The sequence below is a fragment of the Oncorhynchus nerka genome, linkage group LG3 (genome assembly GCF_034236695.1).
Source record: "Oncorhynchus nerka isolate Pitt River linkage group LG3, Oner_Uvic_2.0, whole genome shotgun sequence".
Lineage (NCBI taxonomy): Eukaryota > Metazoa > Chordata > Actinopteri > Salmoniformes > Salmonidae > Oncorhynchus > Oncorhynchus nerka.
Genome location: NC_088398.1, coordinates 76,632,893 through 76,777,071, shown reverse-complemented (window position 1 = coordinate 76,777,071; position 144,179 = coordinate 76,632,893). Strand labels below are relative to the sequence as shown.

At 43.0% G+C, this 144,179-nt stretch overlaps 4 protein-coding genes across 4 annotated transcripts in view; 3 read left to right on the top strand and 1 right to left on the bottom strand.

The window, feature by feature from the left end:
• Positions 1–63,553: 63,553 nt before the first annotated feature.
• On the bottom strand, positions 63,554–99,960 carry LOC115113491 (major facilitator superfamily domain-containing protein 6-like). The gene is made up of 7 exons (XM_029641244.2): positions 98,470–99,960; positions 95,602–97,212; positions 71,238–71,335; positions 69,393–69,554; positions 68,632–68,730; positions 67,483–67,739; positions 63,554–65,339 (listed from the first exon to the last, which is right to left on the bottom strand). Exons 2-7 carry the CDS (start codon positions 97,200–97,202, stop codon positions 65,010–65,012), a joined length of 2,547 nt encoding a protein of 848 aa, XP_029497104.2. The 5' UTR covers positions 97,203–97,212; positions 98,470–99,960; the 3' UTR covers positions 63,554–65,009.
• Positions 99,961–100,926: 966 nt separating this feature from the next.
• Positions 100,927–103,142, top strand: LOC115116111 (7-methylguanosine phosphate-specific 5'-nucleotidase-like). Its single transcript, XM_065015964.1, has one exon. It carries the CDS (start codon positions 101,004–101,006, stop codon positions 101,493–101,495), a length of 492 nt encoding a protein of 163 aa, XP_064872036.1. The 5' UTR covers positions 100,927–101,003; the 3' UTR covers positions 101,496–103,142.
• Positions 103,143–110,156: 7,014 nt separating this feature from the next.
• LOC115116101 (C-X-C chemokine receptor type 1-like) lies at positions 110,157–116,855 on the top strand. The gene is made up of 2 exons (XM_029644596.2): positions 110,157–110,333; positions 115,476–116,855. The coding sequence occupies exon 2, from the start codon at positions 115,479–115,481 to the stop codon at positions 116,565–116,567; it is 1,089 nt and encodes a 362-aa protein (XP_029500456.1). The 5' UTR covers positions 110,157–110,333; positions 115,476–115,478; the 3' UTR covers positions 116,568–116,855.
• Positions 116,856–131,942: 15,087 nt separating this feature from the next.
• Positions 131,943–144,179, top strand: part of LOC115117816 (tensin-1-like) — a 351,789-nt gene continuing 339,552 nt past the window's right edge. Inside the window, exon 1 of the mRNA XM_065015952.1 lies at positions 131,943–132,358. Within this exon, the coding sequence (XP_064872024.1) occupies positions 132,257–132,358 (102 nt within the window). The 5' untranslated portion in view covers positions 131,943–132,256. The remainder of the gene's footprint in view (positions 132,359–144,179) is intronic.

The following is a 144,179-nucleotide window of genomic DNA, read 5'->3' as shown; positions in this document are numbered from 1 at the left end:
TTGTAACAAAATGCAGCGTGGTGGTTACTCACGTTCTTTAATGAAATAGAATGATACATGAAATAACTAAATAAATATACAAAACAACAAACGGAAAGTGAAAACCTATACAGCCTTCTGGTGCTAACTAACACAAAGACAGGAACAATCACCCACAAACACACAGTGAAACCAAGGCTACCTAAATATGGTTCCCATCAGAGACAACGAGAATCACCTGACTCTGATTGAGAACCGCCTCAGGCAGCCAAGCCTATGCTGGACACCCTACTCAGCCACAATCCCCAATGCCTACAAAAACTCCAATACGACAACACAATAAACCCATGTCACACCCTGGCCTGAACAAATAATTAAAGAAAACACAAAATACTAAGACCAAGGCGTGACACTAGTGAATTAGATGCTTGTAGCCTACCGAATTAGATGCATGTAGCCTAGTGAATTAGATGCTTGTAGCCTAGTGAATTAGATGCTTGTAGCCTTGTGAATTAGATGATTGTAGCCTAGTGAATTAGATGCTTGTAGCCTAGTGAATTAGATGCTTGTAGCCTAGTGAATTAGATGCTTGTAGCCTAGTGAATTAGATGCTTGTAGCCTAGTGAATTAGATGCTTGTAGCCTAGTGAATTAGATGGTTGTAGCCTAGTGAATTAGATGCTTGTAGTCTAGTGAATTAGATGCTTGTAGCCTAGTGAATTAGATGCTTGTAGCCTAGTGAATTAGATGTAGCCTAGTGAATTAGATGCTTGTAGTCTAGTGAATTAGATGCTTGTAGTCTAGTGAATTAGATGCTTGTAGCCTAGTGAATTAGATGCTTGTAGCCTAGTGAATTAGATGCTTGTAGCCTAGTGAATTAGATGCTTGTAGCCTAGTGAATTAGATGCTTGTAGCCTAGTGAATTAGATGCTTGTAGCCTAGTGAATTAGATGCTTGTAGTCTAGTGAATTAGATGCTTGTAGCCTAGTGAATTAGATGCTTGTAGCCTAGTGAATTAGATGCTTGTAGCCTAGTGAATTAGATGCTTGTAGCTTAGTGAATTAGATGTAGCCTAGTGAATTAGATGCTTGTAGCCTAGTGAATTAGATGTAGCCTAGTGAATTAGATGTAGCCTAGTGAATTAGATGCTTGTAGCCTAGTGAATTAGATGTAGCCTAGTGAATTAGATGCTTGTAGTCTAGTGAATTAGATGCTTGTAGCCTAGTGAATTAGATGCTTGTAGCGTAGTGAATTAGATGTAGCCTAGTTAATTAGATGCTTGTAGTCTAGTGAATTAGATGCTTGTAGTCTAGTGAATTAGATGCTTGTAGCCTAGTGAATTAGATGCTTGTAGCCTAGTGAATTAGATGCTTGTAGCCTACCGAATTAGATGCTTGTAGTCTACCGAATTAGATGCTTGTAGCCTAGTGAATTAGATGCATGTAGCCTAGTGAATTAGATGCTTGTAGCCTAGTGAATTAGATGCTTGTAGCCTAGTGAATTAGATAAATGTAGCCTAGTGAATTAGATGCTTGTAGCCTAGTGAATTAGATGCTTGTAGCCTAGTGAATTAGATGCTTGTAGCCTAGTGAATTAGATGCTTGTAGCCTTGTGAATTAGATGCTTGTAGCCTAGTGAATTAGATGCTTGTAGCCTAGTGAATTAGATGCTTGTAGCCTAGTGAATTAGATGCATGTAGCCTTGTGAATTAGATGCTTGTAGCCTAGTGAATTAGATGCTTGTAGCCTAGTGAATTAGATGCTTGTAGCCTAGTGAATTAGATGCTTGTAGCCTAGTGAATTAGATGCTTGTAGCCTAGTTAATTAGATGCATGCAGCCTAGTGAATTAGATGCTTGTAGCCTAGTGAATTAGATGCTTGTAGCCTAGTGAATTAGATGCTTGTAGCCTAGTGAATTAGATGCTTGTAGCCTAGTGAATTAGATCCATGTAATCTACCAAATTAGATGCTTGTAGCCTAGTGAATTAGATACTTGTAGCCTAGTGAATTAGATGCTTGTAGCCTAGTGAATTAGATGCTTGTAGCCTAGTGAATTAGATGCATGTAGCCTAGTGAATTAGATGCTTGTAGCCTAGTGAATTAGATGCTTGTAGCCTAGTGAATTAGATGCTTGTAGCCTAGTAAATTAGATCCATGTAATCTACCGAATTAGATGCTTGTAGCCTAGTGAATTAGATCCATGTAATCTACCGAATTAGATGCTTCTAGCCTAGTGAATTAGATGCTTGTAGCCTAGTGAATTAGATGCTTGTAGCGTAGTGAATTAGATGCATGTAGCTTAGTGAATTAGATGCTTGTAGCCTACTGAATTAGATGATTGTAGCCTAGTGAATTAGATGCTTGTAGCCTAGTGAATTAGATGCTTGTAGCCTAGTGAATTAGATGCTTGTAGCCTAGTGAATTAGATGCTTGTAGCCTAGTGAATTAGATGCTTGTAGCCTAGTGAATTAGATGCTTGTAGCCTAGTGAATTAGATGCTTGTAGCCTAGTGAATTAGATGTTTGTAGCCTAGTGAATTAGATGCTTGTAGCCTAGTGAATTAGATGCTTGTAGCCTAGTGAATTAGATGCTTGTAGCCTAGTGAATTAGATGCTTGTAGCCTTGTGAATTAGATGCTTGTAGCCTAGTGAATTAGATGCTTGTAGCCTAGTGAATTAGATGCTTGTAGCCTAGTGAATTAGATGCATGTAGCCTAATGAATTAGATGCTTGTAGCCTAGTGAATTAGATGCTTGTAGCCTAGTGAATTAGATGCTTGTAGCCTAGTGAATTAGATGCTTGTAGCCTAGTGAATTAGATGCTTGTAGCCTAGTGAATTAGATGCTTGTAGCCTAGTGAATTAGATGCTTGTAGCCTAGTGAATTAGATGCTTGTAGCCTAGTGAATTAGATCCATGTAATCTACCAAATTAGATGCTTGTAGCCTAGTGAATTAGATGCTTGTAGCCTAGTGAATTAGATGCTTGTAGCCTAGTGAATTAGATGCTTGTAGCCTAGTGAATTAGATGCATGTAGCCTAGTGAATTAGATGCTTGTAGCCTAGTGAATTAGATGCTTGTAGCCTAGTGAATTAGATGCTTGTAGCCTAGTGAATTAGATGCTTGTAGCCTAGTGAATTAGATGCTTGTAGCCTAGTGAATTAGATGCTTGTAGTCTAGTGAATTAGATGCTTGTAGCCTAGTGAATTAGATGCTTGTAGCCTAGTGAATTAGATGCTTGTAGCCTAGTGAATTAGATGCTTGTAGCCTAGTGAATTAGATGTAGCCTAGTGAATTAGATGCTTGTAGCCTAGTGAATTAGATGTAGCCTAGTGAATTAGATGCTTGTAGTCTAGTGAATTAGATGCTTGTAGCCTAGTGAATTAGATGCTTGTAGCCTAGTGAATTAGATGTAGCCTAGTGAATTAGATGCTTGTAGTCTAGTGAATTAGATGCTTGTAGTCTAGTGAATTAGATGCTTGTAGCCTAGTGAATTAGATGCTTGTAGCCTAGTGAATTAGATGCTTGTAGCCTACCGAATTAGATGCTTGTAGTCTACCGAATTAGATGCTTGTAGCCTAGTGAATTAGATGCATGTAGCCTAGTGAATTAGATGCTTGTAGCCTAGTGAATTAGATGCTTGTAGCCTAGTGAATTAGATAAATGTAGCCTAGTGAATTAGATGCTTGTAGCCTAGTGAATTAGATGCTTGTAGCCTAGTGAATTAGATGCTTGTAGCCTAGTGAATTAGATGCTTGTAGCCTAGTAAATTAGATCCATGTAATCTACCGAATTAGATGCTTGTAGCCTAGTGAATTAGATGCTTGTAGCCTAGTGAATTAGATGCTTGTAGCCTTGTGAATTAGATGCTTGTAGCCTAATGAATTAGATGCTTGTAGCCTAGTGAATTCGATGCTTGTAGCCTAGTGAATTAGATGCTTGTAGCCTAGTGAATTAGATGCTTGTAGCCTAGTGAATTAGATGCTTGTAGCCTAGTGAATTAGATGTAGCCTAGTGAATTAGATGTAGCCTAGTGAATTAGATGCTTGTAGCCTAGTGAATTAGATGTAGCCTAGTGAATTAGATGCTTGTAGTCTAGTGAATTAGATGCTTGTAGCCTAGTGAATTAGATGCTTGTAGCCTAGTGAATTAGATGTAGCCTAGTGAATTAGATGCTTGTAGTCTAGTGAATTAGATGCTTGTAGTCTAGTGAATTAGATGCTTGTAGCCTAGTGAATTAGATGCTTGTAGCCTAGTGAATTAGATGCTTGTAGCCTACCGAATTAGATGCTTGTAGTCTACCGAATTAGATGCTTGTAGCCTAGTGAATTAGATGCATGTAGCCTAGTGAATTAGATGCTTGTAGCCTAGTGAATTAGATGCTTGTAGCCTAGTGAATTAGATAAATGTAGCCTAGTGAATTAGATGCTTGTAGCCTAGTGAATTAGATGCTTGTAGCCTAGTGAATTAGATGCTTGTAGCCTAGTGAATTAGATGCTTGTAGCCTAGTAAATTAGATCCATGTAATCTACCGAATTAGATGCTTGTAGCCTAGTGAATTAGATGCATGTAGCCTAGTGAATTAGATGCTTGTAGCCTAGTGAATTAGATGCTTGTAGCCTTGTGAATTAGATGCTTGTAGCCTAGTGAATTAGATGCTTGTAGCCTAGTGAATTAGATGCTTGTAGCCTAGTGAATTAGATGCATGTAGCCTTGTGAATTAGATGCTTGTAGCCTAGTGAATTAGATGCTTGTAGCCTAGTGAATTAGATGCTTGTAGCCTAGTGAATTAGATGCTTGTAGCCTAGTGAATTAGATGCTTGTAGCCTAGTTAATTAGATGCATGCAGCCTAGTGAATTAGATGCTTGTAGCCTAGTGAATTAGATGCTTGTAGCCTAGTGAATTAGATGCTTGTAGCCTAGTGAATTAGATGCTTGTAGCCTACTGAATTAGATGCTTGTAGCCTAGTGAATTAGATGCTTGTAGCCTAGTGAATTAGATGCTTGTAGCCTAGTGAATTAGATGCTTGTAGCCTAGTGAATTAGATGCTTGTAGCCTAGTGAATTAGATGCTTGTAGCCTAGTGAATTAGATGCTTGTAGCCTAGTGAATTAGATGTTTGTAGCCTAGTGAATTAGATGCGTGTAGCCTAGTGAATTAGATGCTTGTAGCCTAGTGAATTAGATGCTTGTAGCCTAGTGAATTAGATGCTTGTAGCCTTGTGAATTAGATGCTTGTAGCCTAGTGAATTAGATGCTTGTAGCCTAGTGAATTAGATGCTTGTAGCCTAGTGAATTAGATGCATGTAGCCTAATGAATTAGATGCTTGTAGCCTAGTTAATTCGATGCTTGTAGCCTAGTGAATTAGATGCTTGTAGCCTAGTGAATTAGATGTAGCCTAGTGAATTAGATGCTTGTAGTCTAGTGAATTAGATGCTTGTAGTCTAGTGAATTAGATGCTTGTAGCCTAGTGAATTAGATGCTTGTAGCCTAGTGAATTAGATGCTTGTAGCCTACCGAATTAGATGCTTGTAGTCTACCGAATTAGATGCTTGTAGCCTAGTGAATTAGATGCATGTAGCCTAGTGAATTAGATGATTGTAGCCTAGTGAATTAGATGCTTGTAGCCTAGTGAATTAGATAAATGTAGCCTAGTGAATTAGATGCTTGTAGCCTAGTGAATTAGATGCTTGTAGCCTAGTGAATTAGATGCTTGTAGCCTAGTGAATTAGATGCTTGTAGCCTAGTGAATTAGATGCTTGTAGCCTAGTGAATTAGATGCTTGTAGCCTAGTTAATTAGATGCATGCAGCCTAGTGAATTAGATGCTTGTAGCCTAGTGAATTAGATGCTTGTAGCCTAGTGAATTAGATGCTTGTAGCCTAGTGAATTAGATGCTTGTAGCCTACTGAATTAGATGCTTGTAGCCTAGTGAATTAGATGCTTGTAGCCTAGTGAATTAGATGCTTGTAGCCTAGTGAATTAGATGCTTGTAGCCTAGTGAATTAGATGCTTGTAGCCTAGTGAATTAGATGCTTGTAGCCTAGTGAATTAGATGCTTGTAGCCTAGTGAATTAGATGTTTGTAGCCTAGTGAATTAGATGCGTGTAGCCTAGTGAATTAGATGCTTGTAGCCTAGTGAATTAGATGCTTGTAGCCTAGTGAATTAGATGCTTGTAGCCTTGTGAATTAGATGCTTGTAGCCTAGTGAATTAGATGCTTGTAGCCTAGTGAATTAGATGCTTGTAGCCTAGTGAATTAGATGCATGTAGCCTAATGAATTAGATGCTTGTAGCCTAGTTAATTCGATGCTTGTAGCCTAGTGAATTAGATGCTTGTAGCCTAGTGAATTAGATGCTTGTAGCCTAGTGAATTAGATGCTTGTAGCCTAGTGAATTAGATGTAGCCTAGTGAATTAGATGCTTGTAGTCTAGTGAATTAGATGCTTGTAGTCTAGTGAATTAGATGCTTGTAGCCTAATGAATTAGATGCTTGTAGCCTAGTGAATTAGATGCTTGTAGCCTAGTGAATTAGATGCTTGTAGCCTAGTGAATTAGATGCTTGTAGCCTAGTGAATTAGATGCTTGTAGCCTAGTGAATTAGATGCTTGTAGCCTAGTGAATTAGATGCTTGTAGCCTAGTGAATTAGATGCTTGTAGCCTAGTGAATTAGATCCATGTAATCTACCAAATTAGATGCTTGTAGCCTAGTGAATTAGATGCTTGTAGCCTAGTGAATTAGATGCTTGTAGCCTAGTGAATTAGATGCTTGTAGCCTAGTGAATTAGATGCATGTAGCCTAGTGAATTAGATGCTTGTAGCCTAGTGAATTAGATGCTTGTAGCCTAGTGAATTAGATGCTTGTAGCCTAGTGAATTAGATGCTTGTAGCCTAGTGAATTAGATGCTTGTAGCCTAGTGAATTAGATGCTTGTAGTCTAGTGAATTAGATGCTTGTAGCCTAGTGAATTAGATGCTTGTAGCCTAGTGAATTAGATGCTTGTAGCCTAGTGAATTAGATGCTTGTAGCCTAGTGAATTAGATGTAGCCTAGTGAATTAGATGCTTGTAGCCTAGTGAATTAGATGTAGCCTAGTGAATTAGATGCTTGTAGTCTAGTGAATTAGATGCTTGTAGCCTAGTGAATTAGATGCTTGTAGCCTAGTGAATTAGATGTAGCCTAGTGAATTAGATGCTTGTAGTCTAGTGAATTAGATGCTTGTAGTCTAGTGAATTAGATGCTTGTAGCCTAGTGAATTAGATGCTTGTAGCCTAGTGAATTAGATGCTTGTAGCCTACCGAATTAGATGCTTGTAGTCTACCGAATTAGATGCTTGTAGCCTAGTGAATTAGATGCATGTAGCCTAGTGAATTAGATGCTTGTAGCCTAGTGAATTAGATGCTTGTAGCCTAGTGAATTAGATAAATGTAGCCTAGTGAATTAGATGCTTGTAGCCTAGTGAATTAGATGCTTGTAGCCTAGTGAATTAGATGCTTGTAGCCTAGTGAATTAGATGCTTGTAGCCTAGTAAATTAGATCCATGTAATCTACCGAATTAGATGCTTGTAGCCTAGTGAATTAGATGCTTGTAGCCTAGTGAATTAGATGCTTGTAGCCTTGTGAATTAGATGCTTGTAGCCTAATGAATTAGATGCTTGTAGCCTAGTGAATTCGATGCTTGTAGCCTAGTGAATTAGATGCTTGTAGCCTAGTGAATTAGATGCTTGTAGCCTAGTGAATTAGATGCTTGTAGCCTAGTGAATTAGATGTAGCCTAGTGAATTAGATGTAGCCTAGTGAATTAGATGCTTGTAGCCTAGTGAATTAGATGTAGCCTAGTGAATTAGATGCTTGTAGTCTAGTGAATTAGATGCTTGTAGCCTAGTGAATTAGATGCTTGTAGCCTAGTGAATTAGATGTAGCCTAGTGAATTAGATGCTTGTAGTCTAGTGAATTAGATGCTTGTAGTCTAGTGAATTAGATGCTTGTAGCCTAGTGAATTAGATGCTTGTAGCCTAGTGAATTAGATGCTTGTAGCCTACCGAATTAGATGCTTGTAGTCTACCGAATTAGATGCTTGTAGCCTAGTGAATTAGATGCATGTAGCCTAGTGAATTAGATGCTTGTAGCCTAGTGAATTAGATGCTTGTAGCCTAGTGAATTAGATAAATGTAGCCTAGTGAATTAGATGCTTGTAGCCTAGTGAATTAGATGCTTGTAGCCTAGTGAATTAGATGCTTGTAGCCTAGTGAATTAGATGCTTGTAGCCTAGTAAATTAGATCCATGTAATCTACCGAATTAGATGCTTGTAGCCTAGTGAATTAGATGCATGTAGCCTAGTGAATTAGATGCTTGTAGCCTAGTGAATTAGATGCTTGTAGCCTTGTGAATTAGATGCTTGTAGCCTAGTGAATTAGATGCTTGTAGCCTAGTGAATTAGATGCTTGTAGCCTAGTGAATTAGATGCATGTAGCCTTGTGAATTAGATGCTTGTAGCCTAGTGAATTAGATGCTTGTAGCCTAGTGAATTAGATGCTTGTAGCCTAGTGAATTAGATGCTTGTAGCCTAGTGAATTAGATGCTTGTAGCCTAGTTAATTAGATGCATGCAGCCTAGTGAATTAGATGCTTGTAGCCTAGTGAATTAGATGCTTGTAGCCTAGTGAATTAGATGCTTGTAGCCTAGTGAATTAGATGCTTGTAGCCTACTGAATTAGATGCTTGTAGCCTAGTGAATTAGATGCTTGTAGCCTAGTGAATTAGATGCTTGTAGCCTAGTGAATTAGATGCTTGTAGCCTAGTGAATTAGATGCTTGTAGCCTAGTGAATTAGATGCTTGTAGCCTAGTGAATTAGATGCTTGTAGCCTAGTGAATTAGATGTTTGTAGCCTAGTGAATTAGATGCGTGTAGCCTAGTGAATTAGATGCTTGTAGCCTAGTGAATTAGATGCTTGTAGCCTAGTGAATTAGATGCTTGTAGCCTTGTGAATTAGATGCTTGTAGCCTAGTGAATTAGATGCTTGTAGCCTAGTGAATTAGATGCTTGTAGCCTAGTGAATTAGATGCATGTAGCCTAATGAATTAGATGCTTGTAGCCTAGTTAATTCGATGCTTGTAGCCTAGTGAATTAGATGCTTGTAGCCTAGTGAATTAGATGCTTGTAGCCTAGTGAATTAGATGCTTGTAGCCTAGTGAATTAGATGTAGCCTAGTGAATTAGATGCTTGTAGTCTAGTGAATTAGATGCTTGTAGTCTAGTGAATTAGATGCTTGTAGCCTAGTGAATTAGATGCTTGTAGCCTAGTGAATTAGATGCTTGTAGCCTACCGAATTAGATGCTTGTAGTCTACCGAATTAGATGCTTGTAGCCTAGTGAATTAGATGCATGTAGCCTAGTGAATTAGATGCTTGTAGCCTAGTGAATTAGATGCTTGTAGCCTAGTGAATTAGATAAATGTAGCCTAGGTGAATTAGATGCTTGTAGCCTAGTGAATTAGATGCTTGTAGCCTAGTGAATTAGATGCTTGTAGCCTAGTGAATTAGATGCTTGTAGCCTAGTAAATTAGATCCATGTAATCTACCGAATTAGATGCTTGTAGCCTAGTGAATTAGATGCTTGTAGCCTAGTGAATTAGATGCTTGTAGCCTTGTGAATTAGATGCTTGTAGCCTAATGAATTAGATGCTTGTAGCCTAGTGAATTCGATGCTTGTAGCCTAGTGAATTAGATGCTTGTAGCCTAGTGAATTAGATGTAGCCTAGTGAATTAGATGTAGCCTAGTGAATTAGATGCTTGTAGCCTAGTGAATTAGATGTAGCCTAGTGAATTAGATGCTTGTAGTCTAGTGAATTAGATGCTTGTAGCCTAGTGAATTAGATGCTTGTAGCCTAGTGAATTAGATGTAGCCTAGTGAATTAGATGCTTGTAGTCTAGTGAATTAGATGCTTGTAGTCTAGTGAATTAGATGCTTGTAGCCTAGTGAATTAGATGCTTGTAGCCTAGTGAATTAGATGCTTGTAGCCTACCGAATTAGATGCTTGTAGTCTACCGAATTAGATGCTTGTAGCCTAGTGAATTAGATGCATGTAGCCTAGTGAATTAGATGCTTGTAGCCTAGTGAATTAGATGCTTGTAGCCTAGTGAATTAGATAAATGTAGCCTAGTGAATTAGATGCTTGTAGCCTAGTGAATTAGATGCTTGTAGCCTAGTGAATTAGATGCTTGTAGCCTAGTGAATTAGATGCTTGTAGCCTAGTAAATTAGATCCATGTAATCTACCGAATTAGATGCTTGTAGCCTAGTGAATTAGATGCATGTAGCCTAGTGAATTAGATGCTTGTAGCCTAGTGAATTAGATGCTTGTAGCCTAGTGAATTAGATGCTTGTAGCCTAGTGAATTAGATAAATGTAGCCTAGTGAATTAGATGCTTGTAGCCTAGTGAATTAGATGCTTGTAGCCTAGTGAATTAGATGCTTGTAGCCTAGTGAATTAGATGCTTGTAGCCTAGTAAATTAGATCCATGTAATCTACCGAATTAGATGCTTGTAGCCTAGTGAATTAGATGCATGTAGCCTAGTGAATTAGATGCTTGTAGCCTAGTGAATTAGATGCTTGTAGCCTTGTGAATTAGATGCTTGTAGCCTAGTGAATTAGATGCTTGTAGCCTAGTGAATTAGATGCTTGTAGCCTAGTGAATTAGATGCATGTAGCCTTGTGAATTAGATGCTTGTAGCCTAGTGAATTAGATGCTTGTAGCCTAGTGAATTAGATGCTTGTAGCCTAGTGAATTAGATGCTTGTAGCCTAGTGAATTAGATGCTTGTAGCCTAGTTAATTAGATGCATGCAGCCTAGTGAATTAGATGCTTGTAGCCTAGTGAATTAGATGCTTGTAGCCTAGTGAATTAGATGCTTGTAGCCTAGTGAATTAGATGCTTGTAGCCTACTGAATTAGATGCTTGTAGCCTAGTGAATTAGATGCTTGTAGCCTAGTGAATTAGATGCTTGTAGCCTAGTGAATTAGATGCTTGTAGCCTAGTGAATTAGATGCTTGTAGCCTAGTGAATTAGATGCTTGTAGCCTAGTGAATTAGATGCTTGTAGCCTAGTGAATTAGATGCTTGTAGCCTAGTGAATTAGATGTTTGTAGCCTAGTGAATTAGATGCGTGTAGCCTAGTGAATTAGATGCTTGTAGCCTAGTGAATTAGATGCTTGTAGCCTAGTGAATTAGATGCTTGTAGCCTTGTGAATTAGATGCTTGTAGCCTAGTGAATTAGATGCTTGTAGCCTAGTGAATTAGATGCTTGTAGCCTAGTGAATTAGATGCATGTAGCCTAATGAATTAGATGCTTGTAGCCTAGTGAATTCGATGCTTGTAGCCTAGTGAATTAGATGCTTGTAGCCTAGTGAATTAGATGCTTGTAGCCTAGTGAATTAGATGCTTGTAGCCTAGTGAATTAGATGCTTGTAGCCTAGTGAATTAGATGCTTGTAGCCTAGTGAATTAGATGCTTGTAGCCTAGTGAATTAGATCCATGTAATCTACCAAATTAGATGCTTGTAGCCTAGTGAATTAGATGCTTGTAGCCTAGTGAATTAGATGCTTGTAGCCTAGTGAATTAGATGCTTGTAGCCTAGTGAATTAGATGCATGTAGCCTAGTGAATTAGATGCTTGTAGCCTAGTGAATTAGATGCTTGTAGCCTAGTGAATTAGATGCTTGTAGCCTAGTAAATTAGATCCATGTAATCTACCGAATTAGATGCTTGTAGCCTAGTGAATTAGATGCTTGTAGCCTAGTGAATTAGATGCTTGTAGCCTAGTGAATTAGATGCTTGTAGCCTAGTGAATTAGATGCATGTAGCCTAGTGAATTAGATGCTTGTAGCCTAGTGAATTAGATGCTTGTAGCCTAGTGAATTAGATGCTTGTAGCCTAGTAAATTAGATCCATGTAATCTACCGAATTAGATGCTTGTAGCCTAGTGAATTAGATGCTTGTAGCCTAGTGAATTAGATGCTTGTAGCCTAGTGAATTAGATGCTTGTAGCCTAGTGAATTAGATGCTTGTAGCCTAGTGAATTAGATGCATGTAGCCTAGTGAATTAGATGCTTGTAGCCTAGTGAATTAGATGCTTGTAGCCTAGTTGTAACAAAATGCAGCGTGGTGGTTACTCACGTTCTTTAATGAAATAGAACGATACATGAAATAACTAAATAAATATACAAAACAACAAACGGAAAGTGAAAACCTATACAGCATTCTGGTGCTAACTAACACAAAGACAGGAACAATCACCCACAAACACACAGTGAAACCAAGGCTACCTAAATATGGTTCCCATCAGAGACAACGAGAATCACCTGACTCTGATTGAGAACCGCCTCAGGCAGCCAAGCCTATGCTGGACACCCTACTCAGCCACAATCCCCAATGCCTACAAAAACTCCAATACGACAACACAATAAACCCATGTCACACCCTGGCCTGAACAAATAATTAAAGAAAACACAAAATACTAAGACCAAGGCGTGACACTAGTGAATTAGATGCTTGTAGACTACCGAATTAGATGCTTGTAGCCTAGTGAATTCGATGCTTGTAGCCTAGTGAATTAGATGCTTGTAGCCTAGTGAATTAGATGCTTGTAGCCTAGTGAATTAGATGCTTGTAGCCTAGTGAATTAGATGCTTGTAGCCTAGTGAATTAGATGCTTGTAGCCTAGTGAATTAGATGCTTGTAGCCTAGTGAATTAGATCCATGTAATCTACCAAATTAGATGCTTGTAGCCTAGTGAATTAGATGCTTGTAGCCTAGTGAATTAGATGCTTGTAGCCTAGTGAATTAGATGCTTGTAGCCTAGCGAATTAGATGCATGTAGCCTAGTGAATTAGATGCTTGTAGCCTAGTGAATTAGATGCTTGTAGCCTAGTGAATTAGATGCTTGTAGCCTAGTAAATTAGATCCATGTAATCTACCGAATTAGATGCTTGTAGCCTAGTGAATTAGATGCTTGTAGCCTAGTGAATTAGATGCTTGTAGCCTAGTGAATTAGATGCTTGTAGCCTAGTGAATTAGATGCATGTAGCCTAGTGAATTAGATGCTTGTAGCCTAGTGAATTAGATGCTTGTAGCCTAGTGAATTAGATGCTTGTAGCCTAGTAAATTAGATCCATGTAATCTACCGAATTAGATGCTTGTAGCCTAGTGAATTAGATGCTTGTAGCCTAGTGAATTAGATGCTTGTAGCCTAGTGAATTAGATGCTTGTAGCCTAGTGAATTAGATGCATGTAGCCTAGTGAATTAGATGCTTGTAGCCTAGTGAATTAGATGCTTGTAGCCTAGTTGTAACAAAATGCAGCGTGGTGGTTACTCACTTTCTTTAATGAAATAGAACGATACATGAAATAACTAAATAAATATACAAAACAACAAACGGAAAGTGAAAACCTATACAGCATTCTGGTGCTAACTAACACAAAGACAGGAACAATCACCCACAAACACACAGTGAAACCAAGGCTACCTAAATATGGTTCCCATCAGAGACAACGAGAATCACCTGACTCTGATTGAGAACCGCCTCAGGCAGCCAAGCCTATGCTGGACACCCTACTCAGCCACAATCCCCAATGCCTACAAAAACTCCAATACGACAACACAATAAACCCATGTCACACCCTGGCCTGAACAAATAATTAAAGAAAACACAAAATACTAAGACCAAGGCGTGACACTAGTGAATTGGATGCTTGTAGCCTACCGAATTAGATGCATGTAGCCTAGTGAATTAGATGCTTGTAGCCTAGTGAATTAGATGCTTGTAGCCTTGTGAATTAGATGATTGTAGCCTAGTGAATTAGATGCTTGTAGCCTAGTGAATTAGATGCTTGTAGCCTAGTGAATTAGATGCTTGTAGCCTAGTGAATTAGATGTAGCCTAGTGAATTAGATGTAGCCTAGTGAATTAGATGCTTGTAGCCTAGTGAATTAGATGTAGCCTAGTGAATTAGATGCTTGTAGTCTAGTGAATTAGATGCTTGTAGCCTAGTGAATTAGATGCTTGTAGCCTAGTGAATTAGATGTAGCCTAGTGAATTAGATGCTTGTAGTCTAGTGAATTAGATGCTTGTAGTCTAGTGAATTAGATGCTTGTAGCCTAGTGAATTAGATGCTTGTAGCCTAGTGAATTAGATGCTTGTAGCCTACCGAATTAGATGCTTGTAGTCTGAATTAGATGCTTGTAGCCTAGTGAATTAGATGCATGTAGCCTAGTGAATTAGATGCTTGTAGCCTAGTGAATTAGATGCTTGTAGCCTAGTGAATTAGATAAATGTAGCCTAGTGAATTAGATGCTTGTAGCCTAGTGAATTAGATGCTTGTAGCCTAGTGAATTAGATGCTTGTAGCCTAGTAAATTAGATCCATGTAATCTACCGAATTAGATGCTTGTAGCCTAGTGAATTAGATGCATGTAGCCTAGTGAATTAGATGCTTGTAGCCGAGTGAATTAGATCCATGTAATCTACCAAATTAGATGCTTGTAGCCTAGTGAATTAGATGCTTGTAGCCTAGTGAATTAGATGCTTGTAGCCTAGTGAATTAGATGCTTGTAGCCTAGTGAATTAGATGCATGTAGCCTAGTGAATTAGATGCTTATAGCCTAGTGAATTAGATGCTTGTATCCTAGTGAATTAGATGCTTGTAGTCTAGTAAATTAGATCCATGTAATATACCGAATTAGATGCTTGTAGCCTAGTGAATTAGATCCATGTAATCTACCGAATTAGATGCTTCTAGCCTAGTGAATTAGATGCTTGTAGCCTAGTGAATTAGATGCTTGTAGCGTAGTGAATTAGATGCATGTAGCTTAGTGAATTAGATGCTTGTAGCCTACTGAATTAGATGCTTGTAGCCTAGTGAATTAGATGCTTGTAGCCTACTGAATTAGATGCTTGTAGCCTAGTGAATTAGATGCTTGTAGCCTAGTGAATTAGATGCTTGTAGCCTAGTGAATTAGATGCTTGTAGCCTAGTGAATTAGATGCTTGTAGCCTAGTGAATTAGATGTTTGTAGCCTAGTGAATTAGATGCTTGTAGCCTAGTGAATTAGATGCTTGTAGCCTAGTGAATTAGATGCTTGTAGCCTAGTGAATTAGATCCATGTAATCTACCAAATTAGATGCTTGTAGCCTAGTGAATTAGATGCTTGTAGCCTAGTGAATTAGATGCTTGTAGCCTAGTGAATTAGATGCTTGTAGCCTAGTGAATTAGATGCTTGTAGCCTAGTGAATTAGATAAATGTAGCCTAGTGAATTAGATGCTTGTAGCCTAGTGAATTAGATGCTTGTAGCCTAGTGAATTAGATGCTTGTAGCCTAGTGAATTAGATGCTTGTAGCCTAGTGAATTAGATAAATGTAGCCTAGTGAATTAGATGCTTGTAGCCTAGTGAATTAGATGCTTGTAGCCTAGTGAATTAGATGCTTGTAGCCTAGTAAATTAGATCCATGTAATCTACCGAATTAGATGCTTGTAGCCTAGTGAATTAGATGCATGTAGCCTAGTGAATTAGATGCTTGTAGCCTAGTGAATTAGATCCATGTAATCTACCAAATTAGATGCTTGTAGCCTAGTGAATTAGATGCTTGTAGCCTAGTGAATTAGATGCTTGTAGCCTAGTGAATTAGATGCTTGTAGCCTAGTGAATTAGATGCATGTAGCCTAGTGAATTAGATGCTTGTAGCCTAGTGAATTAGATGCTTGTATCCTAGTGAATTAGATGCTTGTAGCCTAGTAAATTAGATCCATGTAATATACCGAATTAGATGCTTGTAGCCTAGTGAATTAGATCCATGTAATCTACCGAATTAGATGCTTCTAGCCTAGTGAATTAGATGCTTGTAGCCTAGTGAATTAGATGCTTGTAGCGTAGTGAATTAGATGCATGTAGCTTAGTGAATTAGATGCTTGTAGCCTACTGAATTAGATGCTTGTAGCCTAGTGAATTAGATGCTTGTAGCCTAGTGAATTAGATGCTTGTAGCCTAGTGAATTAGATGCTTGTAGCCTAGTGAATTAGATGCTTGTAGCCTAGTGAATTAGATGCTTGTAGCCTAGTGAATTAGATGCTTGTAGCCTAGTGAATTAGATGTTTGTAGCCTAGTGAATTAGATGCTTGTAGCCTAGTGAATTAGATGCTTGTAGCCTAGTGAATTAGATGCTTGTAGCCTAGTGAATTAGATCCATGTAATCTACCAAATTAGATGCTTGTAGCCTAGTGAATTAGATGCTTGTAGCCTAGTGAATTAGATGCTTGTAGCCTAGTGAATTAGATGCTTGTAGCCTAGTGAATTAGATGCATGTAGCCTAGTGAATTAGATGCTTGTAGCCTAGTGAATTAGATGCTTGTAGCCTAGTGAATTAGATGCTTGTAGCCTAGTAAATTAGATCCATGTAATCTACCGAATTAGATGCTTGTAGCCTAGTGAATTAGATCCATGTAATCTACCGAATTAGATGCTTCTAGCCTAGTGAATTAGATGCTTGTAGCCTAGTGAATTAGATGCTTGTAGCGTAGTGAATTAGATGCATGTAGCTTAGTGAATTAGATGCTTGTAGCCTACTGAATTAGATGCTTGTAGCCTAGTGAATTAGATGCTTGTAGCCTAGTGAATTAGATGCTTGTAGCCTAGTGAATTAGATGCTTGTAGCCTAGTGAATTAGATGCTTGTAGCCTAGTGAATTAGATGCTTGTAGCCTAGTGAATTAGATGCTTGTAGCCTAGTGAATTAGATGCTTGTAGCCTAGTGAATTAGATGTTTGTAGCCTAGTGAATTAGATGCTTGTAGCCTAGTGAATTAGATGCTTGTAGCCTAGTGAATTAGATGCTTGTAGCCTAGTGAATTAGATGCTTGTAGCCTTGTGAATTAGATGCTTGTAGCCTAGTGAATTAGATGCTTGTAGCCTAGTGAATTAGATGCTTGTAGCCTAGTGAATTAGATGCATGTAGCCTAATGAATTAGATGCTTGTAGCCTAGTGAATTCGATGGTTGTAGCCTAGTGAATTAGATGCTTTTAGCCTAGTGAATTAGATGCTTGTAGCCTAGTGAATTAGATGCTTGTAGCCTAGTGAATTAGATGCTTGTAGCCTAGTGAATTAGATGCTTGTAGCCTAGTGAATTAGATCCATGTAATCTACCAAATTAGATGCTTGTAGCCTAGTGAATTAGATGCTTGTAGCCTAGTGAATTAGATGCTTGTAGCCTAGTGAATTAGATGCTTGTAGCCTAGTGAATTAGATGCATGTAGCCTAGTGAATTAGATGCTTGTAGCCTAGTGAATTAGATGCTTGTAGCCTAGTGAATTAGATGCTTGTAGCCTAGTAAATTAGATCCATGTAATCTACCGAATTAGATGCTTGTAGCCTAGTGAATTAGATGCTTGTAGCCTAGTGAATTAGATGCTTGTAGCCTAGTGAATTAGATGCTTGTAGCCTAGTGAATTAGATGCATGTAGCCTAGTGAATTAGATGCTTGTAGCCTAGTGAATTAGATGCTTGTAGCCTAGTGAATTAGATGCTTGTAGCCTAGTAAATTAGATCCATGTAATCTACCGAATTAGATGCTTGTAGCCTAGTGAATTAGATGCTTGTAGCCTAGTGAATTAGATGCTTGTAGCCTAGTGAATTAGATGCTTGTAGCCTAGTGAATTAGATGCATGTAGCCTAGTGAATTAGATGCTTGTAGCCTAGTGAATTAGATGCTTGTAGCCTAGTTGTAACAAAATGCAGCGTGGTGGTTACTCACGTTCTTTAATGAAATAGAACGATACATGAAATAACTAAATAAATATACAAAACAACAAACGGAAAGTGAAAACCTATACAGCCTTCTGGTGCTAACTAACACAAAGACAGGAACAATCACCCACAAACACACAGTGAAACCAAGGCTACCTAAATATGGTTCCCATCAGAGACAACGAGAATCACCTGACTCTGATTGAGAACCGCCTCAGGCAGCCAAGCCTATGCTGGACACCCTACTCAGCCACAATCCCCAATGCCTACAAAAACTCCAATACGACAACACAATAAACCCATGTCACACCCTGGCCTGAACAAATAATTAAAGAAAACACAAAATACTAAGACCAAGGCGTGACACTAGTGAATTAGATGCTTGTAGCCTACCGAATTAGATGCATGTAGCCTAGTGAATTAGATGCTTGTAGCCTAGTGAATTAGATGCTTGTAGCCTAGTGAATTAGATGCTTGTAGCCTAGTGAATTAGATGTAGCCTAGTGAATTAGATGTAGCCTAGTGAATTAGATGCTTGTAGCCTAGTGAATTAGATGTAGCCTAGTGAATTAGATGCTTGTAGTCTAGTGAATTAGATGCTTGTAGCCTAGTGAATTAGATGCTTGTAGCCTAGTGAATTAGATGTAGCCTAGTGAATTAGATGCTTGTAGTCTAGTGAATTAGATGCTTGTAGTCTAGTGAATTAGATGCTTGTAGCCTAGTGAATTAGATGCTTGTAGCCTAGTGAATTAGATGCTTGTAGCCTACCGAATTAGATGCTTGTAGTCTACCGAATTAGATGCTTGTAGCCTAGTGAATTAGATGCATGTAGCCTAGTGAATTAGATGCTTGTAGCCTAGTGAATTAGATGCTTGTAGCCTAGTGAATTAGATAAATGTAGCCTAGTGAATTAGATGCTTGTAGCCTAGTGAATTAGATGCTTGTAGCCTAGTGAATTAGATGCTTGTAGCCTAGTGAATTAGATGCTTGTAGCCTAGTAAATTAGATCCATGTAATCTACCGAATTAGATGCTTGTAGCCTAGTGAATTAGATGCATGTAGCCTAGTGAATTAGATGCTTGTAGCCTAGTGAATTAGATCCATGTAATCTACCAAATTAGATGCTTGTAGCCTAGTGAATTAGATGCTTGTAGCCTAGTGAATTAGATGCTTGTAGCCTAGTGAATTAGATGCTTGTAGCCTAGTGAATTAGATGCATGTAGCCTAGTGAATTAGATGCTTGTAGCCTAGTGAATTAGATGCTTGTAGCCTAGTGAATTAGATGCTTGTAGCCTAGTAAATTAGATCCATGTAATCTACCGAATTAGATGCTTGTAGCCTAGTGAATTAGATCCATGTAATCTACCGAATTAGATGCTTCTAGCCTAGTGAATTAGATGCTTGTAGCCTAGTGAATTAGATGCTTGTAGCGTAGTGAATTAGATGCATGTAGCTTAGTGAATTAGATGCTTGTAGCCTACTGAATTAGTTGCTTGTAGCCTAGTGAATTAGATGCTTGTAGCCTAGTGAATTAGATGCTTGTAGCCTAGTGAATTAGATGCTTGTAGCCTAGTGAATTAGATGCTTGTAGCCTAGTGAATTAGATGCTTGTAGCCTAGTGAATTAGATGCTTGTAGCCTAGTGAATTAGATGTTTGTAGCCTAGTGAATTAGATGCTTGTAGCCTAGTGAATTAGATGCTTGTAGCCTAGTGAATTAGATGCTTGTAGCCTAGTGAATTAGATCCATGTAATCTACCAAATTAGATGCTTGTAGCCTAGTGAATTAGATGCTTGTAGCCTAGTGAATTAGATGCTTGTAGCCTAGTGAATTAGATGCTTGTAGCCTAGTGAATTAGATGCATGTAGCCTAGTGAATTAGATGCTTGTAGCCTAGTGAATTAGATGCTTGTAGCCTAGTGAATTAGATGCTTGTAGCCTAGTAAATTAGATCCATGTAATCTAGTGAATTAGATGCTTGTAGCCTAGTGAATTAGATCCATGTAATCTACCGAATTAGATGCTTCTAGCCTAGTGAATTAGATGCTTGTAGCCTAGTGAATTAGATGCTTGTAGCGTAGTGAATTAGATGCATGTAGCTTAGTGAATTAGATGCTTGTAGCCTACTGAATTAGATGCTTGTAGCCTAGTGAATTAGATGCTTGTAGCCTAGTGAATTAGATGCTTGTAGCCTAGTGAATTAGATGCTTGTAGCCTAGTGAATTAGATGCTTGTAGCCTAGTGAATTAGATGCTTGTAGCCTAGTGAATTAGATGCTTGTAGCCTAGTGAATTAGATGCTTGTAGCCTAGTGAATTAGATGTTTGTAGCCTAGTGAATTAGATGCTTGTAGCCTAGTGAATTAGATGCTTGTAGCCTAGTGAATTAGATGCTTGTAGCCTAGTGAATTAGATGCTTGTAGCCTTGTGAATTAGATGCTTGTAGCCTAGTGAATTAGATGCTTGTAGCCTAGTGAATTAGATGCTTGTAGCCTAGTGAATTAGATGCATGTAGCCTAATGAATTAGATGCTTGTAGCCTAGTGAATTCGATGCTTGTAGCCTAGTGAATTAGATGCTTGTAGCCTAGTGAATTAGATGCTTGTAGCCTAGTGAATTAGATGCTTGTAGCCTAGTGAATTAGATGCTTGTAGCCTAGTGAATTAGATGCTTGTAGCCTAGTGAATTAGATGCTTGTAGCCTAGTGAATTAGATCCATGTAATCTACCAAATTAGATGCTTGTAGCCTAGTGAATTAGATGCTTGTAGCCTAGTGAATTAGATGCTTGTAGCCTAGTGAATTAGATGCTTGTAGCCTAGTGAATTAGATGCATGTAGCCTAGTGAATTAGATGCTTGTAGCCTAGTGAATTAGATGCTTGTAGCCTAGTGAATTAGATGCTTGTAGCCTAGTAAATTAGATCCATGTAATCTACCGAATTAGATGCTTGTAGCCTAGTGAATTAGATTCTTGTAGCCTAGTGAATTAGATGCTTGTAGCCTAGTGAATTAGATGCTTGTAGCCTAGTGAATTAGATGCATGTAGCCTAGTGAATTAGATGCTTGTAGCCTAGTGAATTAGATGCTTGTAGCCTAGTGAATTAGATGCTTGTAGCCTAGTAAATTAGATCCATGTAATCTACCGAATTAGATGCTTGTAGCCTAGTGAATTAGATGCTTGTAGCCTAGTGAATTAGATGCTTGTAGCCTAGTGAATTAGATGCTTGTAGCCTAGTGAATTAGATGCTTGTAGCCTAGTGAATTAGATGCATGTAGCCTAGTGAATTAGATGCTTGTAGCCTAGTGAATTAGATGCTTGTAGCCTAGTTGTAACAAAATGCAGCGTGGTGGTTACTCACGTTCTTTAATGAAATAGAACGATACATGAAATAACTAAATAAATATACAAAACAACAAACGGAAAGTGAAAACCTATACAGCCTTCTGGTGCTAACTAACACAAAGACAGGAACAATCACCCACAAACACACAGTGAAACCAAGGCTACCTAAATATGGTTCCCAACAGAGACAACGAGAATCACCTGACTCTGATTGAGAACCGCCTCAGGCAGCCAAGCCTATGCTGTACACCCTACTCAGCCACAATCCCCAATGCCTACAAAAACTCCAATACGACAACACAATAAACCCATGTCACACCCTGGCCTGAACAAATAATTAAAGAAAACACAAAATACTAAGACCAAGGCGTGACACTAGTGAATTAGATGCTTGTAGCCTACCGAATTAGATGCATGTAGCCTAGTGAATTAGATGCTTGTAGCCTAGTGAATTAGATGCTTGTAGCCTAGTGAATTAGATGCATGTAGCCTAGTGAATTAGATGCTTGTAGCCTAGTGAATTAGATGCTTGTAGCCTAGTGAATTAGATGCTTGTAGCCTAGTAAATTAGATCCATGTAATCTACCGAATTAGATGCTTGTAGCCTAGTGAATTAGACGCTTGTAGCCTAGTGAATTAGATGCTTGTAGCCTAGTGAATTAGATGCTTGTAGCCTAGTGAATTAGATGCATGTAGCCTAGTGAATTAGATGCTTGTAGCCTAGTGAATTAGATGCTTGTAGCCTAGTGAATTAGATGCTTGTAGCCTAGTAAATTAGATCCATGTAATCTACCGAATTAGATGCTTGTAGCCTAGTGAATTAGATGCTTGTAGCCTAGTGAATTAGATGCTTGTAGCCTAGTGAATTAGATGCTTGTAGCCTAGTGAATTAGATGCTTGTAGCCTAGTGAATTAGATGCATGTAGCCTAGTGAATTAGATGCTTGTAGCCTAGTGAATTAGATGCTTGTAGCCTAGTAAATTAGATCCATGTAATCTACCGAATTAGATGCTTGTAGCCTAGTGAATTAGATGCTTGTAGCCTAGTGAATTAGATGCTTGTAGCCTAGTGAATTAGATGCTTGTAGCCTAGTGAATTAGATGCTTGTAGCCTAGTGAATCAGATGCATGTAGCCTAGTGAATTAGATGCTTGTAGCCTAGTGAATTAGATGCTTGTAGCCTAGTTGTAACAAAATGCAGCGTGGTGGTTACTCACGTTCTTTAATGAAATAGAATGATACATGAAATAACTAAATAAATATACAAAACAACAAACGGAAAGTGAAAACCTATACAGCCTTCTGGTGCTAACTAACACAAAGACAGGAACAATCACCCACAAACACACAGTGAAACCAAGGCTACCTAAATATGGTTCCCATCAGAGACAACGAGAATCACCTGACTCTGATTGAGAACCGCCTCAGGCAGCCAAGCCTATGCTGGACACCCTACTCAGCCACAATCCCCAATGCCTACAAAAACTCCAATACGACAACACAATAAACCCATGTCACACCCTGGCCTGAACAAATAATTAAAGAAAACACAAAATACTAAGACCAAGGCGTGACACTAGTGAATTAGATGCTTGTAGCCTACCGAATTAGATGCATGTAGCCTAGTGAATTAGATGCTTGTAGCCTAGTGAATTAGATGCTTGTAGCCTTGTGAATTAGATGATTGTAGCCTAGTGAATTAGATGCTTGTAGCCTAGTGAATTAGATGCTTGTAGCCTAGTGAATTAGATGCTTGTAGCCTAGTGAATTAGATGTAGCCTAGTGAATTAGATGTAGCCTAGTGAATTAGATGCTTGTAGCCTAGTGAATTAGATGTAGCCTAGTGAATTAGATGCTTGTAGTCTAGTGAATTAGATGCTTGTAGCCTAGTGAATTAGATGCTTGTAGCCTAGTGAATTAGATGTAGCCTAGTGAATTAGATGCTTGTAGTCTAGTGAATTAGATGCTTGTAGTCTAGTGAATTAGATGCTTGTAGCCTAGTGAATTAGATGCTTGTAGCCTAGTGAATTAGATGCTTGTAGCCTACCGAATTAGATGCTTGTAGTCTACCGAATTAGATGCTTATAGCCTAGTGAATTAGATGCATGTAGCCTAGTGAATTAGATGCTTGTAGCCTAGTGAATTAGATGCTTGTAGCCTAGTGAATTAGATAAATGTAGCCTAGTGAATTAGATGCTTGTAGCCTAGTGAATTAGATGCTTGTAGCCTAGTGAATTAGATGCTTGTAGCCTAGTGAATTAGATGCTTGTAGCCTAGTAAATTAGATCCATGTAATCTACCGAATTAGATGCTTGTAGCCTAGTGAATTAGATGCATGTAGCCTAGTGAATTAGATGCTTGTAGCCTAGTGAATTAGATCCATGTAATCTACCAAATTAGATGCTTGTAGCCTAGTGAATTAGATGCTTGTAGCCTAGTGAATTAGATGCTTGTAGCCTAGTGAATTAGATGCTTGTAGCCTAGTGAATTAGATGCATGTAGCCTAGTGAATTAGATGCTTGTAGCCTAGTGAATTAGATGCTTGTAGCCTAGTGAATTAGATGCTTGTAGCCTAGTAAATTAGATCCATGTAATCTACCGAATTAGATGCTTGTAGCCTAGTGAATTAGATCCATGTAATCTACCGAATTAGATGCTTCTAGCCTAGTGAATTAGATGCTTGTAGCCTAGTGAATTAGATGCTTGTAGCGTAGTGAATTAGATGCATGTAGCTTAGTGAATTAGATGCTTGTAGCCTACTGAATTAGATGCTTGTAGCCTAGTGAATTAGATGCTTGTAGCCTAGTGAATTAGATGCTTGTAGCCTAGTGAATTAGATGCTTGTAGCCTAGTGAATTAGATGCGTGTAGCCTAGTGAATTAGATGCTTGTAGCCTAGTGAATTAGATGTTTGTAGCCTAGTGAATTAGATGCTTGTAGCCTAGTGAATTAGATGCTTGTAGCCTAGTGAATTAGATGCTTGTAGCCTAGTGAATTAGATGCTTGTAGCCTTGTGAATTAGATGCTTGTAGCCTAGTGAATTAGATGCTTGTAGCCTAGTGAATTAGATGCTTGTAGCCTAGTGAATTAGATGCATGTAGCCTAATGAATTAGATGCTTGTAGCCTAGTGAATTCGATGCTTGTAGCCTAGTGAATTAGATGCTTGTAGCCTAGTGAATTAGATGCTTGTAGCCTAGTGAATTAGATGCTTGTAGCCTAGTGAATTAGATGCTTGTAGCCTAGTGAATTAGATGCTTGTAGCCTAGTGAATTAGATGCTTGTAGCCTAGTGAATTAGATCCATGTAATCTACCTAATTAGATGCTTGTAGCCTAGTGAATTAGATGCTTGTAGCCTAGTGAATTAGATGCTTGTAGCCTAGTGAATTAGATGCTTGTAGCCTAGTGAATTAGATGCATGTAGCCTAGTGAATTAGATGCTTGTAGCCTAGTGAATTAGATGCTTGTAGCCTAGTGAATTAGATGCTTGTAGCCTAGTAAATTAGATCCATGTAATCTACCGAATTAGATGCTTGTAGCCTAGTGAATTAGATGCTTGTAGCCTAGTGAATTAGATGCTTGTAGCCTAGTGAATTAGATGCTTGTAGCCTAGTGAATTAGATGCTTGTAGCCTAGTGAATTAGATGCTTGTAGCCTAGTGAATTAGATGCTTGTAGCCTAGTAAATTAGATCCATGTAATCTACCGAATTAGATGCTTGTAGCCTAGTGAATTAGATGCTTGTAGCCTAGTGAATTAGATGCTTGTAGCCTAGTGAATTAGATGCTTGTAGCCTAGTGAATTAGATGCTTGTAGCCTAGTGAATCAGATGCATGTAGCCTAGTGAATTAGATGCTTGTAGCCTAGTGAATTAGATGCTTGTAGCCTAGTTGTAACAAAATGCAGCGTGGTGGTTACTCACGTTCTTTAATGAAATAGAATGATACATGAAATAACTAAATAAATATACAAAACAACAAACGGAAAGTGAAAACCTATACAGCCTTCTGGTGCTAACTAACACAAAGACAGGAACAATCACCCACAAACACACAGTGAAACCAAGGCTACCTAAATATGGTTCCCATCAGAGACAACGAGAATCACCTGACTCTGATTGAGAACCGCCTCAGGCAGCCAAGCCTATGCTGGACACCCTACTCAGCCACAATCCCCAATGCCTACAAAAACTCCAATACGACAACACAATAAACCCATGTCACACCCTGGCCTGAACAAATAATTAAAGAAAACACAAAATACTAAGACCAAGGCGTGACACTAGTGAATTAGATGCTTGTAGCCTACCGAATTAGATGCATGTAGCCTAGTGAATTAGATGCTTGTAGCCTAGTGAATTAGATGCTTGTAGCCTAGTGAATTAGATGCATGTAGCCTAGTGAATTAGATGTAGCCTAGTGAATTAGATGTAGCCTAGTGAATTAGATGCTTGTAGCCTAGTGAATTAGATGTAGCCTAGTGAATTAGATGCTTGTAGTCTAGTGAATTAGATGCTTGTAGCCTAGTGAATTAGATGCTTGTAGCCTAGTGAATTAGATGTAGCCTAGTGAATTAGATGCTTGTAGTCTAGTGAATTAGATGCTTGTAGTCTAGTGAATTAGATGCTTGTAGCCTAGTGAATTAGATGCTTGTAGCCTAGTGAATTAGATGCTTGTAGCCTACCGAATTAGATGCTTGTAGTCTACCGAATTAGATGCTTATAGCCTAGTGAATTAGATGCATGTAGCCTAGTGAATTAGATGCTTGTAGCCTAGTGAATTAGATGCTTGTAGCCTAGTGAATTAGATAAATGTAGCCTAGTGAATTAGATGCTTGTAGCCTAGTGAATTAGATGCTTGTAGCCTAGTGAATTAGATGCTTGTAGCCTAGTGAATTAGATGCTTGTAGCCTAGTAAATTAGATCCATGTAATCTACCGAATTAGATGCTTGTAGCCTAGTGAATTAGATGCATGTAGCCTAGTGAATTAGATGCTTGTAGCCTAGTGAATTAGATCCATGTAATCTACCAAATTAGATGCTTGTAGCCTAGTGAATTAGATGCTTGTAGCCTAGTGAATTAGATGCTTGTAGCCTAGTGAATTAGATGCTTGTAGCCTAGTGAATTAGATGCATGTAGCCTAGTGAATTAGATGCTTGTAGCCTAGTGAATTAGATGCTTGTAGCCTAGTGAATTAGATGCTTGTAGCCTAGTAAATTAGATCCATGTAATCTACCGAATTAGATGCTTGTAGCCTAGTGAATTAGATCCATGTAATCTAGTGAATTAGATGCTTCTAGCCTAGTGAATTAGATGCTTGTAGCCTAGTGAATTAGATGCTTGTAGCGTAGTGAATTAGATGCATGTAGCTTAGTGAATTAGATGCTTGTAGCCTACTGAATTAGATGCTTGTAGCCTAGTGAATTAGATGCTTGTAGCCTAGTGAATTAGATGCTTGTAGCCTAGTGAATTAGATGCTTGTAGCCTAGTGAATTAGATGCGTGTAGCCTAGTGAATTAGATGCTTGTAGCCTAGTGAATTAGATGTTTGTAGCCTAGTGAATTAGATGCTTGTAGCCTAGTGAATTAGATGCTTGTAGCCTAGTGAATTAGATGCTTGTAGCCTAGTGAATTAGATGCTTGTAGCCTTGTGAATTAGATGCTTGTAGCCTAGTGAATTAGATGCTTGTAGCCTAGTGAATTAGATGCTTGTAGCCTAGTGAATTAGATGCATGTAGCCTAATGAATTAGATGCTTGTAGCCTAGTGAATTCGATGCTTGTAGCCTAGTGAATTAGATGCTTGTAGCCTAGTGAATTAGATGCTTGTAGCCTAGTGAATTAGATGCTTGTAGCCTAGTGAATTAGATGCTTGTAGCCTAGTGAATTAGATCCATGTAATCTACCTAATTAGATGCTTGTAGCCTAGTGAATTAGATGCTTGTAGCCTAGTGAATTAGATGCTTGTAGCCTAGTGAATTAGATGCTTGTAGCCTAGTGAATTAGATGCATGTAGCCTAGTGAATTAGATGCTTGTAGCCTAGTGAATTAGATGCTTGTAGCCTAGTGAATTAGATGCTTGTAGCCTAGTAAATTAGATCCATGTAATCTACCGAATTAGATGCTTGTAGCCTAGTGAATTAGATGCTTGTAGCCTAGTGAATTAGATGCTTGTAGCCTAGTGAATTAGATGCTTGTAGCCTAGTGAATTAGATGCTTGTAGCCTAGTGAATTAGATGCTTGTAGCCTAGTGAATTAGATGCTTGTAGCCTAGTAAATTAGATCCATGTAATCTACCGAATTAGATGCTTGTAGCCTAGTGAATTAGATGCTTGTAGCCTAGTGAATTAGATGCTTGTAGCCTAGTGAATTAGATGCTTGTAGCCTAGTGAATTAGATGCTTGTAGCCTAGTGAATCAGATGCATGTAGCCTAGTGAATTAGATGCTTGTAGCCTAGTGAATTAGATGCTTGTAGCCTAGTTGTAACAAAATGCAGCGTGGTGGTTACTCACGTTCTTTAATGAAATAGAATGATACATGAAATAACTAAATAAATATACAAAACAACAAACGGAAAGTGAAAACCTATACAGCCTTCTGGTGCTAACTAACACAAAGACAGGAACAATCACCCACAAACACACAGTGAAACCAAGGCTACCTAAATATGGTTCCCATCAGAGACAACGAGAATCACCTGACTCTGATTGAGAACCGCCTCAGGCAGCCAAGCCTATGCTGGACACCCTACTCAGCCACAATCCCCAATGCCTACAAAAACTCCAATACGACAACACAATAAACCCATGTCACACCCTGGCCTGAACAAATAATTAAAGAAAACACAAAATACTAAGACCAAGGCGTGACACTAGTGAATTAGATGCTTGTAGCCTACCGAATTAGATGCATGTAGCCTAGTGAATTAGATGCTTGTAGCCTAGTGAATTAGATGCTTGTAGCCTTGTGAATTAGATGATTGTAGCCTAGTGAATTAGATGCTTGTAGCCTAGTGAATTAGATGCTTGTAGCCTAGTGAATTAGATGCTTGTAGCCTAGTGAATTAGATGCTTGTAGCATAGTGAATTAGATGCTTGTAGCCTAGTGAATTAGATGCTTGTAGTCTAGTGAATTAGATGCTTGTAGCCTAGTGAATTAGATGCTTGTAGCCTAGTGAATTAGATGTAGCCTAGTGAATTAGATGCTTGTAGTCTAGTGAATTAGATGCTTGTAGTCTAGTGAATTAGATGCTTGTAGCCTAGTGAATTAGATGCTTGTAGCCTAGTGAATTAGATGCTTGCAGCCTAGTGAATTAGATGCTTGTAGCCTAGTGAATTAGATGCTTGTAGCGTAGTGAATTAGATGCATGTAGCCTAGTGAATTAGATGCTTGTAGCCTAGTGAATTAGATGCTTGTAGCCTAGTGAATTAGATGCTTGTAGCCTAGTGAATTAGATGTTTGTAGCCTAGTGAATTAGATGCTTGTAGCCTAGTGAATTAGATGCTTGTAGCCTAGTGAATTAGATGCTTGTAGCCTAGTGAATTAGATGCTTGTAGCCTAGTGAATTAGATGCTTGTAGCCTAGTGAATTAGATGCTTGTAGTCTAGTGAATTAGATGCTTGTAGCCTAGTGAATTAGATGCTTGTAGCCTAGTGAATTAGATGCTTGTAGCCTAGTGAATTAGATGCTTGTAGCCTAGTGAATTAGATGCTTGTAGCCTAGTGAATTAGATGTAGCCTAGTGAATTAGATGCTTGTAGCCTAGTGAATTAGATGTAGCCTAGTGAATTAGATGTAGCCTAGTGAATTAGATGCTTGTAGCCTAGTGAATTAGATGTAGCCTAGTGAATTAGATGCTTGTAGTCTAGTGAATTAGATGCTTGTAGCCTAGTGAATTAGATGCTTGTAGCCTAGTGAATTAGATGTAGCCTAGTGAATTAGATGCTTGTAGTCTAGTGAATTAGATGCTTGTAGTCTAGTGAATTAGATGCTTGTAGCCTAGTGAATTAGATGCTTGTAGCCTAGTGAATTAGATGCTTGTAGCCTACCGAATTAGATGCTTGTAGTCTACCGAATTAGATGCTTGTAGCCTAGTGAATTAGATGCATGTAGCCTAGTGAATTAGATGCTTGTAGCCTAGTGAATTAGATGCTTGTAGCCTAGTGAATTAGATGCTTGTAGCCTAGTGAATTAGATGCTTGTAGCCTAGTGAATTAGATGCTTGTAGCCTAGTGAATTAGATGCTTGTAGCCAAGTGAATTAGATGCTTGCAGCCTAGTGAATTAGATGCTTGTAGTCTAGTGAATTAGATGCTTGTAGCCTAGTGAATTAGATGCTTGTAGCGTAGTGAATTAGATGCATGTAGCCTAGTGAATTAGATGCTTGTAGCCTACTGAATTAGATGCTTGTAGCCTAGTGAATTAGATTCTTGTAGCCTAGTGAATTAGATGCTTGTAGCCTAGTGAATTAGATGCTTGTAGCCTAGTGAATTAGATGCTTGTAGCCTAGTGAATTAGATGCTTGTAGCCTAGTGAATTAGATGCTTGCAGCCTAGTGAATTAGATGCTTGTAGCCTAGTGAATTAGATGCTTGTAGCCTAGTGAATTAGATGCTTGTAGCCAAGTGAATTAGATGCTTGCAGCCTAGTGAATTAGATGCTTGTAGTCTAGTGAATTAGATGCTTGTAGCCTAGTGAATTAGATGTAGCCTAGTGAATTAGATGCTTGTAGTCTAGTGAATTAGATGCTTGTAGCCTAGTGAATTAGATGCTTGTAGCCTAGTGAATTAGATGTAGCCTAGTGAATTAGATGCTTGTAGTCTAGTGAATTAGATGCTTGTAGTCTAGTGAATTAGATGCTTGTAGCCTAGTGAATTAGATGCTTGTAGCCTAGTGAATTAGATGCTTGTAGCCTACCGAATTAGATGCTTGTAGTCTACCGAATTAGATGCTTGTAGCCTAGTGAATTAGATGCATGTAGCCTAGTGAATTAGATGCTTGTAGCCTAGTGAATTAGATGCTTGTAGCCTAGTGAATTAGATGCTTGTAGCCTAGTGAATTAGATGCTTGTAGCCTAGTGAATTAGATGCTTGTAGCCAAGTGAATTAGATGCTTGCAGCCTAGTGAATTAGATGCTTGTAGTCTAGTGAATTAGATGCTTGTAGCCTAGTGAATTAGATGCTTGTAGCGTAGTGAATTAGATGCATGTAGCCTAGTGAATTAGATGCTTGTAGCCTACTGAATTAGATGCTTGTAGCCTAGTGAATTAGATGCTTGTAGCCTAGTGAATTAGATGCTTGTAGCCTAGTGAATTAGATGCTTGTAGCCTAGTGAATTAGATGCTTGTAGCCTAGTGAATTAGATGCTTGTAGCCTAGTGAATTAGATGCTTGTAGCCTAGTGAATTAGATGCTTGCAGCCTAGTGAATTAGATGCTTGTAGCCTAGTGAATTAGATGCTTGTAGCGTAGTGAATTAGATGCATGTAGCCTAGTGAATTAGATGCTTGTAGCCTAGTGAATTAGATGCTTGTAGCCTAGTGAATTAGATGCTTGTAGCCTAGTGAATTAGATGCTTGTAGCCTAGTGAATTAGATGCTTGTAGCCTAGTGAATTAGATGCTTGTAGCCTAGTGAATTAGATGCTTGTAGCCTAGTGAATTAGATGTTTGTAGCCTAGTGAATTAGATGCTTGTAGCCTAGTGAATTAGATGCTTGTAGCCTAGTGAATTAGATGCTTGTAGCCTAGTGAATTAGATGCTTGTAGCCTAGTGAATTAGATGCTTGTAGCCTAGTGAATTAGATGCTTGTAGCCTAGTGAATTAGATGCATGTAGCCTAATGAATTAGATGCTTGTAGCCTAGTGAATTAGATGCTTGTAGCCTAGTGAATTAGATGCTTGTAGCCTAGTGAATTAGATGCTTGTAGCCTAGTGAATTAGATGCTTGTAGCCTAGTGAATTAGATGCATGCAGCCTAGTGAATTAGATGCTTGTAGCCTAGTGAATTAGATGCTTGTAGCCTAGTGAATTAGATGCTTGTAGCCTAGTGAATTAGATCCATGTAATCTACCAAATTAGATGCTTGTAGCCTAGTGAATTAGATCCATGTAATCTACCGAATTAGATGCTTGTAGCCTAGTGAATTAGATGCTTGTAGCCTAGTGAATTAGATGCTTGTAGCCTAGTGAATTAGATGCTTGTAGCCTAGTGAATTAGATGTTTGTAGCCTAGTGAATTAGATGCTTGTAGCCTAGTGAATTAGATGCTTGTAGCCTAGTGAATTAGATGCTTGTAGCCTAGTGAATTAGATGCTTGTAGCCTAGTGAATTAGATGCTTGTAGCCTAGTGAATTAGATGCTTGTAGCCTAGTGAATTAGATGCTTGTAGCCTAGTGAATTAGATGCTTGTAGTCTAGTGAATTAGATGCTTGTAGCCTAGTGAATTAGATGCTTGTAGCCTAGTGAATTAGATGCTTGTAGCCTAGTGAATTAGATGCTTGTAGCCTAGTGAATTAGATGTAGCCTAGTGAATTAGATGCTTGTAGCCTAGTGAATTAGATGTAGCCTAGTGAATTAGATGTAGCCTAGTGAATTAGATGCTTGTAGCCTAGTGAATTAGATGTAGCCTAGTGAATTAGATGCTTGTAGTCTAGTGAATTAGATGCTTGTAGCCTAGTGAATTAGATGCTTGTAGCCTAGTGAATTAGATGTAGCCTAGTGAATTAGATGCTTGTAGTCTAGTGAATTAGATGCTTGTAGTCTAGTGAATTAGATGCTTGTAGCCTAGTGAATTAGATGCTTGTAGCCTAGTGAATTAGATGCTTGTAGCCTACCGAATTAGATGCTTGTAGTCTACCCAATTAGATGCTTGTAGCCTAGTGAATTAGATGCTTGTAGCCTACCGAATTAGATGCTTGTAGTCTACCGAATTAGATGCTTGTAGCCTAGTGAATTAGATGCATGTAGCCTAGTGAATTAGATGCTTGTAGCCTAGTGAATTAGATGCTTGTAGCCTAGTGAATTAGATGCTTGTAGCCTAGTGAATTAGATGCTTGTAGCCTAGTGAATTAGATGCTTGTAGCCTAGTGAATTAGATGCTTGTAGCCAAGTGAATTAGATGCTTGCAGCCTAGTGAATTAGATGCTTGTAGTCTAGTGAATTAGATGCTTGTAGCCTAGTGAATTAGATGCTTGTAGCGTAGTGAATTAGATGCATGTAGCCTAGTGAATTAGATGCTTGTAGCCTACTGAATTAGATGCTTGTAGCCTAGTGAATTAGATGCTTGTAGCCTAGTGAATTAGATGCTTGTAGCCTAGTGAATTAGATGCTTGTAGCCTAGTGAATTAGATGCTTGTAGCCTAGTGAATTAGATGCTTGTAGCCTAGTGAATTAGATGCTTGTAGCCTAGTGAATTAGATGCTTGCAGCCTAGTGAATTAGATGCTTGTAGCCTAGTGAATTAGATGCTTGTAGCGTAGTGAATTAGATGCATGTAGCCTAGTGAATTAGATGCTTGTAGCCTACTGAATTAGATGCTTGTAGCCTAGTGAATTAGATGCTTGTAGCCTAGTGAATTAGATGCTTGTAGCCTAGTGAATTAGATGCTTGTAGCCTAATGAATTAGATGCTTGTAGCCTAGTGAATTAGATGCTTGTAGTCTAGTGAATTAGATGCTTGTAGCCTAGTGAATTAGATGTTTGTAGCCTAGTGAATTAGATGCTTGTAGCCTAGTGAATTAGATGCTTGTAGCCTAGTGAATTAGATGCTTGTAGCCTAGTGAATTAGATGCTTGTAGCCTAGTGAATTAGATGCTTGTAGCCTAGTGAATTAGATGCTTGTAGCCTAGTGAATTAGATGCATGTAGCCTAATGAATTAGATGCTTGTAGCCTAGTGAATTAGATGCTTGTAGCCTAGTGAATTAGATGCTTGTAGCCTAGTGAATTAGATGCTTGTAGCCTAGTGAATTAGATGCTTGTAGACTAGTGAATTAGATGCTTGTAGCCTAGTGAATTAGATGCTTGTAGCCTAGTGAATTAGATGCATGCAGCCTAGTGAATTAGATGCTTGTAGCCTAGTGAATTAGATGCTTGTAGCCTAGTGAATTAGATGCTTGTAGCCTACTGAATTAGATGCTTGTAGCCTAGTGAATTAGATCCATGTAATCTACCAAATTAGATGCTTGTAGCCTAGTGAATTAGATCCATGTAATCTACCGAATTAGATGCTTGTAGCCTAGTGAATTAGATGCTTGTAGCCTAGTGAATTAGATGCTTGTAGCCTAGTGAATTAGATGCTTGTAGCCTAGTGAATTAGATGCTTGTAGCCTAGTGAATTAGATGCATGTAGCCTAGTGAATTAGATGCTTGTAGCCTAGTGAATTAGATGCTTGTAGCCTAGTGAATTAGATGCTTGTAGCCTAGTGAATTAGATGCTTGTAGCCTAGTAAATTAGATCCATGTAATCTACCGAATTAGATGCTTGTAGCCTAGTGAATTAGATGCTTGTAGCCTAGTGAATTAGATGCTTGTAGCCTAGTGAATTAGATGCTTGTAGCCTAGTGAATTAGATGCTTGTAGCCTAGTGAATTAGATGCTTGTAGCCTAGTGAATTAGATGCATGTAGCCTAGTGAATTAGATGCTTGTAGCCTAGTGAATTAGATGCTTGTAGCCTAGTGAATTAGATGCTTGTAGCCTAGTAAATTAGATGCTTGTAGTCTAGTGAATTAGATGCTTGTAGCCTAGTGAATTAGATGCTTGTAGCCTAGTGAATTAGATGCTTGTAGCCTAGTGAATTAGATGCTTGTAGCCCAGTGAATTAGATGCGTGTAGCCTAGTGAATTAGATGCTTGTAGCCTAGTTAATTAGATGCTTGTAGCCTAGTGAATTAGATGCTTGTAGCCTAGTGAATTAGATGATTGTAGCCTAGTGAATTAGATGCTTGTAGCCTAGTGAATTAGATGCTTGTAGCCCAGTGAATTAGATGCTTGTAGCTTAGTGAATTAGATGCTTGTAGCCTAGTGAATTAGATGCTTGTAGTCTAGTGAATTAGATGCTTGTAGCCTAGTGAATTAGATGCTTGTAGCCTAGTGAATTAGATGCTTGTAGCCTAGTGAATTAGATGCTTGTAGCCTAGTGAATTAGATGCTTGTAGCCTAGTGAATTAGATGTAGCCTAGTGAATTAGATGCTTGTAGCCTAGTGAATTAGATGCTTGTAGCCTAGTGAATTAGATGCTTGTAGCCTAGTGAATTAGATGTAGCCTAGTGAATTAGATGCTTGTAGCCTAGTGAATTAGATGCTTGTAGCCTAGTGAATTAGATGTAGCCTAGTGATAGATGCTTGTAGCCTAGTGAATTAGATGCTTGTAGCCTAGTGAATTAGATGCTTGTAGCCTAGTGAATTAGATCCATGTAATCTACCAAATTAGATGCTTGTAGCCTAGTGAATTAGATCCATGTAATCTACCGAATTAGATGCTTGTAGTCTACCGAATTAGATGCTTGTAGCCTAGTGAATTAGATGCTTGTAGCCTAGTGAATTAGATGCTTGTAGCTTAGTGAATTAGATGCTTGTAGCCTAGTGAATTAGATGCTTGTAGTCTAGTGAATTAGATGCTTGTAGCCTAGTGAATTAGATGCTTGTAGCCTAGTGAATTAGATGCTTGTAGCCTAGTGAATTAGATGCTTGTAGCCTAGTGAATTAGATGCTTGTAGCCTAGTGAATTAGATGTAGCCTAGTGAATTAGATGCTTGTAGCCTAGTGAATTAGATGCTTGTAGCCTAGTGAATTAGATGCTTGTAGCCTAGTGAATTAGATGTAGCCTAGTGAATTAGATGCTTGTAGCCTAGTGAATTATATGCTTGTAGCCTAGTGAATTAGATGTAGCCTAGTGATAGATACCTCTTCCGGGTTGGACCTCTTCCGGGTTGGAGCGAGCCGGTCGCATCCGCGCTTCGGTCTGCAGGTTGTATAACTTTTTCATTACATTTCATTATAGTACAACGGTCTGATTTGTCTAATCTTAGCAATTTCTTCTTAGCTAGCTACATAGTCGTCGTTGTATCAAAGATAATTGCGTTATTATCGTATTTCGTCATCCTCCTAGCTGCCTAGCAGCTAGCCAGCTAGCATACGTTCACCGGCTACCGTAGCACTGTAGTAACTATCACACTCAACTGAACGACTTGATTATTGTAGTTTTAGCTAGCTACATAGTTGTCTTTGCTGTCTTCGTATCCAAGATAATTGTGTAGTTAGAGTGTGTAGTCTTAGAGTGATTATCTTAATTTACCGAGGTTAGCTAGCCAGCTATTTTGTCGTCCTTAACGTAGGAGACACTCCTAGCTAGCCAATAGCCAGCCAACGTCTACTGAATAGAACTTTCCCATTCCGGTCGATTCCGCTCGCTCCACAGGTAGTATCATATTTTCATTTCATTTCATTACAGTCCCAACGGTGTGATTTGTTTGATCGTAGCTAGCTACATAGCTAGCTACATAGCCGTCTTTGTTTCAAAGATAATTGTGTAGTCTAGAGCGATTCTCTAGGTTAGCTAGCCAGCCATTGTCGTTCTCCTAACGCAACGTAACGTAACCAACACTGCTAGCTAGCCAGCGAGCCCCCGAAAAGCAGCATTGTAGAAACTTCACACTCAACGGAACGACTTGATTAGGGTAGTGTCAACAACGCAGCTAGCCTACCTCAGCAGTACTGTATCATTTTAATCATTTTAGTCAATTAGATTCTTGCTACGTAAGCTTAACTTTCTGAACATTCGAGACGTGTAGTCCACTTGTCATTCCAATCTCCTCTGCATTAGCGTAGCCTCTTCTCTAGCCTGTCAACTATGTGTCTGTCTATCCCTGTTTTCTCCTCTCTGCACAGACCATACAAACGCTCCACACCGCATGGCCGCGGCCACCCTAATCTGGTGGTCCCAGCGCGCACGACCCACGTGGAGTTCCAGGTCTCCGGTAGCCTCTGGAACTGCCGATCTGCGGCCAACAAGGCAGAGTTCATCTCAGCCTATGTCTCCCTCCAGTCCCTCGACTTCTTGGCTCTGACGGAAACATGGATCACCACAGACAACACCGCTACTCCTACTGCTCTCTCTTCGTCCGCCCACGTGCTCTCGCACACCCCGAGAGCTTCTGGTCAGCGGGGTGGTGGCACCGGGATCCTCATCTCTCCCAAGTGGTCATTCTCTCTTTCTCCCCTTACCCATCTGTCTATCGCCTCCTTTGAATTCCATGCTGTCACAGTTACCAGCCCTTTCAAGCTTAACATCCTTATCATTTATCGCCCTCCAGGTTCCCTCGGAGAGTTCATCAATGAGCTTGATGCCTTGATAAGCTCCTTTCCTGAGGACGGCTCACCTCTCACAGTTCTGGGCGACTTTAACCTCCCCACGTCTACCTTTGACTCATTCCTCTCTGCCTCCTTCTTTCCACTCCCTCCTCTTTTGACCTCACCATCTCACCTTCCCCCTACTCACAAGGCAGGCAATACGCTCGACCTCATCTTTACTAGATGCTGTTCCTCCACTAACCTCATTGCAACTCCCTCCAAGTCTCCGACCACTACCTTGTATCCTTTTCCCTCTCGCTCTCATCCAACACTTCCCACACTGCCCCTACTCGGATGGTATCGCGCCGTCCCAACCTTCGCTCTCTCTCCCCGCTACTCTCTCCTCTTCCATCCTATCATCTCTTCCCTCTGCTCAAACCTTCTCCAACCTATCTCCTGATTCTGCCTCCTCAACCCTCCTCTCCTCCCTTTCTGCATCCTTTGACTCTCTATGTCCCCTATCCTCCAGGCCGGCTCGGTCCTCCCCTCCCGCTCCGTGGCTCGACGACTCATTGCGAGCTCACAGAACAGGGCTCCGGGCAGCCGAGCGGAAATGGAGGAAAACTCGCCTCCCTGCGGACCTGGCATCCTTTCACTCCCTCCTCTCTACATTTTCCTCCTCTGTCTCTGCTGCTAAAGCCACTTTCTACCACTCTAAATTCCAAGCATCTGCCTCTAACCCTAGGAAGCTCTTTGCCACCTTCTCCTCCCTCTTGAATCCTCCTCCCCCCTCCTCCCTCTCTGCAGATGACTTCGTCAACCATTTTGAAAAGAAGGTCGACGACATCCGATCCTCGTTTGCTAAGTCAAACGACACCGCTGGTTCTGCTCACACTGCCCTACCCTGTGCTCTGACCTCTTTCTCCCTCTCTCTCCAGATGACATCTCGCGTCTTGTGACGGCCGGCCGCCCAACAACCTGCCCGCTTGACCCTATCCTCCTCTCTTCTCCAGACCATCTCCGGTGACCTTCTCCCTTACCTCACCTCGCTCATCAACTCATCCCTGACCGCTGGCTACGTCCCTCCCGTCTTCAAGAGAGCGAGAGTTGCACCCCCTTCTGAAAAAACCTACACTCGATCCCTCCGATGTCAACAACTACAGACCAGTATCCCTTCTTTCTTTTCTCTCCAAAACTCTTGAACGTGCCGGCCCTTGGCCAGCTCTCCGCTATCTCTCTCAGAATGACCTTCTTGATCCAAATCAGTCAGGTTTCAAGACTAGTCATTCAACTGAGACTGCTCTTCTCTGTATCACGGAGGCGCTCCGCACTGCTAAAGCTAACTCTCTCTCCTCTGCTCTCATCCTTCTAGACCTATCTGCTGCCTTCGATACTGTGAACCATCAGATCCTCCTCTCCACCCTCTCCGAGTTGGGCATCTCGGCGCGGCCCACGCTTGGATTGCGTCCCTACCTGACAGGTCGCTCCTACCAGGTGGCGTGGCGAGAATCCGTCTCCTCACCACGTGCTCTCACCACTGGTGTCCCCCAGGGCTCTGTTCTAGGCCCTCTCCTATTCTCGCTATACACCAAGTCACTTGGCTCTGTCATAACCTCACATGGTCTCTCCTATCATTGCTATGCAGACGACACACAATTAATCTTCTCCTTTCCCCTTCTGACGACCAGGTGGCGAATCGCATCTCTGCATGTCTGGCAGACATATCAGTGTGGATGACGGATCATCACCTCAAGCTGAACCTCGGCAAGACGGAGCTGCTCTTCCTCCCGGGAAGGACTGCCCGTTCCATGATCTCGCCATCACGGTTGACAACTCCATTGTGTCCTCGTCCCAGAGCGCTAAGAACCTTGGCGTGATCCTGGACAACACCCTGTCGTTCTCAAATAACATCAAGGCGGTGGCCCGTTCCTGTAGGTTCATGCTCTACAACATCCGCAGAGTACGACCCTGCCTCACACAGGAAGCGGCGCAGGTCCTAATCCAGGCACTTGTCATCTCCCGTCTGGATTACTGCAACTCGCTGTTGGCTGGGCTCCCTGCCTGTGCCATTAAACCCCTACAACTCATCCAGAACGCCGCAGCCCGTCTGGTGTTCAACCCTCCCAAGTTCTCTCACGTCACCCCGCTCCTCCGCTCTCTCCACTGGCTTCCAGTTGAAGTCGCATCCGCTACAAGACCATGGTGCTTGCCTACGGAGCTGTGAGAGGAACGGCACCTCAGTACCTCCAGGCTCTGATCAGGCCCTACACCCAAACAAGGGCACTGCGTTCATCCACCTCTGGCCTGCTCGCCTCCCTACCACTGAGGAAGTACAGTTCCCGCTCAGCCCAGTCAAAACTGTTCGCTGCTCTGGCCCCCCAATGGTGGAACAAACTCCCTCACGACGCCAGGACAGCGGAGTCAATCACCACCTTCCGGAGACACCTGAAACCCCACCTCTTTAAGGAATACCTAGGATAGGATAAAGTAATCCTTCTCACCCCCCTTAAAATACCTAGATGCACTATTGTAAAGTGGCTGTTCCACTGGATGTCATAAGGTGAAAGCACCAATTTGTAAGTCGCTCTGGATAAGAGCGTCTGCTAAATGACTTAAATGTAAATGTAAATGTAATAGATGATTGTAGCCTAGTGAATTAGATGCTTGTAGCCTAGTGAATTAGATGCTTGTAGCCTAGTGAATTAGATCCATGTAATCTACCAAATTAGATGCTTGTAGCCTAGTGAATTAGATCCATGTAATCTACCGAATTAGATGCTTGTAGTCTACCGAATTAGATGCTTGTAGCCTAGTGAATTAGATGCTTGTAGCCTAGTGAATTAGATGCTTGTAGCCTAGTGAATTAGATGCTTGTAGCCTAGTGAATTAGATGCTTGTAGCCTAGTGAATTAGATGCTTGTAGCCTAGTGAATTAGATGCTTGTAGCCTAGTGAATTAGATAAATGTAGCCTAGTGAATTAGATGCTTGTAGCCTAGTGAATTAGATGCTTGTAGCCTAGTGAATTAGATGCTTGTAGCCTAGTGAATTAGATGCTTGTAGCCTAGTGAATTAGATGTAGCCTAGTGAATTAGATGCTTGTAGCCTAGTGAATTAGATGCTTGTAGCCTAGTGAATTCGATGTAGCCTAGTGATAGATGCTTGTAGCCTAGTGAATTAGATGCTTGTAGCCTAGTGAATTAGATGCTTGTAGCCTAGTGAATTAGATGCTTGTAGCCTAGTGAATTAGATTCTTGTAGCCTAGTGAATTAGATGCTTGTAGCCCAGTGAATTAGATGCGTGTAGCCTAGTGAATTAGATGCTTGTAGCCTAGTTAATTAGATGCTTGTAGCCTAGTGAATTAGATGCTTGTAGCCTAGTGAATTAGATGATTGTAGCCTAGTGAATTAGATGCTTGTAGCCTAGTGAATTAGATGCTTGTAGCCTAGTGAATTAGATGTAGCCTAGTGAATTAGATGCTTGTAGCCTAGTGAATTAGATGCTTGTAGCCTAGTGAATTAGATGCGTGTAGGCTAGTGAATTAGATGTAGCCTAGTGAATTAGATGCTTGTAGCCTAGTGAATTAGATGTAGCCTAGTGATAGATGCTTGTAGCCTAGTGAATTAGATGCTTGTAGCCTAGTGAATTAGATGCTTGTAGCCTAGTGAATTAGATGTAGCCTAGTGAATTAGATGCTTGTAGCCTAGTGAATTAGATGCTTGTAGCCTAGTGAATTCGATGTAGCCTAGTGATAGATGCTTGTAGCCTAGTGAATTAGATGCTTGTAGCCTAGTGAATTAGATGCTTGTAGCCTAGTGAATTAGATGCTTGTAGCCTAGTGAATTAGATTCTTGTAGCCTAGTGAATTAGATGCTTGTAGCCCAGTGAATTAGATGCGTGTAGCCTAGTGAATTAGATGCTTGTAGCCTAGTTAATTAGATGCTTGTAGCCTAGTGAATTAGATGCTTGTAGCCTAGTGAATTAGATGCTTGTAGCCTAGTGAATTAGATGCTTGTAGGCTAGTGAATTAGATGTAGCCTAGTGAATTAGATGCTTGTAGCCTAGTGAATTAGATGTAGCCTAGTGATAGATGCTTGTAGCCTAGTGAATTAGATGCTTGTAGCCTAGTGAATTAGATGCTTGTAGCCTAGTGAATTAGATCCATGTAATCTACCAAATTAGATGCTTGTAGCCTAGTGAATTAGATGCTTGTAGCCTAGTGAATTAGATGCTTGTAGCCTAGTGAATTAGATGTAGCCTAGTGAATTAGATGCTTGTAGCCTAGTGAATTAGATGCTTGTAGCCTAGTGAATTAGATGCTTGTAGCCTAGTGAATTAGATGCTTGTAGCCTAGTGAATTAGATGCTTGTAGCCTAGTGAATTAGATGCTTGTAGCCTAGTGAATTAGATGCATGTAGCCTAGTGAATTAGATGCTTGTAGCCTAGTGAATTAGATGCTTGTAGCCTAGTGAATTAGATGCTCGTAGCCTAGTAAATTAGATGCTTGTAGTCTAGTGAATTAGATGCTTGTAGCCTAGTGAATTAGATGCTTGTAGCCTAGTGAATTAGATGCTTGTAGCCTAGTGAATTAGATGCTTGTAGCCTAGTGAATTAGATGCGTGTAGCCTAGTGAATTAGATGCATGTAGCCTAATGAATTAGATGCTTGTAGCCTAGTGAATTAGATGCTTGTAGCCTAGTGAATTAGATGCTTGTAGCCTAGTGAATTAGATGCTTGTAGCCCAGTGAATTAGATGCGTGTAGCCTAGTGAATTAGATGCTTGTAGCCTAGTTAATTAGATGCTTGTAGCCTAGTGAATTAGATGCTTGTAGCCTATTGAATTAGATGATTGTAGCCTAGTGAATTAGATGTTTGTAGCCTAGTGAATTAGATGCTTGTAGCCCAGTGAATTAGATGCTTGTAGCTTAGTGAATTAGATGCTTGTAGCCTAGTGAATTAGATGCTTGTAGTCTAGTGAATTAGATGCTTGTAGCCTAGTGAATTAGATGCTTGTAGCCTAGTGAATTAGATGCTTGTAGCCTAGTGAATTAGATGCTTGTAGCCTAGTGAATTAGATGTAGCCTAGTGAATTAGATGCTTGTAGCCTAGTGAATTAGATGCTTGTAGCCTAGTGAATTAGATGCTTGTAGCCTAGTGAATTAGATGTAGCCTAGTGAATTAGATGCTTGTAGCCTAGTGAATTAGATGCTTGAGTGAATTAGATGTAGCCTAGTGATAGATGCTTGTAGCCTAGTGAATTAGATGCTTGTAGCCTAGTGAATTAGATGCTTGTAGCCTAGTGAATTAGATGTAGCCTAGTGAATTAGATGCTTGTAGCCTAGTGAATTAGATGCTTGTAGCCTAGTGAATTAGATGTAGCCTAGTGATAGATGCTTGTAGCCTAGTTAATTAGATGCTTGTAGCCTAGTGAATTAGATGCTTGTAGCCTAGTGAATTAGATGCTTGTAGCCTAGTGAATTAGATGCTTGTAGCCCAGTGAATTAGATGCGTGTAGCCTAGTGAATTAGATGCTTGTAGCCTAGTTAATTAGATGCTTGTAGCCTAGTGAATTAGATGCTTGTAGCCTAGTGAATTAGATGATTGTAGCCTAGTGAATTAGATGCTTGTAGCCTAGTGAATTAGATGCTTGTAGCCCAGTGAATTAGATGCTTGTAGCTTAGTGAATTAGATGCTTGTAGCCTAGTGAATTAGATGCTTGTAGTCTAGTGAATTAGATGCTTGTAGCCTAGTGAATTAGATGCTTGTAGCCTAGTGAATTAGATGCTTGTAGCCTAGTGAATTAGATGCTTGTAGCCTAGTGAATTAGATGCTTGTAGCCTAGTGAATTAGATGTAGCCTAGTGAACTAGATGCTTGTAGCCTAGTGAATTAGATGCTTGTAGCCTAGTGAATTAGATGCTTGTAGCCTAGTGAATTAGATGTAGCCTAGTGAATTAGATGCTTGTAGCCTAGTGAATTAGATGCTTGTAGCCTAGTGAATTAGATGTAGCCTAGTGAATTAGATGCTTGTAGCCTAGTGAATTAGATGCTTGTAGCCTAGTGAATTAGATGCTTGTAGCCTAGTGAATTAGATGTAGCCTAGTGAATTAGATGCTTGTAGCCTAGTGAATTAGATGCTTGTAGCCTAGTGAATTAGATGTAGCCTAGTGATAGATGCTTGTAGCCTAGTGAATTAGATGCTTGTAGCCTAGTGAATTAGATGCTTGTAGCCTAGTGAATTAGATGTAGCCTAGTGAATTAGATGCTTGTAGCCTAGTGAATTAGATGCTTGTAGCCTAGTGAATTAGATGTAGCCTAGTGATAGATGCTTGTAGCCTAGTTAATTAGATGCTTGTAGCCTAGTGAATTAGATGCTTGTAGCCTAGTGAATTAGATGCTTGTAGCCTAGTGAATTAGATGCTTGTAGCCCAGTGAATTAGATGCGTGTAGCCTAGTGAATTAGATGCTTGTAGCCTAGTTAATTAGATGCTTGTAGCCTAGTGAATTAGATGCTTGTAGCCTAGTGAATTAGATGATTGTAGCCTAGTGAATTAGATGCTTGTAGCCTAGTGAATTAGATGCTTGTAGCCCAGTGAATTAGATGCTTGTAGCTTAGTGAATTAGATGCTTGTAGCCTAGTGAATTAGATGCTTGTAGTCTAGTGAATTAGATGCTTGTAGCCTAGTGAATTAGATGCTTGTAGCCTAGTGAATTAGATGCTTGTAGCCTAGTGAATTAGATGCTTGTAGCCTAGTGAATTAGATGCTTGTAGCCTAGTGAATTAGATGTAGCCTAGTGAACTAGATGCTTGTAGCCTAGTGAATTAGATGCTTGTAGCCTAGTGAATTAGATGCTTGTAGCCTAGTGAATTAGATGTAGCCTAGTGAATTAGATGCTTGTAGCCTAGTGAATTAGATGCTTGTAGCCTAGTGAATTAGATGTAGCCTAGTGATAGATGCTTGTAGCCTAGTGAATTAGATGTAGCCTAGTGAATTAGATGCTTGTAGCCTAGTGAATTAGATGCTTGTAGCCTAGTGAATTAGATGCTTGTAGCCTAGTGAATTAGATGTAGCCTAGTGAATTAGATGCTTGTAGCCTAGTGAATTAGATGCTTGTAGCCTAGTGAATTAGATGTAGCCTAGTGATAGATGCTTGTAGCCTAGTGAATTAGATGCTTGTAGCCTAATGAATTAGATGCTTGTAGCCTACTGAACTTGTGCAAAAATGCCACTTTGCAAAAAAGTGGGACTTTCTACTCTCAACCAGTCACATGACCACAAGACTTCCCCTTCAACCGTCATCAGGTTCATTTTGAACAACATTCTATGGTCTTATGGCCCAATGTAGAAAAACATCCAGCCACAACAACAGTCTATGGTCTTATGGCGCAATGTAGAAAAACATCCAGCCACAACAACAATCTATGGCATTATGGCCCAATGTAGAAAAACATCCAGCCACAACAACAGTCTATGGTCTTATGGCCCAATGTAGAAAAACATCCAGCCACAACAACAGTCTATGGCATTATGGCCCAATGTAGAAAAACATCCAGCCACAACAACAGTCTATGGTCTTATGGCCCAATGTAGAAAAACATCCAGCCACAACAACAGTCTATGGCATTATGGCCCAATGTAGAAAAACATCCAGCCACAACAACAGTCTATGGCATTATGGCCCAATGTAGAAAAACATCCAGCCACAACAACAGTCTATGGTCTTATGGCCCAATGTAGAAAAACATCCAGCCACAACAACAGTCTATGGCATTATGGCCCAATGTAGAAAAACATCCAGCCACAACAACAGTCTATGGTCTTATGGCCCAATGTAGAAAAACATCCAGCCACAACAACAGTGTATGGTCTTATGGCCCAATGTAGAAAAACATCCAGCCACAACAACAATCTATGGCATTATGGCCCAATGTAGAAAAACATCCAGCCACAACAACAGTCTATGGCATTATGGCCCAATGTAGAAAAACATCCAGCCACAACAACAATCTATGGCATTATGGCCCAATGTAGAAAAACATCCAGCCACAACAACAGTCTATGGCATTATGGCCCAATGTAGAAAAACATCCAGCCACAAGAACAGTCTATGGTCTTATGGCCCAATGTAGAAAAACATCCAGCCACAACAACAGTCTATGGTCTTATGGCCCAATGTAGAAAAACATCCAGCCACAACAACAATCTATGGCATTATGGCCCAATGTAGAAAAACATCCAGCCACAACAACAGTCTATGGTCTTATGGCCCAATGTAGAAAAACATCCAGCCACAACAACAGTCTATGGCATTATGGCCCAATGTAGAAAAACATCCAGCCACAACAACAGTCTATGGCATTATGGCCCAATGTAGAAAAACATCCAGCCACAACAACAGTCTATGGTCTTATGGCCCAATGTAGAAAAACATCCAGCCACAACAACAGTCAATGGTCTTATGGCCCAATGTAGAAAAACATCCAGCCACAACAACAGTCTATGGCCTTATGGCCCAATGTAGAAAAACATCCAGCCACAACAACAGTCTATGGCATTATGGCCCAATGTAGAAAAACATCCAGCCACAACAACAGTCTATGGCATTATGGCCCAATGTAGAAAAACATCCAGCCACAACAACAATCTATGGCATTATGGCCCAATGTAGAAAAACATCCAGCCACAACAACAGTCTATGGCATTATGGCCCAATGTAGAAAAACATCCAGCCACAACAACAATCTATGGCATTATGGCCCAATGTAGAAAAACATCCAGCCACAACAACAGTCTATGGCATTATGGCCCAATGTAGAAAAACATCCAGCCACAAGAACAGTCTATGGTCTTATGGCCCAATGTAGAAAAACATCCAGCCACAACAACAGTCTATGGTCTTATGGCCCAATGTAGAAAAACATCCAGCCACAACAACAATCTATGGCATTATGGCCCAATGTAGAAAAACATCCAGCCACAACAACAGTCTATGGTCTTATGGCCCAATGTAGAAAAACATCCAGCCACAACAACAGTCTATGGCATTATGGCCCAATGTAGAAAAACATCCAGCCACAACAACAGTCTATGGCATTATGGCCCAATGTAGAAAAACATCCAGCCACAACAACAGTCTATGGTCTTATGGCCCAATGTAGAAAAACATCCAGCCACAACAACAGTCAATGGTCTTATGGCCCAATGTAGAAAAACATCCAGCCACAACAACAGTCTATGGCCTTATGGCCCAATGTAGAAAAACATCCAGCCACAACAACAGTCTATGGCATTATGGCCCAATGTAGAAAAACATCCAGCCACAACAACAGTAGCCGATTAGGGATTGCATCGGTGATCATTCTTTCTCTACAAGAAAGTCCTTATGAAGGCCTATGAATCTTTATAGCAATACTATGACTCTCTCCAGATCGGTCCCTACAAAGCCATAGTTCACACACTTCAGCACAAGATGATGAAGAGCGAGGGGGAGGAAGACGACAACACTAAACCTATAGATAGAGGAACATCACTAGGCTACAATGAGACGGCAAATAGGCATACTTCTTACCTAGGGGAAAGGGTACAGTACAATCTCGTTTTAGTGATTCAGCAGACGCTCTTATGCAGAGCGGTTTACAGGCGCAATTAAGATTAAGGGCCTTGCTCAAGGGCACATCGCTAGATTTATTTTAACCTAGTCGCTCGTGGATTCGAACCAGCAACTTTTCGGTCCAACGCTCTTAACCGCTAGGCCACCTGACAATATTGAATGCAGAAATAATCTTTAGGGGGTGGTGGGAGGAGGGGTCAACTAACAATGTTGAGTTAGAGACTCTGAAGGGAGGTTTATAAAGTGTCTGAAAAACAATCAGAGGTATAAGCATAACACGGGGAGACAGGCGGCAGGAAGCCAGTCAGTGTGTGAGACAGTAAACCCTCAGCCTGGCGTGGGCGTGCCTGTCAGGAAAAGCCGCCGCCATCATCAGCATCCTAGAGAAATGAGAAAGCCGCCATGCGCCGCCTGCTGCGGGTGTCCGCCCACCACAAAAAAAATCCCCCTTCCACATTTTCAAAGGGCGCTGAAACAGCAACTGAAATGACATTCTCATCTGGCCCGCTTTTAAGTTTTTTGCTGCTTTTTTTTATGTGCTTTTTCCCTTCTTCTTTAGTCTGTCTTAGTCTGAAGTATGTAGAAGAGAGAAGTGACTTTTCATCTCCTTCTAGGGCTGCACGATATGGGCAAAAAGTCTAATCACCATTTTTTTTTAACCAAATATTGCGATTGTGATTTGCGATGAAGATGAAATGTATCTTGTTTGGAACAATCTCAACAAAACAGCATGCAAACGTAGCCTATAGTGACTCTACCAGCGAAGAGAAGGAACTGCAGAGGGCGGGGTTTGGTATGTGTGGGAAGCAGCTGTAAGAGGAGAAAACAACAGTGTAAACTTTAAAAACAGACGTTAAATGCAGCTAAGTGGTGTTTCAAAAATATTGCATGTGATATTAATCTCTTGCAATATGGATATTGCATTTGTCAATATTGCAATTTCAATGTGAATTTGATTCATTGTGCAGCCCTATCTAGTGGCGACCCCTCATTCAGGGCAGGTGGAGCCCCACATTTGTTGCAAAAAACAACAACAAAAACATTGAGTTAATAAAGCTGAAAACAAACATGGTTTATTTTTTGCTTTCTTGAGTACGGCAGATCCAAAATGCAGTTGTTCCAGCCAAGCTCAGTGCTTTCTGTGGTGGTGGGGCATTCAGCAGAAAATACGGAGAGTAGGTGTTGGTCATTTTCTCTTGTTGCGCCATGATTAGCTCAATGTTCTGTCATTTGTGGGGACAGTACGTTACCACCAAGTCTAAGGGTAGACCTAAAAAATTCAAGCCCCTTGGGTGCTGTCATAGAGTTAAGGGTTAAGAAGTGCCCATCCAAGAAGGCTCAAGGTCATTGGCCACAGATACAATTGTTAAATCACGTTATATCTACAGTTCATTCAAAATCTTAGCTAGCATTCATCATCATGAATCAAGTCGACGATCTAATGGCAAATACATTTTATTCCTTGTCAAATGAAGAGAAATACTGAAGACAAATTATAGATAAAACATATCGGTGCTCGTCGGCCATTGAACATGAATATTACACGACAAGTTGGAAATCGCAAATTCAACAACGAGTGGTTTGGAAGGAATCAGTGACAGTGGCTAACTGCAAGCCTTGCAAAGCAATCACTAGCCTGCTATTCTGTGGAGTGGCTGTGTGGTCCTAATTCTGGGATTAAGTGTCTCTTTTTCAAGTTTAAAATGATAAACATTCAACATTGTCCATGCTGTCAATGAAGCATGATTTGTGACGCGCACAAAACAACCGTTAACTCGGGACTGTGAAAACTTGACTTCAGCGCGAGTTCAAGACAACTAGGAATTCCGAAAAAACGAACTCCGACTGGGAAATACGTTTTGAACGGTCATCCAACTCAGAATTGGAAATCGGGAACTCGGGCGTCTTTCTAGAGCTACGACCTGAGGATCAATGACATCATCATGATTCAACCTTGATTTTTTCAGAGATCCCAGTTATCTTGAAAGCACAATAAATCCAGAGAATGTCAGACTTTGATGACAGAATTTAACCACGAAGGACCGCCATACCACCTTCCTTTCAAGTGAGCACAGCACAACAATATGAGTCCAAAAATGTCTTGTGCTGCTGCATAAATTATGTAATATGCCAGGGAGATATGTACAGTGGGGCAAAAAAGTATTTAGTCAGCCACCAATTGTGCAAGTTCTCCCACTTAAAAAGATGAGAGAGGCCTGTAATTTTCATCATAGGTACACTTACATTTACATTTACATTTACATTTAAGTCATTTAGCAGACGCTCTTATCCAGAGCGACTTACAAATTGGTGCATTCACCTTATGACCTCCAGTGGAACAGTAGTGCATCTAAATCTTTTCAGGGGAGGGGGTGAGAGGGATTACTTTATCCTATCCTAGGTATTCCTTAAAGAGGTGGGGTTTCAGGTGTCTCCGGAAGGTGGTGATTGACTCCGCTGTCCTGGCGTCGTGAGGGAGTTTGTTCCACCATTGGGGGGCCAGAGCAGCGAACAGTTTTGACTGGGCTGAGCGGGAACTGTACTTCCTCAGTGGTAGGGAGGCGAGCAGGCCAGAGGTGGATGAACGCAGTGCCCTTGTTTGGGTGTAGGGCCTGATCAGAGCCTGGAGGTACTGAGGTGCCGTTCCCCTCACAGCTCCGTAGGCAAGCACCATGGTCTTGTAGCGGATGCGAGCTTCAACTGGAAGCCAGTGGAGGGAGCGGAGGAGCGGGGTGACGTGAGAAAACTTGGGAAGGTTGAACACCAGACGGGCTGCGGCGTTCTGGATGAGTTGTAGGGGTTTAATGGCACAGGCAGGGAGCCCAGCCAACAGCGAGTTGCAGTAATCCAGACGGGAGATGACAAGTGCCTGGATTAGGACCTGCGCCGCTTCCTGTGTGAGGCAGGGTCGTACTCTGCGGATGTTGTAGAGCATGAACCTACAGGAACGGGCCACCGCCTTGATGTTAGTTGAGAACGACAGGGTGTTGTCCAGGATCACGCCAAGGTTCTTAGCGCTCTGGGAGGAGGACACAATGGAGTTGTCAACCGTGATGGCGAGATCATGGAACGGGCAGTCCTTCCCCGGGAGGAAGAGCAGCTCCGTCTTGCCGAGGTTCAGCTTGAGGTGGTGATCCGTCATCCACACGGATATGTCTGCCAGACATGCAGAGATGCGATTCGCCACCTGGTCATCAGAAGGGGGAAAGGAGAAGATTAATTGTGTGTCGTCTGCATAGCAATGATAGGAGAGACCATGTGAGGTTATGACAGAGCCAAGTGACTTGGTGTATAGCGAGAATAGGAGAGGGCCTAGAACAGAGCCCTGGGGGACACCAGTGGTGAGAGCACGTGGTGTGGAGACGGATTCTCGCCACGCCACCTGGTAGGAGCGACCTGTCAGGTAGGACGCAATCCAAGCGTGGGCCGCGCCGGGAGATGCCCAACTCGGAGAGGGTGGAGAGGAGGATCTGATGGTTCACAGTATCGAAGGCAGCCGATAGGTCTAGAAGGATGAGAGCAGAGGAGAGAGAGTTAGCTTTAGCAGTGCGGAGCGCCTCCGTGATACAGAGAAGAGCAGTCTCAGTTGAATGACTAGTCTTGAAACCTGACTGATTTGGATCAAGAAGGTCATTCTGAGAGAGATAGCGGGAGAGCTGACCAAGGACGGCACGTTCAAGAGTTTTGGAGAGAAAGAAAAGAAAGAAGGGATACTGGTCTGTAGTTGTTGACATCGGAGGGATCGAGTGTAGGTTTTTTCAGAAGGGGTGCAACTCTCGCTCTCTTGAAGACGGAAGGGACGTAGCCAGCGGTCAGGGATGAGTTGATGAGCGAGGTGAGGTAAGGGAGGAGGTCTCCGGAAATGGTCTGGAGAAGAGAGGAGGGGATAGGGTCAAGCGGGCAGGTTGTAGGGCGGCCGGCCGTCACAAGACGCGAGATTTCATCTGGAGAGAGAGGGGAGAAAGAGGTCAGAGCACAGGGTAGGGCAGTGTGAGCAGAACCAGCGGTGTCGTTTGACTTAGCAAACGAGGATCGGATGTCGTCGACCTTCTTTTCAAAATGGTTGACGAAGTCATCTGCAGAGAGGGAGGAGGGGGGGGGAGGGGGAGGAGGATTCAGGATGAAAGACAAAATGAGAAAAAAAATCCAGAAAATCTCAAATCCTGCAGTGCCAGACGTGTCCCCCTGCTTAAGCCAGTACATGTCCAGGCCCGTCTGAAGTTTGCAAGAGAGCATTTGGATGATCCAGAAGAAGATTGGGAGAATGTCATATGGTCAGATGAACCCAAAATAGACATTTTTGTTAAAAACTCAACTCGTTGTGTTTGGAGGACAAAGAATGCTGAGTTGCATCAAAATAACACCATACCTACTGTGAAGCATGGGGGTGAAAACATCATGCTTTGGGGCTGTTTTTCTGCAAAGGGACCAGGACGACTGATCCGTGTAAAGGACAGAATGAATGGGGCCATGTATCGTGAGATTTTGAGTGAAAACCTCCTTCCATCAGCAAGGGCATTGAAGATGAAACATGGCTGGGTCTTTCAGCATGACAATGATCCCAAACACATCGCCCGGACAACGAAGGAGTGTCTTCGTAAGAAGCATTTCAAGGTCCTGGAGTGGCCTAGCCAGTCTCCCGATCTCAACCCCATAGAAAATCTTTGGAGGGAGTTGAAAGTCCGTGTTGCCCAGCAACAGCCCCAAAACATCACTGCTCTAGAGGAGATCTGCATGGAGGAATGGGCCAAAATACCAGCAACAGTGTGTGAAAACCTCGTGGAGACTTACAGAAAACATTTAACCTCTGTCATTGCCAACAAAGGGTATATAACAAAGTATTGAGATAAACTTTTGTTATTGACCAAATACTTACTTTCCACTATAATTTGCAAATTAATTCATTAAAAATCCTACAATGTGATTTTCTGGATTTTTTTTCTCATTTTGTCTGTCATGATGAAAATTACAGGCCTATCTCATCTTTTTAAGTGGGAGAACTTGCACAATTGGTGGCTGACTAAATACTTTTTTTGCCCCACTGTATACTGTAGCTAAGAAAGTAATACTAAGTGTATGTTGTTATTAGCCCATGTGCCTCACCCTAATAATTTGGTCTATTAACCCCTCTTAATTTCACCCACTGTTCTGACTTGGTGGTGCACATGTAGCCTATAACCTGTTTTAGAGAAATTAAATCATCACATTTTGTAAGAGCTTTCATTGTATGCTTATATGCCCCATTTATTTACCCTATGGTTCTGACTTGGTGTACAGGGAGAACACTGTAAGAACGGTCCATGTTCTGAATTCTGTCGCTGTACATTTCAAAAGTGTTAAACAAATAGTTATATTAACTACGTGTGTCCTAGCTCGCTCACTAATGTCTTAAATGAAATTACAGATTGCCTCTTATCCCCTTTTTGTCCACTTATGCCATAGTTGGTACATCCCAATTGTCATTAGAAACCACTTTTTTTATTTTTTATTTCACCTTTATTTAACCAGGTAGGCTAGTTGAGAACAAGTTCTCATTTGCAACTGCGACCTGGCAAAGATAAAGTATAGCAGTGTGAACAGACAACACAGAGTTACACATGGAGTAAACAATTAACAAGTCAATAACACAGTAGGAAAAAAAAAAGGGGAGTCTATATACATTGTGTGCAAAAGGCATGAGGTAGGCGAATAATTATAATTTTGCAGATTAACACTGGAGTGATAAATGATCAGATGGTCATGGGCTATTTGCCGATAGACTATGTACAGCTGCAGCGATCGGTTAGCTGCTCAGATAGCAGATGTTTGAAGTTGGTGAGGGAGATAAAAGTCTCCAACTTCAGCGATTTTTGCAATTCGTTCCAGTCACAGGCAGCAGAGAACTGGAACGAAAGGCGGCCAAATGAGGTGTTGGCTTTAGGGATGATCCGTGAGATACACCTGCTGGAGCGTGTGCTACGGATGGGTGTTGCCATCGTGACCAGTGAACTGAGATAAGGCGGAGCTTTACCTAGCATGGACTTGTAGATGACCTGGAGCCAGTGGGTCTGGCGACGAATATGTAGCGAGGGCCAGCCGACTAGAGCATACAAGTCGCAGTGGGGTGTGGTATAAGGTGCTTTAGTGACAAAACGGATGGCACTGTGATAAACTGCATCCAGTTTGCTGAGTAGAGTGTTGGAAGCAATTTTGTAGATGACATTGCCGAAGTCGAGGATCGGTAGGATAGTCAGTTTTACTAGGGTAAGTTTGGCGGTGTGAGTGAAGGAGGCTTTGTTGCGGAATAGAAAGCCGACTCATTTGTTTTAGCAAGTCAGCCATTTCAGCTATGTAAATGAGGCTGAATGAACTGTTTCGCTGCCAGACAAGGCTCCGCTGAAAGACAGGCGTAGCAGTGGTAAGATGTTGGGATTGCTGTTGGGACAGCTTTATGTAGGCCCTAACAGTTTATGGGCACCGCTTCTCACCGTTATAGTGCAATTAATGTATTTTTAGTGTTGTGTTGTGGCTTTGCTGGCAGTGTTTGATTTGAGCCAGATCATGCCGGAACAGGATACAGCACCTCTCCATTTTGGACTTCTGGTATTAAAAATAATTCTAACTTTTTGCAAATAAAAGAGATCAAAGTTATTTCAAGTTGCCTTTTCATTCATTCTCCTGTCCCCCAGGGCTGATATTACGCAATGTTGTAACCTGTTTGAGACCAACGCTGTATCTCTCAGAGAACTAGAATGAGATTCACTTTCTATGATCTATCTCCCTCTTTCTATGATCTATCTCCCAGCTTTGCACGTCATAATTTACCTCCTTAAGGAAGCTGCGCGAAGGGTGACACCCCTGATAAATTTAAATACATTTGCCAAAGTTATAGAATTACTGCTGTTTGTTCATAAATAAATGAAATCATTCAAACTAGTCTACTACACCATGAGAACCCGTAAATGTTCCACCCTTTGACATACACGCCTCAGAACCGCCATCCCACTTCTGACACCGATGTAGCAAAGTTGGGGGTACCCCGACCGGGACTCGCACCTGGGTCCAGTGATTGTCAAACCAACCCCCTAACTATTACGGCTAAAACAATCAATCATGGTAGGTCAAACTTACACTCTGGAAAATCAAGTAATGTAATCTCTAGCTCAGTGGATCCCAAATTGAAACAAACTGTAATCTTATCAAAGTAAGAACTTTTTTTTAAATCTTCAAATAGGTATAGAATACAACGTTTTAGTATCAACTATGGGCCTTTTTCAGTATTATAATGTACTTTCATGTCATTATTATGTGTTGGGACAGCCTGCAGACTTTAAATTGAGAGAATATGTACACACAGCATTAACTAGGGCAGTGGTTCCCAACCAGGGGTAGGAGGACCCCTGAGGGTACTTGGTCTAGCTACAGGAAATACTTGAGAATGTTCATGAGACCATAAGCCTACTGGCAAAATGCACACGAGGGGGTATTTCATGGGTAATCCGGGAAGAGCAAAATTCAGTTGGTGGTACAGTAACCGAAAAAGGTTGGGAACCACTTTACTAGGGAATATACGTTTTTCCAAGTGGGGTTCCCTATATTTTCCAGTGTCAATTTGGGGTTGTGCACAGAAAAAAGTTTGGGAACCCTTGTTGTAGTTGTTAAACAATTGGAAAATGATAGCAAAACATATAAATATGTCATTAAATCATATATATGGATTTCGTAACGTTATAGATAATGCATTTTACATTTGTTTGCGAAATAAAACTTGTTCTGGTTGTCAATATAATTTACTTTGGTCTAATTCCCAACCACCGAATTTGAAAGTACAGTAACTAGCTTGCTAACAACAATAGCTTGCTTGCTAACAACAACTAGCTAGGAATGACAAATCATTTCTCTGATATAACAATTGTATCCATTGTAGGGGTAATAGCAAATATCTTCTATGTACAAACACATGGTTTGATGTCAATCCATCCGCTGCATTCCAGCCATTATTATGAGCCGGCCTTCCCTCAGCAGACTCTACTGATATACTGTATATAATATCTGACTAACAAGATATTAAGCAAACTATCTAACGTACTAGAGTACTGTTGTAGTTCTCCAGACTGCTCATATGTGAAAGAACATCTAAATACCACACATTTTGGAATGAGATGCTACACCTCTGGCACAGTGATCAAATTGAAAGACATCTGGTCCACCTTCTAGGTAAGAACACTACAGCTGTCCTGTAGGTCTGATAAACTGGTGTTAGTCCTGGGTAGCCTAAAAATACATACACACTTCTTCATACTTACCGGTGTCTCTGACGTTATATATGCTTATCAATGCAAAATAGGTTACTTTGATGCATAGGCTATGACCTAGGGGTACTCAAATCTTACCCAGCAAGTACCGGATTCTGCTGTTTTTTTGTAGCCCCACGGCTACACAAGGAATGATATGGCACGTTACAATTTTCATGTGGCACAGGAGTACATTGAATGTTGGAGCGCACTACAAGGAGCCGCCCCTTTTGTGACAAAAACACATTGCAACACTTCACAACGCTCCGCAGGGTCCGTCTCCGTAGGGTATAAATCAGCCTTTAGGCCTGAAAGTGCATGAGTACTGTAATAACCAGATAGTTGTCACTAAACTATTATGTAACGGCAACAACAAACCAAACTTTCAATCAATCAATCAAATGTATTTATATAGCCTTTCTTACATCAGCTGATGTCACAAAGTGCTGTACAGAAACCCAGCCTAAAACCCCAAACAGCAAAGCAATGCAGGTGTAGAAGCACGGTGGCTAGGAAAAACTCACTAGAAAGTCCAGAACCTAGGAAGAAACCTAGAGAGGAACCAGGCTGGGGGGTGGCCAGTCCTCTTCTGGCTGTGCCAGGTGGAGATTATAACAGAACATGGCCAAGATGTTCAAATGTTCATAGATGACCAGCAAGGTCAAATAATAATCATCACTGTGGTTGTAGAGAATGCAACAGGTCAACCCGGACAGGGGGATCACGTCAGTGACTCAACCCACTCAAGAGACGCACCCCTCCTAGGGACGGCATGGAAGAGCACCAGTAAGCCAGTGACTCAGCCCCTGTAATAGGGTTAGAAAATCCCAGTGGAGAGAGGGGAACTGGCCAGGCAGAGACAGCAAGGGCGGTTCGTTGCTCGAGTGCTTTTCCATTCACCTTCACACTCTTGGGCCAGACTACACTCAATCATAGGACCTACTGAAGAGATGAGTCTTCAATAAAAACTTAAAGGTTGAGACAGAGTCTGCGGCTCTCACATGGGTAGGCAGACCATTCCATAAAATTGGAGCTCTATAGGAGAAAGCCCTGCCTCCAGCTGTTTGCTAAGAAATTCTAGGGACAGTAAGGAGGCCTGTGTCTTGTGAGGCAGGATCAAATCGTAAAGATTAGGTAGGAGCAAGCCCATGTAATGCTTTGTAGGTTAGCAGTAAACCCTTTAAATCAGCCCTTGCCTTAACGGGAAGCCAGTGTAGAGAGGCTAGCACTGGAGTAATGTGGTACATTTTTTTGGTTCTAGTCAAGATTCTAGCAGCCGTATTTATCACTAACTGAAGTTTATTTACTGCTTTATCCGGGTAGCCGGAAAATAGAGCTTTGCAGTGGTCTAACCTAGAGGACACAAAAGCATAGATTCATTTTTCTGCATCATTTTTGGACAGAATGTTTCTGATTATTGCAATGTTACCTAGATGGAAAAAAGCTGTCCTTGAAACAGGCTTGATATGTTTGTCAAAAGAGAAATCAGGGTCCAGAATTAACGCCACAAGGTCCTTCACAGTTTTATTTGAGACAACTGTACAACCATCAAGATTAATGGTCAGATTCAACATAAGATCTCTTTGTTTCTTGGGACCTAGAACAAGCATCTCTGTTTTGTCCGAGTTTAAAAGTAGAAAGTTTGCAGCCATCCACTTCCTTATGTCTGAAACACATGCTTCTAGCAAGGGCAATTTTGGGGCTTCACCATGTTTCATTGAAATGTACAGCTGTGTGTCATCCGCATAGCAGTGAAAGTTAACATTATGTTTCCGAATGACATCACCAAGAGGTAAAATATTTAGTGAAAACAATAGTGGTCCTAAAACAGAGCCTTGAGGACCACCGAAATGTACAGTTGATTTGTCAGAGGACAAACCATCCACAGAGACAAAATGATATCTTTCCGACAGATAAGATCTAAGCCAGGCCAGAACTTGTCCGTGTAGACCAATTTGGGATTCCAATCTCTCCAAAAGAATGTGGTGATTGATGGTATCAAAAGCAGCACTAAGGTCTAGGAGCACAAGGACAGATGCAGAGCCTCGGTCTGATGCCAATTAAAGGTCATTTACCACCTTCACAAGTGCAGTCTCAGTGCTATGATGGGGTCTAAAACCAGACTGAAGCATTTCATATAAATTGTTTGTCTTCAGGAAGACAGTGAGCTGCTGCGCAACATGTTTAAAAAAAAATTTTGAGAGGAACGGGAGATTCGATATAGGCAGATTGTTTTTTAAATATTTTTTGGATCAAGGTTTGGCTTTTCAAGAGGCTTTATTACTGCCACTTTTAGTGAGTTTGGTACACATCCGGTGGAGAGGGAGACGTTTATTATGTTCAACATAGGAGGGCCAAGCACAGGAAGCAGCTCTTTCAGTAGTTTAGTTGGAATAGAGTCCAGTATTCAGCTTGACGGTTTAGAGGCCATGATTATCTTCATCATTGTGTGAAGAGATATAGTACCTTTAAAACTTGAGTGTCTCCCTTGATCCTCGGTCCTGGCAGAGTTGTGCAGACTCTAGGACAACTGAGCATTGGAGGAATACGCAGATTTAAAGAGGAGTCCGTAATTTGCTTCCTAATGATCATGATCTTTTCCTCAAAGAAATTCATGAATTTATCACCGCTGAAGTGAAAGCCATCCTCTCTTGTGGAATGCTGCTTTTTAGTTAGCTTTGCAACAGTATCACATTTTCTGGGGGGATTGTTCTTATTTTCCTCAATTAAGTTGGAAAAATAGGATGATCGAGCAGCAGTTAGGGCTCTTCGACACTGCATGGTACTGTCTTTCCAAGCCAGTCAGAAGACTTCCAGTTTGGTGTAGCGATGTTTCCGTTCCAATTTTCTGGAAGCTTCCTTCAGAGCTCGGATATTTTCTGTATACAAGGGAGCTAGTTTCTTTTGACAAATGTTTTTTGTTTTTAGGGGTACGACCTCATCTAGGGTATTGCGTAAGGTTAAATTGAGTTCCTCGGTTAGGTGGTTAACTGATTTTTGTACTCTTTGTACTTTTTGTACTCTCTCTTTGAGGAGGCGGAGGGTGTCTGGAAGGGCATCTAGGAATCTTTGGGTTGTCCGAGAATTTATAGCACGACTTTTGATGACCCTTGGTTGGGGTCTGAGCAGATTATTTCTTGCGACTACAAACGTAATAAAATGCTGGTCCGATAGTCCAGGATTATGAGGAAAAACATTCAGATCCACAACATTTATTCCATGGGACAAAACTAGGTCCAGAGTATGACTGTGGCAGTAAGTAGGTCCAGAGACATGTTGGACAAAACCCACTGAGTCGATGATGGCTCCGAAAGCCTTTTGGAGTGGGTCTGTGGACTTTTCCATGTGAATATTAAAGTAACCAAAAATTTGAATATTATCTGCCAAGACAACAAGGACCGATAGGAATTCAGGGAACTCAGTGAGGAACGCTGTATATGGCCCAGGAGGCCATATAACCCTAACCCTAACTCTATAAAAAGTGATTGAGTAGGCTGCATAGATTTCATGACATCAAAAGATGAAAACGTCGTTTTTTTTTTTTGTAAATTGAAATTTGCTATCATAAATGTTAGAAGCACCTCCGGCCTTTGCGGGATGCACGGGGGATATGGTCACTAATGTAACCAGGAGGTAAGGCCTCATTTAACATAGTAAATTCGTCAGGCTTAAGCCATGTTTCAGTCAGGCCAATCACATCAAGATTATGATCAGTGATTAGTTCATTGACTATACCTACTTTGGAAGTGAGGGATCTAACATTAAGTAGCCCTATATTGAGATGTGAGGTATCACAATCTCTTTCAATAATGGCAGGAATGGAGCAGGTCTTTATTCCAGTGAGATTGCTAAGGTGAACATCACCATGTTTAGTTTTGCCCAACCTAGGTCGAGGCACAGACACGGTCTCAACGGGGATAGCTGAGTTGACTACACTGACTGTGCTAGTGGCAGACTCCACTATGCTGGCAGGCTGGATAACAGCCTGCTGCCTGGCCTGCACCCTATCTCATTGTGGAGCTAGGGAAGTTAGAGCCCTGTCTATGTTCATAGATAAAATGAGAGCACCCCTCCAGCTAGGATGGAGTCCATCACTCCTCAGCAGGCCAGGCTTGGTCCTGTTTGTGGGTGAGTCCCAGAAAGAGGGCCAATTATCTACAAATTCGATCTGTTGGGAGGGGCAGAAAACAGTTTTCAACCAGTGATTGAGTTGTGAGACTCTGCTGTAGAGCTCATCACTCCCCCTAACTGGGAGGGGGCCAGAGACAATTACTCGATGACGACATCTTTATAGCTGAATAACACGCTGAATCTATGACTGTTTCATCCTAACATTGTTGGTGCCAACGTGGATAACAATATCTCTATACTCTCTACACTCGCCAGTTTTAGCTTTAGCCGGCACCATCTTCAGATTAGCCTTAATGTTGGTAGCCCTGCCCCCTGGTAAACAGTGTATGATCGCTGGATAATTCATTTTAAGTCTAATACTGTGGGTAATGGAGTCGCCAATGACTAGCGTTTTCAATTTGTCAGAGCTAATGGTGGGAAGCTTCGGCGTCTCAGACCCCGTAACGGGTGGAGGAGAGACCAAAGAAGGCTCGGCCTCTGACCCCGTAACGGGTGGAGGAGAGACCAGAGAAGGGTCGGCCTCTGACCCCGTAACGGGTGGAGGAGAGACAAGAGAAGGCTCGGCCTCTGACCCCGTAACGGGTGGAGGAGAGACCAAAGAAGGCTCGGCCTCTGACCCCGTAACGGGTGGAGGAGAGACCAGAGAAGGCTCGGCCTCTGACCCCGTAACGGGTGGAGGAGAGACCAGAGAAGGCTCGGCCTCTGACCCCGTAACGGGTGGAGGAGAGACAAGAGAAGGCTCGGCCTCTGACCTCGTAACGGGAGGAGGAGAGACCAGAGAAGGCTCGGCCTCTGACTCCGACTCGCTGCTTAATGGGGAGAAGCAGTTGAAAGTTTCTGTCGGCTGAATGAGCGACACTGGTTGAGCATTCCTACAACATTTCCTTCCAGAAGCCATGAGAAAGTTGTCCGGCTGTGGGGACTGTGCGAGGGGATTTATACTAACGTTACTATCTGTACTTACTGGTGGCACAGACGCTGTTTCATCCTACACTGAAATGACCCTTGCCTAGCGATTGAGTTTGAAGCTGGGCTTGTAGCACAGCTAACCTCGCTGTAAGGCCATCGTTCTCCTGTATATTATAAGTACAGCGACTGCAATTAGGAGGCATCATGTTAATGTTACTACTTAACTTTGGCTGTTGGAGGTCCTGTTTGAATGAAATCCACTTAGAAATATGTTCACATTACAGACATGATACAGAACTATATTCATGACTCATTATAAGGGTCAGACTCAACATAAAAGGAGGACCAAGGTGATGTGAAGTAGCCTACAGTAACTGACTGCCTCACCACACCGGAATGGAGTCTATTCGCTACCAAATCAATTTGCCCTCTCTATGCACTCACACTGGGTGTAAGTCAATGTGGAAACAGTTGAATCCTCAGGTTTTTAGGATCAAGAGAGAGCGGCGATGCTGCTGGAACGTTGATTTCTATGCTGGAAACAAGGGCTTTGGGGGATTAGCATTTAAACATGTTATTTTCACCTTTACTGGCATGCCTCAAATCCACTGGGTCTCAGTGTTCCACTTACACAGGGCTTTCAATGGGAGTATTTCATGTATCCGGTTAGGTTGTGTGTGTGTGTCTGTGTCTGTCTTTGCTAGGTTCCATTGAACCAATATCTCTCTCCTCTCTATTCCTCTTTCTATCCCTCCGTGATTTCCTGTATGTCCAGGCTACCTGTTGGTAACAGACCGGATCGTTTCCTGTATGTCCAGGCTACCTGTTGGTAACAGACCGGATCGTTTCCTGTATGTCCAGGCTACCTGTTGGTAACAGACCGGATCATTTCCTGTATGTCCAGGCTACCTGTTGGTAACAGACCGGATCATTTCCTGTATGTCCAGGCTACCTGTTGGTAACAGACCGGATCATTTCCTGTATGTCCAGGCTACCTGTTGGTAACAGACCGGATCATTTCCTGTAGGTCCAGGCTACCTGTTGGTAACAGACCAGATCATTTCCTGTATGTCCAGGCTACCTGTTGGTAACAGACCGGATCATTTCCTGTATGTCCAGGCTACCTGTTGGTAACAGACCGGATCATTTCCTGTATGTCCAGGCTACCTGTTGGTAACAGACCGGATCATTTCCTGTATGTCCAGGCTAGCTGTTGGTAACAGACCGGATCATTTCCTGTATGTCCAGGCTACCTGTTGGTAACAGACTGGATCATTTCCTGTATGTCCAGGCTACCTGTTGGTAACAGACCGGATCATTTCCTGTATGTCCAGGCTACCTGTTGGTAACAGACCGGATCATTTCCTGTATGTCCAGGCTACCTGTTGGTAACAGACCGGATCATTTCCTGTATGTCCAGGCTACCTGTTGGTAACAGACCGGATCATTTCCTGTATGTCCAGGCTACCTGTTGGTAACAGACCGGATCATTTCCTGTATGTCCAGGCTACCTGTTGGTAACAGACCGGATCATTTCCTGTATGTCCAGGCTACCTGTTGGTAACAGACCGGATACTTTCCTCTATGGCTGGCCCTTAAATGTACACAGAGAGCTAACATTAATAATATGCATGTATGTCTCTAATAATATGCATGTGAACTCTGTGAAGCATTTATTTGGGCTGCAATTTCTGAGGCTGGTAACTAATGAACTTGTCCTATGCAGCTGAGGTAACTCTGGGTCTTCCTTTGCTGTGGTGGTCCTCATGAGAGCCAGTTTCATCATTGTGCTTGATGTTTTTGCGACTGCACTTGAAGAAACATGTCTTAAAGTAATGATGGACTGTCATCTCACTTTGCTTATTTGAGCTGTTCTTGACATATTGACTTGGTCTTTTACCAAATAGGCCTATCTTCTGTATACCACCCCTACCTTGTCACAACACAACTGACTGGCTCAAATGCAATAAGGAAAGAAATTCCACAAATTAACTTTTAACAAGGCACACCTCTTAATTGAAATGCATTCCAGGTAACTACCTCATGAAGCTGGTTGAGAGAATGCCAAGAGTGTGCAAAGCTGTCATCAAGGCAAAGGCTGGCTACTTTAAAGAATCTCAAAAATAAAATATATTTTGATTTGTTTAACACTTTTTTGGTTACTACATGATTCCATATGTGTTCTTTCATAGTTGTGATGTCTTCACTATTATTCTACAATGTAGAAAATAGTCCAAATAAAGAAAAACCCTTGAATGAGTAGTTGTGTCCACAGACACTTCAAAACCTTGTTTCTTATCATTTATTTGTGGACTGTCCTTTCTGTCATTCATCAACGTGTCATTCAATGCGTTTCTATGGGCTTTAGTAGTAAAGCTTAAAATCAACATTTTATCAAATAATTGTTTAATGTTATATATATATATATATATATTTATACATACATACATACACACACACACACCTAAAGGGGTCCTAAAATTCCAAATCACTAAATGAGCCATAGTATGACCATCTTAAAACAATTCCATATGTCAGTTTTGGAAACCACCAAATACACATTTTAGCTTCAAACAGCTGAAAATGCAATATTTTTGGCGGCTATGGAAAATATATTTCACAGCGGTTTAGATGGTATAGTGATTCTCTACACTATACGTATGTGTTTTGCCACATATAAACTGAAATTAGGCGAATTATTCAAATTTTGGCAACCAGGAAATGGCGCCGGCATCTTTTTAATTATCACAAGTAAATTATGAATCATTTAAAATGCCTTATGTTAAGCAAACCAGATGGCACAATGTTCTTGTTGTTTTAATGTATGGATAGCCAGGGGCACACGCCAACACTCTGATATCATTTACAAACAAAGTATTTGTGGTTAGTTAGTCCGTCAGATCAGAGGCAGTAGGGATGACCTGGGATGTTCTCTTGATAAATGTGCGAATTAGCCCATTTTCCTAAGTATTTAAAATGTACCGAGTACTGTGGGTCTCAGGGAAAATGTATGGAGTAAAAAGTACATTATTTTCTTTAGGAATGTGTTGGAGTAAAAGATGTAAAAAATATAGTAAAGTACAGAAAAATTACTTTAAAGAACTATTTAAGTACTTTTGACCAGCAAAGACGAGATGGACAGCTATGCCCAGGCTCTGCCTACATCTAACTCCGTCCCTCTCTACACTCAGTACACACCCATGCCCTGCCCCCAGCACACCTCTCACCCCTCCCCCAGTGCCCCTCTCTACCCTTCCCCAGCACCTTCACCCCACCTCCAGAGCCCCTCTCTACCCCCCCTACCTGCCCTCCCCCAGCGCCTTCACCCCACCTCCAGAGCCCCTCTCTACTCCCCCTACCTGCCCTCCCCCAGCACCTTCACCCCACCTCCAGAGCCCTACCTCATAGGGGACGAGGATATGGAGCTCTTCTAATATCAATTTAAACCTCTGCGGTGAACCGGAGGACCCTAAAATGGCCAGAAAACTAGCAGTAGGCAGAAAGTAGGGGGCGGTACCTCTCGGCTTCACCTTCCATGATAAAACACCTAATGAGAAGAGAAGTCCTGTAACCGGGGGCAACAGAGACTTTAGGGGACTTGAATATTCCCATCATTCCCCAAAGGCTCCCTCCTGATTCTCCAACCTTTTCCAGAAGTGTGTACTTGAACACTCCCTGGCATGGATTTAAAAGCATAGGATTGGTGTAAGCATTGGCTGGAGGGAGTTTCCACTATTTGTTAAATCAATGGGAGAAAGTGTGGAAGTGTAGACTTAGGGAGAATCAGGGATGCCCCAGAGTCTCTCAGAGCTATCGTCTCTCTCAGTGGATTTGACTTCATAGTGACCCAGAAACTCTTCCTCAGGCTGTCATCCCACTCTAATCATAGTCAAAGCAGACATCTGTTTTCCTCTGGAATCAAAACCTCTGCATCGTAGTTACAACTATTCACCAGAATGACTTTCAAATGGTGCTTATAGCTCTCAGGTTAACTGGCAGAAATCATGAATACATTTGTTGTTTTTCTCCTCCTGTGTGGTAAGTGCCTGGGGCATTGAGACCTGCTCCCCTACTGGTCACTGTAACAAGATCTCATGTACTCCCATTGCTGTGGAATCCAGTGAACTCCCATCTACTGCCACAACCTGGCTGCTTAAGAAACTGCAGCCTCGGGGACAGCCAATCACATGCTGGAAACATCAAATAGAGATTTTGATTGGACCATGTTTGTCAAGAGCAAAAGTTTTCTCCCTCATGGCTAGAAATATGCCTATGCTTGATTTTTATTTATTTTTTACATATATTTTATATCAAACAGCATTAAAGTGATTTCAGATTTGGTGCATGTTCTTCATATTAAATTACAAGGATACATTTTTGGTAGTTTAAAAAACAAAGTGGTAGTAAAAAAAAACTTTTCCAGTGACGTCTTGCAAACTGTTGTTTCACCTTGAAAAGATAAAGGCCACAGTGCACCAGGAGTATTAGTTTTCAGGTAGAAGACAGCAGACAAGGCATGTGAAATGGTCATTACAATACAACTGTTTTAGATAGTCCCTTGGGAGGAAAGCAGTTTGATATCATTGACAATTATTTCTGTCTAAATATGATCATAGTGAAATATTTGACGTTTAGACATCTTGGCCTGAAGACACATTATCAATACATATAGAAAGTCTCTACAGAACTCATGGTGTTATAGTTTGTAGTAATTACAGACCCTAAAAGCCTGGTGGATATCATAAACCCTTTTACGTATCTATTCTTCCACAGCATCAGTGGCTGATATTTTTTTATTTTATTTAACCTTTATCTAACTAGGCAAGTCAGTTAAGAACAACATCTTATTTTCAATGACGGCCTAGGAACAGTGGGTTAACTGCCTGTTCAGGGGCAGAACGACAGATTTGTACCATGTCAGCTCGGGGGTTTGAACTTGCAACCTTCCGGTTACTAGTCCAACGCTCTAACCACTAGGCTACGCTGCCGCCCCGAGGTGGTAGACTCGTCACTAGACACAGTAAACATTTACATATAAAAGCGGGGCCTCTTTCAAGAGAGCACAAAGTTGTGGGAACAGGCGGATATCAACATAGTATGTAGAACAGTGGAGGCTGCTGAGGGGAGGACGGCTCATAATAATGTCTGGAACGGACCAAATGGAACGGCATCAAACACCTGGAAACCATGGAAACCATGTGTTTGATATATATGATACCGATCCACTGATTCCACTCCAGTCATTACCATGAGCCCTCTCCATTTAAGGTGCCACCAACCTCAGAACACACGTCTCTCTGACATGTAGAATAAGTAATCCAACCAGTTACATTAATAACATTGCTATCTGCAACGTTACACAACGTTCGCCTATTGAATTGGCACCTAAACTTGATGTAAAGAGGAATCTCTACAGTCCACATCAAGCAAAGCAGCCATTACACACAGCGTTTTGGATTCAGTGTGGCACTGCTACAGGAGTGTGAATCACCGACCTACAACAGCACCGCGGCTCAGGCACTTCGATGGCCAGCGAGACAAATGGAGCCTTATTCAATCGAACCCACTATCCCAGATTTCCAGGATGAGCAAAATAAATACGACTCTGTTACTCGTTTGATGTCCACTTGACAGAGTAACAATAGATCGGTCAAAGAGTTTTTCCTCAGCTGGTTAAGACCTGTCTTGCTAGGAGGACGAATTCAACCTCCTTCATTTTGGTCAGTATTTCTCTCCTGTCCAGTCTGTATAAATCATACTCCTTAACTCTTTTATCTTTACTTCCCAGCTGTGCATGGATGGGCTTTGACTTGGTGTTGCTTGGAACGAAAACATTTTAGGGCAGTTCCTCAATGTGCAACGTGTCCCCTCTTTCCAGTCCCCTACTGTGTGTTGGCCCGTGGAGAGGGTTGGTTGATCAGCAGGCGTAGGGGGGGGGGGGGTCCTGGTCAGAGAGCGGGTCCCACTTGAGAGGGACCAGCCTGGGGAGGTTCTAAGGAAAGGATGGGCACTGGGATCAGTTGGTTCATCTGTGCCGATCTCATTTATCTCCTACCAATCAGAACAAAGGTAAAGTGTTACATTAATACTGTAATAATACTACTTAGCAAAATGTTGTAGATATTGTAGTGAATTCGGGTCCAGCAAAAGTCAAGTCAACACGTTAACCGCTACGCCTAGAGGTCCAAACCTCTTGCCGAGCTCGCTAGGACTTGGGTTAAGGTCGCTACAATATGAAAAACACCCTCATAAAATACCGTTCTAAAGGCAGGTATTATATTCTCACCTTTCTTCAAGATTGGATGCATGAAATAAAGAAGACAATTCTCAGCAGGACATGATACAACATGGAACCTTAGCTGGAACATGCACACATTGCTAGATAAACATTCCGGTCACATTTCATTATCACAAATGTAAAAATCACAAACATTACCTGTTTATTTCTCTGCCCAGTGATATGTCTTTGGGCCCAGCCTCAAAGCACAGCCTGAGCCCATCAGTATATCTCTGAACCCACCAGTATATCCCTGAACTCATCAGTCTATCCCTGAACCCACCAGTCTATCCCTGAACCCACCAGTCTATCCCTGAACCCACCAGTCTATCCCTGAACCCACCAGTCTATCCCTGAACTCATCAGTCTATCCCTGAACTCACCAGTCTATCCCTGAACTCATCAGTCTGTCCCTGAACCCACCAGTCTATCCCTGAACTCATCAGTCTATCCCTGAACCCACCAGTCTATCCCTGAACCCACCAGTCTATCCCTGAACCCACCAGTCTATCCCTGAACTCATCAGTCTATCCCTGAACTCATCAGTATATCCCTGAACCCACCAGTCTATCCCTGAACCCACCAGTCTATCCCTGAACTCATCAGTCTATCCCTGAACTCATCAGTCTATCCCTGAACCCACCAGTCTATCCCTGAACTCATCAATCTATCCCTGAACCCACCAGTCTATCCCTGAACCCACCAGTCTATCCCTGAACCCACCAGTCTATCCCTGAACTCATCAGTCTATCCCTGAACTCATCAGTCTATCCCTGAACCCACCAGTCTATCCCTGAACACCACCAGTCTATCCCTAAACTCATCAGTCTATCCCTGAACTCACCAGTCTATCCCTGAACTCATCAGTCTATCCCTGAACCCACCAGTCTATCCCTGAACTCATCAGTCTATCCCTGAACTCATCAGTCTATCCCTGAACCCACCAGTCTATCCCTGAACTCATCAGTCTATCCCTGAACCCACCAGTCTATCCCTGAACCCACCAGTCTATCCCTGAACCCACCAGTCTATCCCTGAACCCATCAGTCTATCCCTGAACTCCTCAGTCTATCCCTGAACCCACCAGTCTATCCCTGAACCCACCGGTCTATCCCTGAACTCATCAGTCTATCCCTGAACTCACTAGTCTATCCCTGAACTCATCAGTCTATCCCTGAACTCATCAGTCTATCCCTGAACTCATCAGTCTATCCCTAAACCCACCAGTCTATCCCTGAACCCACCAGTCTATCCCTGAACCCACCAGTCTATCCCTGAACTCATCAGTCTATCCCTGAACTCATCAGTCTATCCCTGAACCCACCAGTCTATCCCTGAACCCACCAGTCTATCCCTGAACTCACCAGTCTATCCCTGAACTCACCAGTCTATCCCTGAACTCATCAGTCTATCCCTGAACCCACCAGTCTATCCCTGAACTCATCAGTCTATCCCTGAACTCATCAGTCTGTCCCTGAACCCACCAGTCTATCCCTGAACCCACCAGTCTATCCCTGAACTCACCAGTCTATCCCTGAACTCATCAGTCTATCCCTGAACTCATCAGTCTATCCCTGAACCCACCAGTCTATCCCTGAACCCACCAGTCTATCCCTGAACTCATCAGTCTATCCCTGAACTCATCAGTCTATCCCTGAACTCATCAGTCTATCCCTGAACCCACCAGTCTATCCCTGAACCCACCAGTCTATCCCTGAACTCATCAGTCTATCCCTGAACTCACCAGTCTATCCCTGAACTCATCAGTCTATCCCTGAACCCACCAGTCTATCCCTGAACTCATCAGTCTATCCCTGAACCCACCAGTCTATCCCTGAACCCACCAGTCTATCCCTGAACTCATCAGTCTATCCTTGAAGCCCACGAGCTGCCAGCCACCCGGTCTACCTACAGTACCTGCAGCGGCGGATGGTTGTTGGCAGGGCTACTCCTGGCAATGGTAGCCATCTCTCTGATCTGGTGCAGGGCGAAGGCCAGGGAGACCCAGGGCGAGGCGGACACCACCCAGGCAGGCTCGCTCAAATCCTCCTGGTGCTTGGTCTTCCTCGGTGGTGTCATTGTGGCGGCTCCGTTATTTGATTGGATAATGTCTATGGTCGCTATGGGAAAAGGGCTGGAGGGGACTGGGATGTTCTCCGCCAGCATTCTGGGATCTGGAAAACAACTCAAGCTAAATGTTTCATAACAATTCCTGGCATGCTTCAAAATGATTATTCCGTTAACGTGTCTGACCTAACCACAATCTCCACTATTAAGATCCTAAATATGATTCATGCAGCATTCTAATGCCTATGAATTTCTCAGTTGCTGATTGAGAAAGAGAATAAAAAGTGAATGGCAGTAAAGTCACTTCTCCACTAAGGGGTTTAATAGGTGAAGTAAATGTTATGCTTGCCAGATTGGGAGCCAGTCACTTCTCCACTAAGGGGTTTAATAGGTGAAGTAAATGTTATGCTTGCCAGATTGGGAGCCAGTCACTTCTCCTATAAGGGGTTTAATAGGTGAAGTAAATGTTATGCTTGTCAGATTGGGAGCCAGTCACTTCCCCACTAAGGGGTTTAATAGGTGAAGTAAATGTTATGCTTGTCAGATTGGGAGCCAGTCACTTCCCCACTAAGGGGTTTAATAGGTGAAGTAAATGTTATGCTTGCCAGATTGGGAGCCAGTCACTTCTCCTATAAGGGGTTTAATAGGTGAAGTAAATGTTATGCTTGTCAGATTGGGAGCCAGTCACTTCCCCACTAAGGGGTTTAATAGGTGAAGTAAATGTTATGCTTGTCAGATTGGGAGCCAGTCACTTCTCCACTAAGGGGTTTAATAGGTGAAGTAAATGTTATGCTTGCCAGATTGGGAGCCAGTCACTTCTCCACTAAGGGGTTTAATAGGTGAAGTAAATGTTATGCTTGCCACATTGGGAGCCAGTAACCTTTCCACTAAGGAGTATACTAGGTGAAGTAAATTCTGTTTTCCTGTAGGCCTAAGTCCATGCAGAGGCATGCCATGAAGGCTACAGGGTAGGATAAAATAAACATTAATGACACATACCTTTGTTCCCACTCTGCACAGCCAGCCACTGGATGAGAGCGAAGAGGAGGAGGATGACGAGGGACACCATTCCTATCCCTCTGAAGGTGTGGGCCGCTCCTAAACCATAACCCAAAAAGACAAAACGTGTGCTCCATAGGCTTTTGGAAATAAAATCTCAAAATAAATGTATTTATTTCACTCATTGCTTTTCATGTAACAGACCACTGACAAGTAATATCCATTTCAGGACTGTAAAGGATATATGTTACCACAGTCATCAAGATGTGTTTCAGAACGCAGAGAGAGACACACAGTTGTTATTCTGGGAGAGCTGCCAAATGCATTCCAGACCATCACATTCCTATCCTAATGATTGAAGATGGGGCTGCTGGTAGTTTATTACGAGAAAACCATGGAGGACAGGGCATCCTTTTAAGGAGAGGAGGCGTTGTTCAACAGTTGGAAAGGCATGTGAGAGTATGACACGTGTGAGTACAACTAGCTGCTCAAGTAGGAGTGAAGATACATTCTGTTCTGTTAGCCACTGTTAAATGTACCATCGACAATAGTTACTGCTGTTCTCAATAGTCATTTCAATTAATGAACATTGAACAGCAAATTGAACATCGAATAGCAGTCTTTACTCCTGATAGTACCTTTAACGGGTGACGCCAATAGATCCATCTCTCTTTGGTTGAATGTGTTTTACATACTCTAGAACTGGGGGACACTTAATTCCATTAAATACAACTTCTCTCTCACACAGTGGTTCTTCTTACCAAAAACACTGACGAAGCCTCCCCCCACCATGGCGCCACAGCCCCGGCCCAGCCCTAGGTGCAGGCCCTGGAGGATACCCTGGGCAGAGGTCCTCAGCTCTGGACGCACTGCAGCACTGAGGTAGGAGATACAGGCTGCCCACACTGAGGCATGGGTCACACCTAGATACACAGAGATACAGACCGAGAGAGACAGACGGAAAGAGAGGGACAGAGACAGAGACACACAGACAAGGAGAGAGAGAGACAGAGAGTGTGGCATGTGGGGTCAACTTGCAAAACAAGATTTCACCAAAATGGGACAATCACCCCCATTGAAAACCTACATGCAGAGTTCTGTAAGATTCTCCTACATGTCCAGAGGAAAACTACAAACAATGCATGCAGGTCAGAATTAGGCCAATATCCACTAATAATAAAAACTCAGAAAAGAGCAATTCAGTTTTGGAAACATCTAAAATACAGTGACCCCCTCTCATATCATTACCAAGCCCTGCAATGCCAAGAGCTGAGCAAAGAAAAGTCCCCTCATCCAGCTGGTCCTGTTCTACTAACACACTGAAGCCTCAGGACCAGAACATCCAATCAATCAGATAAAAACAATAAACAACAGTCTAAACAAAACTACATTGCTTATTAGGAAACACAAGCACAAGCACAAAGCAAAATGCAGTGCTATCTGGCCCTAAATCGACAGTACACCATGCGTGGCTAACTATTTGACCATTGTTACTGATCAAAACCTTAGAAAAACCTTGACAAAAGTACAGGCTCAGTGAGCACAGCCTTGCCATTGAGAAGAGTAGACACAGGAAAACCTGGCTTCCTGTAGAGGAACAACCCCTGCACAACAGCGGAACCTGAGATAGAGCGTTCATGACAGGCGACAGACGAGAGAGAGAGGACTTAACCCTCACTGGGTGTGGCGTGTTGGAAGTGGCTCAAACAGCTAGTTCCAAGTCTCATTGTACACCAATAATAGAACAAAGCCATTGAACCTGCTACCCTCCATAGTCCGGCCTGGCCTTGCCCCCTATTCAGCTCTTTAGCTGGCCCATGTCGTCACGTCATGTCGAACACTGAAACTTCCAACTTGCTTACTCGTTGTAAAAAGATGATAGCCGAGTTTCCCACTTGGGAATGATCAGAATCAACCAATAGGAAGCGCTACGCAAATAACATAGGTTCATTTTAAGAGTTCCCGAGTTTCCAACATGACGTGAATGTGGCATAACCTCCCACTATTAGAAAACAATGGCCAGACCAGAGCTACAGCCATTTTGTTTGTGTTGCAGGCTGTATCATGATTGGGAGTCCCCATAGGGCCGCGCACTATTGTCCCAGCATCTTCTGGGTTTGGCACGGGGTAGGCCGTCATTGTAAATAAGAATTTGTTCTTACCTGACTTGTCTAGTTAAATAAATGTTAAATAAAATACAAATATTGTCATACCACTTCTTTTTGAAAGAGATTCAGTGCGTCTCTAAATGTTTTGTTGGCTGTTGTTACACCTCTAGTAAATGATTACAAACATTTTAAGCGTCCTTTAATGTTAATCTTTCGTGTGCAGCTGCAACATTGTTATTCATGGCCTAAGTGGCTGTTAGTGAAGTCTAGATACAGAGGAAAAGGGTGTTTTCCAGGCAAAGGAAAAGCCTTTCATTTCGTTTAGAGGAGAGTTCCTGTCCTGCCTGATATGAACTCTGAGCCAACATGCCAACAATGTAAGTGCACTGGTACAGCCAGTTCAAACACTGCTTCTGCCTTCTTTCTATCTAATGTTAACATTAGCTAAGCTAAGCTAAGTCAACATATGCCACGCCGTGACACCCAGTGTAGCCTAACCTTGAAGGACCTCCATGGGCAGGACGATCCAGGCGTCCTCCAGGTAGGAGATGTACAGGAAACGAGCCGTGTTGCAGGCCAGACCGATGTACAGCACCCTGTGGAGGGAGAGGGGAGGAGAAGGTCATGGAACACAGATGTGTTATTGATGTTCTGGGACTATCACTACTGACTACACTGTTCAAATAACAATCCACCAATCACAAACATAACCCTATCCTAAATTGTAACCCTATCCTAAACCCTAGCCCTAACCTATAGGAGGTTATTGCCACAACAGAGTTGCAGGTGAAAGCAAGGCCAAAGTTCAGAGGTCAAACCTGAACTGTCCCTGGATTGTGGTTGGTTTGTCATTGTCATTCTGAACTAGGGTTGCAAGGGGAGGGTATATTACTGGAAACATTTCTAAGTTTACCAGTAAATTACCAGGATTTTGGTATCTTTCAAGGATTTTGCATAATCTATCACATGACATCTCTAGTGGCCCTTTTGGGTATTTCAGATTATGACAGTCTCTGGCCCTCTGTTGGGCCTTATCACATGTAAAATATATTCAATAATAAGATGGTTTTAAATATGGTTTAAATATAAACCATCAACTCAGTGAATAACATTGGTGTTTAATGTGAGGGTTACCAAAGTTACGATAGATTACCATAGATAATCTGTTAATTACCAAAATTACTGAAGATTCCGGTAACTTTGGTAAATTACCGGTAGTTTTGCAACCCTATTCTGAACAGAATATATTTCCTTCCCAGACCGTTGGATACTTGGTGCCCATCTCCCATGACAACATCCTGTCCAATCAAACCACTGACCTGACAATGCAAATACAATGCAAATATACTGACACATTTACCAAACACTTAAATGATTCCAGTTTACAAACGTCTCTCTATTGCCTCTCTCTCATGAAACAAACGCGACCTTTGAACTTAATCTAAAAGTAAACGCAAAGGCTGATTGTAGTATATTATTAGCTAACAAGCTATAAATGTCCAGATGGGCCGGATATGAGATGTGGTGGATGAGAGAGAGAGAGACAGAGAGACAGAGAGAGAGACAGAGAGACAGAGAGAGAGGAGACAGAGAGACAGAGAGAGAGAGACAGAGAGACAGAGAGAGAGAGAGGAGACAGAGAGAGAGACAGAGAGAGAGACAGGAGACAGAGAGACAGAGAGAGAGAGGAGACAGAGAGAGAGAGGAGACAGAGAGAGGAGACAGAGAGAGAGGAGAGAGAGAGACAGAGAGAGAGAGAGGAGACAGAGAGAGAGAGGAGACAGAGAGAGAGGAGAGAGAGAGACAGAGAGAGAGAGAGGAGACAGAGAGAGAGAGGAGACAGAGAGAGAGGAGAGAGAGAGACAGAGAGATAGTATAAGTAGCACTACTACCACGTTGTGATTATTTTTTCACCCCTGATCCGCCATAATACTCCACTACAAACATCTTAAACTAAAATAGTTCACACAGGAACAGGGCAGGAAACACAGCCGTGGGAAGTAGGGCTGTAAAAAATCAATATTAATAACAGTCCTGTATTAGTGGACTGATATAGACAACTGTAGTGCGGGCAACAACAACAACAACAACAAAAATTCCCACGACCTTGGCAGGAAATGAAAGACTGTCTATTCACTGAAGGTGAGATGACTTTCAAAATATTTTACCATTGTTTAACTTCACCAACCAAAAAAGGGAACAAGTGAAAAGTCTGACCAAATCTAGATTTTGTTTTTATCCGTTCTCATCAATTCTATGAGAAAGGTGAGCTATTGGGTGGAATTAAATTAAACTGAAGGACAGAAAATAATACTGCAACTGTGTAGGATTACTACAGCAGACTGAGCTGACCTGGGTTCTGTAGCCTGGTACCACAATACCAGAATGAGATGACCTGGGTTCTGTAGCCTGGTCCCACAATACCAGAATGAGCTGACCTGGGTTCTGTAGCCTGGTCCCACAATACCAGAATGAGCTGACCTGGTTCCAAAGCAGTTTGTGCTATCTTGCAAACTCCTATAGTCATTGTCATGCAGGAGATGACTAGACATACAGATACACAAACAGACCTGAGGGGTATACTACAAACAGACCTGAGGGGTACACTACAAACAGACCTGAGGGGTATACTACTGTACAAACAGACCTGAGGGCTATACTACTGTACAAACAGACCTGAGGGGTATACTACTGTACAAACAGACCTGAGGGGTATACTACTGTACAAACAGACCTGAGGGGTACACTACTGTACAAACAGACCTGAGGGGTATACTACTGTACAAACAGACCTGAGGGGTATACTACAAACAGACCTGAGGGGTACACTACAAACAGACCTGAGGGGTACACTACAAACAGACCTGAGGGGTACACTACAAACAGACCTGAGGGGTAACCTACAAACAGACCTGAGGGGTATACTACAAACAGACCTGAGGGGTACACTACAAACAGACCTGAGGGGTACACTACAAACAGACCTGAGGGGTACACTACAAACAGACCTGAGGGGTACACTACAAACAGACCTGAGGGGTATACTACTGTACAAACAGACCTGAGGGGTATACTACTGTACAAACAGACCTGAGGGGTACACTACAAACAGACCTGAGGGGTATACTACAAACAGACCTGAGGAGTATACTACAAACAGACCTGAGGGGTATACTACTGTACAAACAGACCTGAGGGGTACACTACAAACAGACCTGAGGGGTATACTACAAACAGACCTGAGGGGTGTACTACAAACAGACCTGAGGGGTAACCTACAAACAGACCTGAGGGGTACACTACAAACAGACCTGAGGGGTATACTACACTACAAACAGACCTGAGGGGTATACTACTGTACAAACAGACCTGAGGGGTATACTACAAACAGACCTGAGGGGTATACTACTGTACAAACAGACCTGAGGGGTGTACTACTGTACAAACAGACCTGAGGGGTAACCTACAAACAGACCTGAGGGGTATACTACTGTACAAACAGACCTGAGGGCTATACTACTGTACAAACAGACCTGAGGGGTATACTACAAACAGACCTGAGGGGTACACTACAAACAGACCTGAGGGGTAACCTACAAACAGACCTGAGGGGTATACTACAAACAGACCTGAGGGGTGTACTACTGTACAAACAGACCTGAGGGGTGTACTACTGTACAAACAGACCTGAGGGCTATACTACTGTACAAACAGACCTGAGGGGTACACTACTGTAAAAACAGACCTGAGGGGTATACTACAAACAGACCTGAGGGGTAACCTACAAACAGACCTGAGGGGTATACTACTGTACAAACAGACCTGAGGGGTACACTACTGTACAAACAGACCTGAGGGGTATACTACTGTACAAACAGACCTGAGGGGTAACCTACAAACAGACCTGAGGGTACACTACAAACAGACCTGAGGGTATACTACAAACAGACCTGAGGGGTGTACTACAAACAGACCTGAGGGGTATACTACTGTACAAACAGACCTGAGGGGTACACTACAAACAGACCTGAGGGGTATACTACAAACAGACCTGAGGGGTGTACTACAAACAGACCTGAGGGGTATACTACTGTACAAACAGACCTGAGGGCTATACTACTGTACAAACAGACCTGAGGGGTATACTACTGTACAAACAGACCTGAGGGGTATACTACTGTACAAACAGACCTGAGGGGTGTACTACTGTACAAACAGACCTGAGGGGTATACTACAAACAGACCTAAGGGGTACACTACAAACAGACCTGAGGGGTATACTACAAACAGACCTGAGGGGTATACTACAAACAGACCTGAGGGGTATACTACAAACAGACCTGAGGGGTACACTACAAACAGACCTGAGGGGTATACTACAAACAGACCTGAGGGGTACACTACAAACAGACCTGAGGGGTATACTACAAACAGACCTGAGGGGTATACTACTGTACAAACAGACCTGAGGGCTATACTACTGTACAAACAGACCTGAGGGGTATACTACTGTACAAACAGACCTGAGGGGTATACTACTGTACAAACAGACCTGAGGGGTGTACTACTGTACAAACAGACCTGAGGGTGTACTACTGTACAAACAGACCTGAGGGTGTACTACTGTACAAACAGACCTGAGGGTATACTACTGTACAAACAGACCTGAGGGGTATACTACTGTACAAACAGACCTGAGGGGTATACTACTGTACAAACAGACCTGAGGGGTGTACTACTGTACAAACAGACCTGAGGGTGTACTACTGTACAAACAGACCTGAGGGTATACTACTGTACAAACAGACCTGAGGGTATACTACTGTACAAACAGACCTGAGGGTATACTACAAACAGACCTGAGGGTATACTACAAACAGACCTGAGGGTAACCTACAAACAGACCTGAGGGTACACTACAAACAGACCTGAGGGTAACCTACAAACACACCTGAGGGTATACTACAAACAGACCTGAGGGTACACTACAAACAGACCTGAGGGTATACTACAAACAGACCTGAGGGTATACTACAAACAGACCTGAGGGTATACTACAAACAGACCTGAGGGTATACTACAAACAGACCTGAGGGTATACTACAAACAGACCTGAGGGGTACACTACAAACAGACCTGAGGGTATACTACAAACAGACCTGAGGGTATACTACTGTACAAACAGACCTGAGGGTATACTACTGTACAAACAGACCTGAGGGTAACCTACAAACAGACCTGAGGGTAACCTACAAACAGACCTGAGGGGTACACTACAAACAGACCTGAGGGTAACCTACAAACACACCTGAGGGTATACTACAAACAGACCTGAGGGTACACTACAAACAGACCAGAGGGTACACTACAAACAGACCTGAGGGTAACCTACAAACAGACCAGAGGGTACACTACAAACAGACCTGAGGGTATACTACTGTACAAACAGACCTGAGGGTAACCTACAAACAGACCTGAGGGTAACCTACAAACAGACCTGAGGGTATACTACTGTACAAACAGACCTGAGGGTAACCTACAAACAGTCCTGAGGGTAACCTACAAACAGACCTGAGGGTAACCTACAAACAGACCTGAGGGTATACTACAAACAGACCTGAGGGTATACAACAAACAGACCTGAGGGTATACTACAAACAGACCTGAGGGTAACCTACAAACAGACCTGAGGGTATACTACTGTACAAACAGACCTGAGGGCTATACTACTGTACAAACAGACCTGAGGGTATACTACTGTACAAACAGACCTGAGGGTAACCTACAAACAGACCTGAGGGTATACTACTGTACAAACAGACCTGAGGGCTATACTACTGTACAAACAGACCTGAGGGTAACCTACAAACAGACCTGAGGGGTATACTACTGTACAAACAGACCTGAGGGGTAACCTACAAACAGACCTGAGGGTATACTACTGTACAAACAGACCTGAGGGTGTACTACTGTACAAACAGACCTGAGGGTAACCTACAAACAGACCTGAGGGGTATACTACTGTACAAACAGACCTGAGGGCTATACTACTGTACAAACAGACCTGAGGGCTATACTACTGTACAAACAGACCTGAGGGCTATACTACTGTACAAACAGACCTGAGGGTACACTACTGTACAAACAGACCTGAGGGTATACTACTGTACAAACAGACCTGAGGGTATACTACTGTACAAACAGACCTGAGGGTATACTACAAACAGACCTGAGGGTAACCTACAAACAGACCTGAGGGTATACTACTGTACAAACAGACCTGAGGGTACACTACTGTACAAACAGACCTGAGGGTATACTACTGTACAAACAGACCTGAGGGGTAACCTACACACCTACCTGAGGGGTACACTACAAACAGACCTGGGGTATACTACAAACAGACCTGAGGGTGTACTACAAACAGACCTGAGGGTATACTACTGTACAAACAGACCTGAGGGTACACTACAAACAGACCTGAGGGTATACTACAAACAGACCTGAGGGTATACTACTGTACAAACAGACCTGAGGGGTACACTACAAACAGACCTGAGGGTATACTACAAACAGACCTGAGGGTATACTACAAACAGACCTGAGGGTATACTACAAACAGACCTGAGGGTATACTACAAACAGACCTGAGGGTACACTACAAACAGACCTGAGGGGTATACTACAAACAGACATGAGGGTATACTACTGTACAAACAGACCTGAGGGCTATACTACTGTACAAACAGACCTGAGGGTATACTACTGTACAAACAGACCTGAGGGTATACTACTGTACAAACAGACCTGAGGGGTGTACTACTGTACAAACAGACCTGAGGGGTGTACTACTGTACAAACAGACCTGAGGGGTATACTACAAACAGACCTGAGGGGTATACTACAAACAGACCTGAGGGGTATACTACAAACAGACCTGAGGGGTAACCTACAAACAGACCTGAGGGGTATACTACTGTACAAACAGACCTGAGGGCTATACTACTGTACAAACAGACCTGAGGGGTATACTACTGTACAAACAGACCTGAGGGGTAACCTACAAACAGACCTGAGGGGTATACTACTGTACAAACAGACCTGAGGGCTATACTACTGTACAAACAGACCTGAGGGGTAACCTACAAACAGACCTGAGGGGTATACTACTGTACAAACAGACCTGAGGGGTAACCTACAAACAGACCTGAGGGGTATACTACTGTACAAACAGACCTGAGGGGCAACCTACAAACAGACCTGAGGGGTATACTACTGTACAAACAGACCTGAGGGCTATACTACTGTACAAACAGACCTGAGGGCTATACTACTGTACAAACAGACCTGAGGGCTATACTACTGTACAAACAGACCTGAAGGGTACACTACTGTACAAACAGACCTGAGGGGTATACTACTGTACAAACAGACCTGAGGGGTATACTACTGTACAAACAGACCTGAGGGGTATACTACAAACAGACCTGAGGGGTAACCTACAAACAGACCTGAGGGGTATACTACTGTACAAACCGACCTGAGGGTACACTACTGTACAAACAGACCTGAGGGGTATACTACTGTACAAACAGACCTGAGGGTAACCTACACACCTACCTGAGGGTACACTACAAACAGACCTGAGGGTATACTACAAACAGACCTGAGGGTGTACTACAAACAGACCTGAGGGTATACTACTGTACAAACAGACCTGAGGGTACACTACAAACAGACCTGAGGGGTATACTACAAACAGACCTGAGGGTATACTACAAACAGACCTGAGGGGTATACTACAAACAGACCTGAGGGGTATACTACAAACAGACCTGAGGGTACACTACAAACAGACCTGAGGGGTATACTACAAACAGACCTGAGGGTATACTACTGTACAAACAGACCTGAGGGCTATACTACTGTACAAACAGACCTGAGGGTATACTACTGTACAAACAGACCTGAGGGTGTACTACTGTACAAACAGACCTGAGGGTGTACTACTGTACAAACAGACCTGAGGGTGTACTACTGTACAAACAGACCTGAGGGTATACTACTGTACAAACAGACCTGAGGGTATACTACTGTACAAACAGACCTGAGGGTGTACTACTGTACAAACAGACCTGAGGGGTGTACTACTGTACAAACATACCTAAGGGGTATACTACAAACAGACCTGAGGGGTATACTACTGTACAAACAGACCTGAGGGTATACTACTGTACTAACAGACCTGAGGGTATACTACAAACAGACCTGAGGGTAACCTACAAACAGACCTGAGGGGTATACTACTGTACAAACAGACCTGAGGGGTACACTACTGTACAAACAGACCTGAGGGTATACTACTGTACAAACAGACCTGAGGGTAACCTACAAACAGACCTGAGGGGTACACTACAAACAGACCTGAGGGGTATACTACAAACAGACCTGAGGGTGTACTACAAACAGACCTGAGGGGTATACTACTGTACAAACAGACCTGAGGGTACACTACAAACAGACCTGAGGGTACACTACAAACAGACCTGAGGGTATACTACAAACAGACCTGAGGGTGTACTACAAACAGACCTGAGGGGTATACTACTGTACAAACAGACCTGAGGGTACACTACAAACAGACCTGAGGGGTATACTACAAACAGACCTGAGGGGTATACTACAAACAGACCTGAGGGGTATACTACAAACAGACCTGAGGGTATACTACAAACAGACCTAAGGGTACACTACAAACAGACCTGAGGGTATACTACAAACAGACCTGAGGGTATACTACTGTACAAACAGACCTGAGGGCTATACTACTGTACAAACAGACCTGAGGGTATACTACTGTACAAACAGACCTGATGGGTATACTACTGTACAAACAGACCTAAGGGGTATACTACAAACAGACCTGAGGGGTACACTACAAACAGACCTGAGGGGTATACTACAAACAGACCTGAGGGGTATACTACAAACAGACCTGAGGGGTATACTACAAACAGACCTGAGGGTATACTACAAACAGACCTAAGGGTACACTACAAACAGACCTGGGGGTATACTACAAACAGACCTGAGGGGTATACTACTGTACAAACAGACCTGAGGGTATACTACTGTACAAACAGACCTGAGGGTATACTACAAACAGACCTGAGGGTAACCTACAAACAGACCTGAGGGTATACTACTGTACAAACAGACCTGAGGGGTACACTACTGTACAAACAGACCTGAGGGGTATACTACTGTACAAACAGACCTGAGGGTAACCTACACACCTACCTGAGGGTACACTACAAACAGACCTGAGGGTATACTACAAACAGACCTGAGGGTGTACTACAAACAGACCTGAGGGGTATACTACTGTACAAACAGACCTGAGGGTATACTACTGTACAAACAGACCTGAGGGCTATACTACTGTACAAACAGACCTGAGGGTATACTACTGTACAAACAGACCTGAGGGTGTACTACTGTACAAACAGACCTGAGGGTGTACTACTGTACAAACAGACCTGAGGGGGTATACTACTGTACAAACAGACCTGAGGGTATACTACTGTACAAACAGACCTGAGGGTGTACTACTGTACAAACAGACCTGAGGGTGTACTACTGTACAAACATACCTAAAGGGTATACTACAAACAGACCTGAGGGGTATACTACTGTACAAACAGACCTGAGGGTATACTACTGTACTAACAGACCTGAGGGTATACTACAAACAGACCTGAGGGTAACCTACAAACAGACCTGAGGGTATACTACTGTACAAACAGACCTGAGGGTACACTACTGTACAAACAGACCTGAGGGTATACTACTGTACAAACAGACCTGAGGGTAACCTACAAACAGACCTGAGGGGTACACTACAAACAGACCTGAGGGTATACTACAAACAGACCTGAGGGGTGTACTACAAACAGACCTGAGGGGTATACTACTGTACAAACAGACCTGAGGGTACACTACAAACAGACCTGAGGGGTACACTACAAACAGACCTGGGGTATACTACAAACAGACCTGAGGGTGTACTACAAACAGACCTGAGGGGTATACTACTGTACAAACAGACCTGAGGGGTACACTACAAACAGACCTGAGGGTATACTACAAACAGACCTGAGGGGTATACTACAAACAGACCTGAGGGGTATACTACAAACAGACCTGAGGGTATACTACAAACAGACCTAAGGGTACACTACAAACAGACCTGAGGGGTATACTACAAACAGACCTGAGGGTATACTACTGTACAAACAGACCTGAGGGCTATACTACTGTACAAACAGACCTGAGGGGTATACTACTGTACAAACAGACCTGATGGGTATACTACTGTACAAACAGACCTAAGGGGTATACTACAAACAGACCTGAGGGGTACACTACAAACAGACCTGAGGGGTATACTACAAACAGACCTGAGGGTATACTACAAACAGACCTGAGGGTATACTACAAACAGACCTGAGGGGTATACTACAAACAGACCTAAGGGGTACACTACAAACAGACCTGAGGGTATACTACAAACAGACCTGAGGGTATACTACTGTACAAACAGACCTGAGGGTATACTACTGTACAAACAGACCTGAGGGTATACTACTGTACAAACAGACCTGATGGGTATACTACTGTACAAACAGACCTAAGGGGTATACTACAAACAGACCTGAGGGGTATACTACTGTACAAACAGACCTGAGGGTATACTACAAACAGACCAGAGGGGAATACTACAAACAGACCTGAGGGGTATACTACAAACAGACCTGAGGGGTGTACTACAAACAGACCTGAGGGGTATACTACTGTACAAACAGACCTGAGGGTACACTACAAACAGACCTGAGGGGTATACTTCAAACAGACCTGAGGGTGTACTACAAACAGACCTGAGGGTATACTACTGTACAAACAGACCTGAGGGTACACTACAAACAGACCTGAGGGTATACTACAAACAGACCTGAGGGTATACTACAAACAGACCTGAGGGTATACTACAAACAGACCTGAGGGTATACTACAAACAGACCTAAGGGGTACACTACAAACAGACCTGAGGGGTATACTACAAACAGACCTGAGGGTATACTACTGTACAAACAGACCTGAGGGCTATACTACTGTACAAACAGACCTGAGGGTATACTACTGTACAAACAGACCTGATGGGTATACTACTGTACAAACAGACCTAAGGGGTATACTACAAACAGACCTGAGGGTATACTACTGTACAAACAGACCTGAGGGTATACTACAAACAGACCAGAGGGAATACTACAAACAGACCTGAGGGTATACTACAAACAGACCTGAGGGTATACTACTGTACAAACAGACCTGAGGGGTATACTACTGTACAAACAGACCTGAGGGTGTACTACTGTACAAACAGACCTGATGGGTATACTACTGTACAAACAGACCTAAGGGTATACTACAAACAGACCTGAGGGGTATACTACTGTACAAACAGACCTGAGGGTATACTACATATAGACCTGAGGGCTATACTACTGTACAAACAGACCTGAGGGTATACTACTGTACTAACAGACCTGAGGGGTATACTACAAACAGACCTGAGGGTAACCTACAAACAGACCTGAGGGTATACTACTGTACAAACAGACCTGAGGGGTACACTACTGTACAAACAGAACTGAGGGGTATACTACAAACAGACCTAAGGGTACACTACAAACAGACCTGAGGGTATACTACAAACAGACCTGAGGGTATACTACAAACAGACCTGAGGGTATACTACAAACAGACCTGAGGGGTACACTACAAACAGACCTGAGGGGTATACTACAAACAGACCTGAGGGTACACTACAAACAGACCTGAGGGGTATACTACAAACAGACCTGAGGGTATACTACTGTACAAACAGACCTGAGGGCTATACTACTGTACAAACAGACCTGAGGGTATACTACTGTACAAACAGACCTGAGGGTATACTACTGTACAAACAGACCTGAGGGTGTACTACTGTACAAACAGACCTGAGGGTGTACTACTGTACAAACAGACCTGAGGGTGTACTACTGTACAAACAGACCTGAGGGGTATACTACTGTACAAACAGACCTGAGGGTATACTACTGTACAAACAGACCTGAGGGTATACTACTGTACAAACAGACCTGAGGGGTGTACTACTGTACAAACAGACCTGAGGGGTGTACTACTGTACAAACAGACCTGAGGGGTATACTACTGTACAAACAGACCTGAGGGGTATACTACTGTACAAACAGACCTGAGGGGTATACTACAAACAGACCTGAGGGGTATACTACAAACAGACCTGAGGGGTAACCTACAAACAGACCTGAGGGGTACACTACAAACAGACCTGAGGGGTAACCTACAAACACACCTGAGGGGTATACTACAAACAGACCTGAGGGGTACACTACAAACAGACCTGAGGGGTATACTACAAACAGACCTGAGGGGTATACTACAAACAGACCTGAGGGGTATACTACAAACAGACCTGAGGGGTATACTACAAACAGACCTGAGGGGTATACTACAAACAGACCTGAGGGGTACACTACAAACAGACCTGAGGGGTATACTACAAACAGACCTGAGGGGTATACTACTGTACAAACAGACCTGAGGGGTATACTACTGTACAAACAGACCTGAGGGGTAACCTACAAACAGACCTGAGGGGTAACCTACAAACAGACCTGAGGGGTACACTACAAACAGACCTGAGGGGTAACCTACAAACACACCTGAGGGGTATACTACAAACAGACCTGAGGGGTACACTACAAACAGACCAGAGGGGTACACTACAAACAGACCTGAGGGGTAACCTACAAACAGACCAGAGGGGTACACTACAAACAGACCTGAGGGGTATACTACTGTACAAACAGACCTGAGGGGTAACCTACAAACAGACCTGAGGGGTAACCTACAAACAGACCTGAGGGGTATACTACTGTACAAACAGACCTGAGGGGTAACCTACAAACAGTCCTGAGGGGTAACCTACAAACAGACCTGAGGGGTAACCTACAAACAGACCTGAGGGGTATACTACAAACAGACCTGAGGGGTATACAACAAACAGACCTGAGGGGTATACTACAAACAGACCTGAGGGGTAACCTACAAACAGACCTGAGGGGTATACTACTGTACAAACAGACCTGAGGGCTATACTACTGTACAAACAGACCTGAGGGGTATACTACTGTACAAACAGACCTGAGGGGTAACCTACAAACAGACCTGAGGGGTATACTACTGTACAAACAGACCTGAGGGCTATACTACTGTACAAACAGACCTGAGGGGTAACCTACAAACAGACCTGAGGGGTATACTACTGTACAAACAGAACTGAGGGGTAACCTACAAACAGACCTGAGGGGTATACTACTGTACAAACAGACCTGAGGGGTGTACTACTGTACAAACAGACCTGAGGGGTAACCTACAAACAGACCTGAGGGGTATACTACTGTACAAACAGACCTGAGGGCTATACTACTGTACAAACAGACCTGAGGGCTATACTACTGTACAAACAGACCTGAGGGCTATACTACTGTACAAACAGACCTGAGGGGTACACTACTGTACAAACAGACCTGAGGGGTATACTACTGTACAAACAGACCTGAGGGGTATACTACTGTACAAACAGACCTGAGGGGTATACTACAAACAGACCTGAGGGGTAACCTACAAACAGACCTGAGGGGTATACTACTGTACAAACAGACCTGAGGGGTACACTACTGTACAAACAGACCTGAGGGGTATACTACTGTACAAACAGACCTGAGGGGTAACCTACACACCTACCTGAGGGGTACACTACAAACAGACCTGAGGGGTATACTACAAACAGACCTGAGGGGTGTACTACAAACAGACCTGAGGGGTATACTACTGTACAAACAGACCTGAGGGGTACACTACAAACAGACCTGAGGGGTATACTACAAACAGACCTGAGGGGTATACTACTGTACAAACAGACCTGAGGGGTACACTACAAACAGACCTGAGGGGTATACTACAAACAGACCTGAGGGGTATACTACAAACAGACCTGAGGGGTATACTACAAACAGACCTGAGGGGTATACTACAAACAGACCTGAGGGGTACACTACAAACAGACCTGAGGGGTATACTACAAACAGACATGAGGGGTATACTACTGTACAAACAGACCTGAGGGCTATACTACTGTACAAACAGACCTGAGGGGTATACTACTGTACAAACAGACCTGAGGGGTATACTACTGTACAAACAGACCTGAGGGGTGTACTACTGTACAAACAGACCTGAGGGGTGTACTACTGTACAAACAGACCTGAGGGGTATACTACAAACAGACCTGAGGGGTATACTACAAACAGACCTGAGGGGTATACTACAAACAGACCTGAGGGGTAACCTACAAACAGACCTGAGGGGTATACTACTGTACAAACAGACCTGAGGGCTATACTACTGTACAAACAGACCTGAGGGGTATACTACTGTACAAACAGACCTGAGGGGTAACCTACAAACAGACCTGAGGGGTATACTACTGTACAAACAGACCTGAGGGCTATACTACTGTACAAACAGACCTGAGGGGTAACCTACAAACAGACCTGAGGGGTATACTACTGTACAAACAGACCTGAGGGGTAACCTACAAACAGACCTGAGGGGTATACTACTGTACAAACAGACCTGAGGGGCAACCTACAAACAGACCTGAGGGGTATACTACTGTACAAACAGACCTGAGGGCTATACTACTGTACAAACAGACCTGAGGGCTATACTACTGTACAAACAGACCTGAGGGCTATACTACTGTACAAACAGACCTGAAGGGTACACTACTGTACAAACAGACCTGAGGGGTATACTACTGTACAAACAGACCTGAGGGGTATACTACTGTACAAACAGACCTGAGGGGTATACTACAAACAGACCTGAGGGGTAACCTACAAACAGACCTGAGGGGTATACTACTGTACAAACCGACCTGAGGGGTACACTACTGTACAAACAGACCTGAGGGGTATACTACTGTACAAACAGACCTGAGGGGTAACCTACACACCTACCTGAGGGGTACACTACAAACAGACCTGAGGGGTATACTACAAACAGACCTGAGGGGTGTACTACAAACAGACCTGAGGGGTATACTACTGTACAAACAGACCTGAGGGGTACACTACAAACAGACCTGAGGGGTATACTACAAACAGACCTGAGGGGTATACTACAAACAGACCTGAGGGGTATACTACAAACAGACCTGAGGGGTATACTACAAACAGACCTGAGGGGTACACTACAAACAGACCTGAGGGGTATACTACAAACAGACCTGAGGGGTATACTACTGTACAAACAGACCTGAGGGCTATACTACTGTACAAACAGACCTGAGGGGTATACTACTGTACAAACAGACCTGAGGGGTGTACTACTGTACAAACAGACCTGAGGGGTGTACTACTGTACAAACAGACCTGAGGGGTGTACTACTGTACAAACAGACCTGAGGGGTATACTACTGTACAAACAGACCTGAGGGGTATACTACTGTACAAACAGACCTGAGGGGTGTACTACTGTACAAACAGACCTGAGGGGTGTACTACTGTACAAACATACCTAAGGGGTATACTACAAACAGACCTGAGGGGTATACTACTGTACAAACAGACCTGAGGGGTATACTACTGTACTAACAGACCTGAGGGGTATACTACAAACAGACCTGAGGGGTAACCTACAAACAGACCTGAGGGGTATACTACTGTACAAACAGACCTGAGGGGTACACTACTGTACAAACAGACCTGAGGGGTATACTACTGTACAAACAGACCTGAGGGGTATACTACAAACAGACCTGAGGGGTATACTACTGTACAAACAGACCTGAGGGGTACACTACAAACAGACCTGAGGGGTACACTACAAACAGACCTGAGGGGTATACTACAAACAGACCTGAGGGGTGTACTACAAACAGACCTGAGGGGTATACTACTGTACAAACAGACCTGAGGGGTACACTACAAACAGACCTGAGGGGTATACTACAAACAGACCTGAGGGGTATACTACAAACAGACCTGAGGGGTATACTACAAACAGACCTGAGGGGTATACTACAAACAGACCTAAGGGGTACACTACAAACAGACCTGAGGGGTATACTACAAACAGACCTGAGGGGTATACTACTGTACAAACAGACCTGAGGGCTATACTACTGTACAAACAGACCTGAGGGGTATACTACTGTACAAACAGACCTGATGGGTATACTACTGTACAAACAGACCTAAGGGGTATACTACAAACAGACCTGAGGGGTACACTACAAACAGACCTGAGGGGTATACTACAAACAGACCTGAGGGGTATACTACAAACAGACCTGAGGGTATACTACAAACAGACCTGAGGGGTATACTACAAACAGACCTAAGGGGTACACTACAAACAGACCTGAGGGGTATACTACAAACAGACCTGAGGGGTATACTACTGTACAAACAGACCTGAGGGGTATACTACTGTACAAACAGACCTGAGGGGTATACTACAAACAGACCTGAGGGGTAACCTACAAACAGACCTGAGGGGTATACTACTGTACAAACAGACCTGAGGGGTACACTACTGTACAAACAGACCTGAGGGGTATACTACTGTACAAACAGACCTGAGGGGTAACCTACACACCTACCTGAGGGGTACACTACAAACAGACCTGAGGGGTATACTACAAACAGACCTGAGGGGTGTACTACAAACAGACCTGAGGGGTATACTACTGTACAAACAGACCTGAGGGGTATACTACTGTACAAACAGACCTGAGGGCTATACTACTGTACAAACAGACCTGAGGGGTATACTACTGTACAAACAGACCTGAGGGGTGTACTACTGTACAAACAGACCTGAGGGGTGTACTACTGTACAAACAGACCTGAGGGGTATACTACTGTACAAACAGACCTGAGGGGTATACTACTGTACAAACAGACCTGAGGGGTGTACTACTGTACAAACAGACCTGAGGGGTGTACTACTGTACAAACATACCTAAGGGGTATACTACAAACAGACCTGAGGGGTATACTACTGTACAAACAGACCTGAGGGGTATACTACTGTACTAACAGACCTGAGGGGTATACTACAAACAGACCTGAGGGGTAACCTACAAACAGACCTGAGGGGTATACTACTGTACAAACAGACCTGAGGGGTACACTACTGTACAAACAGACCTGAGGGGTATACTACTGTACAAACAGACCTGAGGGGTAACCTACAAACAGACCTGAGGGGTACACTACAAACAGACCTGAGGGGTATACTACAAACAGACCTGAGGGGTGTACTACAAACAGACCTGAGGGGTATACTACTGTACAAACAGACCTGAGGGGTACACTACAAACAGACCTGAGGGGTACACTACAAACAGACCTGAGGGGTATACTACAAACAGACCTGAGGGGTGTACTACAAACAGACCTGAGGGGTATACTACTGTACAAACAGACCTGAGGGGTACACTACAAACAGACCTGAGGGGTATACTACAAACAGACCTGAGGGGTATACTACAAACAGACCTGAGGGGTATACTACAAACAGACCTGAGGGGTATACTACAAACAGACCTAAGGGTACACTACAAACAGACCTGAGGGGTATACTACAAACAGACCTGAGGGGTATACTACTGTACAAACAGACCTGAGGGCTATACTACTGTACAAACAGACCTGAGGGGTATACTACTGTACAAACAGACCTGATGGGTATACTACTGTACAAACAGACCTAAGGGGTATACTACAAACAGACCTGAGGGGTACACTACAAACAGACCTGAGGGGTATACTACAAACAGACCTGAGGGGTATACTACAAACAGACCTGAGGGGTATACTACAAACAGACCTGAGGGGTATACTACAAACAGACCTAAGGGGTACACTACAAACAGACCTGAGGGGTATACTACAAACAGACCTGAGGGGTATACTACTGTACAAACAGACCTGAGGGGTATACTACTGTACAAACAGACCTGAGGGGTATACTACTGTACAAACAGACCTGATGGGTATACTACTGTACAAACAGACCTAAGGGGTATACTACAAACAGACCTGAGGGGTATACTACTGTACAAACAGACCTGAGGGGTATACTACAAACAGACCAGAGGGGAATACTACAAACAGACCTGAGGGGTATACTACAAACAGACCTGAGGGGTGTACTACAAACAGACCTGAGGGGTATACTACTGTACAAACAGACCTGAGGGGTACACTACAAACAGACCTGAGGGGTATACTTCAAACAGACCTGAGGGGTGTACTACAAACAGACCTGAGGGGTATACTACTGTACAAACAGACCTGAGGGGTACACTACAAACAGACCTGAGGGGTATACTACAAACAGACCTGAGGGGTATACTACAAACAGACCTGAGGGGTATACTACAAACAGACCTGAGGGGTATACTACAAACAGACCTAAGGGGTACACTACAAACAGACCTGAGGGGTATACTACAAACAGACCTGAGGGGTATACTACTGTACAAACAGACCTGAGGGCTATACTACTGTACAAACAGACCTGAGGGGTATACTACTGTACAAACAGACCTGATGGGTATACTACTGTACAAACAGACCTAAGGGGTATACTACAAACAGACCTGAGGGGTATACTACTGTACAAACAGACCTGAGGGGTATACTACAAACAGACCAGAGGGGAATACTACAAACAGACCTGAGGGGTATACTACAAACAGACCTGAGGGGTATACTACTGTACAAACAGACCTGAGGGGTATACTACTGTACAAACAGACCTGAGGGGTGTACTACTGTACAAACAGACCTGATGGGTATACTACTGTACAAACAGACCTAAGGGGTATACTACAAACAGACCTGAGGGGTATACTACTGTACAAACAGACCTGAGGGGTATACTACATATAGACCTGAGGGCTATACTACTGTACAAACAGACCTGAGGGGTATACTACTGTACTAACAGACCTGAGGGGTATACTACAAACAGACCTGAGGGGTAACCTACAAACAGACCTGAGGGGTATACTACTGTACAAACAGACCTGAGGGGTACACTACTGTACAAACAGAACTGAGGGGTATACTACTGTACAAACAGACCTGAGGGGTAACCTACAAACAGACCTGAGGGGTACACTACAAACAGACCTGAGGGGTATACTACAAACAGACCTGAGGGGTGTACTACAAACAGACCTGAGGGGTATACTACTGTACAAACAGACCTGAGGGGTACACTACAAACAGACCTGAGGGGTATACTACAAACAGACCTGAGGGGTATACTACAAACAGACCTGAGGGGTATACTACAAACAGACCTGAGGGGTATACTACAAACAGACCTGAGGGGTACACTACAAACAGACCTGAGGGGTATACTACAAACAGACCTGAGGGGTATACTACTGTACAAACAGACCTGAGGGCTATACTACTGTACAAACAGACCTGAGGGGTATACTACTGTACAAACAGACCTGAGGGGTATACTACTGTACAAACAGACCTGAGGGGTATACTACTGTACAAACAGACCTGAGGGGTGTACTACTGTACAAACAGACCTGAGGGGTATACTACTGTACAAACAGACCTGAGGGGTATACTACAAACAGACCTGAGGGGTATACTACTGTACAAACAGACCTGAGGGGTATACTACATATAGACCTGAGGGCTATACTACTGTACAAACAGACCTGAGGGGTATACTACTGTACAAACAGACCTGAGGGGTGTACTACTGTACAAACAGACCTGAGGGGTGTACTACTGTACAAACATACCTAAGGGGTATACTACAAACAGACCTGAGGGGTATACTACTGTACAAACAGACCTGAGGGGTATACTACTGTACTAACAGACCTGAGGGGTATACTACAAACAGACCTGAGGGGTAACCTACAAACAGACCTGAGGGGTATACTACTGTACAAACAGACCTGAGGGGTACACTACTGTACAAACAGACCTGAGGGGTATACTACTGTACAAACAGACCTGAGGGGTAACCTACAAACAGACCTGAGTGGTACACTACAAACAGACCTGAGGGGTATACTACAAACAGACCTGAGGGGTGTACTACAAACAGACCTGAGGGGTATACTACTGTACAAACAGACCTGAGGGGTACACTACAAACAGACCTGAGGGGTACACTACAAACAGACCTGAGGGGTATACTACAAACAGACCTGAGGGGTGTACTACAAACAGACCTGAGGGGTATACTACTGTACAAACAGACCTGAGGGGTACACTACAAACAGACCTGAGGGGTATACTACAAACAGACCTGAGGGGTATACTACAAACAGACCTGAGGGGTATACTACAAACAGACCTGAGGGGTATACTACAAACAGACCTAAGGGGTACACTACAAACAGACCTGAGGGGTATACTACAAACAGACCTGAGGGGTATACTACTGTACAAACAGACCTGAGGGCTATACTACTGTACAAACAGACCTGAGGGGTATACTACTGTACAAACAGACCTGATGGGTATACTACTGTACAAACAGACCTAAGGGGTATACTACAAACAGACCTGAGGGGTACACTACAAACAGACCTGAGGGGTATACTACAAACAGACCTGAGGGGTATACTACAAACAGACCTGAGGGGTATACTACAAACAGACCTGAGGGGTATACTACAAACAGACCTAAGGGGTACACTACAAACAGACCTGAGGGGTATACTACAAACAGACCTGAGGGGTATACTACTGTACAAACAGACCTGAGGGGTATACTACTGTACAAACAGACCTGAGGGGTATACTACAAACAGACCTGAGGGGTAACCTACAAACAGACCTGAGGGGTATACTACTGTACAAACAGACCTGAGGGGTACACTACTGTACAAACAGACCTGAGGGGTATACTACTGTACAAACAGACCTGAGGGGTAACCTACACACCTACCTGAGGGGTACACTACAAACAGACCTGAGGGGTATACTACAAACAGACCTGAGGGGTGTACTACAAACAGACCTGAGGGGTATACTACTGTACAAACAGACCTGAGGGGTATACTACTGTACAAACAGACCTGAGGGCTATACTACTGTACAAACAGACCTGAGGGGTATACTACTGTACAAACAGACCTGAGGGGTGTACTACTGTACAAACAGACCTGAGGGGTGTACTACTGTACAAACAGACCTGAGGGGTATACTACTGTACAAACAGACCTGAGGGGTATACTACTGTACAAACAGACCTGAGGGGTGTACTACTGTACAAACAGACCTGAGGGGTGTACTACTGTACAAACATACCTAAGGGGTATACTACAAACAGACCTGAGGGGTATACTACTGTACAAACAGACCTGAGGGGTATACTACTGTACTAACAGACCTGAGGGGTATACTACAAACAGACCTGAGGGGTAACCTACAAACAGACCTGAGGGGTATACTACTGTACAAACAGACCTGAGGGGTACACTACTGTACAAACAGACCTGAGGGTATACTACTGTACAAACAGACCTGAGGGTAACCTACAAACAGACCTGAGGGGTACACTACAAACAGACCTGAGGGTATACTACAAACAGACCTGAGGGTGTACTACAAACAGACCTGAGGGGTATACTACTGTACAAACAGACCTGAGGGGTACACTACAAACAGACCTGAGGGGTACACTACAAACAGACCTGAGGGGTATACTACAAACAGACCTGAGGGTGTACTACAAACAGACCTGAGGGGTATACTACTGTACAAACAGACCTGAGGGGTACACTACAAACAGACCTGAGGGGTATACTACAAACAGACCTGAGGGGTATACTACAAACAGACCTGAGGGGTATACTACAAACAGACCTGAGGGGTATACTACAAACAGACCTAAGGGGTACACTACAAACAGACCTGAGGGGTATACTACAAACAGACCTGAGGGGTATACTACTGTACAAACAGACCTGAGGGCTATACTACTGTACAAACAGACCTGAGGGGTATACTACTGTACAAACAGACCTGATGGGTATACTACTGTACAAACAGACCTAAGGGGTATACTACAAACAGACCTGAGGGGTACACTACAAACAGACCTGAGGGGTATACTACAAACAGACCTGAGGGGTATACTACAAACAGACCTGAGGGTATACTACAAACAGACCTGAGGGTATACTACAAACAGACCTAAGGGGTACACTACAAACAGACCTGAGGGGTATACTACAAACAGACCTGAGGGGTATACTACTGTACAAACAGACCTGAGGGTATACTACTGTACAAACAGACCTGAGGGGTATACTACTGTACAAACAGACCTGATGGGTATACTACTGTACAAACAGACCTAAGGGGTATACTACAAACAGACCTGAGGGGTATACTACTGTACAAACAGACCTGAGGGGTATACTACAAACAGACCAGAGGGGAATACTACAAACAGACCTGAGGGGTATACTACAAACAGACCTGAGGGGTGTACTACAAACAGACCTGAGGGGTATACTACTGTACAAACAGACCTGAGGGGTACACTACAAACAGACCTGAGGGGTATACTTCAAACAGACCTGAGGGTGTACTACAAACAGACCTGAGGGGTATACTACTGTACAAACAGACCTGAGGGTACACTACAAACAGACCTGAGGGTATACTACAAACAGACCTGAGGGGTATACTACAAACAGACCTGAGGGTATACTACAAACAGACCTGAGGGGTATACTACAAACAGACCTAAGGGGTACACTACAAACAGACCTGAGGGGTATACTACAAACAGACCTGAGGGGTATACTACTGTACAAACAGACCTGAGGGCTATACTACTGTACAAACAGACCTGAGGGGTATACTACTGTACAAACAGACCTGATGGGTATACTACTGTACAAACAGACCTAAGGGGTATACTACAAACAGACCTGAGGGGTATACTACTGTACAAACAGACCTGAGGGGTATACTACAAACAGACCAGAGGGGAATACTACAAACAGACCTGAGGGGTATACTACAAACAGACCTGAGGGGTATACTACTGTACAAACAGACCTGAGGGGTATACTACTGTACAAACAGACCTGAGGGGTGTACTACTGTACAAACAGACCTGATGGGTATACTACTGTACAAACAGACCTAAGGGGTATACTACAAACAGACCTGAGGGGTATACTACTGTACAAACAGACCTGAGGGGTATACTACATATAGACCTGAGGGCTATACTACTGTACAAACAGACCTGAGGGGTATACTACTGTACTAACAGACCTGAGGGGTATACTACAAACAGACCTGAGGGGTAACCTACAAACAGACCTGAGGGGTATACTACTGTACAAACAGACCTGAGGGGTACACTACTGTACAAACAGACCTGAGGGGTATACTACTGTACAAACAGACCTGAGGGGTAACCTACAAACAGACCTGAGGGGTACACTACAAACAGACCTGAGGGGTATACTACAAACAGACCTGAGGGGTGTACTACAAACAGACCTGAGGGGTATACTACTGTACAAACAGACCTGAGGGGTACACTACAAACAGACCTGAGGGTATACTACAAACAGACCTGAGGGGTATACTACAAACAGACCTGAGGGGTATACTACAAACAGACCTGAGGGGTATACTACAAACAGACCTGAGGGGTACACTACAAACAGACCTGAGGGGTATACTACAAACAGACCTGAGGGGTATACTACTGTACAAACAGACCTGAGGGCTATACTACTGTACAAACAGACCTGAGGGGTATACTACTGTACAAACAGACCTGAGGGGTATACTACTGTACAAACAGACCTGAGGGGTATACTACTGTACAAACAGACCTGAGGGGTGTACTACTGTACAAACAGACCTGAGGGGTATACTACTGTACAAACAGACCTGAGGGGTATACTACAAACAGACCTGAGGGGTATACTACTGTACAAACAGACCTGAGGGGTATACTACATATAGACCTGAGGGCTATACTACTGTACAAACAGACCTGAGGGGTATACTACTGTACAAACATACCTGAGGGGTATACTACTGTACAAACAGACCTGAGGGGTATACTACTGTACAAACAGACCTGAGGGGTATACTACATATAGACCTGAGGGCTATACTACTGTACAAACAGACCTGAGGGGTATACTACTGTACAAACAGACCTGAGGGGTATACTACAAACAGACCAGAGGGGAATACTACAAACAGACCTGAGGGGTATACTACAAACAGACCTGAGGGGTGTACTACTGTACAAACAGACCTGAGGGGTGTACTACTGTACAAACAGACCTGAGGGGTATACTACTGTACAAACAGACCTGAGGGGTATACTACTGTACAAACAGACCTGAGGGGTATACTACACTACAAACAGACCAGAGGGGTATACTACAAACAGACCTGAGGGGTAACCTAAACTTGAACATGGGTTGTTGGTTTAAACAATTAAATCAATCCATGCCAATTTCAACCATATATTCCCCCCAAAAGTTATTTCCGAACATTTAAGCAAGTTAGCTGGCTAACTCATTGATCCAGCTTTGAGACATACCCCCCCCCCCCCCCCCCCCTGGGCTTTTGACCCATCCATGCCCCCTTTTATAAACCTTATATGGCCAACCAGCTCGATGAGCTTGTGGCTGGTGAAGTAGGCAACCAGCTCTGAGATGTGGCTCAGCACCGAGCACACTCCAAATAGCGTGGTGGTCCCTTTCAGGTCCTCCAGGTGCCAGTAGAGGAACGTGAACACAAAGCCGTAGCCGAATCCCATAAACCAGGCCACGAAGAGCACTGAGCCGTACTGCACGCTACACAGCAGCCGAATGAGGTCCTGATAACGAAACGGTTGGCTGACGACACTTTGGGGTTCTAACGATTCCACCGCATGCCCTTCGGGAGATGAAACGTCACTGGACATTTGAGGAGATTCTGCCTCCTGTCTCTTATCCTCCTCCAGCTGAGCCTCCATTGGCCGGTGGTCACTAGTACTACTCTCAAAGTAAAACTGTGTGGACAATATCAAAGCTACGGCCATCAGGACTCCAAAGACAATAAAGGCTATCTGATAGTTCTTGTAGTCGGGCACGATGCAGCCAGTGCCCTGGATGAAGAGCTTGATGTGGGTGTGGTCGATCCAGATGCCTACGCAGAGCATGGCCAGGCCCCAGCCCAGGGAGCCCCACATCCTCTGCAGGCCGTAGCGGTCCTGGTGGGGGCCCAGGTACTGCAGGGTGCGCGTGTCCACTATGGTGACAGCCGGAGCGCTGAAGAACTCGCCGATGATGATGACTAGCAGGATCAGGAGGAAGATGGTCTCCACCTGGTCGTGGTTGGAGATCATGTGGTAGACTTTGGGAATGGTTGTGGTGGTTGGTTTGGTTGTGGTTAGATTTGAGGGAGGTTTTGAGCTGGCTGTTGTAGTGGGGGTGGTGGAAGGGGAAGATGTTGTTGTTGTGATGGTGGGGGAAGGCACAGGTCTAGTGACAGTGCTGGGTCCAGTGACATTACCACCATCGCTCCTCACATACCTGTGCAGGGGACCGCCACTAACTGAGTCTGATGCTAAACCGTGTTGATTCGAAGAGAGGGAAAACAAGTCTCCAATCACACCCCTGCGGTCCCTACTGTAATTGGCCGGCAGACCGAGGTGGGCAGGGCTAGTGGGGAGTGCGACTGTGGGTTTCCTCTCCACGCATGTTATGGAGGCAGGCTTGATGAAGCCGATTCCGCAGTTGAACACCAGCCAGCAGAAAACGGAGAACACAAGCACCACCTTGCCCTTCTTGAAGCGGTCCGCCACCACCCCCCAAAAGGGGGCACTACAAAATTCGATGAAGTACCGGATCCCGACCAGCAAGCCGCTCTGACTGGGAGTCATCCCCAGCTGTTTGTAGTACACAGGCAGCAGTGGGTGTAGGGACCCATAGGCTGCATAGAAGAAGAAGTAGAAGACCTTGGAGATGAGGAGGTGGTTGTCGATCCGCACGCAGTTCCTCTCCAGGCAGTCATTACTGGGGTTGGAGGAGGGTGAGTCAGGTTTGTCTGTGGGGGGAGACTCTGGACCTTGGGAGGCAGAGGTGGGGCCCGCGCCCACCGGTATCTGCTCCAGGGTGTTGGACAAGGTGTTGAAGGGTTCTGCCAGGACATACTTCCTCTTCTGATACCCCTCGTCATCCGTCAAGATGGCCACCTGGTCGTCACTCGCCATCTCTCTCTCTCTGTGTGTGTGTGTGTGTGTGTGAGTGAGTGAGTGCAAGTGAGCAAGAGGGGAGAGAGCGAGAGATGGAGAGAGAGCGTGAGAGAGAGAGCGTGAGAGAGGGGGAGAGAAAGATAGGGGGAGAGAGACAAAGAGAGAGAGAGAGAGGAGATAGAGAAAGAACACAAACAACATTGTAAATACAACCTATATTTATCTTATCTTGATTGTCCCTTTCATACTTCAACTATTTGCACATCGTTACTGTACATAGCCACTAATATAACACATTTCTATATTATTTTAAAACTTTTGTGAGTAATGTTTACCCATCATTTTTTGTATTGTTTATCATGTATTTCACTTGCTTTGGTAATGTCAACATATGTTTCCCATGCCAATAAAGCCCATTAAATTTAAAGTGAATTCAGACGGACGGACGGACGGACGGGCAGACAGACAGACAGACAGACAGACAGACAGAGACTTGTGACTTTTTGGAACATGTGGTTTATGGGCTGACAAAAAGCACACCTTCAATTTCTGAACCAGACACTTTTGGTAAACCGTTGGGAAATGGGGCTAGCATGTAAGGACTGACAGCCCATAAGATTGGCATGATCGTTTTACAAACAAATGTTGAAGTTGTCTATTTTTTTTAACATAAATAATATATGGGTCATGGCAAGGTCAGACAGGAGTAACAAAGCTCACCACTGATGAGTCATCACAAGGCTTTTATTATTTAGTAGAAAAATCTAAAACATCTATAACAATAACTTATAAGTGCAGTCAAAAATACAATAATTTGATTAGCAAGACAATTGAGTATGATATTTAAGCTCTTACATGTTGTTATATAAAAGACTCGGGGAAAACATATCCATTAGACTACTGCCTGTACAGCAGGATACATGACTCTACATTTCCCTGTAGCGTACCAATAATATAACTGTTAGCCTGTGACTAGCTGTGCATTGCGCGATACAAATATATTCGGGCATTAATGACAAGACAACATCACATAACCATTGATAATAATAAGGTGTTTTTTCACTGCAGCTGGCCATTATTTACTAGGCTATACACCTGTCGTTTGAGACGTTTCTTCTTGCAACAATACATTAAAAATGTAGATCTATATTCAATGTAGAAATGTTATTATTATTCTTTTTTTTAAACAGAAGGCGTATCTAAACGTGTTATTCTATTTAACACAAATTAAGCCAATAGTAGGAAGTTAAAATTAAAATTAAAAACAGCAAAGCTATTTTCTTACCCAAATTATTGTTTCAATGTCTCAATGTTGTCTGAGTCCGCTTTTCTACAATGTATCTTCTCGAGCCCATAATTTAGCTGTCCTATTGGCGACGACTTTCATAGGATGAATATGCGGACAGGCAGCTAATGTCACCGTCAAAAAAATCCGTTCTATAATTATACGCGTTCAAACGTATACGGGGCTATTCATGTTGAACACACATCTTTTTCGGAGAAGTCTAGACTGACGTAATTTCTCGCCCGCTCACGACTGCCGGACTATTTCAGAGTTCCAGACTGTTGTGGCGTGTGTGCAGCCTAAAATGAGACTGACTGCGCATTTACTCAATGATGATGAATGCACTGATAGTCCAAAGTGGCTTCTTGTCCTCGTCGATATTGCTTTCTGCATGTCCAGTTCTTTAATTTAAGCAGACATAAATAAAAAGCGCAGAGCAGATTAAAGCCACTCGCTTGTTAGAATAGCTGCATTTCAAATCAAATCGTATTTGACACATGCGCCGAATACAACAGGTAGACCTTACAGTGAAATGCTTACTTACAAGCCCTTAATCAACAATGCAGTTTAAAATATATATATTTTTATTCTAAAAAAAAATAAGAATAAGAAATAAAAGTAACAGATAAATAGCAGCGTTTGTTCCCCTTGACAGGCTGGTCTCATAGACTGGATGTAACATAGTAAACCGAAATCCGGGACACTCAAATGAGTATGATATGTTGCGTTTGGTATGGTTAGATAAAACAGAAGGTTGCTTCAGGCAAAAAACGAAAGGAGGATGGTTGGATTAGCTAATTAGCAACTACTTCATATGTTTGAGCTCCTTTGCATCTACTTAGCATGTTAGCTAACCCTTTCCCTAACTCCAAACTCCTAACCTTTACCCTAACCTAGCTAATGTAATCCACCTAGTTAGCGTTAGCCACAACCAATTGGAATTTGTAATATACACTATGTGGACACCCTTAAAATTAGTGGATTCGGCTATTTCAACTACACCTGTTGCTGACAGGTTACTGCGTTACTGAAGAGCTCAGTGACTTTCAACGGGTCACAGTCAAAGGATGCCACCTTTCCTACAAGTCAGTTTGTCAAGTTTCTGCCATAATAGAGCTGCCCCAGTCAACTAAGGGCTGTTATTGTTAAGTGGAAACGTCTGGGAGCAACAACGACTCAGCCACAAAGTGGTAGGCCACACAAGCTCACAGAACAGGACCTGAAGCATGGAAAAATAGTCTGTCCTCTGTTGCAACACTCACTACCAAGTGTCTAGTACCTACTCGCCGTGGGGATACGAGGGCGAGGGAGAACCCAGACCCAGGGTCAACTCAGCAGGGAACGGGCTGTGCTCACTCTCCGATCACCCTCCCCACCGTGAGGACATGGAGGCCCAGTGCGAGGCTCGCATTGTTTTAGTTCATGATTTATTACTTGTCATTATTAGAGCAATATTAGTAGATATAGTATTCTAAGGAGTTATTGATAATTCAGTGTTTTGAAATGTGTGCTTTTATTTTGAAGGTAGTCTAACTTGCTTTCCAGAAGTGATGTTAACCCACATTATTTCCTTTTTGGGATCTTTATTAGGTCAATTTTATATTCACAAATGCAAAAGGGCTAATTCAAAACCTAACTTTTTTCACTTTATAAATGAATTTAAACAACATGGTTGTTCAAAAATGAAAAACAAAAAGGCAATTAAAACTAGTATTATTAAGATGATTTGTTTGTTTAGGATTCCTGGCAATGTAAAACGTTTGTAATGATATTTGTTTGATAATAATACAAAATAAAATCCACAAACATGTATTATCCACCCGCACAGTAGGTGGCGGAATGTACATCCAATTATTTGCAAACACCATTATACAAGAGAAGAAGATGAAGAAGTTTGCAGTCCAAACACTTAAAAGACACACCCTATCCCCTCAGCCCTCAAATGAAGTGGACACTTCTGATGACGTTTCATTACGTCTGACGAGAATACACTTGCAGGGCAAAAGATGAAGAGATAGTTTTTTGGTAGACTGGTTATTGCAGCATAGCTAAATGCTAGCTAGCTAGCTATATAACTGTATAATATTGATTGCATTTCTAGTGTCACGGGCGGGCTCATAGCCTGTGGCAAAAATGAGGGGACACCAACAGGTATAGGCCAATCAAAAAGGTCCTTTATTATAAACAAAAAAGTATTAACTTTAAACAAAGAAAAAGGAATGAGGTGTGAAAGTATCATAATGTAGCGTGTATGTAAAGTGCAGGGATGTGTGAATCTGTTTGTGTCAATATGACGGAGTGAAAACTACGTAAAACTACAAAGGAACAAACAAAACAGGAGCAGAGAGAGAGAGAGACAAGAGTGGTTAGTGAAACAGTTTAAATACCCTGAGCCCAGGTGGCTCCAATCACTAACGACCCTCTTCTGCCTGCAGGAGGAACCGCCCCTGCAATGCAGAGGAGGGGCCGTGACACTAGCTAGATCCATCGTTTGGATCTTTGAACTTTTCTTGAATTAAACATCTCTCTAAAAAATGACCCTAGAGCTGTCCAGTCCCTCAGTGTGTATGAGGGACCCTCAGAGGGTGGAAGAGATCATCAAGGCCATGCAGAAGGCTGGCACCAGCACGATTCAGGTGATTTCAGACTTCGACATGACCCTCACACGGTTTGCCTACAATGGGAAGCAGTGCCCACCCAGTCACAATATCCTGAACAACAGCAGGCTCATCAGTGAGGAGTGCAAAGCACAGCTGAAGGACCTGCTCAACACATATTACCCCATAGAGATCGATTCCAAACGGACAGCGGAGGAGAAGCTGCCACTCATGGGGGAGTGGTGGACTAAAGCCCATACTCTTCTGGTGCAGCAGCGCATCAGGAAAGACCTGCTGCAGGATGTGGTGAAGGAGTCCGATGCTATGCTCAGGGAGCTCTACCAGCTGTTCTTTGACCACATGCAGGAGCACAGCATCCCTCTGCTCATCTTCTCTGCTGGGCTAGGAGACGTGCTGGGGGAGTGTTGAACCAATCAAAATATAGTTTGTATTTCAGGTTCTTCGGGGTGGCCGCCATTTGCCTTGATGACAGCTTTGCGCGCTCTTGATATTCTCTCAACCAGCTTCACCTGGAATGCTTTTCCAACGGTCTTGAAGGAGTTCCCACATATGCTGAGCACTTCTTGGCTGCTTTTCCTTTACTCTGCGGTCCAACTCATCCCAAACCATCTCAATTGGGTTGAGATCGGGTGATTGTGGAGGCCAGATCATCTGATGCAGCCTGGAGGTGTGTTGGGTCATTGTCCTGTTGAAAAATAAATGATTGTCCAGCAGAGTGTAAACCAGATGGGATGGCGTATCGCTGCAGAATGCTGTGGTAGCCATGCTGGTTAAGTGTGCCTTGAATTTTAAATAAATCACAGACAGTGTCACCAGCAAAACACCACCAAACCATCTCCATACTTCACGGTGGGAACCACACATGCAGAGATCATCCGTTCACCTACTCTGCATCTCACAAAGACACAGCAGTTGGAACCAAAAATCTCAACTTTTAACTCATCAGACCAAAGGACAGATTTCCACCGGTCTAATGTCTATTGCTTGTGTTTTTTGGCCAAAGCAAATCTCTTCTTAGTGGTGTCCTTTAGTAGTGTATCTTTGCAGCAATTAGACCATGAAGGCCTGATTCATGCGGCCTCTTCTGAACAGTTGATGTTGAGATGTCTGTTACTTGAACTCTGTGAAGTATTTATTTGGGCTGCCATTTCTGAGGCTGGTAACTCTAAAGAACTTAGAGGGGGTTTTCCTTTCCTGTGTCGGTCCTCATGAGAGCCAGTTTCATCATAGCTCTTGATGGTTTTTGCGACTGCACTTGAAGAAACCTTCAGATTTCTTGAAATTTTCCGCATTGACTGACCTCCATGTCTTAAAGTAATAATGTATTGTCATTTCTCTTTGATTATTTGAGCTTTTCTTGCCATAATATGGACTTAATTTAATTTGTATACCACCCCTACCTTGTCACAACACAACTGATTGGCTCAAATGCATTAAGAAGGAAAGAAATTCCACAAATGAACTTTTAACAAGGCACACCTGTTAATTGAGGTGCATTCCAGGTGACTACCTCATGAAGCTGGTTGGGAGAGTGCCATGAGTGTGCGGGGCTGTCATCAGGGCAAGGGGTGGCTACTTTGAAGAATATCAAATGTGGAATATGTTTTGATTTGTTCGGCACTTTTTTGGTTGCTGCATGATTCCATCCATATGTGTTGTTTCGTGGTTTTGGTGTCTTCCACGGTTGTTCTACAATGTGGAAGGTAGTACAAGTGGGGAGACACCCTGGGAGTGAGTAGGTGTGTCCAAACTTTTGACTGGTACTGTATGTATGCATGTGGGTGCTGTTGTTTGGATATAGATGTTGTTGTCTTCTCTCTATAGATGAAAGTTGAATGAGTTACGGTTTGTTTGTCATGTGGGACCTCTCTGTCATATGAAGGGAAAGAGGACAGGACAATCTAATTTGACTTTTGCCATGTCAGTTTGAAACGGCAGTGTTTTATCTTCGTGTTCTATACACTATACGCCATCTTTTTTGTTTTGTGAGACTTTGTTCTCGCCCTTTTTGTTGTTGTTGAGAAGTGTCTATTCTATGAGAATGATTACAGTAAATTATGTTCATGTTAGGCACTTATTTTCAGCTCTTAACAATAGACTACTGTTATGTGGATATCATCAGTATGGAATCTGATGATAAGTTGTCACGGTGTTATGGCAAAGGGTTGTTTGTGTGCGTGGCTACGTTTTACAATGGACTTTTGTGGCACCACAGTGCCACCATGTGGTCAAAGTAATAGTAATTCGAGCCATGTGTAGATATTGACATTTTACAGTGTCACTCCATGCTGGTCTCAAAGAATCCATCCACCTTTAGCCTTGATACATTGAAAGTACATGAGAAAAGTAATAGCATTTTGAACATTTGCCATGTTTATATTTTCTCTGAAATGCCATCACTTTCTGTAAAACAGCAGAGTTTGATTATGTTTGATCTTTTAGAGTCCTATAAAAGTCATGGTTTATGGTGAAGAACATCTGCATATTTAATACTTTAAATTTTTTGTATGATGGCAAAACATTTAATTGCCACATAATGGAGGTTTGTAGTTCTTGGTACAGCCAAGGCATCTGATTCTATTGCTATTATTAGTATGTTTTGCCAAATTATAGTATAACATTTTCACCCAGTTACATGTTTAAAGATTTGAAGTGGAAATCCATTCATATTAATGTGCAGAGGGTATGAATGTGCAGAGGGTATGAATGTCAAGAGGGTATGAATGTCCAGAGGGTATGAATGTGCAGAGGGTATGATTGTGCAGAGGGTATGAATGTGCAGAGGGTATGAATGTCCAGAGGGTATGAATGTCCAGAGGGTATGAATGTGCAGAGGGTATGAATGTGCAGAGGGTATGAATGTGCAGAGGGTATGAATGTGCAGAGGGTATGAATGTCCAGAGGGTATGAATGTCCAGAGGGTATGAATGTGCAGAGGGTATGAATGTGGGGGGTGTTCATAGACAAAACAAAAGCCTTAAAAATGTCCACTATCTTCTCGGCCACATGTCATTAGCACACCTCACCTCAATACAGTTAACATTACAATCCACAACCTGCAAGCAACCTCCCCTTTAACTAAAATGTCCACCAGAATACTTCTGGCAGGGCAATAATAGTCCAGCTCTAATGAACTTCAATGGGAAGTGCATTTGAAAAATAGTCTGTTGCAGGGTAAAGCACTGGAACGAGAGGGAAGAGAAAGAGAACAAGAGAGATCTTAGCTGTGGTCTTCAGGATTGCCGGTGTACGGTCTGACCTAGAGCGGTCACACCGAAGATTGAGTTAAATATTTGATAAACTACACACGCTGAAAATAAACAAGGATGTCTGCAGCATAGCACACACAATCAAACTGTCGCGCCAACCAAGAGCTCCGCTCATCACCCAGAGAGCTGAAAGAGCTGCCTTTATTTCCTCCTTCCTTACTGCGGATGCGCTCTTAAAGTGGCAGCGCACGGTGAAGGCTCCGTGCAGGATTTCGCCACAACGTTACAGGCTTATTCTAAAATTGATTGAATAAATGTTTTTCCTCGTCAATCTACACACTAACCCCATAATGACACATTGAAAACAGGTCTGTTATGGGTGTAAAATGGCACAGTGATGCCATCTGTTGGTAAATGTTAATTACTGCAACTCCAGTGTTTTACCGGTGTGCTCGACATACCCGGATGTTTTGTAATGTACTGAACACGACTGGTTACTCGCATCAATGCCTCTGCCTCGTCATTTAACATTGAACTGTTTAGATATTTTTGCAAATGTATTCAAAATAAAAAACAGAAACACCTTATTTTTCAGACTCTTTAATATGAGCCTCTAAATTGAGCTCAGGTGCATCCTGTTTCCACTGATCATCCTTGAGATGTTTCCACAACTTGACTGGACTCCACCTATGATAAATTCAATTGTTTGGACATAATTTGGAAAGGCACAAGGGTGTCGATATAAGGTCCCACAGATGATCGTGCATGTCAGGGCAAAAACCAAGCCATGAGGTTGAAGGAATTGTGCGTAAAGCTCCGAAACAGGATTGTGTCGAGGCACAGATCTGGGGAAGGGTACCAAAACAATTCTGCAGCATTCAAGGTCCCCAGGAACACAGTGGCCTCCGTTATTCTTAAATGGAAGGCGTTTGGAACCACCAAGACTCCTCCTAGAGCTGGCCGCCAGGCAAAACTGAGCAATCAGGGAGGTAACCAAGAACCTGATGGTCACTCTGATAAAACTCCAGAGTTCCACTGTGGAGATGGGAGAACCTTCCAGAAGGACAACCATCTCTGCAGCACTCCACCAATCAGGCCTTTATGGTAAAGTGGCCAGACGAAAGCCACTCCTCAGTAAAAGGCACATGACTGCCTGCTTGTAGTTTGCCAAAAGGCACATACAGACTCTCAGACCATGGGAAACAAGATTCTCTGGTCTGATGAAACCAAGATTGAACTATTTTGCCTGAATGCCAAGTGTCACGTCTGGTGGAAACCTGACACCATCCCTACGGTGAAGCATGGTGGTGGCAGCATCATGCTGTGGGGATGTTTTTCAGCGGCAGCGACTTGGATACTAGTCAGGATCGAGGGAAAAATGAACGGAGCAAAGTATTGAGAAACTTTATGAAAACCTGATCCAGAGCTCAGGTTTACCTTCCAACAGGACAACGAGCCTAAAGACAACACAGGAGTGGCTTCGGAACAAGTCTCAAATGTCCATGAGTGGCCCAGCCAGAGCCCAGACTTTAACCCGATTTAACATCTCTGGAGAGACCTGAAAATATATGTGCAGCAACGTTCCCCATCCAACCTGACAGAGCTTGAGAGGATCTGCAGAGAAGAATGGGAGAAACTCCCCAAATACAGGTGTGCCAAGCTTGTAGCGTCATTACCCAAGAAGACTCGCTGCCAAAGGTGCTTCAACAAAGTACTGAGTAAAGGGTCTGAATACTTATGTATTTGCATTGTGTGTAGATTGATGAGGGATTTTTCTTCTTCTTCATTTTAGAATAAGGCTGTAATGCAACAAAATGTGGAAAATGTCAAGGGGTCTGAATACTTTCTGTATATTGTTTTTATTGTGTTACTATCTCCTTTTCTTTTAGAATGTATTTGTTTTACTTTTGGGAACGGGCTCGTAAGTAAAGTCTACTACACCTGTTGTATTCGACACATCTGGCCAATACAATTTGATTTGATTTCTTGCACTAATTGCAATTTTGAGACCATAAACTGTGAATGTGGAGAAAACAATTGGCTATTAAATGTGCAGATTCTCTCAAATTCACAAACGATTCTATAATGTCACAACTATTGCTGTTTTGAAGCCTCTGTTGAAGCAACGGTTGTGTAGTATTTCCTGTTTTCACTACATTCCACTGTAAAATGACTTCAGCTGAATTGCTGATTAGGACTCATACTGTTTGCTTTAAGTAATCTTTTGTGACATTTATGAAAGCGGACATTTTCTTCAGAAATGTCAAAACAGGAAAGGCTTTACCCTCAAGATGTTTGGGGAAATAGTTAGATGTTAGAATAACAATAGTACAGTATCTGAATCTGACTCACATGGCTGTACTTGCTCACTGATTTTTGTGAAGGCCCTCATTACATAATTAATAAAAAATATATAACTCCTGCTGTGTCCTTAATGTTTTTTAGGTTAAGATTATCTCTATAGAATCTACAAAGAGTCAAATATAAACTGTACCCAGTAGTTTCTTTTTTGGGGGCGTTCATCCCCGAATGACAGATTACTAAACTCAATCTGTAGGTCAACCTGTCATTGCTAACTGCTGGAAGATCGATGAAGTGAGATGGAGATATAAGATTTCACATTATATTATTATATTTTGAACTTACACGAGTAACGTAAAGTGTAAGAATATCTGGAATGCTGGTCCCAAATGTTTGGTCTAATGACTACTGCTGCACATTGACTGCATGTGTGTGGTGCTTCTCCCTTTGTAATAATTAGCTTGAAAATAATGTAATGCACATCTTTTATGTTTGGAAGTGGAACATTGAAGTTTCTAATAAGGCCAAGTAATAATCACTTGTATTTAGTCAGAAATGACCATTTGGAACGATTGGCTATGATCCATGAATCAGTCCAACACCTAAGTCCAAGAGGCCAACCGTTGGATTGATTGCGACCAAGTTGGGTTTTATAAATCGTTGGAAGGTTACGCATAATTGGGGTGAAATAAACCTATAGCACCATGTTTTACTAGGATACTACCTCAAAAACTTTTTATGAGTCAGGCCAAGCAATTGACCTGATGTATTTTTTCCCCGCACATGTCAAGGCTGGCCTTGGGCTGATTTAAATGTGTAAAGGTTCAACCATTACCAGGTTAAAGGTCATTAACAGGTTTGCCTGTCCATCATTGTTTACATTGGGTCTTTATATTTTTTTAAAAATATTTTATTCACACTGGAAGCAAACAAGGTTATAAAAATCAAAAGTGGTCAAGTTTTCTGTCTTTCCAACTGATATTCCACAAAACAACAGTAAAGGAATGTATTGTTTTGTAATTAATAATTAATATAACACAGATATGTCTATAACACAGTGCCCCTCCAGAACTAATCAAATTTGAGTATTTCCCACTTCAGCTGGGACAGGTAGAAAAGTTCTCGCCACAAGCCTATACAACACTACCAAGCAAAACGGCAGTAAATGCTCATAGCATGGAATTGAGAAAAATTGCTTTTACTTACCTTTATGCATTTACATTGTGACATGACCCCCATTTTCTCCAAAACACAATACAATACAATAGAAGCATGTATATAACCATCTCAACTGGGTTGAGGTCAGGTGACTGTGGAGGCCAGTTCATCTGATGCATCACTCCATCACTCCATCACTCTCCTTCTTGGTCAAATAGCCATTACACAGCCTGGATGTGTGTTGGGTCATTGTCCTGTTGAAAAACAAATGAAAAACAAATGATAGTTCCACTAAGCGCAAACTAGATGGGTTGGCGTATCGCTGCAGATTTCTGTGGTAGCCATGCTGGTTAAGTGTGCCTTGAATTCTAAATAAATCAAAGACAGTGTCACAAGCAAAGCACCCCCACAGCATCACACCTCCTCCTCCATGCTTCACGTTGGGAACCACACATGCGGAAATCATCCGTTCACGTACTCTGACCCTCACAAGCGGTTGGAACCAAAAATCTCAAAATCTCAGATTTGGACTCATCAGACCAAAGGACAGATTTCCACCGGTATAATGTCTAATTTGCGTGTTTCTTGGCCCAAGCAAATTTCTTCTTCTTGTTGTTGTCTTCTAGTAGTGGTTTCTTTGCAGCAGTTCACTGCTGATTCATGCAGTGAACAGTTGATGCAGTCTGAACAGTTGATGTTGAGATGTGTCTGTCACTTGAACTTTGTGAAGCATTTATTTGGGCTGCAATTTCTGAGGCTGGTAACTCTAATGAATTTATCCTTTGCAGCAGAGGTAACGCTGGGTCTTCCTTTCCTGTGACGGTCCTCATGAGAGTCAGTTTCAACAGGGCGCTTGATCGTTTTTGCGACTGCACTTAAAGAAACGTTACGTTTCGTGACGTGACGTGAGTATATTTAGTATAGTTTTATGTAAAAATAACATCGTTTTAAATGTTTCACTATTTTTACATTTATCAAATTCACAGAGGAGCCTCCACTGTGTAACATCTACTTCCAGCTCCCACTCTCAAACATGTAGATCCCCTGAACGCAGCTCACTCTCCAGATCCCAATCACCTGAATTCTAATCACCTGTGCACACACCTGTATGTCATTTACACACACGATTTAGTTCACTTTTTTTGCACACCATTATTGTGAGGTATTGTTTGTTTTGTGACACACTTCTAATCTGAGCTCTGTTTATAACTGGTAAGTTATGTTCCACTGATACCACTCAGGGTGTTTAGTCACTACACGGATACCACTCAGGGTGTTTAGTCACTACACTGATACCACTCAGGGTGTTTAGTTGTTCCACTGATACCACTCAGGGTGTTTAGTCAATACACTGATACCACTCAGGGTGTTTAGTCACTACACTGATACCACTCAGGGTGTTTAGTCACTACACTGATACCACTCAGGGTGTTTAGTCACTACACTGATACCACTCGGGGTGTTTAGTCACTACACTGATACCACTCAGGGTGTTTAGTCACTACACTGATACCACTCAGGGAGTTTAGTCACTACACTGATACCACTCAGGGTGTTTAGTCACTACACTGATACCACTCAGGGAGTTTAGTCACTACACTGATACCACTCAGGGTGTTTAGTTGTTCCACTGATACCACTCAGGGTGTTTAGTCACTACACTGATACCACTCAGGGTGTTTAGTCACTACACTGATACCACTCAGGGAGTTTAGTCACTACACTGATAACACTCAGGGAGTTTAGTCACTACACTGATACCACTCGGGGTGTTTAGTTGTTCCACTGATACCACTCAGGGTGTTTAGTCACTACACTGATACCACTCAGGGTGTTTAGTCACTACACTGATACCACTCAGGGTGTTTAGTCACTACACTGATACCACTCAGGGTGTTTAGTTGTTCCACTGATACCACTCAGGGTGTTTAGTCACTACACTGAAATCCCTCAGGGTGTTTAGTCACTACACTGATACCCCTCAGGGTGTTTAGTCACTACACTGATACCACTCAGGGTGTTTAGTCACTACACTGATACCACTCAGGGTGTTTAGTTGATTGGGTGTACAACATGTCAATTGAAATGCATTCCAGGTGACTACCCCGTGAAGCTGGTTGAGAGAGCACACACACACACACACACCACACACGCACATTACACACCACCAAACTCTGCTACTCCAATTTAGAGATCTGCTCCCTCGTCATCAGTAGATGTTTTTCAGCTCTGGGAGATTCTCTCACACTGTATATTCAAATATACATTATACATACTGTATTGAATAAGGGGAAATACAAAGGCTGTCCCCTACTCTGTGGAACTCTGTCATCATCTCTGTAGCTTGTCTCAAACCTTATGTGGTTCTGTCTACTTCCCTAAGTTTCTCTAGTGTAGTAAACGTTGATCTGTTGATGTCAAACTGTGGACACTAGAGGACTTCAGTCTAGTCTTAGAGAGACAAGCTTGAAAATAATTTAATTTCAGTTCAGTGCTGAGACTCCGAGACAGACACTCCTCCCTGCTTCTAACGTTTTCGTCTGCTCTTCTAAGCTGTCAAGTGGACATGTAAAGCCAGGTATGGATATGACTTACCAGTTATTAAACTGATCTGTCAGGCTACAACTTCATTTCAACCAGACATGCATTGTAAAGAATATTTGTCACTTGTGGTTATGCCAAATTTAGAGTTGTACATTTAACACAAAAAAAAAACATTATTGCACAATTAGTAGAACTAAAAAAACATGTAACACAGTAACTACATAGCTAAACACAAAATATTATAATACACAGGGACCAGTGGCGATCGGTGCAGTTTAAGTTGAGGGAAGACGATGAGTTTTTTATGAGTATGGACACATTTCTATATGAGAATATTGGATGATTGTCATTCATATTCCATTCACCCAGTTCAATGTAACATTGTTTAGTTGTTCCACTGATACCACTCAGGGAGTTTAGTTGTTCCACTCATACCACTCAGGGTGTTTAGTCACTACACTGATACCACTCAGGGTGTTTAGTCACTACACTGATACCACTCAGGGTGTTTAGTCACTACACTGATACCACTCAGGGAGTTTAGTCACTACACTGATATCCCTCAGGGTGTTTAGTTGATCCACTCATACCACTCAGGGTGTTTAGTCACTACACTGATACCACTCAGGGTGTTTAGTCACTACACTGATACCACTCAGGGTGTTTAGTTGTTCCACTGATACCACTCAGGGAGTTTAGTCACTACACTGATACCACTCAGGGAGTTTAGTCACTACACTGATACCACTCAGGGTGTTTAGTCACTACACTGATACCACTCAGGGTGTTTAGTCACTACACTGATACCACTCAGGGTGTTTAGTTGTTCCACTGATACCACTCAGGGAGTTTAGTCACTACACTGATACCACTCAGGGAGTTTAGTCACTACACTGATACCACTCAGGGTGTTTAGTCACTACACTGATACCACTCAGGATGTTTAGTCACTACACTGATACCACTCAGGGTGTTTAGTTGTTCCACTGATACCACTCAGGGAGTTTAGTCACTACACTGATACCACTCAGGGAGTTTAGTCACTACACTGATACCACTCAGGGTGTTTAGTCACTACACTGATACCACTCAGGATGTTTAGTCACTACACTGATACCACTCAGGGTGTTTAGTCACTACACTGATACCACTCAGGGTGTTTAGTCACTACACTGATACCACTCAGGGTGTTTAGTCACTACACTGATACCACTCAGGGTGTTTAGTTGTTCCACTGATACCACTCAGGGTGTTTAGTCACTACACTGATACCACTCAGGGAGTTTAGTCACTACACTGATACCACTCAGGGTGTTTAGTTGTTCCACTGATACCACTCAGGGTGTTTAGTTGTTCCACTGATACCACTCAGGGTGTTTAGTCACTACACTGATACCACTCAGGGTGTTTAGTCACTACACTGATACCACTCAGGGTGTTTAGTTGTTCCACTGATACCACTCAGGGTGTTTAGTTGCTACACTGATACCACTCAGGGAGTTTAGTCACTACACTGATACCACTCAGGGTGTTTAGTCACTACACTGATACCACTCAGGGTGTTTAGTTGCTACACTGATACCACTCAGGGTGTTTAGTCACTACACTGATACCACTCAGGGTGTTTAGTCACTACACTGATACCACTCAGGGTGTTTAGTCACTACACTGATACCACTCAGGGTGTTTAGTTGTTCCACTGATACCACTCAGGGTGTTTAGTTGTTCCACTGATACCCCTCAGGGTGTTTAGTCACTACACTGATACCACTCAGGGTGTTTAGTCACTACACTGATACCACTCAGGGTGTTTAGTTGTTCCACTGATACCACTCAGGGTGTTTAGTCACTACACTGATACCACTCAGGGTGTTTAGTCACTACACTGATACCACTCAGGATGTTTAGTTGTTCCACTGATACCACTCAGGGTGTTTAGTCACTACACTGATACCACTCAGGGAGTTTAATCACTACACTGATACCACTCAGGGTGTTTAGTCACTACACTGATACCACTCAGGATGTTTAGTTGTTCCACTGATACCACTCAGGGTGTTTAGTCACTACACTGATACCACTCAGGGAGTTTAATCACTACACTGATACCACTCAGGGTATTTAGTCACTACACTGATACCACTCAGGGTGTTTAGTTGTTCCACTGATACCACTCAGGGTGTTTAGTTGTTCCACTGATACCACTCAGGGTGTTTAGTCACTACACTGATACCACTCAGGGTGTTTAGTCACTACACTGATACCACTCAGGGTGTTTAGTTGTTCCACTGATACCACTCAGGGTGTTTAGTCACTACACTGATACCACTCAGGATGTTTAGTTGTTCCACTGATACCACTCAGGGTGTTTAGTCACTACACTGATACCACTCAGGGAGTTTAATCACTACACTGATACCACTCAGGGTATTTAGTCACTACACTGATACCACTCAGGGTGTTTAGTTGTTCCACTGATACCACTCAGGGTGTTTAGTTGTTCCACTGATACCACTCAGGGTGTTTAGTCACTACACTGATACCACTCAGGGTGTTTAGTCACTACACTGATACCACTCAGGGTGTTTAGTTGTTCCACTGATACCACTCAGGGTGTTTAGTCACTACATTGATACCCCTCAGGGTGTTTAGTCACTACACTGATACCACTCGGGATGTTTAGTTGTTCCACTGATACCACTCAGGGTGTTTAGTCACTACACTGATACCACTCAGGGTGTTTAGTCACTACACTGATACCACTCGGGATGTTTAGTTGTTCCACTGATACCACTCAGGGTGTTTAGTTGTTCCACTGATACCACTCAGGGTGTTTAGTCACTACACTGATACCACTCAGGGTGTTTAGTCACTACACTGATACCACTCGGGATGTTTAGTTGTTCCACTGATACCACTCAGGGTGTTTAGTTGTTCCACTGATACCACTCAGGGTGTTTAGTCACTACACTGATACCACTCAGGGAGTTTAGTCACTACACTGATACCCCTCAGGGTGTTTAGTCACTACACTGATACCACTCAGGGTGTTTAGTCACTACACTGATACCACTCGGGATGTTTAGTTGTTCCACTGATACCACTCAGGGTGTTTAGTCACTACCCTGATACCACTCAGGGTGTTTAGTCACTACACTGATACCACTCAGGGTGTTTAGTCACTACACTGATACCACTCGGGATGTTTAGTTGTTCCACTGATACCACTCAGGGTGTTTAGTTGTTCCACTGATACCACTCAGGGTGTTTAGTCACTACACTGATATCCCTCGGGGTGTTTAGTTGTTCCACTCATACCACTCAGGGTGTTTAGTCACTACACTGATACCACTCGGGATGTTTAGTTGTTCCACTGATACCGCTCAGGGTGTTTAGTCACTACACTGATACCACTCAGGGTGTTTAGTCACTACACTGATACCACTCAGGGTCTTTAGTCACTACACTGATACCACTCAGGGTGATTAGTTGATCCACTGATACCACTCAGGGTGTTTAGTTGTTCCACTGATACCACTCAGGGTGTTTAGTCACTACACTGATACCACTCAGGGTGTTTAGTCACTACACTGATACCACTCAGGGTGTTTAGTTGTTCCACTGATACCACTCAGGGTGTTTAGTCACTACACTGATACCACTCAGGGAGTTTAATCACTACACTGATACCACTCAGGGTGTTTAGTCACTACACTGATACCACTCAGGATGTTTAGTTGTTCCACTGATACCACTCAGGGTGTTTAGTCACTACACTGATACCACTCAGGGTGTTTAGTCACTACACTGATACCACTCAGGATGTTTAGTTGTTCCACTGATACCACTCAGGGTGTTTAGTCACTACACTGATACCCCTCAGGGTGTTTAGTCACTACACTGATACCACTCGGGATGTTTAGTTGTTCCACTGATACCACTCAGGGTGTTTAGTCACTACACTGATACCACTCAGGGTGTTTAGTCACTACACTGATACCACTCAGGGTGTTTAGTCTCTACACTGATACCACTCAGGGTGTTTAGTTGATCCACTGATACCACTCAGGGTGTTTAGTTGTTCCACTGATACCACTCAGGGTGTTTAGTCACTACACTGATACCACTCAGGAAGTTTAATCACTACACTGATACCACTCAGGGTGTTTAGTCACTACACTGATACCACTCAGGATGTTTAGTTGTTCCACTGATACCACTCAGGGTGTTTAGTCACTACACTGATACCACTCAGGGTGTTTAGTCACTACACTGATACCACTCAGGATGTTTAGTTGTTCCACTGATACCACTCAGGGTGTTTAGTCACTACACTGATACCACTCAGGGAGTTTAATCACTACACTGATACCACTCAGGGTGTTTAGTTGTTCCACTGATACCACTCAGGGTGTTTAGTTGTTCCACTGATACCACTCAGGGTGTTTAGTCACTACACTGATACCACTCAGGGTGTTTAGTTGTTCCACTGATACCACTCAGGGTGTTTAGTCACTACACTGATACCCCTCAGGGTGTTTAGTCACTACACTGATACCACTCAGGGTGTTTAGTCACTACACTGATACCACTCAGGATGTTTAGTTGTTCCACTGATACCACTCAGGGTGTTTAGTCACTACACTGATACCACTCAGGGAGTTTAATCACTACACTGATACCACTCAGGGTGTTTAGTTGTTCCACTGATACCACTCAGGGTGTTTAGTTGTTCCACTGATACCACTCAGGGTGTTTAGTCACTACACTGATACCACTCAGGGTGTTTAGTTGTTCCACTGATACCACTCAGGGTGTTTAGTCACTACACTGATACCCCTCAGGGTGTTTAGTCACTACACTGATACCACTCAGGGTGTTTAGTTGTTCCACTGATACCACTCAGGGTGTTTAGTCACTACACTGATACCACTCAGGATGTTTAGTTGTTCCACTGATACCACTCGGGGTGTTTAGTTGTTCCACTGATACCACTCAGGGTGTTTAGTCACTACACTGATATCCCTCGGGGTGTTTAGTTGTTCCACTGATACCACTCAGGGTGTTTAGTTGTTCCACTGATACCACTCAGGGTGTTTAGTTGCTACACTGTTACAACTTAGTTAGTTGATGGAGACATCTTAATATCAATGCACTGTTTTTTTCTTTCATGCAGCTCATGGAAATGCAAGAAATTGTCTATAATGATTCGCTCTACTCCGACATCTTCAACTTCACCTATCCTCCCATAGACGAGCTCAAGGCAGCCCCCTGTAGTGTGTCTATCTTGGGCTTGAGCAGTGTTGGTCTGATGGTCACATACATCATTGTGTTTTTCCTAAGTGTGCTGGGCAACAGTGTGGTCATCTACGTGATGTGCTGCTTGGCCAGGAGCCGGACCACCACAGACATCTACCTGATGCACCTAGCCATGGCCGACCTCCTCTTCTCCCTGACTCTTCCCTTCTGGGCCGTCTACGTCTACTCTCACTGGATCTTTGGTACCTTCCTCTGTAAGCTCCTGTCTGGCCTCCAGGAAGCTTCCTTTTATAGTGGGGTCTTCCTGTTAGCGTGCATTAGCGTGGACCGCTACCTGGCTATCGTGAAGACCACGCAGGCGCTGACTCAACGTCGCCACCTGGTGGGGAAAGTTTGTGGAGCCGTGTGGCTGGGGGCAGGGCTTCTCTCATTGCCTGTGGTGCTCCAGAGGGAAGCTATCCAAGTGGAGGATCTCAGTGACCAGACCCTCTGCTACGAGAACCTGACTCCGTCAAGCAGCAACCAGTGGCGGGTGTCTGTGCGGGTGCTTCGCCACACATTGGGATTCTTCCTGCCGCTGGCAGTCATGGTCGTTTGTTACAGCTGCACGGCGGCGACGATGTTCCGTGGCATGCGCAATGCCGACCACAAACACAAGGCCATGCGCGTCATCCTGGCCGTGGTGTTTGCATTCGTGATATGTTGGCTGCCGTGCAATGTCAGCATGCTGGTAGACACATTGATGCGAGGCGGCTCGCTGGGCGAGGAGACGTGTGAGTTCCGGAACAGTGTGAGTGTGGCGCTGTACGTGACCAAGGGGATAGCGTTCACGCACTGCGCAGTCAACCCAGTGCTGTACGCCTTCATCGGGCAGAAGTTCCGGAACCAGCTCCTGCTGATGCTCCACAAGCATGGGCTGATCAGCAAGAGGGTGCTGGCCGCTTACCGCAGGGGCTCGGCCCACAGCACGGTCAGTCAAAGGTCTAGGAATACCTCTGTTAGCCTGTAAGGTTTCAGTAGTGAGGAGGTGGCAGGTTGGGGGATGGATAATTCAATTGGTTTAATTCAATATTTTGTCACATAGCTAGCTTTGCTTCTATTTGTTTTTTGTTTTTGATGTGCATTGTCTTTTAGTGTATTGTAACATGTTTGACACTATCCCATTAGTTTTTTTCCCATTATATTAATCAAAATATAGTTTTTCATGTGATACTTTAATGCTTGCTAAGTATAAACATTAATGTCAAGGCCTAATCTGTACGAAATAAAACTGAATCTTCCCACTTTTACTTGTAAAGAGACGTGTGACGTATTTGTGTCCCCTTACAAAGATACAGAGAAAATGCTATTGTACTCAGAAATGAGACGCACACATTCAAAAACATAGTTTATTTTATATTAAATTGTATCACTGTATCCAGCATTCCAAATAATGGTGTTCTGAATGTTGTTAATGCCTAAAAAACATGTTGAGAAAAGCCGGGAATATTTGATATTTGTCAAGACGATGATCTGATAATGAATATCTTCAGCCAAAAGGCAACTCTGCCACTTTGTAACAATGGAGACGTATGAGTTCCAGAACAGTGTGAGTGTGGCGCTGGACGTGGGCGAGGAGACGTATGAGTTCCAGAACAGTGTGAGTGTGGCGCTGGACGTGGGCGAGGAGACGTATGAGTTCCAGAACAGTGTGAGTGTGGCGCTGGACGTGGGCGAGGAGACGTATGAGTTCCAGAACAGTGTGAGTGTGGCGCTGGACGTGGGCGAGGAGACGTATGAGTTCCAGAACAGTGTGAGTGTGGCGCTGGACGTGGGCGAGGAAACGTATGAGTTCCAGAACAGTGTGAGTGTGGCGCTGGACGTGGGCGAGGAGACGTATGAGTTCCAGAACAGTGTGAGTGTGGCGCTGGACGTGGGCGAGGAGACGTATGAGTTCCAGAACAGTGTGAGTGTGGCGCTGGACGTGGGCGAGGAGACGTATGAGTTCCAGAACAGTGTGAGTGTGGCGCTGAACGTGACCAAGGTGATAGCGACTGACGTTTTACGTGTTCCCAACTGATTGTGTTTTTTGTTTTTTTATTTGCGTTATTTGTAACTTATTTTGTACATAATGTTGCCGCTACCGTCTCTTATGACTGACCGAAAATATCTTCTGGACATCAGGTCTGCGATTACCCACCACGGACTGGCAGAATCCTGTTTTTCCTTTAACGAGTCTGAAGAGCCCGATGCGAATGATATACTGCTTTCTCGGGAACAGGTCCAGATCCCCGTGATTTGCATTAAGAGGAGGGTCCAGAGGGTGGGCTGGCTTCTGAAACCTCCAATTCCTTCCATTCTGCTAGCACACATGCACATTTGGAGAATAAAATAGATGACCTATGCAGAAGATTAAACTATCAACGGCACATTCAAAACTGTAACATCTTATGCTTCACGGAGTCGAGGCTGAACGACGCACTATCAACATTCATCTGGCTGGTTATACGATGTACCGGCAGGATAGAACAGCGACAAGGGGCGGAGGACTACGCATTTTTGTAAATAACAGCTGGGGAACGATATCGAAGGATGTCTCTGAGCTATTGCTCGCCTGAGGGAGAGTATATCATGATAAACTGTAGACCACACTATCTATCTAGAGAGTTTTCATCTACTGTATATGTTTTGTAGGTGTTTACATACCACCACAGTCAGAGGCTGGCACTAAGACAGCATTGAATGAGCTGTATTCTGCCATAAGCAAACGAGAAAACACTCACCCAGAGGCGGCGCTCCTAGCAGACAGGGGACTTTAATTCTGGGATTCCTCCGATGGCATTGAGGAGTTTACCACATCAGTCATTCAAATAAAATAAAATAAAATCTATTTATATAGCCCTTCGTACATCAGCTGATATCTCAAAGTGCTGTACAGAAACCCAGCCTAAAACCCCAAACAGCAAGCAATGCAGGTGTTGAAGCACGTTGGCTAGGAAAAACTCCCTAGAAAGGCCAATTTTCTGCCACAAGATGTCGTGCTATATTAACCTGCACCAGTGTTTCCGAGTCACAGAAGTCAGATGACAGTCATGTTCCCCTAGTGATGTAGACCAGTGGTTCCCAACCTTTTTCGGTTAATGTTACCACCGAGTACATTTTACTCTGACAGGAGTACCCCAAAGTACCCCCTTTGTGCATTTTACCAGTAACACTATGGTCTCATGAGTCTCCTCAAGTACCCCCTGTGGAAAGGCCAAGTACACACTTTGAAACATGTAGACAACCTCCCAGAGAGCATACATGTAATATTATTATGTCACTAACCTGGTTTCATCCAACCTTGTTTGTGAGTAAATTCCAATAAGAAACGTAAAGACAGGTCTGATGGAATAAGTTGGTAAACTTTCCAAATTTTTACCAAACAAAATACGTTAGTCAAGGTGAGATCTTTTTGTGTCTGTAAAATTAATTATTCAAGAAATGGAGGTGGAAACGTTTTAATAACCCCATATTGAAGTAAACTTGTAGTCCCGCAACGATATGTTGTGTGAGAAAGCATGCAGTTTATTAGGCTACTGGTGAAATAAATTGGAATTAACTTCGCAGGGTGGTGAAAGAAAGTGCACAGTGTTTAGCTTGATGCTCCATTCCAATAAATATCGGGGGTCTTATTCTGGAGATGATCGATGATTGGCTTCTGTTCGACAAATAAAAATAACATCGCTCTTTTGTCCATAACAATCTCATTATGTAGGCTATACCCACACTGTATCTGCGAGCTGTTGGCTAGAGCTCACTTGCCAATACCAGATTGGGCACATTTGCAATATTCTTTTGTGACAAAACCATCAGTAGATTGGAAAATGCAATGGAAACCCATTTAATTTGCGTTTTTTATTTGGTACATGGGAATATAACCACAAAATAATTGTCTGTGTAACATGTCATTACACAGCCTTTCATCCAAGTCCATTTGATGGAAATACAGTATATCACAAACGTGAGTACACCCCTCACATTTTTGTAAATATTTGAGTATATCTTTTCATGTGACAACACTGAAGAAATTACACTTTGCTACAATGTAAAGTAGTGAGTGTACGGCTTGTTTAAACCTGTTGCGACTCTAGGGGCACTATTTTCATTTTTGGGAAAAAAACTTTCCCGTTTTAAACGGGATATTTTGTCAGGACAAGATGCTAGAATATGCATATTGTCTGTGAGTTTAACAGAACTGATGTTGCAGGCGAAAGCCTGAGAAAAATCCAATCCGGAAGTGCCCCATATTTTGAAAGCGCTGCGTTCCAATGAGTCCCTATTGAGCTGTGAATGTGCTATCAACCAGCTTACGCTTTCTACGTATTCCCCAAGGTGTCTACAGCATTGTGACGTAGTTTTACGCATTTATGTTGAAGAATAGCCGTAGGCGGCTACATTGCGTAAGTGGTCACCTGATGGCTCCCAGTGTGACTCTCGAGTAAAATACAGAGGTAGCCATTACTCCAATCGGTCCTACTGAAAAACTAATTGTCCCGACGGATATATTATTGAATAGATATTTGAAAAACACCTTGAGGATTGATTATAAACAACGTTTGCCATGTTTCTGTCGATATTATGGAGCTAATTTGGAATATTTTTCACCGTTTTTTCGTGACTGCAATTTTCGGGAGATTTCTCAGCCAAACATGAAGAACAAACAGATGCTCAATAGGGTTTAGGTCTGGAGACATGCGCTTGACCAGTCCATCACCTCAGCTTCTTTAGCAAGGCAGTGGTAGTCTTGGAGGTGTGTTTGGGGTCGTTATCATGTTGGAATACTGCCCTGCGGCCCAGTCTCCGAAGCAGTATGTCACAGTACATGTTGGAATTCATGTTTCCCTCAATGAACTGTAGCTCCCCAGTGCCGGCAACACTCATGCAGCCCCAGACTATGACACTCCCACCACCATGCTTGACTGTAGGCAAGACACATTTGTCTTTGTACTCCTCACCTGGTTGCTGCCACACTCGCTTGACACCATCTGAACCAAATAGGTTTATCTTTGTCTCATCAGACCTGGCTGTGTGCTTCAAATCAAATCAAATGTTATTTGTCACATGTGCCGAAGACAACCTTACAGTGAAAGGCTTACTTACAAGCCCTTAACCAACAATTCAGTTTTAAGAAAATATATATTTTTTAAGTAAGCGATAAGAATAACAAATATAGATCTGAGGTTCATCTAATGCTTGATTGTTAATCCAGAGATTCTTACCTTTGCCTCGATTCGGCAGTCTCGTCCAGATGATCATGGCATTTGTAGTTTTTTATGATACAACATTAGCAGCTAATTAACATTTCATTTTTCAGGGGGTAAATACAGGCGAATATATTAATAAAAGTCACCTTGTCCTAGAGAGATTTATCAAAACGTCCCTGTTACCAGAGTAAGTCTACACGATTCACAGCCCTTATTTGAAGTGTTTCTAAAAATCCATATGGGAAAAAATTATGGTGGAAAAACGATTGGAACCATTTCCCTGTTTGACAGCTAGGTTTTATGGGTATTATGACTCATACTGTGGTACTCTATATCGACTTGGAGTATGCCTGACCAACCACCTTGCCTCAGCTGACCCCAGATGACCCCAAATGCACCCATCATCATTCAGTCAAACTACTTTGACCGCAAAACTATATTTCTATACCCATCATTCAAAGTAAAATGACATACCTTCAGTTGTACTGGTATTTTGCCTATTTACATGCTAGTTGGAACTAGGAAACTCTGACTTGCTGAGTTTCCGAGTACCGACTAGCACTTGAAGGCGGCATTAGTTATATAAATTAATTTCATAGAGGTCTTTACTTTACTGGAGACAGTGGGCTTGTCCCTGTACAGTAAACAGTCAGTCATGCTCCTGATATTTTAATGGGGGACGTGGAAGGAACCATTCGAAAATATGAAGCTTGATTTGTCACTAACTACATCAAACATGTTTTTATTTCAGTTTTTTTTCCTCCAAGACAAAGAGATACAATCAAAGATCTAATATGAAGCAGAACACCTTGTTTAGCTCTTTGGGGATGAAACTCGGCATTCTGTGGTTTTCACCTTAGGGTTCATTCTTCTAACGGTGGGTTGTATTTTCACAAAGAGGGACTCAATCATAGAGAAATGGGAAGTTTCCATTCATTAATATCTGTGATTTATAGTTTGCTTTGTCATGTTTTAAATCTGATTCCCAAAGAGTGAAATGTAGGCATGCTTTCGTATAGGTCTTCTGTCTAATATTTTCTCTTAGTCTAATGACATTGTGTAGTTTTAATAACATCAAATGAATATACATAAGTATTCTTGGGGACTTACCTGAGGTATCACTGTGATATCTATAAAAGGGGAGTCTATGACAAGAGAGTAGTTATCTTTTCCAAACAGGGAAATGGATGTGGGCGCCCATGAAACACCTGGAAGCCCGAGCTTGAAGCGGACGTCAGAAGTTCTGGAATAAGTTGGAAGACAATGAAAAGACAGCACAAATGGAGAGGTGATGGAGAGGAGTCGTCGAGTAAATTACTTTCTAAACTTCGTCTCCTAAGGTGTGATATTTTACTCTTTATCACCTACAGTATAAATCATTTGCCATGTGATTGAAGCTCCGTTTTGGTAACTTTACTAATCAAAGAGCATGGTAAGTACAACATTGGGGCATGTTCCAACGCAGCACGTTCTATCAATGTTCACAAATGTAAAAGGCCACTGGATTAACCAATCAGGTAAGTATAATAATAGTATCTAGGCAGAATAGTGTTATTTGACCAATCTATTACATGTGTCTCTGATCAAGGTCAACTATTTTTTTAAACTGAAATAGCCATAGCTGTTTCATAGCTGCCACAGGGAAGCTTCAGTGTACCCTGGTCCTTAAAAACACACAAAGGGATTACTGTAGCGTTGACAGTTACAGTATGGAGAAAGTAAGCGGTTTAGAGTTTTGGGCACCACAGTACTTATAACATGTTGTTTCAAGGGCCTGGCTCTGTCTGACTTTAACAGGGCAACAGGTCCCAAGCACATAAGAGCTGTCAAGCCGCATAGCGGGCAAAATATTTTGGAATCAGGTGGTAGAGGAAAGAGTCATCGTAGCCTACTGTACACAGTATACAGTACACTGACGTGACAGTGTAACTTTACCACCATGCACACAAATCAATGAAAACCTTGTAAATGTGTCTAGTCCTGTCTTTATCTCCCCCTCAAACCCTTCATAAAAACCCTTCATAAATCAAAATGAAAGGAGTATGCAGCTTCTATCACCACTCTGCATGTCAGCATCTGTATAAACAACCAGAGGATAACGGAACTCCAGAAGATCCCATTGAGCATCAATAGCAGCCAGATGACCAGCACTTTGGTCCAGGGAAGATGACTGCAGAGTGCTCCTCAAATAACTTGATTGTTCACACAAACATATGGAACTGATGCTCATTTATAAGTATGTTATGGGGGTTAATGACAGAGGGTTTGAAACTGTTCCTATAATGGACTGTCCTATAATGGAGCCAGTGGTACCATGTCAGTTATCAAACATGTAAGGGGTGGATATAACTACTGTTCCCTGAAGGAGGGAACTAGGTTTAACATACTACTGGGAGTCAACGACAAATCATATTCACCTGAAGAAAACTGAAATCACTCCTTACAGGACAATGGATGCCGAGCCCGCCCTTGGAATCCCCGCCTTAATGGCTATAATAACAGGGCTCTAATTAATTTCCTCAAATCAGTGCTGCTCCTCAGCGAGGTCAAATCCTCTGATGGCATGGGGCCAAAAATATGTTATACCTCGTTCCCTCCTTCAGGGAACAGTAGTTATTGTCACGCCTGCTCCCGTTCTCCCTCTCTGGTGCTCGAGGGCCCTTCATTACCACTAACCTGGACTCCTTCCCTTTGTTTATTGACCCATCTATAACTGGCTATTCCCCCGTTTGTTCCCTGTGTCTGCATTAATGTTGTTATGTGCTCTTGTTCAGACACTGTCCTGTTCTGTTCCATGTCCGTTGATAATTAAATGTTCACGCCCTGTACCTGCTTCTCGTCTCATTCAGCGTCGATCCTAACAGTTACAGTGGGGCAAAAAAGTGTTTAGTCAGCCACCAATTGTGCAAGTTCTCCCACTTAACCTCTTCAACCTATGGGGGCGCTATGTCATTATTGGATAAAAAAAACGTGCCCGTTTTAAGCGCAATATTTTGTCACGAAAAGATGCTCGACTATGCATATAATTTGCAGCTTTGGAAAGAAAACACTCTGACGTTTTCAAAACTGCAAAGATATTATCTGGGAGTGCCCCAGAAATGATGCTACAGGCGAAACCAAGATGTAACCTCAAACAGGAAATGAGCTGAATTTTTGAAGCTCTGTTATACTATCGTCTCCTTATATGGCTGTGAATGTGCTGTGAACGAGCTTATGCTCTCTGCCGTTCGTCCAAGATGTCTGCAGCATTGTGACGTATTTGTTGGCATATCATTGGAAGATTGGCCATAAGAGACTACATTTGCCATGGTCCCGTCCGGTGTCCTTTGTCTAAATTGGTGCGTAATTCTCAGTGGCAATCATTTTACCATGCGATACAGACAGAGAAGCACACTTCCAGGAACGATACATAATTGAAGAGATATGTAGAAAAACACCTTGAGGATTGATTCTAAACAACGTTTGCCATGTTTCAGTCGATATTATGGAGTTATTATGGAAAAAGTTCGGCATTTTTATAACTGAATTTTCGTTTTTTTTTTGGTAGCCAAACATGACGCAGAATACGGACCGATTTCTCCTGCACAAATAATCTTTCAGGAAAACTGAAGATTTGCTATCTAACTGAGAGTCTCCTCATTGAAAACATCCGAAGTTCTTCAAAGGTAAATGATTTATTGAATGTTTTTGCTGGTTTTTGTGAAAATGTTGCCTGGTGATGCTAACGCTAAATGCTAATGCTAAATGCTAACGCTAAATGCTAGTTTTGCTATGGTAGAGAGGCATATTTTTTTTAAATCTGAGATGACAGTGTTGTTAACAAAAGGCTAAGCATGAGAGCTAGCATATTGATTTCATTTCATTTGCGATTTTCATGAATAGTTAACGTTGCGTTATGGTAACGCGTTATGGTGAGGCTGTAGTCATGATCCCGGATCCGGGTTGGCTCGACGCAAGAAGTTAAAAAGATGAGAGAGGCCTGTAATTTTCATCATAGGTACACTTCAACTATGACAAACAAAATTAGAAGAAAAAAAATCCAGAAAATCACATTGTAGGATTTTTTATGAATTTATTTGCAAATTATGGTGGAAAATAAGTATTTGGTCAACTACAAACAAGCAAGATTTCTGGCTCTCACAGACCTGTAACTTCTTCTTTAAAAGGCTCCTCTGTCCTCCACTCGTTACCTGTATTAATGGCACCTGTTTGAACTTGCTATCAGTATAAAAGACACTTTTTTGCCCCACTGTATATTCAAAACCGTAAATTTTCTTTCAGTCGGTCACTTGGTATAAAATACTATAGGGAGATACAATAATGCCCCAAGCCAGCTCAGAGGGTATCAAACCAAGAAGCACATGGCAGCTCAAGCACACACAGGTTCCACCAACTGAAAAAAAGGGTTTACAGCATCCACTTTCTTCCCTAATACTTACCCGAGAAGCCTGACTTTCAGAGCCTTAAGAGGCTTGAAATGTCAGAGGTCCATATAGAAACCTGAACCTGCAGCAACACAGCTATGCAAACTGACACAGTCCATAGACCCCACGGTTCCAAGAACAGTACTTCCCTTGCGAGCCTGAAATGTCAGAACTAGTACAAGGAAATCCTTCACCAAGTCACCTGTGGCAAACCAGAGTCGGTAAACAACGGCAGCCTGAAGCTCAGACCCACCGGAAACTTGCAGTAAACTGGAAACGGTGTACACTTGCACTTCCAAGTTAGTCCAAGGCTCAAACAATCAGGGAACTGTGGTAACCCAAATAAATTCAACTCGCTGCAGCACACATATCACTAAACTTCATGCTCCTGAACAATGCCCAAGCAGACGCCACACCCCTAGTGGAGTGAGCACTCTCACAACTAGGAAAATCTTGCTCTTTGCTGTCATAAACCCGGGTGATAGCCTCCATAATCCAACGAGAAATACGGAAAGCACCCTATCCCAAACTGGATTAGCGAAACAGGCAAAACTGGTCAATCACCGAGGGGTGCAGTCTCCACTCCGTAGAGAGGACCCCCTCTGGAACTTAGAACCGCACCCAAGTTTAGAAAATGTTGTACGATACGTCGCCCTGAGTGACTGGAAAAGCGCACTGTTCCATACGAACATACTGTATAACGGGACAGGTTTAGGAGTGAGAGAGATTGCACCCCCACCCCTTGCCTGTTGATGTATGCCACCGCCGTCCTGTTGTAATATCTTACCAACATATGTGATCTCACTCTCGAAACCTTGAACACTGAGGAACCTTGGGTAGAAGCAATGTGATTTCGTGGTAGGGCCATTCTGATCCAAGACCCTACCCGAGCCACACCACACCGGGTTCTGGGACTTCGGCGAACAGTAACTTGCCCCCCCCCATTGAACGAGCCACTTGGGAGCACTGTTGCCACAGTACATGCTTGGAGAGGAGGGCCCCTTTGAGACACCATCATCGCCCCCATACTTTTACCCACAACCAGGATGCTACACCGGGACAGACACAGCACAAAAATCAACTACAGTGCTCTGAAACCCATCTCTACTGCCTTATTCAGCTCCTGTGGGAAATCAATATCATACATCTACAGCCTTGTGACCACATCGGCCTGGTACATTTGGTTCTGCTGCTCTGCCAAGAACCGGCACTGTTTATTCTGAAGCACTGTGCTAGCATTATCCCCCTTGTTAGCCTCCGGAGTAGCTTGCCAGCCTGCCTGAATGAGAGGAATCCCAGGTCACCTTAAGCTCATCTGAGAAATCTTTAAAACAGGGGGTTAGCAATGCTTCACTGCTGCAGGGACAGGAGGTAAAATACCTTCCCCCAAACCTGGAGGAAATCCATTACGGGGGAGAAGACGGCCCCCAGGTGATCTGCCGCCCTATGACACTGCTCCATCAAAAGGCGCATTAGCCACCAATGGTTCTGGACTCTAGACTCTGAACAATGCCAGAGAAACTGTAATGAGCCTCACTCGGCCGGGATGACACATCAACTCAGACTAGCGCTGCTGCTCTCTCCCGGCCTCAGACACCCCTATTCCCGAGGCCGCATCCCCCAGGAGACCCTTCCCCAGCAGCCCTAAACTTTCTCACAAAGCCCTGACACCCAATGGAAGTTGAACGCAGCCGGAGACAATGGTCACATAAACTGGTCCGAGCCAAAGCCTCCTGGGCATGTTTCCTCCCCAGGCGAACAGGATAACGATTGTGAGAATCTTTCATTTTCATTGTGAAACCCCCATGCCTTAGGGCACAGTCGGAGATACAAACTCAGCTGGTTAGTCTTTTTGAACTCTTTCCACTGGCCAAGCAAGGACGCATTAGCTTCACAAGCAGAGCAGAAAGGAGTTAGCTTTTAGCAAACACAAAAACCCTTACCAAGACCCAAATCATCTAGGGGGACGACTACTCTCTCCCCACTAACAGACACCTAAGTCGGAGCTGAATCTCGTAGTCTTCTTGTGCTTTGAAAGGTTTTTGCATGACATGTGCTTTCTTCATTCAGGGATCTGTGCTCTCGATACGTGACACGGAGAAACAATACGTTGAAATGCTGGGTCCTGTGTGACAAACAAGGGGTCTCTGGTACTCTTAGTTTATAGCCAGATTTGCAGGTAAACAAGACACACGCTCATCCACCTTTCACTTGACTGCCTGTCGATTTGAGGCCCCATATAGTCGAGATAAGAGGAGTTGTGGTATATAACAGCTTATATACCTGGTAAAACAGCAAGCAAAGTAAGGACAAATAAACTCTTTCACAGACGGGGAGATTCTCCATTGGTTTGGCTAACTCTGCCATACTCCATCCTCCGTCCTCTCCTCTGTTTGAAAAATGTCAAAGGCAATCAAGGACAGGAAAGTAAGAGAGGGAAACGTAGAAACAAATGTGCTTGTATGAAATGAGACTCTCCTTCTCCACTCGTACGTCCTCAGGCAAATGACGTTTACAGGGATGGAACCCAACATGATTTTTAAAGCACACTTTTCTACTTCCAGGAAACAACAGCTTATTCAAATGAGGTGTGGCAGATTTGAAACACTTCTGGGCTTTGTGTCCTTAGGATACTCTGGTGCATCCTCTGTCGAAGTAGATCATCGGGGAGATGAGCAGCCTCTTTCATTTGCCTACTAATGAAATGACACTGTACTCGACCACATCGGTTTCCGGGTCATGGAGGAGAGAAGATGGAGGAGTTGGGGAGAACAATGTCTTTTGCCAGAATGAGAATCTCAGGGTCAGTGACACCCTTTGTACTGAAGTGTGTGTTGACTGCAGGCTCAGCAAGGCCTGATAGGCAGCCAGCTTGATAAAAACCTCAGTTTCCAGGAACAGTATAGTACGCTGCTGCCAATGTGACAGACCCCAGGAGTGCAAGTCAGTAGTGGTGCGTGGGTAAAATCACTGAGGAAGCCAAGCCAAGTCAGTAGCGGTGCGTGGGTAAAATCACTGAGGAAGCCAAGCCAAGTCAGTAGCGGTGCGTGGGTAAAATCACTGAGGAAGCCAAGCCAAGTCAGTAGCGGTGCGTGGGTAAAATCACTGAGGAAGCCAAGCCAAGTCAGTAGCGGTGCGTGGGTAAAATTACTGAGGAAGCCAAGCCAAGTCAGTAGCGGTGCGTGGGTAAAATCACTGAGGAAGCCAAGCCAAGTCAGTAGCGGTGCGTGGGTAAAATCACTGAGGAAGCCAAGCCAAGTCAGTAGCGGTGCGTGGGTAAAATCACTGAGGAAGCCAAGCCAAGTCAGTAGCGGTGCGTGGGTAAAATTACTGAGGAAGCCAAGCCAAGTCAGTAGCGGTGCGTGGGTAAAATCACTGAGGAAGCCAAGCCAAGTCAGTAGCAGTGCGTGGGTAAAATCACTGAGGAAGCCAAGCCAAGCCAGTAAAACATCCATATTACAACAAATGTTGTGATAGTTGCATTGTTTGCTCTGTAACCCATCCGTCATATACAGTAGGGCTGTGACAACAAAAAGACAGTCACACGGTGGCAGAATGAATTGAACTACGCATACATTTGTTTTATCCCAAAACGGAGAGCAACATCTGTCAGGTGAAGTCCACAAGGCAAATTTAGCATCTAACAAACAGTTACATGACCTGCAACATGGTCAAGCAAGTTAATGTTTTTAACAGTTTACTAAACAACTACTGATTTAGAACCACAGAGTTACCCCAAGTCAGAACAAATAAAACAGGAGCAATGCCATTTCAACTTAAAAATGTAAACATCATCAAATCAACAAGGCTATATATACTTAGTTTAATACACTGAAAACAAACTTAAAGATACCAAAAATACACAAGTAAAAACATTTGTGGGACTCACACTACTTGTAGACTAGTTGAACGCCAGTGTTCTCTTTCATGTTGGAAAATGGTCTATGGCTCTGTCATACATTTTGTTGTCATAAGCTAACTAGCTAAAATGATTGCTAGCCTAACTTCCTCGCATGGGCAACAATGAACCAGCTAATTTAACATGAACCTAAATGGAATAGGCTACATCTAGGCTACATATTGAACCTCAATCGTCTCTGGGCAGTGCAATTTATTTTACCTTTATTTAACTAGGCTAGTCAGTTAAGAACAAATTCTTATTTTCAATGACAGCCTAGGAACAGTAGGTTAACTGCCTGTTCAGGGGCAGGTTGACAAATTTGTACCTTGTCAGCTCGGGGGTTTGAACTCGCAACTTTCCAGTTACTTGTCCAACGCTCTAACCACTAGGCTACCCTGCCACCCCAATAACATATTAATTCATGGCTAGATCAGAATCACCCTCATAATCATTGGCCTGTACAGAGAATTAAGTCAAAACCACAAGTCCAAATCCACATCTCCATCCAATGCTTAGGAAAGGGCCGATTTAGCAAGCTAGCTACTGCGGGACATCAACACAAGTAGACCAGAAACTAAAATTATGTTTTGCTTATGATGTGATTTGATTGGTGTAAAGCCAAATCCAAACTGGCTTCCCTTAGGAGGCATTTTGCTCCACCAGGACAACCTACAGTTGAGTTCAGCTCAACGCTGATTGGCTAATTATGTAATGTTTTTTTAATCAACGGAAGTCAAATGCTTCCTGGCATCAATCAATCAAATGCTACGGCCGCAACATGTCATATTCATTTGGTCCAGACAGCGTCAGATAGATGGTCTATACATACTGAGACAGAGGGAAGATGTTTCCATCGCTTGGTTGATTTCTCCAGTGAGATTCAGACATTTGCAAATTGACTGAAAATTATGAAAACACAGAGAGATAGACAACAACAAAAAAAATCGTATTATTATTTATTTTTTATTGGTCAAATATTTGGGGAAGCCTGGCTTCCCTTGGCATTTATAAATACACGCTACTGGTGCCAGTTACCCTCAAACTACTCTAAGCTTTGCAAAACCCCTGTCAGCCACAGTTTAAAAGAACCCACTGCCATTGATTTTGGTAGTTAAAAATGGTGCCTCACTCAATGTAAGTAGCAGTGTTGTGGACTATAATCCTCCCAGACAACCCCTTCTCTAAAAGGCACATTTAGCAGAGGACAAATGCATTCAGTAAAATGAAAGGATTTTTGAACAGTGGAGTATATTAGCCAAACAGTCACATCTTTAATATTAAGATACCTGTAATCCTCATGCAGGTACTGGTGTGTTTTCTCTTTAAACATCTCCATAACTCTCCCATCCCCAAACTCATCTGTGAGCGCTTCGGATCAGGTTGATGCCATGTGGGAATGTGCAGAATATTGTGTTGGATATCCATGGGAAGTTGATCAGAATCAGGTGGAGGGTTCTGCTCTGCTGGTCTCTGGGAGGATTGGGACTCATAAACGTGCGGAATTCGGTGTGTCCTGCAATGTTCAGTAGGACACACTGTAGCAAAATGCTTTGCAACAGAAAGAGAACATTTGTGTTCTTATTAGTTCTGGTAGTACCTCCCTGTTTCATAATGTTTCAAAAACAAAATCCACCTACTGAACACACCCCAGGTCCTGCGCAGAGAGAGCAAGATGATGGTGAGAGAAGGAGGACTCATAAAGCCGTGCAGGCCCAAGTCCGAAACCAACACATTCTTCTATAGCCCCCATCTGGCTGTGCAGTTCTCCAGCTCCACAGGGACTGTGTCCATGGCCCATTATACACGTGCCTCTTCGTCCATTGTGTGACCTCAGCCAAAGGCACTATGGGACCCCTACCATTTGCCTACGGGGTCATGACTTTGGTATTTTATTAGGATCCCCATTAGCTGTTGCAAAAACAGCAGCTACTCTTCCTGGGGTCCACACAAAACACAAAACATAATACCAAATTACATAGTACAGAACATTAATAGACAAGAACAGCTCAAGGACAGAACTACATACATTTTTTTTAAAGGCACACATAGCCTATATATCAATGCATACACACAAACTATCTAGGCCAGATAGGGGAGAGGCGTTGTGTCGCGAGGTGTTGCTTTATCTGTTTTTTGAAACAAAGTTTGCTGTTTATTTGAGCAATATGAGATGGAAGGAAGTTCTATGCAATTAGGGCTCTATATAATGCTGTACACTTTCTCAAATTTGTTCTGGATTTAGGTAATGTCATGCTGACATGATTTTCTTCACACCCATCACCCATTACATATTTCATAGTTGACACACTAAATATTACAATACATCAGAGGAATGACATGCTACCATGTTGAAGTAACCAAAGAAAAACTTAGCTGATCTTGGATTCATACACATTTTCTTTGCTGGCTGTCTGCATGATGCACCAATTGCAGACCAAGATTCTGTTATCAAATCAGGAAAGAGCCATCAGCTCACAACCAACTACTTACTGTCATAGGTGCAGAACGTAATGTGGCCGTTGATTTTGGCTGACTGATGGTCGTGTGAATCCCAAGGATGGCCTGGAGGATGTCTGCATTTAGCCTTCAATGTATTCTGTACATGTTTTTAAATTCCAATTTTAACATGTTTTTAATTTGCATAATAATATATCAATCAAACAGTCTATCTATTCAAATAAAGTTATGCAGTTACATTGAGGCACAGAGAGAGAGAGCACGAGAGAGAGAGAGAGAGAGAGAGAGAGAGAGAGAGAGCTGTAGCTAGTACTACTAGTACTACTAGTGCACAGTGCTCATAGTCATGTTTTTTCTTTTTTCTTCACTTTCAAGCCTGCCTTTTCCTGAACAGCGGGAAAGCAGTTCGATGTGGGATTATGCATGGGGTTTAGTGGAAAACGGGAACAAAATTTGGTGCAAGACATGGAGTGTGAAATTTAGAGTGACCTGTTTATAGCCGTTTTATAAAAGTGCTAGCGATATCGCGTACTATTTGAATAATTTCATCAAATTAGCAGGAACACAGGAGCGCAGTTTTACCTGCTTGAGTAAAGGGCCTGTGAGAATTCACTATGCGGAGTGAAAAACGTAGCTCTGAAATATTACGTTTTTGAATGGGTCCACGCGACTCTGATCTGAAGTTGCCTGGATGGGATGCACAGTGAGTTTCATCTGTTGTGAAGACGACCTCCTACAGATTTCTCCCGACCAACATGACAAAAAGAAAGAGAACAAGAAACTGTTGAAAAAGGTAGGACACATCACCCATTCCCATAATTAACACACCATCTTTTCATTGATAGCGCAGAAAAGTGGGCACGGAAAATGGCACGTTTTTAATTTGACAATGCATTTAACGGGGCAGGGGGTCTATTCCTAATAGTCTAACTCCTTCATTCACACAATACAAGGTGGCCAACCATGCATTTTTTTGTGAATTAACATTTATCTGTTTTCAGTGGCGATTTTAGCATGTACATCTTGATGGGGCTAAGAAAAAAAAAGTGGGGTGCATGCCAGCAAAGCCACTACACAACACAACACCAAACAATACATTATTTGCACTATAACAGCGACAAACAACAGCAGTCCCAACATCTTACCACTGCTACACCTGGCTATCAGCGGAGCCTTGTCTGGCAGCGAAACAGTTCATTCAGCCTCATTTACTACCTTTTAAAAAAACATAGCTGATATGGCTGACTTGCTTTAATAAACGTGGTTTCTACTGACAATTGAGATGTACAAACTATGGCATAAGGGGGCAACAAGCAGATAAGAGGCAATCCGTAATTTCGATTAAGACATTAATGAGCGAGCTAGGACGGACTAGTCAATATAACTATTTGTTCAGCACTTTTGAAATGTACAGCGACAGAATTCAGAACATGGACCGTTCTTACAGTGTTCTCCCTGTACACCAAGTCAGAACCATAGGATACATATAGGGGGCATATAAGCAGACAATGAAAGCTCTTACAAAATTTGATGATTTACTTTCTCGAAAACATTTTATAATGTAAGTTACATGTGCACGATCAAGTGGGCGAAATTAAGAGGGGAAAATAGACCAAATTATTAGGGTGAGGCACATGGGCTACTAACAGCTTAATACACAACATACACTTAGTATTACTTTCTTAGTTACAGTATAGATATCTCCCTGGCATATTACATAATTTATGCAGCAACATACAATACATTTTTGGACTGAAATTGTTGTCCTGTGCTCACTTGAACAGGAAGTTGACACGGCGTTCCTTCGTGTCCAAATTTTGGCATTATACTTTGTCATCAAAGTCTGACATTTTCTGGACTTATGGTGTTTTCAAGACAACTGGGAACTTGTTTAGCCAGTTGGAGCTCCTTTTTGCCCAAGTTCCCAGTTGTCTTGAACTCATTGAAGTCAGATTTCCTAGTTCCAAGTTAACAGTTGTTTTGATCACGGCAGAAATCATGATTGACAGCATGGCCAATATTATAATATTAAGCTTGGAAAAGAGACCCTTAAACCCTCAATTTGGACCATACACCCACTCCACTGAATAGGAGGCTAGGGATTACTTTGCCATGCTTGCAGTTAGCCGCTGATGCCTTCCAAACCAGTAATTGTTGAATTTGCGATTTCCAACTTGTCGTGTAATGTTTATGTCCAATGACCGATGAGCACCTATACGTTTTATCTATCATTTCTTTTCATTTGACAAGGATTAAAAAGGATTTGCGGGTAGATTTTTGACTTGATTCATGATGATGACTGCTAGCTAAGATTTTGATAGTATGATATTAACATCAGTCCAATCAAAGCTACTGTAGATATAACGTGATTTGACATCATTTTATCTGTGGCCAATGAACTTGAGCCTTCTTGCATGGGCACTTTAATGTAACTCTATGGCAGCACCCAAGGGGCTTGAATGTCTGAGCACTATCCTTCAATTTGGCAGAGATGTAGTGTCCCCATGAGTGACAGAACACTGAGCCAATCACGGCGCAACTGGAGAACATTAGCAACCCCTATTTTCCGCTGGCTGCCCCACCATCATTTTGGAGCTGCCTTACTCAACAAAGCAAAAATGGGGACACAATGTATTATTATTATTTTTTCTTTACATTGTTTGCAAACTGATCTCTAACACTTATTAATTAATGCCAAAATAACATGCAAAACAGGAAACCCTTGATTTTTGTCCGTTTTTTTGCAAAAAATGTGGGGCTCAAAACAAGTGGGGCTCTGCCAGTTCAAAATTGTGTTTAGATATATTTAACCGGTTGAGAGTTTGTCACCCTTGGTGAACATAACTCAGAGAAAATAGATATCACATGTGGCTTTACACAAGGTAAAATTTTGGGTCCGGTACTGTCCAGTTAATATACACTACATTACCAAAAGTGTGTGGACACCGGCTCATCAAATATCTCACTGCAAAATCATGGACATTAATATGGAGTTGGTCCCCCCTTCGCTGCTATAACAGCCTCCACTCTTCTGGGAAGGCTTTCCACTAGATGTTGGAACATTGTTGCGGAGACTTGCTTCCATTCAGACACAAGATTATTAGTGAGGTCTGGCACTGATGTTGGGCAATTACATCTGTCTCGCAGTCAGCGTTCCAAATCATCACTAAGGTGTTATGATGGGGAGGAGGTCAGGGCTCAGAGCAGACCAGTCAAGTTCTTCCACACCAATATTGATAAACCATTTCTGTATGAACCTTGATTTGTGCACAGGGGCATTGTCATGCTGCAACAGGAAAGGGCCTTCCCCATACTGTTGCCACCAAGTTGGAAGCACAGAATTGTCTAGAATGGCAAACCCAGATTCGTCCGTCGGACTGCCAGATGGTGAAGCGCGATTCATCACTCCAGAGAACGCGTTTCCACTGCACCAGAGTCCAATGTAGGCAATCTTTACATCACTCCAGCCGACGCTTGGCATTGCGCATGGTGATTTTAGGCTTGTGTGCGGCTGCTCGGCCAATGAAAACCCATTTCATAAAGCTCCTGACGAAAAGTTATTGTGCTGACGTTGCTTCCAGAAGAAGTTTGGAACTCGGTAGTGAGTGATGTAACCGAGCAATAGTACGCGCTTCAGCGGCAGCTCTAGCATGGCAGATATTTGAAGAACTGACTTGTTGGACAGGTTGCATCCTATAACAGTGTCACAGTGAAAGTCACTGAGCTCTCGGGTAAGGCCATTCTACTGCCAATGTTTGTCTATGGAGATTGCATGTCGGAGTGCACACCTCCAAACTGGGAAATGGCTATTTGACTAAGGAGAGTGATGAAGTGATGCATCAAATTACCTGGCCTCCACAATCACCTGACCTCAACCCAATTGAGATGGTTTGGGATGAGTTGGACAGCAGAGTAAAGGAAAAGCAGCTAACAAGTGATCAGCATATGTGGGAACTCCTACAAGACTGTTGGAAAAGCATTCCTCGTGAAGCTGGTTGAAAGAATGCCAAAGGGTGGCTACTTTGAAGAATCTCAAATATAAAATATATTTTGATTTGTGTAACACTTTTTCGTTTACTACATGATTCCATGTGTATTATTTCAAAAGTTTTGATGTATTCACTATTATTCAGTGTAGAAAATAGTGAAAATAAAGAAAAACCCTTGATAAAGAAATAATGAAAAACCTTTGAATGAATCGGTGTGTCCAAAATTTTGACTTGTACTGTATACTGTATTAGAGTGAGCCATTTCAAGAATCCAGTATTTAAATACATATGCCGTGTGTATAAACACGGTTATTCAAATAAAATTTGCATTAGTAGAAATATTAGAATAAATGATTTTAGGGATACAGTATTTAAATGCACAGTTTTTCAAACTTATGGGTGATTCACGATATAATTTGTTGAACAATTAAAGGTCAAATAGACTGCATTTAAAACAGTCAATAATCTAATGAATATAGAGCTTTTGAAAATATACCTAGGCTGAATATATGCCTTCCACAACCAAGACTTACTAATAATTAAATTATTTTTATCAATATAGTTATACCTTCTTTTTTTGTTGTTGCAATAATCACTGATCTGGCTTTCAAGTCTGTCTATAAAAATTCCCTTCTTTGTTACAAATTTAACCAGAACCATGCGTAATGCACATTCACTAATAATGTAGCAGGCATTACTGAGCATTCAGTTTCCAGAATGAATGTTCATTGGTACATCCATTTAAGTAGTGTCTGCTCTTGCTCTACATTTGAGAAGTTGAACCATAAACAGGGTTCGAAAGGTTAACTTCTCCTCTATTACAGTAAAATAATGTCTCAATGTGTTTCGGATTACATATGAACGATTCTGTTGGACCAAACCTCAAATACAAATAGCGAGTTGAAACTGTTTGTCAGCGAGGAAAAGGGATCTCTCATCTTTGTTGTTGTAAGTGGTTGAGGGAGTGGCTTGGGAGAAAGAGGCGAAACGAGAGGTGTCCAAAATACACCCAATTCGTTTATGCGCTTATTTTGAACTGAACCTTGTCGCCTGCCTTCCCACCTTTGGGACAACGACTTCCTTTGTTAGGGCAGAGACATGAGCATCTCGTCGTTATATACAGATCTCTGGTGTAAATGGGAAGGTGCACAGCACAGAGGAGCGACGGAGACGAGACATAATGAGAACAAGCTGCACACAGAACGTCGAGGTTAAAATGTTGATAAAGTATTATTTCTTCACATTATATGCGCACATTTCATCATGAAATGAGCGGGAAAACAGGATTTTCAAAAAAGGAACTGCTGATGGATGTAGTTTTCTATGACAGAGTTAGAAATGTATATCTGTTAGAAATGTATATCTGTTAGAAATGTATCAAGAGAGGAGATCTAATAGGCTACTTTGAAGCAAGGTAAGACATGCCTCAGAAAACATTCAGGTTTCTAACAATTAAGTATATGTTTTCAAAATACATACTGCCTCCAGCTCATTGCAAAGTGGTGTGTGACGAGTTGATGACGAGTTGATGAAGCCTGCCATCCGTTACCGTCTGATACTTCAAAACAACTGGGAACTTGGACATCTCTGACTTCCGACTTCAGTGCTTTCCAGACAACTAGGGGGGAAAAAAGAACGAGCTACGACTGAAAAATAGTTCTGAATGGTCATCCAACTCGGGAACTCTGGTCTCTTTCCAGAGCTCTGACTTTCCAACCTGAAGATCAGTGTCATGACCTCGTATTCTTCGGAGTTTTCCAGTTGTCTTTAAATTACCACACGGTTAAGGCGCTGTCTGACATATTTTCCACTCAAAGGCACTCTATCTGTGTCCTGTAGGCGTGTGATAAACAGGATATATACGGAATATACTGTACACACACGCCTATTTAATTACACTAGAATGATGCATATGAACCTATAGACCGATAAGCATGACCAGTCAAATGTATTTCAAACGACTGATATTTCCATCAATGAATTGGCTAAAAAGTATTATTTCACAATAGGATTTTTTTTCTCATCTTCTACACAGACACACTGCTCTTACGACCACTCTAATTAATCAGAGACCGACGGCACTTATCCTAATCCTCAGAACAAATGGCCTTCATCAGATGGGAATACATCAGAGCAGAGGAAGGAGAGAAATATTCAGGACACGGGGGAATTTTGGGGATTTACAGAGAGCCCGAGGGAGAGACCACAAGTAACCTACAGGGGCAGAGGGAGAGACCACTACTAACCTACAGGGGCAGAGGGAGAGACCACAACTAACCTACAGGGGGCAGAGGGAGAGACCGCTACTAACCTACAGGGGCAGAGGGAGTGACAACAATTAACCTACAGGGGGCAGAGGGAGAGACCACAACTAACCTACAGGGGCAGAGGGAGAGACCACTACTAACCTACAGGGGGCAGAGGGAGAGACCACAACTAACCTACAGGGGGCAGAGGGAGAGACCACTACTAACCTACAGGGGGCAGAGGGAGAGACCACTACTAACCTACAGGGGCAGAGGGAGAGACCACTACTAACCTACAGGGGCAGAGGGAGTGACAACAATTAACCTACAGGGGCAGAGGGAGAGACCACAACTAACCTACAGGGGGCAGAGGGAGAGACCACTACTAACCTACAGGGGGCAGAGGGAGAGACCACAACTAACTTACAGGGGCAGAGGCCACAACTAACTTACAGGGGACAGAGGGAGAGGCCACAACTAACTTACAGGGGCAGAGGGAGAGACCACAACTAACTTACAGGGGACAGAGGGAGAGACCACAACTAACTTACAGAGGACAGGGGGAGAGGCCACAACTAACTTACAGAGGACAGGGGGAGAGGCCACAACTAACCTACAGAGGCCACAACTAACTTACAGGGGCAGAGACCACAACTAACTTACAGGGGACAGAGGGAGAGACCACAACTAACATACAGAGGCAGAGGCCACAACTAACTTACAGGGGCAGAGGCCACAACTAACTTACAGAGGCAGAGGGAGAGGCCACAACTAACTTACAGTGGGCAGAGGGAGAGGCCACAACTAACTTACAGAGGCAGAGGGAGAGGCCACAACTAACCTACAGGGGGCAGAGGGAGAGACCACAACTAATCTACAGGGGGCAGAGGGAGAGACCACTACTAACCTACAGGGGGCAGAGGGAGAGACCACTACTAACCTACAGGGGCAGAGGGAGTGACAACAATTAACCTACAGGGGGCAGAGGGAGAGACTACTACTAACCTACAGGGGGCAGAGGGAGTGACAACAATTAACCTACAGGGGGCAGAGGGAGAGACCACTACTAACCTACAGGGGGCAGAGGGAGTGACAACAACTAACCTACAGGGGGCAGAGGGAGAGACCACTACTAACCTACAGGGGGCAGAGGGAGTGACAACAATTAACCTACAGGGGCAGAGGGAGAGACCACAACTAACCTACAGGGGGCAGAGGGAGAGACCACAACTAACCTACAGGGGGCAGAGGGAGAGACCACAACTAATCTACAGGGGGCAGAGGGAGAGACCACTACTAACCTACAGGGGGCAGAGGGAGAGACCACTACTAACCTACAGGGTCAGAGGGAGTGACAACAATTAACCTACAGCGGGCAGAGGGAGAGACCACAACTAACCTACAGGGGGCAGAGGGAGAGACCACAACTAACCTACAAGGGGCAGAGACCACTACTAACCTACAGGGGGCAGAGGGAGTGACAACAATTAACCTACAGAGGGCAGAGGGAGAGACCACAACTAACTTACAGGGGACAGGGGCCACAACTAACTTATAGGGGACAGGGGTCACAACTAACTTACAGGGGACAGAGGGAGAGACCACAACTAACTTACAGGGACAGAGGGAGAGACCACAACTAACTTACAGGGGACAGGGGCCACAACTAACTTACAGGGGACAGAGGGAGAGACCACAACTAACTTACAGAGGACAGGGGGAGAGACCACAACTAACTTACAGGGGCAGAGGGAGAGACCACAACTAACTTACAGGGGACAGAGGGAGAGGCCACAACTAACTTACAGGGGACAGGGGCCACAACTAACTTACAGGGGACAGAGGGAGAGACCACAACTAACTTACAGGGGACAGAGGGAGAGACCACAACTAACTTGCAGGGGACAGAGGGAGAGACCACAACTAACTTGCAGGGGACAGAGGGAGAGACCACAACTAACTTACAGAGGCAGAGGGAGAGACCACAACTAACCTACAGTGGGCAGAGGGAGAGGCCACAACTAACCTACAGGGGGCAGAGGGAGCGACCACAACTAACCTACAGGGGGCAGAGGGAGAGACCACAACTAACCTACAGGGGGCAGAGGGAGAGACCACAACTAACCTACAGTGGGCAGAGGGAGAGGCCACAACTAACCTACAGGGGGCAGAGGGAGAGACCACAACTAACCTACAGGGGGCAGAGGGAGAGACCACAACTAATCTACAGGGGGCAGAGGGAGAGACCACAACTAACTTACAGAGGACAGGGGGAGAGACCACAACTAACTTACAGGGGCAGAGGGAGAGACCACAACTAACTTACAGGGGACAGAGGGAGAGGCCACAACTAACTTACAGGGGACAGGGGCCACAACTAACTTACAGGGGACAGAGGGAGAGACCACAACTAACTTACAGGGGACAGAGGGAGAGACCACAACTAACTTACAGGGGACAGAGGGAGAGACCACAACTAACTTACAGGGGACAGAGGGAGAGACCACAACTAACTTACAGGGGACAGAGGGAGAGACCACAACTAACTTACAGGGGGCAGAGGGAGAGACCACAACTAACTTACAGGGGACAGAGGGAGAGACCACAACTAACTTACAGGGGACAGAGGGAGAGACCACAACTAACTTACAGGGGACAGAGGGAGAGACCACAACTAACTTACAGGGGACAGAGGGAGAGACCACAACTAACTTACAGGGGGCAGAGGGAGAGACCACAACTAACTTACAGGGGACAGAGGGAGAGACCACAACTAACTTACAGGGGACAGAGGGAGAGGCCACAACTAACTTACAGAGGACAGAAGTATCATAGATTTCAATATGCTCACTAAAAAGGCTATTTTGCGTTTGAGCAATGCAAAAACTGACAGCAGCTCTTTTCAGAATCTTAAATTGACCTTTTGGCACAGCCAAGGGGCTTGTAGCGGAAGAAAGAAAACAGTGCTTGGAATACCTGTCATGACTCGTGACTCTGTAAAGCAGTGCAAGCCTCATGGCCCTGTTGACTTGCAGCATCTAGTCTACCCTACACAGTCTGGTGTGGCGCACACAGATGCCCCCATCAAAAGCTGCGAAGACTGTGCTTCCCAACATTCTCTTGTGTAACACGTGATCCTGAGGACACAAGGTAGATGACCTTTATTCTGTGACACAGGCTAACGAGACTGACATTGTAGCTGTTGACCGAGTCTTGGTTAAAGGAAGATGTCCCAGACTCAATAGTCAGTCTTTAAGGCTATAGTCTGCATAGAAAGGACAGAGTAACCTCATGTGGTTAGGTTGTAGCCATGCATAATGCACAGCATCTATCACAAGTTTTACTGGACCTTGAGGACGACGGCTTTGAGTATGACAGAGGCCATCTCTCCTACCACGTACGTCTGCTGTCCTCTATAACCCTGCCAAAATGTTCTAAGGAGGCCCGATCTGAGTCCCAGGTCCTGGAATATCCCCCAAAATGCCTGAGTACTATTCAACGCAGATATAGTCGTTAAGGTGTGTGATTCTTGGTGATACTACTATTCAACACAGATATAGTCGTTAAGGTGTGTGATTCTTGGTGATACTACTATTCAACACAGATATAGTCGTTAAGGTGTGTGATTCTTGGTGATACTACTATTCAACTCAGATATAGTGGTTAAGGTATGTGATTCTTGGTGATACTAACACCCTGTAACATGGTTCATTATCCGTTTGGACTAAAACAAGTGGTGTCAAAACCAGCTAGAGGCTCCAATCAACTTCACTCCATCACCAGCCCACCTGCCACCGATTGGTTGTTCTGACCATCAAACCATATTCTGTTCAGCTGGCCTATGGCCAAACACACCATCAAGATAAGTGTTCAGACTGCGCTGCACCCCTGAATCTAAGAGGCTCTTAGTTCTCCAACTCAATATAGAAGATTCCAGTGCGGTGTATCAAGCTAAAGTTGACATCAACCAGGCCATTGGAAGGAGCAACATCACAACACCTGATAAGCCATGGATGACTCTTCAAATAAAGGAGCTCATTGTCGATAGGCAGAGAGTTTTCCAATCAGAGGACAACCGTGAGTACAAGGGACTGCTCCAAAGTGACATGTCTCATCCAATATGCTAAGAAAATATACTACGAGGATGAAGTCTCTCATCTCAGGACCAAGGACAGTGAAAACTGGTTAAAGTCCATTACAAAGCTAATGTGAGCTGCAGAAAACCTGAGTGGGAGAGTTGACACAAAGACAGAAGAGGAGTGTGAAACCCTGAGTCTTCACTTGTCTTCTGTGTGGAAGGACGTCACATGCAACATGCCAAGCTCGGCGGTTGAAAACAGAATCTTGGCAAACTTCATTACTGAAACGTACAGTAATGGACAGGTCAAGATGCTTCTTTTCAAGGTGAATGGGAGGAAACAAGCTGGTAAAGACTGCACCCCTGCCTGGATTCTCAAGAGATACAGTACATTGAGGAGCTTGCCCCTGTTTTGATCGGCTTGTTCAATGCTTGCCTAGAAATTGGACATTTCCCCTCCTAGTGGAAAGACTCACTAGTCTGGGAAGTACCCAAGAAAGTCAGACCACAGTTCCCTTAGGACTATCGTTAGATCAGTGCCCTCAGGACTATAGTCGGATCAGTACCCTCAGGACTGTCGTTAGATCAGTTCCCTCAGGCCTATAGGCAGAGCAGTTCCCTCAGGACTATTGTCAGATCAGTTCCCTCAGGACTATAGGCAGAGCAGTTCCCTCAGGACTATCGTTAGATCAGTTCCCTCAGGACTATAGTCAGATCTGTTCCCTCAAGACTATAGTCAGATCAGCTCCCTCAGGACTATCGTCAGATCAGTTCCCTCAGGACTATCGTCAGATCAGTACCCTCAGGACTGTCGTTAGATCAGTTCCCTCAGGACTGTCGTTAGATCAGTTCCCTCAGGACTATCGTTAGATCAGTTCCCTCAGGACTATCATCAGATCAGTTCCCTCAGGGCTATCATCAGATCAGTTCCCTCAGGGCTATCATCAGATCAGTTCCATCAGGACTATCGTCAGATCAGTACCCCAGGACTGTCGTCAGATCAGTTCCCTCAGGACTATCATCAGATCAGTTCCCTCAGGACTATCGTCAGATCAGTTCCCTCAGGACTATCATCAGATCAGTTCCCTCAGGACTATCGTCAGATCAGTTCCCTCAGGGCTAGCGTCAGATCAGTTCCCTCAGGACTATCATCAGATCAGTTCCCTCAGGACTATCGTCAGATCAGTTCCCTCAGGGCTACCGTCAGAACAGTTCCCTCAGGACTATCGTCAGATCAGTTCCCTCAGGGCTATCATCAGATCAGTTCCCTCAGGACTATCGTCAGATCAGTTCCCTCAGGACTATCGTCAGATCAGTTCGCTCAGGGCTATAGTCAGATCAGTTCCCTCAGGGCTATCATCAGATCAGTTCCCTCAGGACTACCGTCAGATCAGTTCCCTCAGGGCTATCATCAGATCAGTTCCATCAGGACTATCGTCAGATCTCCTTTCTGAGCTGTGTTGGCAAGGTCTATTAAGGAATTCTGAAGGACCTACTACTACAGGAAACTGAGTCTGCAATTTGTAGTTTGCAGCATGGTTTCATGAAAAGCAGATCGACTGTGACAGCCTTGATGCCCGTGGCACAAAGCTGGCAGATTTCTGTCGACGCAAATTTGATGTCGACCCCACCTTCATTGATTTCACACAGGCCTTTGACACTATCTACAATGAACAATTTCTACACTCTCTAAGCAGACTAGGCACTTCGAAAGCACATCTGTCTCTCAATCCACAGCTATCTTTTAAAAGAGACGGAATTCACCCTAACCACAATGGTGGATTCCAGGATTATTTTCAGCAAAATTGCAAACTCTTTTAGAGCCTGACAGGGTCTGGTAGTGCTCCAGTCCTCCCTTACCGAATAAGCGACAGAGGCCTTGGAAAGCATATCAGCTCCTGTAGAAATGTCACTATGGTTAGTGTGAGTAACCTAATTTATGTTCCTCTAGCTCTGCCTTCTAATGAGTTTATACAAACTGTCATATCCTACCATTCTGATAGATTGGAGACTGTCAGAAAACGTGGTTGTAACGTTAATACGTAATTTGGTTGTTATTACGTTGGTTACCTCGAAACAGATGCCCAAGGGGCAGAGTGGCCCACACTCATTGAATATGGCACTTTTAGGCCTCCCGGGTTGCGCAGTGGTCTAAGGCACTGCATCGCAGTACTAACTGTGCCACCAGAGATTCTGGGTGGCACACTGTCGCAGCCGGCCGCGACCGGGAGCCCCATGTGGCGGTGCACAATTGGCCCAGCGTCGTCCGGGTTAGGGAGGGTTTGGCCGGCAGGGATATCC

What these genes read in the sequence shown, in the direction of transcription:
- LOC115113491 (XM_029641244.2), bottom strand. Translation starts at nt 97,202, where the DNA reads ATGGCGAGTGACGACCAGGTGGCCATCTTGACGGATGACGAGGGGTAT. An exon ending in GCCCATGGAGGTCCTTCAAG is followed by an intron (nt 69,555 to 71,237) that starts GTTAGGCTACAC and finishes CTGTGTATCTAG; the next exon opens with GTGTGACCCATGCCTCAGTG. An exon ending in TGTGCAGAGTGGGAACAAAG is followed by an intron (nt 67,740 to 68,631) that starts GTATGTGTCATT and finishes GTTGTTTTCCAG; the next exon opens with ATCCCAGAATGCTGGCGGAG.
- LOC115116101 (XM_029644596.2), top strand. Translation starts at nt 115,479, where the DNA reads ATGGAAATGCAAGAAATTGTCTATAATGATTCGCTCTACTCCGACATC.
- LOC115116111 (XM_065015964.1), top strand. Translation starts at nt 101,004, where the DNA reads ATGACCCTAGAGCTGTCCAGTCCCTCAGTGTGTATGAGGGACCCTCAG.